This window comes from Vanellus vanellus (assembly GCF_965231255.1).
Source record: "Vanellus vanellus genome assembly, chromosome: 4".
Lineage (NCBI taxonomy): Eukaryota > Metazoa > Chordata > Aves > Charadriiformes > Charadriidae > Vanellus > Vanellus vanellus.
The window spans coordinates 27,294,122-27,437,864 of NC_138909.1; the positions used below are offsets into that span (position 1 = coordinate 27,294,122).

Consider the following 143,743-nt stretch of genomic DNA (forward strand, 5'->3'; position numbering starts at 1 on the left):
TCCAACTCCACAAAGGATATGAGCAAGCTGTGTATGCTTCTGCAGTCCATGTCAGTCAGTAAAATTAGATCCTTACAGCCCTCTGCCTTGAAGACCTGTAACTAGCTACGCATCAGGCTGTGCAGGGCTGTGCTAGAGGCGTGAGTGCAGCGGGAGCACGGTAAGAAGAATGCTGGCTTGGTTCTGCCATTGCTGGGGTCTTTCCGATAGTTGGTCATCTCAAAGACAGCACAGCAGTGAACAGGCTGCAAGGGCTACGTGGAGATATAATAGGCACTTCTCTAATTACTAGAGTATATATAGCGTTTTTTTTTCATTATGACTTTCTGATGAGCTTTTTTTAAGTAAAACAGGAATAAAATACCTGCACATTTGTAATTGTTTTAAATTATAGATTCATGGCTTTGTTTTTCTTCCTTGCTATTGTTTGAGTTTCGGGATGAAAGCAAACAGTCCAAGGTTATCCTGAAGAGAATCTAGGTACGCAAACCTCTTGTTAATCCTGCCTACAGGGGAAATTAGTCTGCTTCCTTCAAACCTTTAAAATAATGCTTCCTACCATAATCGGTGCAATAGAATGAACTAATTGATGATTTAAGAGCAAGAGGGTGTAATTTTCCAAAGAGGTGGCCAGTACTGTATACAGTGCAGTATGGTAACTTCTAAATGCTGAAGATTATACTCACAACCTTTTTACAGCACTGCTGCCATGCAAATTCCTTTGCTAACTGTATATTAGAAACACTCGCAGTGATCTTTTTAACCTCTGTCTATGTGTCCCCAATAAGAGGGAAGTTGACTGAAAAAGCAAAGAGACAAATGAACACTTCTTTGAAAAATTTAAACCCTGAGGATCCCCCAAAGATGTATTTTTCATTTTGGACATTTGCTGGTTTTCTTTTTCCTTTTATTTTAAAGTCAAAAGCTTAAAAAAAAAAAAAAAAAAAAAGAAAAGAAAAAAGAAATTAGGGAAAAGCCTCCCGAAAGGGTTAAATTTTTCCCCTACAGCTTCTCTAAGCGGAACTGATATTCTTAGTCTGACTTAAGGATATGGAATAGAAAGGCTGCCAACATCTGTTGTGGTCAGAGACAGATAAAAGAGACTAATTCAGAGCTGGAAGAACCCATGTACGGCATTCTGTGTTGCATTACCCTTTTCACAAAAGCACGCAATATAGTATTTGATGATAGTATGGAAGATAGATGCTCACCTAAACTTCTTCACTGTAGGGACCTAGGAGTTTCACATGTATATAGGTACCCTCATCATCACACTCAGAGCCAGAAAGAGACAGAAGTTAAATGTTTCATGTTGTGCTAACTGGGGTATTCCAGGCTGAGAATATTTCAGAAACACCAAGTATATAACTACACTGGGAAATGAATGAAAGAGAAGAGAACGGTGATTTGGGAGCTCACAGATATTGGGATCAATATTGATTTAGAGTGCTGATCATGAAAAAATTAGCACAGAACAAATTAGAATGCTAATTAACTTTGGATGTGGACTAGCCCAAACTCCATGAAGGCACTCAGAGCAAGAGTAGCCACACAGAGACTTGAAAAGGTAATGTGATGTTAATAACTGAATTAGGTGTGAATGTAAATACTTCATGTAGACAAGCCTTCAAATTAGTGTAATCAGCAATTATTTTCAAGGAAGCCAGTTGCATTATGACAGTATATAATCAGCATACGGTCAAAACCAGGTCAAGATCTACAGACCACAAGACAATTACGTCCGTCTACATTTACTTTTGCCAGCACTGATCTCAGTATGGGAAGGGAATTTCAATCTCCGAAGTGGATTTTGAATAACCGTTACTTTACTACAGGAAGGGAACATTTTACAGGCAGGCAGCTTAATTACATTACAAGTAAGACTGAAGTGACACCAAATGTTTAGTGTCTAAATGTTCTTCTGGTGCACCCTCTGCTCTCTTTATTTCAGGGAAGCACCTGATGCAGTCAGCAGAAACTCTGCCCAAGGAAGGGCAGCCAGCCTGCCTCTTCTTTTATAAAGCAAGAATTATACCTCACCTTTTGTTTGCCTCAGTAGGTAAGATGCAGGCATGGAACTAAACCCCCCCGGCAATGGGACCATGGCACACACTGCTGCCAGGGGTAGAGAATAGAAGTGGTCACAGGGACTGAGGCCAGCTGCCCAGCTCCTGGAGAGGGTAGAGCTAGAGAAGTCCCAACTTCATTTCTTCTCCTAGAAGGTGGCCCTGTCCTTATGCCAATGGATGACTGAGCTCAGCAGTATTTCTCTCTACTTCTTACACACAGACATGCCCCTAAAAGCACATCCCTTAGCTTTCTGCAGAGGTGCAAAGTGTTATTGGCATATATAGTAACCAGTCAAAACCTCAACAGTTTAGAGAAATCTCCTTTGGCTACCTCCATCCATTTAAAAAAAAAAAAAATCACTTTGCACTTCTTGGTCTTAATAGCCTGGAGAGCCTTGCCAAACATTTCTCACTTGATATAGAATAGTCCATCTCGTCCAACTGCCTGACCACTTCAGGGCTGACCAAGTTAAAGTATGTTATTAAGAGCATTGTCCAAATGCCTCTTAAGCACTGACAGGCTTGGGGCATTGACCACCTCTCTAGAAAGCCTGTTCCAGTGTCTGACCACTCTCTCTACATGTAAAGAAATGCTTCCCAACATCCAGTCTGAACCTTCCCTGGCACAGCTTTATCAGATTATGAAGCACTGGTTTGCACCTGCACTGGATCAATAATTAGTGATTCTTAATATAAACACCAGTTTCCTCTCGTATACTGATAATTGTGCATGCCTTTTACAAAATAGCTGTAAACTTAGAAGCTGGCTTTGTGAACTCATCCCCCCCATTGTCAAACTTTTATTTAAATCTGTTTTTTTTCGACTCAATAGCATGCTTATGTATTAAATATACAAAGAATTATTAAATCATATTTATTGAGGGTTTACCACTGTTAGAGACATATTTTGCAACATTAAAAGCCTCCAAATATGTTTTACATTATTTATAAGTATTTATTTTGTCATACTGTTGGTTTTTTTTTTTTTGCAAATATAAATATGTTTTGAATAACTGATCTTTACTTTAGATGCACGGAAATCAATTATTTAAAACATATTTTGAGGTTTAAAGAACTATACCGTGTCTACCTTTTCCGTAATCTCAGGCTGCATATATCAAGATCAAGATGCATGCTGCCACTTACTTAAAGACAACTTGCTACAGCTAAATGAAGTATCTGATACAGCCCTTAGATCCCACTGTACGTCTCCCAGTTGTTAAATAATATGCCCAGGAGGCTAATAGCAGTCTTTGTGCGAAGTGTGATCCGGTAGGATTTTGCCATCCAAAATCTGCCAGCCTCTCTATCTGAGTTTCTATGGCTGTGATGGCAGCTCCCTGCAAAGAGACAGGGTTTGGGCAAGAAATAGGAGGCTTTAGTGCACCACACAAGTTCTTCATGTTCCACAGTCCAAAATAGACTTATCTGGAGCCAATTTACTGAGCGTAATTTATACCAGACCCTTGCTGGAATGACTTGCGCTCTTGCGGCTCTTCAGATGTATATCCAATAGGGAGCTGTCACTCTGCATGGGTTTTAATACAGAGCTCCAAGTACAAAATCCAGTACCCAGAGACACCATGTGGCTTTGTAGCTCTCCTTGAGATAAGCTGATCCAACAGCTCAGCAGCTGGGCTACACACATCCATGGAGTCCTCCTACTTGTGACAGGTATAATACGGGTTATTTTCTTCTTTTTAAGATTTTACAGTGTTTTTCAATAAATAAATAGGTCAAACAGTTATGAGATTTTCAGGCTAAGAAGCTCGGTTTCTTAACTTTAGCTATTATTTCAGAAGGACAGACCCGGTCCTTAGACGCTAAGCGTTGGCTACATTTATTAGAAGAAATACATAAGGAATATACAGTTTCCTTATGTATCTGTAAGGTGCTGGTAGCCTTTCACAGTGGTTATGAGCATGAGGTGACCTCTCTACGAACACCAGAAGAGACCCACGATAAGCAGAATTTAGTTAATTTTGTTGCAATTATAGTGTCCGTAAGTCCTTAACTAAAAAAGTAATGTTCTTGTTACTTTTGCTTCAGAGTAGGAGCAGCTTTTGTGGTGCAACCCGCTGCCAAGCTGGGTTGGACATTGATATACAGATCTGGATACTGATATACAGAACCCAGCTTATATTCGCCTGCAAGTACACCTTAGACCATAACACCGCTGTACTATGAAAAGGCAGTTTCTGGCAGCCTCACATCATCACTGTGTTCTCACCATGTCTATTTTTCCACAGGGAGATGAGGTACAGGGAGGCTAAGCCTAATATCACACAGACAGTCAGTAAGGGAGCAGAGCAGTGAGCGTAAACCCGTCATGTCCTAGATCATCCCGCTAATTTCTAGAGCATCCTTTTAGCTTGAACAGAAGAAAGGAGCTCCCTTGCACTGCACAGCCAGCAGTTCCTGAGCTGCGAAGCAAGACACCGAGCTTGGAGGGCAGCAGAAACTTCACCGAAATTAAAACAAGTAGATTTTCATTAGCTAAATATGCAAATGGCTTATGCCAGCAACACGGCAGGTTCTTAGTCATTCATTTTAATAGGCCCACTCCCCTCTGGGAAAGGACTAGAGATCTTTCCTGGATATTTTTTGCTAAAGTAGCTGAAATTGTTACGGCATCAGGTATAGTATCAGCATTTAAAGCTCTCGTCTTGCAAACCCTCAGCCACACACAACAGTCTCGCCAGCTTTGATATTTGCCAGTGATATGAAAAGTTCTTTTACATCCTCACAGCAGGCAAAACAGGGCAATGACCCCGACGCTAGGGAAACGTAGCTACTGACCACAAAGGTGGTGTGGCCACCCAGCCCTGCCACCCGTGCCCCACAAGCAAAGAAGGGGACCCCAACCTCCTGCGCCACGCAACACCTTGCTGCACCTGGTGTGGTGGCCTGAGCACAACCCCCAGCTGAGACGGGGAAGGGTGAGGAACAGTGTTTATGTAGCTGCTCATCTAATTAGGTACTGAGGAAATGAAAGACACAAGCGAGCTCCCTGGCTCACGATGCACCTCTGCCTTGCATGCAGGCAGTCTGCTGCACGCAAGCCCAGGGTCACCAGCCACGACCTGCCAAAACTGCCTACTAGACTGCAGCAGCCATCCCATCTCTCCACCGTGATGCAAATCATTAGACTTGCGCTCAAACACTTATTTACAAGTAAGCAACACAAGAGCAGGGTTACCACCCCCTTACTTCAACATCTTACTAGCCAAGAGACAACACATGGTTGTCCATGCTGGGTCTTGCTGCTGGTGGAGGGGGACACAGGCCACAGACCACATGCCAAGCTTTAAACGCATGTTGAAATGCTATTCTGAGCCCAGAGGGATTTAAGTTTGTGTTTAAGATTAAAATTTGCCTAGTGTTTTACTGAATCAGACAAAAAAAAAAAGACACCAAAAAAACCACCAGAGAAAGCCTGGAGGATACCAAGGAGAAAGGACAAGGCTGGATTCATCATTATTTTAATAGCAGCCCACTCTTTCAAATTAGTTGATATTTCCGAAAGCTGTTCAAGTGGTGGAACTGTTTCTAGGCTATTAAGTTGGTGTAAGTATTTACTCTGAATAATATTTTGTGATTCAGCTGCCAGATCTCTTTTATCTGTAGCAATTTCCAGTTAGTTGGTGTCATTTGCACATTGCTTTACATATATTTAAGATTTTATGGATTAGCCGTGTGCTTCCCAGCTTTGTAACAGCTTTCCAAGGCTCTTGCAAGAGCTGATTCAGCAGTAGGACACCATAGGCTACAGTTTCATCAAATACATCTTGGGCAACAGATATATATTTTGGCTTCACCCCTCACACCATATTAGAGATACATAAGCTATTAGGAATATCATCTTTAGGAAAATCGCAGATATTGCTGCTCTCGTAAGACCACACATTAAAATGCAAGTGAGTAATAGAGACAACACCTACAGCTTTCTGTGGACTGTCAACATTTTAAAAAACTAAAATGAAGGAAAGCCTTTTCATTCTTTAACCCTAACTTCAAGTCATTTTAAAGCACTTTTTACAGTCTGCCTCTAACACCACCTCTGCTTGGCACCAAGCAGTCACAAAAGACAAGAACCCAGTCTCAAAAGGCTTACAGTTAAAAACAAAAGGAACATTTATCTCAAAAAACCCCACAACCTTATGAAATCAATAAATATGCTCCCACTTCATAGATGGATAGACATTTCTATGCTATTTTTAAGGCCCGCAAAGTAAAACAGCACCAGCTCTAGCAAGGCTGGGGATTAGCACAAGTCAGAGAACATGGAAAGCTTGCCTCAGTTCTTCAACCAAGCATTTCAGAAAAAAAAAAAAAATAACACTTCTAGTCATAACAGACTTAGACATCTCTTACCACCTCCTCCTTCAAAGCCTCAACTTTCTCCACGGTGCAATAAGGAGGGCAGCAATCACCCACAGCAGAGGAGATGGGAGCCCACATCCCCAACCCCTCAGTTTGTTTTGCCACCTGGTGTGAGACACAGCTGGGATGAATCTTCCAGAACTGCTCCACCCAAAACACTAGGCTGTGTAATTCACGCTGGCCTCTTAGCTGTCAGAGCGGGACCAGGAGCCGATCCATCTCCCAGTGCAGTGGCAATTCTGTCCACTAACCAGAGCAACAGTGGGTCCTGCAGAAGGCCCAGAATAAAAGTGTAGCGAGCTCCTTGCAAAGTTCCTGCAGAAATCTTTCCAATCTCCTGCAAAAAAAAAAAAAAAAAAAAGGCTACTCCCTCTCCTCCATTAAAAACACCTTCCCAAGGATGTGCTGCTGCCAGTCAAAATGATACTGGTACTTCGTTGACACAGACCTTTCATGAACAAACAAAGGCCACAAAAACAGTCAAGAGTTGTCAGATGATAAAGATGCGCCAACAATTCCCCATGGCAAGAGAAAAAGCTATCAACAGCAGCCTAAAAAGAAAAGGGTTGATTTTTGTTTACGATACTTGAATGTGAGAGCAAACTGGGCCACCCATTTAGAGCTGGATCCCGCTCCCTGACTGCACAGCTATTTTTAACTTCTGTGTTTTTATAACAAGTCTGGCTACGAACTTTGCTACAGCTCCTCGTACAAAGAGAATTCACAGACTTTCAGCAAGACTGCCGTATTTTAGATTAGATGGCAATTTTATTTGAAAAGTGACAAGGAAAAAAGTGGCTTCTCTTACTTGGCAGATCTGTGCCCTGTGTGTATTCGTTTATAATTTATTCATGCTGGTGATGAAATACATTCCCCTCATTTTCACTCGCACAGCCCCGCAGAGCTGGTGGAGCTCAGAGAGGGAAGAGCATCCACATCTCAGGGCTTTCCAGAGCACGTCGGTGTGAAACTTGCAGTGTTTGTGGTTTTCTTTTTTCCTTTTTTTTTTTAAATTTGGCTGGAATTTCCATAGGTAGCAAGCGCAAGTGGATCACCCCTACTGAGCTACTGTGTGTCCAGATGCTTGTGCCATCCAGGACCCAGAAGATCTATTCAGCTAGCAGTAGGTAAAACATCGTGAGATTCACCACGAAGTGAAATCTATGAGATTCTCACATAAATCCTTGCCTCCGATAGCTAGGGCTTCGAACAAAAGTTGTGAGATTGATGATAAAAATCACCAGGGCCAACAGCAAGGCATATAAAGATGCCACTAAGGTTAAGCAAAAGTTTTACCGGAGCTGAGTCTGCAAAGGTAAAGCAAGGCTGTATTTCGGCTGTAGTACAACCTCTCTCCTTCAGGCCCATTGCCACAAGCCCCAGCTTCACCTTCTCCTGCCAGTAAAGCCCAGTGCAAGCAAATGTATCACAGAAGTCGTCATGTTGCCATGCTACCCTGTTGTTTGTAAGGTAAGTCCAGTCTCAACTTTTAGAAGTGCTCCGGCAAAAAGGCACGTAGAGAGGAGAGAGGAGGAGCAGTCCTCCCTGCCCAGGGATGTGTGGGACAGCCTGGGTTTGAAGACAAGCAGCACTCACAGAATCACAGAATGGTCAGGGTTGGAAGGGACCTCTGGAGATCACCTACTCCAGCCCCCCCGCCAGAGCAGGGTCACCTACAGCAGGTTGCACAGGACGGCGTCCAGGCGGGTTTTGAATGTCTCTGGAGTGGGAGACTCCACCACCTCTCTGGGCAGCCTGTTCCAGTGCCCTGCCACCCTCAAAGTAAAGAAGTCCCTCCTCATGTTTAGATGGAACTTTCTATGTTCAGGTTTGTGTTTGTTGCTCCTACATTTGTTACACGCATTTGTTTGGTGGCGTGTACAAGTGGTGTTCCTCGAAGACGGCCACCAGGTAAACAACATGGATGACACAGATGCAGCTGAAAAATGTATTCCTTCCCGTTGGCTCCCTCCAGAGTCTAGCTTTTAGCTTCCTGAACTTTAGGGGAAAGTTTTATTTGGGGGAGGGTGATGGTGTTGGTGATTTGTTTTTTTTTTAATTTCTACATAATTTCAGTAGATTCCCTAAGATAGAACACTTTAGAAATCAAGCAGCCAAATATATAAATAAAAGGAGAGAAAAAAGAAAAAAAAAATGATGTCACCCTCAAGCAGTTCCATCAAGGGATGACATTTTAAATCACATCATGTCTCACACCCATTTCTTAGTGCAAAATAAATCACTTGAACAGAGTGCAAGCCAATTTTTACTTTAAAAAATGTTGTGTCCTAAGGCTCTCTTCTTGAACTTCAAAAGCATACTTCATAATTACTCTACCTATCAAAGGAAACTCAATATTTCACCTCCAACCTCCCTCCGCTTGTGTTATAATTTTTAATTGTTAATAAATTATATTAATTTTAAACTGGTTATTCTCTCTTGAAATTACATCTTTCAAATGAGTATGCAAACTTATTTTAAATTAACATATTTACCTTAAAATTATATTTCAGTAATTTGTTTATGACTTTTCTTCCCTGTTAATTCTTGTATTAGGATTTCAATCTTGGCTTACCCCATTTAATTTTATTTGAATACTATTGTTTCAATTTAAGAGTCAAAACCTATTTCATAGAGCCTGAGATTTCTGGAAAGCAAATGCTTTTCTTTTTTTAGCACATGTGTATATTTTTGTTTGGAGGCATCATTATGCACTGCACGGGCTTTTGTCACTGCAAGCTTAAGACACAGGAGGAAAATTTGGAGATCTTATTTTCAATCAAAAATCTGCTTTTACAGGTGCATGCAGGCACTCTTAAAGAATATACCACATCAGTATTTCAGGCAGTGCTACATTATTTTTCTTTAGCTAGCAGGTATTTTCCTTAATGCTCAGTCTTTGCAAATACATTCCAGGCCAGACATGGCAGGCTTCAGGTATGGCATTTTCCGTAAAGGCAAAGGTGCATCTGAGAAAGGAAGCGAGGTCCCTGTGCGTATGCAAGTCTGATAACGAAGGGATTCTTCATAGCGTCCAGCAGTCAGCATTTAAGAGTTCTCACTGATTTTTCAAGACTGGTCACATGCTTAGATGGATGAATAACTATTGCAAAATGGTAGAAAAATGTCAGTATGCCAATGCCAGTATGACATAAATCAGCGCTCTTAATAACTCCACCATGCAGAAATTACCCTTATGGCCAAACCAACCGAAATAAGTTGCAAAGTCTTGTGCCTGAGAGCAACCTGAGCTGGGAAACAGGCAGACAAGTTCACACCCAAGCAGCACCCAGTTGGCTTCTGAGGCTCTCAGAGTGGATCGAGGCATAGTGGAGCACACTGCAAAGGGAAAACCACATCCAGCTGGTGAACTCTACTACGTGGCTGAACAAACAATTCCCCCGTTGAAAGAAAAATCTTCCCAGAGATGCCTTTGGGATTCCTGGGCAGCACAAAGGAAAGAAAAACAAAGCGGAGATTGTCCCTGGAGAGTACGTTGCGAATGCTACGTTAAGACCAGTGTCTACAGGTCACTAGTGCCAGGTAGGTGCTCTTTAGTCTGCAGGGTGGTTTTTTTTTTATAAAAAAAGGAAGACAGACTGTGTCACCATCCCAGTACATTACATGACCACATATGAAATTATTTTTTTGTACAGTATCAGCGGACAACTGCAAATTGCCCATGTTAGAAGAAATCTGTCTATCAAAGGTGTGAGACAAATAGCCTGTGTCTCAGAGACTGCTGCTCCCCAAACCTGCCACATTTTCCCATCTTGCCCTCATTATGCACAACGGCTTTCCTGTAGAAAATAAACCTGGGGTTTGCTCTTCCTTCAGCCAAGCTCTCTGCTCACAATCAAATCCACTGAGTCAACAACTTTTTGTGAGTCCTGACGGCACCCATCACTGGTAGATCACAGGAGGACTAAATCACAGGAAGATGGAAGAAGTACAAGCACACCAAAGAAGAATAGTTCCAGACCAAATTCACGGTCTTGCATAAATCTCGAGACATGCTCCCAAGTCCCAGCTCACCCAGATGAAAATGTAGCTCCTAATTCTTCCCATATGTTTCAAACAAAATGTTATGAATGAAAGATGGGATCGTCTTCCCAGTCGTTCCCTTCCAGTGCAACCCACCCAACTCCGGATCAACGCACTTCGTTCTGGTTCAGTCTCCTCTGCGTGGCCAGAAGCAAAGCAGGGAGCTGTGCCAACACAGACACTGGACTTCTCCTCGCCAAAGGAGCAGGCGTGTGAGGTAGAAGGCAGCATGTGCTGGAAAACTCAGATGTTGAAACACGTGTTTTTCCCCAGCAAAACGAGAGAGGGAGGGGTCATGTGGAGCGAGGCAGCACAGTTCCTCTCTTTTATGTTGTGAGGGCTTCCAAAAGAGAAGTGTCTTTCAAACAAAAGTGAGGCACGGGTAGCTTTCCAAATGTTCTCATTTATTTCTGATGGTTGTCTTCATTTAAGGAGCAACGTGTTTTCTCTCGAGTCTGGCATAGCCACTGGCTGAAACAACAGATGTACCACACTGATGATCCTGAAGAAGGAAAACACATCTGTCTGCAGTAGCTTTTTTGGACTCTGAGGACCAAGTGTGTAAGCCTGTGGGAACTTCACAGGCACTTGAAGTCCTAATTTATTCATTGTTGATTTATTTATATACCTTTATGAAAAAGCTTTGGTGATACACAGTAATGTATATAGAAAAGTTTCAGCATATAAATTACATTTGTTCCCCATTTTAAGATACCAAGCAAAAAAAAAAAAAAAACAAGAAGAGGCTTTAGGTATTTGCAAAGTGGCATGTCATTAGATACTTGAGTATTGAGGCAGACATTGGACGTTTTATAGTATACACAATTGGCACACCTGGGAAAACGCATACACTGCCAGCTAAAATGCCTAATCTCTTCTTTAGCACATTTGTGGTTTAATTACAAAACCTAGCGAACAATTAAAATTCAGGTCAGCACACAGCAGCAATACCAGCCTTTGATGTGGGGTCAGTATTGGTCACAGTCCTGTACTCATTACATAGGTTAATCAACTTAGTGGAGTAAATATGACAGGACTGACCAAAAATCCATGTAATTACCATCGCTCTGAGAGCGCTGGCGAGCCGGGCTGTTTTATTTGTTTGATACACGGGCATTATTTCTTCTAAATAAAACACAGATCCGGAGCTGTTAGTGGAAAGCAGATTTGTTTCTTCCACGAGTAGCCCCTCTTGTTGCTGCTGTCCATCTGCACGCGCGTGTGGACGCGGCAGGGTGCGCACCCCCACGTACACGTGTGCAAGGACACACACACACACACACACACAATAGTCCCGTCATTAGATTTGGACAAGTGACTGCCTCTGCCCCTGCAGCATCCCACCGGCCGCAGCTGATCATGTTGTGTGCTGACTTGCAAAGCCACCGCGCAGACCTCGTTGCAGTAATTTCGTATGAAATAACGCACGCCGTTACTTTTCAGCCCAGAAAGAGAAAGGCGTCTTTGTGACAGTGGCACTGAAATGGGCTGGGAATATATGGCAATAGATGTTTGTGACTGCCCCAGCCACTTTCACCCCCTACTCCAGCTCACAAGACTTACTTTTTGTCAGTGCAAATTTTGGGTCACCTTTCAAACAGTAACTACTTAATAGAAATACATTGCTACAGCCAGGTCAAATATTGCTTTCTTTTGCCCAGACGTAGATTCTCCTCGATCCCTGAATAAAGGAAACCCATCACAAGCCTCAGACAGGTCATACTCCATCCAGCTTGAGGGCTGTAGCAAAAGCCAAAATGTCAAACCCCTCTGCACAGGAATGGAGAGATTCCTGCTGGCTTTCGGGTAAGATGCACAGTGCTTGCTTCCCGCCCCGAAAGCCAGGAGTTATCAGGCTGTTCAGCCTGGGATTTTCGCAATAGGCACCCAATTCCCCCTGAAAGGAGAGTGACAGCTAGGAGGTGTGAGCTGGGATTTTTGCAACAGTCACCAAACTCCCAGGGAAATTCAGTGAGAGCTGCAGAGTTTTGATCCCTCACATGAAAGTTGATAGGAAATTAATATGCATTTCAATGGGGGTAGGAGTAGGTCCGGGTGCCACACTTCCATAAGCTCTTTTGAAAATCACAGCCTTAAATGGTAATATTCTGATATTCCAAATATGTGGGGTTAGGTAATTTTTTCTAATTCTTAAAAATGCATTAGTCATAATTTTCTTCTGCCTTTCAGTCCCTATGAGATAAAAGGACCCTGGCTTTACAAGCAGCAAAATTTACCAAAATAGCCCCAGAGAAGTTTTAAACCGTTTTCTACAATATTTCCAAATTATTTCCGAGGGTCTTTTTCCTGTAAAGTGCGTGCCGTACAAGGTGTAGGACTGCGGGCACGGTCCCGGCTGAGCATCTGTCTGGGCTGACGCGTGTGCCTGTGCGGTGGGTGTCATCTGAAGCCTATCGATTACCTTGGTGGCATCCTCCCTAGGAGCAGCCAGCCAGCCATAGGTGACAATTAACCGGGGGAGGAGGCTGCAGAAGCACGCCAGAGGGTACACACAGCCATAAAATACATGACAACAGAGCGCAGCATGGCATTGTAGTGGCATGCTGTGTTTTCATTAGGGTGTGTCGAAATATTAAAATAGGACAATAAAGAAGAAAATGTTTTCGTAATAAACCATGGGTCGTCCCTTTGTAAAACAAAAGCTTAATTGCTGTAGAGACAAGGTCTGTGTCTTCTTGTGCTTGTTTTCTGGTGTCTCTCTCAACGGCCTCTTTATATACTGTTGGAACAACAATAAATAACAGGAGCCTTTAAGTGCTGCTCCAGTGTTAATGCTTACTACTAGTGATAGGTGTTGATGAACAGATCTTTACTGCTCATTTTCTGTTTGAGTCCTACTCCCTACAACGTACTGCTCTCTCGTTCTCCCCACCCATTGCATTTAAACGAACAAACCACGTTTTCTTTATGTCATCTCCATCCATCCCAAGAGCTTTGATCACCAAAGGGAACATGTCAGAGCTGGCAGTGTTCTCATTCTGGGGGAAATGTTGATATTTTGAACTTATTTTTCCTGTGCATCTGAATGACAGCAAGTGTTTTCAATTGTTTTCAGTTTTCCAAGGAAAAAAACTCTCTAGTCAGGATACCTTATTTAGCTTAACTTTAACATAGAATATGTATTTTATTTTTTAAATTACTTTTTAAACCACTTCCCAAAAAATTAAAAAACAAACGTTCAAGAAAAAAATGCTTGGAAACAAAACACTGAAGCTCCTTGTTGTGGCAGTAATCAAAAAGGACGTATTAATATCTTACTTTTATATTTTCAAATAAAATTCACTGAAATGGTCACAAACACATTTGACATTCACTTTTTAAAATAAAAATGGCATTTTTAATGGGAAAAAAAAAACATTCCAAATTATCTTTCATGGACTACTTGAAACTACCAGGGACAAGCACAATGTTGTCTTACTATTTCTCACCTCCCTATTACTGAGTTTTACTGCCAGCTATTCTGTGGACTTCAGCGGGTCACGGCGGAAATGTGGGAACAGAAAGTGTGTTGTGACCCTCTTGAACTGAGTTAGTGGAGTACCAATACTCCATTTGGGACTATATAAATATGTATCTGTTGCAGCTTGGGTGGTGTCACTCACCAGAGCCATCCCTATCACCGTTCACAGCAGCAGAGCTGGTCCCACGCTGATCATTTTCCTTTATCTCAAGAAACCTCGCTTGGCTTCCTTTTTCATTCCCAAGTCTGGAAAACACGGGCAGTCCAAGGGCAGTGCAGTGCAGAGCCAGCAGGAGGTGCTCCTATAGCAAGAAAATCTGTCCAACAGAATAAATAGATATGTGGCACCAAATTTCCCTTCTGCTATAATATAATAAACATTTGGCATACTCAAAAAGGGGGGTTCAGCATAGCAGGGAAACTGGTTTGAGCTCTCCTACTGCAGAAACCTAGACAGCTGCAGTATTTCTCTTGTTTTTAAGTTACTGTAATCAAGCATATTGCAAAAGAGGAAAAAATAAACGAAAATATGCTATTAGGTCCCAGTAGGCTTGCAATTTCTGAATTTCTTTTACAAATGCCCATAGAGTATTCCATCTTTATCCTCCCAAGTCACTGAGAATAACACATCAAAGAGCATGTTTGCATTTCTATAATAGATAACAGCATTGACATAAGCTTCAGGGTTCAGACAAACTATAAACTGAATTACCAATCTCCTATCTCACATATTTATAAACTGTAAGTCGAGCCTGGAGAAAAAAAATCCAACTCCAGGTGAAATAATTATTCTGGAGCTTTTAAAGAGTCACTTCTGAGCTGCAACCTGAATGCCAGTGAATGTGAATTATCAGCTTGGTTTGTACCAGCCTCCGCTTGCGTAGCAAGAGTCAAACGGTAGCCTGGACTCTGCTGGTCACTGCAGCAGCAAGGCTGGCATTGTCACCTGAACACGAGATTTTGTGAAAGCCACGGTCTCTCAGCCTCCCCTGGCTGAGGAAGGAAAGGATTTGGTGCTGCCATGCTCTTGCAGGCCTCCAAAGCCTGCAGGATCCGGCTCTCCCGCAATCCTTTGAGATGCCAGAGCCTAAACAGAGCTAGCCATGACGGCCCAGAGCTTCTGCTTATGAAGCTGAAAGCATTATAATTGATGAGACTTTTCTCCTCATACCTTAAGGAGGAAGAATATCATTCCCCTTATTTCTATAAAACAGAAAGCTCACACAGAAAGGGCCCGTTTTTGGACAAACCTGGCAACCCCCAAGCTTCTTTGACACGAAAGCATCAATAAAGCCGGGGGGCCTGCCTAAGGGTCAGCATAACGCATAGAGCGCTGCCATGAGAGCACAGGTAAACCAGCAGTAAGTGTGCCCTGACTTTGCGTCAAGGGCCAAACTGGGAAAAGTCAACGCAAGCTGCCTTCCCCCTATTGCCAGGTGCTGGGTGGCGTGTGACTCACCTAAACCACAGGGCTGAGACCATAGTTCTCGGGTTAGGACGCACGTCGGTGAAACACAATGTCTAGAGACAGCGTGAGTCACTCACGCAGCAGCTCTCTATTGAACCACATTGAGTTTTTGTGCACTATATTGTCAGAAAGAAAAACAAAGTGGAAAGAAAAACATTGCTAAAAAAGGCTATCATTCTGTCTCATGCGAATACTTTAAAAGAGAAACCAAAAACCTTTAGCCAGTACCACTTCTGGAACTCCAAGAGCGGTCTGAGCCACCAGCTCCTCACCGTAACTCCCCAAAGTGTCTCTTCTCCTGCTCTACTGTTTAGTACGCCCAAAAGGAGAAGGAACAATAGGTTTCAGAGGAAATAATGGTGTGGGATTGGAGGCAGGATGTTCTTTGCCTGTGTAGTTTGACAACGAATAACTGCAGAGGAAGGGGGACATGTTTGTTTCTAGACCTCACTCAAAAAAGGTAGAAACAATATTTTACATGAACTTCTCAGTAAGACACCAGAGTATTTGACTCTGGAATATATGACAGCCCATAGGCATTTAAGACATGCAAAATTAGGGGACTTGAATTATTATGGTTTTGTTTTGAAAATTCAGACCTCTCCTCTTGAGGTCTTGACAAACTATCTCATCAAAAATAGCTCCAATTTTTCATCTTAGAGAATTAATATTGCATCAGTCCTATGGTTCCTCACCGCAATACAGATAGGAACAATCCATTTCCTTGTAGTATCCCCTATTGCATTACACAAACCCCAAAAATCCATTAAATCCAATATTATTAACTATCTTGCAACTGAAACCATCAACTATTTCTATTTCAGCTGTAGGACAAAAATATTTTCTCCAATGTGTTGCGAATTTACCAAGCATTTACTAATTTAAAAACCTTTCCTGACAGACAGGACCTATTCCAAACCACACCAGATATAACACACCCAAAGTTTTGTCATGTAGTGGTGACAAAACCAGCCTATAAAATGACTTTTTGGAGATTCTCTTAGCCCTTAGCCTCGTCAGCGTGATCGATTCTTGTTCGCTTACTACCGCACCAGTAAGCGCAGAGTTGGCATTAGGATTTGGGGTCGGATCAGCGAAAGGATTCTGGTGACAATAGCAGCATTCACAAGCTCTGTCAACGCGGCATGGTTTATTTAATTCAGCAAACACTTAGCTTTGGCGGCAGTGAAAGGCAAAGCGATGTAGACAGAAATATTAAGGTAGAAGTGCAGAGACAAAAATTTCTCCTGGCTAGACCGTGTCTAGATTCAAAGGAAAATTGAGGGGAGAACAAGCGAGTGAGATATTTTTTTGTTGTTGTTCCTGGGTTGTTTTTTTCTGAAACAGAGTCCTGTTCTTGTGCTGCAAGTGGCAGAAACATGAGGTGAGGATCATTAAGTGATGAAGGCACTGCGGCTGACAGATTACAGGGCAGATTCAGCTCAGTCTCTTTAACTTTGCTTCCCCGCAAACTGAAACACTCTCTTATTTTTCTCATTGCAGACATTATCTAAAAGGATCGATACATGGGAGAGAAGTGAGTTCAGCTTTCTGGAGAACAGAGACGCAGCACTGAAAAGGCACTAAAAAGTACTTGACTTGAATAGGTTAGTATTTAAAAAATTGGACTGTGTAAGTGAAAGATGAAAAACTGTTCCAGTAGAATATGCAACAACATTTTAAAATGGAAGTTTACAAACAAGAGCCCCTTTGTTCAGTGGCGCCGTTTCGTTTGGGGTTTGGAGGTTTTTTTGTTCCTTTCTGGCTCCAAATTGCCTTAAAAGAAACTAAAAATAAATCTTGCTCCAAAATCTTGCTGAAAAAACATTTTTCGGTTAAAACACACAAGAAAGCACATGAACATGATAGGATGGTAGGTTTGACTGACTCCCAGGTCAAATAATTTCCAAATTTGCGAGCAACAGAGTGAAGCAGATCCTCCTGTACCTCAGGGAAATGGCCAACACCACCCCAAAACTGAGGTTGCTCAATGACACATAGGTGCAATTATTAAGTGCCCCTGACAACCCCACGTGAGATCTTACTGTCAAGCGTCATACTTTTTTCCTCCAAATGCCTTGCAGCTTTTCTGCTTGCGTTACTCCGTAACCATCACAGCTGGCAGAGGTGCTTGGGCCAGATGCTATAAAGTTTGAAGGAAGAAGGGCTCCAGGGTACAGCATTTGCTGTGGGGCTCCTTCCACTTTATGGAGAGCTCTACCCGCCTTTCCCAGGACAGCACCAGCAAAGGCTCTTCACCCACCGCAGAGAATATGTATCTATGCTGCAGTCAGCAGAGATGGGTTTCTGAGAGAGGAGCGGGGCTCGCAGAGTGGAGTGAGTGGGTTTGCGTTCTTTTAAAAGTTTCATTTGGTTCAAGCATTTACAGCCTTACAAACTTTCTGTCCTTATGGGGTTTTGCAAATGAAATAAATCGGTATTCCTGCAAAACTCCTGCCAATAAAGCCTTCCTGTTACACTGGTGTGGCTGAATGGGCAGACCTACTCACCATTACTAAACAGATGGGGGACTCTTTGCAGAAACCCTCCCAGGTTAAGTAGGCATGGTTAATGGTATAGCCCAGACACTCAGAGCAATAGGTTATTTTCACATACAGTAACTTGCGCAGAAGAAAACCTTTCGTTGGAAAGGAAAAATGTAGCCCAACAAATGAGCCCGGCTAGGCGTACGCGCATTGCCCCACAGCTACGTGAACTAAGCTCAGACAGGGCAAGGAGGTAACACTAAATAAAATGCCCTGGTTCGGCAGCCTCCCACCTGTCCAGGGAGAGGGCTAAAAACTTCCCCTTGGGAAAATCCCTCACAGCTTCCCAGTTTGGCCGTCTAGTTGAAATAAAGACATTTTCAATCCTGAAACCCAAAGTGGCACCACACGTTGTGTTGTGCTGTGCTGTATGGCCGAAATGAATGCAGTTGCCCTGAGAGGCCCCCACCGGGCTCCCACCACCCTCCACGTGAGCTAACTGAAGAGCGTAAGCAGCAGTTACAAATTAAAACAACGACTATATTTAGTATTTGTGACTATCACGGACCTGCAGTGTTACAATTTTCAAGAAGAAAGCCGTGCCAAGTACGCTTCCCCTGAGCAAAGAACGGGGGAGAGCAAGGTCTCACCTGCGGCAAGGCAGGGAGCTGCGCTGCTGGTCCAGCAAAAGCTAGCCCGGACCCTTCTGGGTCTGCTTGCCTGGGCCACTGCCTTGGCCACAGTGCTGTTCATTCCAAGCTGCTCAGCCTGGTTAAATACGCTATACGTATACAAACACGCACGCACGCATGCACATATAGGTGTATGTTCAGACTCTAAATGGGATCGGAGTCCCGTTGTGTTCCTCACAGTACAAACACGGAGGATACCATGGGCCTGCTCCAAGAGGCAAAGTCTCTGAAACCACAAGCAAGGATTAATTTTAAGCATCTGCTGCCAAGATCACTGAAAGTATGTGCCTGAAAACTCTTTCATTGTCCCTTGTGCTGGAGGCCGAGCGATTAGGAATGAGCAACCGGCCTCCTTCAAACGACTTCTTAGGCTGCCCAGCAGCACCACAGCGGCTCTGGCAGTCGGCTCCTCGACGTCCTCCATGAAGAGTTCGTGTTTTCTCCCCTTTGCCAAGGAACAATTGGCATTAAATACTTCTAGGTCTTGGTCAGTGCTGCTTTCTTTTTCTTTGTTGGCCTCATGTCTGAGTCTCATAAAACCAAGAGACATTGAGTGACCTTGGGGCAATTTTCAGGCCATCCATCTGTTGCACATCACTTCACAGGCAAAAGGGCCTGCGCCCCTGGTACATCCAGCATGGAGGGAAGGACTGAGGGCAACTGCAAAAGCTATGTCACGTCTTGCAGTCAGACCTAGGGCTGCTGTAAACCTCTAACAAGCCATGCTTGCAGAGCTGGACACCTAGCAAGCTCTTCCAGCCTTGGGATAGCCGTTTTCAAGGATTTTGCCCCCATTTTTCCTCCATCTTCTTCCACACCATTTGGTTTAGCCACCAGTTGCTCCTGAGCATTTCCCAGGCTCCTCTGCTGTTCCTTTGCCAAGCACACCGCCGTGCTGTGCAGTCTCTGCCCTCAACCAGCCTGGCCCATCTTCCCTCAAAACCGCTTCCAACAATCCTACTGGGGCATGGGCATTTTCTTCCTGGGCCTGATGGTAGCCCACCTCTCTCTCCGGGATCTTCCAGCCCCACAGTGATGTTGAAGGAAGCCAAGCACCTGGGTAATCTCAAGCCGTGCTTTCTCCACATCACCCAAGCGATGGCCGACATTTAGGCTCCTGGCAGAACAAAAAGGGCAGAGACATTAAATGTTAACTATTCCATGCTTACTAAATGATGTTATATTACATTAATATCTCCATTATCACGGGGATGTCTTTCAGAATCAGTATGAAAATTGTTGCTGCTGCCATTTCCTCCTCTACCATATAGTAAATGGGTATTTGCGCTTTTGACGGGCGTAAGGCGCAGGGGATCCCTTGCTGGCGTGACAAACAACAGCCACCACAGGCAGAGACCCTCTGCCTGGGACTGAAGGTGCCCAGTGGGGGCTCTTGCATTTACGCAGAGCCCCGCTGAACCGGCACGCAGACGTGTGCCCAAGCACAGCAGTTACAGGCATCGCTCCACACCGAGTGTCGTGGTTTATGCTTAATGCAGGGGCCTCAATGACACAGCAGATGAGGAGAACTCCCTTTGAAAAGGCTTATGAGGTGCCACCTGTTTCCCGGGTCAGAGTCAGGACTTTTGAAAGCACATATGTTTTACAAGATCCAGATCAACTGAACAAAGTAACATTAATAGGACCCCCTCCCCTGCTTGGGCGCTGGGCACGAGGCCTGGTGCCTGGCTTGCAATTAGCAGCAGCTCCCCGGGGGTGTTACAGCCTTCCCCAGCGGCGGGGAGACTTCACAGGGAGGATGTGCAGCAACAACAAGGAAGAGAAATGTGTGATTGAGGGGACAGAGAGCTTCTGAGACGAGAAGGAGCTGAAGGTTAATTCATTTCCCAGAGGAGGACTATTCAAATAAGTTCAAAGATACGAGCTTCTTCCAAAGCAGGAGCTCCCCTGCGGCAGAGACCTCCTAATTCGGAGAGCATCCCATCTGCAACAGAAGCTGCATGGGCACGCCCATAACCTGTTGGGGGGAGCAGCGGGGAGACCTTCCCGCCCGAATCAGACCTTCATTCAGACCCACAACATCAAATCCACCAGCACAGGTCAGGGTGCGGATGAAATAAACCCAGCTCACTGCAACCCTGCACAAGAGCTTGCATAAAGCAACCAACCTGAACACCCCCAAAAGCCGCACCCTTCCTCTGGATCCACCTCTGGAGCTGTTTTTCCAAACACCACAGTAGCTCCTAAAGCAGCACCATTTTAACATCTACATACAAAACCTCCTGATGTGTTGGGCTTAGCAAATCACAAGCTACCTTAAAAATGCAACACAAAATTAAAAAACTCGCTGTTCATAGCTCCAAGTAGGGAACTGAGTAATTAATATATAGCCTAATCTACAGTTTCTGCTATCCTTACACAGCTCTAGCGCTTTGGCCTGCAGCCCCTTTGCTTAATTGCTCTCGCTAAAGATAGCATTCTTCTAATGCAAAATAATCTGGTGAATCCTACACCCGTATCAGGGCTAAATGCAGGGTGAGTAAGAGGAAAAGAAGAGAGCTCAATATAACAAGGTGTTTGCTTGCATTCAAGGGAAAATAGAAAGGTTTACCAAAAGTCAAAATAATATATCACAAATGAAATTAAATCCCATTAAAAGCTAATTTTTCTAGCTACCTAATATTATTTTTTTTATGGTGAATGTTTCACAGATGATCTTTTTTTAACATATAATATCAAGCCACAGCCTGTCTGCATGCCAATGATACCTTCTTTAAAGAAATATAAATACCATGCAACACTTCTGATCTTTGTTGTATAAAGATTTTCTTTTATGAAACACTATTTAGATGCTTCATGGCCAGCAAACATAAATAAATGCTATAAAAAGTAGTCTTGGCTGCAAGAGAGGTCTGAAAGACTAAATTCCTCAAGGGACAGACAAATAAACTGAGGAAAGTTTTATTTCATTATCAACATAGTAGCCGCATACATACATCAGCTGGTATTAATCTTGGTTATAGCTTGAGGCCAGTGACTGATGGGATGCTGCAAATTCAAATTCTGAAGGAAAAAAAAAAAAAAAAGGTCATCCTCTTGATTGATACATTAAAACTCATTTCAAGTTAGATCGGGTTGCGGACATCTGACTTTTCCATCTCAGCACGCATTTGGGTCGGTTTCTGCAGTTTTCGGTTTCCCACTCCGCACTCCTCTGCTGCGTTACCTTCCCTGTGCCTGGAAGGACTGCCTGCAATTGCAGGTTCAGGGACTTTTTTCAGGAGGTTGTATGTGACTGGTCATGTTTCATAGCCAAAATGAATTTGCCTAATCCTTTTCTGAATCCATTCATCATTTCGGCCTCCATAACATCTTACAGCAAGGAGCTTCATAATTTAATTACACATTGTGTATAAAGGTTCTGAAATTAGTAAAAGTTATTAAAGTCTTCTAGCCAAGAAGAGTCTTACTAGCTAGAGTCTCTTGTTTTGTGGGAAAGCCTTGCTGAGTGGGCAAGCCTGCTGGAGGTCCACCTAGACATGCAAGCTTTGCAGCTACTCTTTCCTTCCGGCTGGCACAAATCAGGAGAGGAGGTAAGGTAAATACTGGAGAGAAAGCTTGGCTTTCTGTGGAGATGTGCAAGCCAGAACATGGCTGATCAACCATGGCGTAATGGTCTGACCTGGCAGATGAGCAACAACGGCCATGGTCTGGACCCTGGCTGGCTTCAACCCTCCGCAAGTCGCCTGGCCAGTCTCAACAGGTCCCTCTCTCTCATTACCCTTCTCTTCAGGGTAGAAACCATCCTCCTCCTTAGGCAGGGCTTATTCCCAGGGACGGTGAGAACCCACAGGTCGGGCTGAACTCAGCAGGAACCGCGAGTGGTCCCAGAGACGCAGGCTAGCACCGCACGGGGAATTTTGTGATGGTACGTGCAACCATTCACTTATGGTTTTCTCCTCTACCCCACACCGTCCTTAATGTCATCCCCCTCTTTTTCAGCTGAGGGTCTCATCTGTATGTCCCTGCTCCAGCACAGTTATGAGTTGAGGTCTGCAAAATTTGACCCAAACCACTTTGTGTGTGGGGTTGCCCTACTTTGACAATCCAGACACACCTGCAGGACTTTTGCTCGCATCCCTTTAGTTCCCTCAGCCTTAGAGAGCCTTTCTGAAATTCTGAATTGCAAGCCGAAATGGCCCGTTTTCCCAGGATGTGGACACGGTAACCCACGAGACCCACACAAAGGAGAACGGAGCTAAAGGTGAAGTGGCCAGCTGCAACTCAGAGTGATCTCACTCTCCATCAAAAGGTGAGGCCTAACTGCTATGCCCACGCGCCGTGCCTCTCTGCCTTCCACTCACCGCGAAGACATGTGGTTTTGGATCGTTACTAGACCTGAAACCGTGAAGCTGTGAGGCTGAGGTGACAAGGCTCTGAACGATACCCCAGGCTCCTGCAAACTTCTTCTGGTGCTTCCCTAGCAATCACCGCCATCTTTGAGTGGCATTCAGCTGTTACAGTTTAATATCTCCATCAGGCAAATTAATGGCCGTTACTTCCCTGGGAAGCGAGAGATGGTACTTTAAAATAAACCCCACCTCCAAATAACTTCCTTGGCAAGAAGGAAAATTCGCCACCTCGTTATTTGCTTCAAACATTTCCCCCCGGGGACTGACGCACGTTTCTCCGAGCGCAGCGAGATCCCTAGTACAGCCCGGCTGCTGTTCCCCCTCCCCGTCCAGCTGTGTATGTGCGACGGACTTGGTCAGACAGAGGTCAGAGGATTAAAAAAAAAAAAAAAGTAAATAGGAGTCGTGGACTGGGAGCACACATTCACTGCATTTCTGAACTGTCTTACTAAGCCGGGAGAAGCCTCCCACACTCCCATGCCATTAGTGCACAGCTGCTGCTGGAAAGTTGCCCACGGAGCCTCCCTCCCCTCCCACCTCTTTCAAAGGACCTTGTCTGGAGCTACCAGGCTTCTGCCGGCAATATTTGTCAGGGCACAGAGGACTACTGTCACTTAAAAACAAGTGAGGGATTACAAGACGCTTTGATTTCGTTGGGAGCGCGGAAAGTGAACGGTTGCCCTTTCAAAAGCTAGGAGGAAATGCTGGTGCAGAGTCAGCTCTGCATCTTCATCATATATTTGGCAGAATATTATCAACTGGTCCACGCAGAATTCCAAAACAGGCCTAGCTACAGCCATGCCAAGGGCTTTTGTAGAAAGATGAGTTCTGCACAAAGCACCTCACATACTTCTAGGGCTACAGATACTAATTTTGCACTGTACAAGCAAGCATCAACAGAAATAGACATTTTCAGGGTGAGGTTTCTGACGACGCCTGCACCAAACCACTCGCAAAAGCCCCTCGGTGCCATTCCCTACGGCATCCAAGAAGTCGCAGTGTGAGATGTCTGCTGGCAGTTTGGAGTGCAAAGCTAGAGGAGCAGAAGCAGGACTCAGCTAGAGGAGCAGAAGCAGGACTCAGTCAGAGGGGCCTTTGAAAGCCTGCCCGTGGACACTGCCCCCGGGGTGCGGCATCCTGGCTCTCAGGGATGGAGAAAATCTCATCCGTTCTGGGCCACGTATAACATTTATTTATTCAGGAGCAGAACTTCCCCCTCTAAGAGAGTAGGAAATGTTGACATAAACGGGCAAAACTGCTGCTCTGCAATTAAAACATGCTTCTTCAGCCAGAATCTCTCACAAATGCAGTGTCCAACAAAACTACTAAAGTTTGGATTTTCAAAGGCCCCCTCGGGGATGTAGTACTCTACTCCCTTTGAACATCTGTTCCGTCCTTTCAAAAATCCCAGCCTAAAAATCCCTGCTGGGGGCAGCGTGTTGCTGTGCTCCTCTCAGGTCTTACCTTTAATACAACATTAACCTCACATTTTGCATTCTGCCGTGCATGGCTTTCTGGGTTTGGTTCTGAGTCCTGCCTCCCCTTTTATTCACATGCTGCAGATTATCTGATCTGAGGAGTCATCAGAAATAATCCTGCAATGGCACTGCTCTACGTAAGGGTTAGTTCGCAAGCTACTCCGTGTCACCATTTATTTGGATAAACCATGCCACTTCCCCTGTGTTTTATCTTGTGCTTAAAGAACGAAGAAGAAAGAAGCCCCTCAACTGCTATTTTAATCTCAAAATAAGATAACTTAACATATTCGTGAGATCTGAGCCACCAATGCCTTCCTCTAAACAAAAGCTCTTACAGTAAAAATGCGCTGGTGAGATTTTCCCACTCAAATCTCATAAAGCCCATGTTGTCACAAGGGCTAAGAAAACCTAGCTCTTTAAACAGAGTCATTCTGGGCTAAGAACATTAATGGCATCCTAGAACTGGAAAGCGGGTTGTGTAAATTAAAAAGCAAAAAGCACATATACGCTCTTAATATCCTAATGCCTATTACGTGTGATCTCTTTCAAAGTAGCTTTAAATGAGAAGTGCAGTTGCTCTTTGATATAGCTGCTAGAAACATAGCCAAGATGTCCTTTGTTATAATTTTTAAAAATTAGTCTGCATTTCATAAAGACTCATAATAACTGGGTTTTTGAAACCAGCACACATTATTCCCTTGTTGTTTTTTCCTCCATTCAAAGCATGAATCCGCAGCAAATACAGAGCTATTCCCTTCACCCAGCAGCATCCTCTTGATTTCGCCCAACCACGGACCGTCGGAAAGAAGCTCCTTCAGCGTCCAAGAGGCAGACGATGATGCGTGTGGTGAGAAATCCTCCCCACACCACCTCTGCTGAGGCTGGGGGGAATCCCCCCGAGGCTGCTGGGGACTGGGATCACTGCTTCAACATCCGGGACCCCACAGCCGCCAGCAGCATCTGGAGACCACAGCAGGCGACCCACGCCAGTGAGCAGCGGGATGTGGGCCATGGCGCTATAGGACACAGCATCTGCAACCCAAAACTGGACCCAAATCCAAAGCCACACCACCTACCTGGACCCTGTGTCAGTAAAAGCACTGAAAAGGGACTGCCCTGCCAAAGCGTCCATTTGCCTACAACACAAGAGCAACAGTGCTTTCGGTTTTGCCCCACACCCGTATGGATGTTATTTACGGCTTTTCCCATGGCATTCGTCAGAGGAGCAGCGAGCTTCTTACATACAACATCGCATTTATTCTCACAGGGTGAACAAGAGGCTTAGAAGTATTATCCTTGTTTTAGAGGTGAGGAACAGGTCCGTATTTCTAAACACACTCATGCCTCCTGACGCAGCCCTGGGGCTGGCTCCCTAGCGGTGCCGCACAGCAGCCCAGCAGGCAGGAGACGGCAGCGATAACGCTGCAGAGCCCAGGGCTAAGCGTGGCATCCCTGCTCGGGCCCTGCTCACCCCTCGTCCTGACGCAGGAGGATTTATTTGCTTCAGAAGGAATTTGGGAATTCAGCCTATATATTCAACTTGCTCATAAATCACGCAATGTTATCTAAATAGGGTGGCAAACGCAAACCCAGGGAACAGGCATAATTTGGTCACATCGTCTCCAAAAGGCACTGTGGAAGCTTGATCAGAGAGATTTTGAAATGTGACGTCCTTTTTTTGTGCTTTGCAGTCCTGGGGGAGCCGCGGGAGCCCAGAGGTGGGGTGGCCGTCCCCGCAGGCCCGGGACAGGCAGGGTGCGCAGGGCAGTGGTGAGGCCCGTGGGGCTCCCCTCCTGCACCCCAGCTCTGCCACCCGTGCACCTCGCAGGTCATTAAAAAGCCGTGCTACACCGCAGCGGTGGGGTGCACGCCTGGCCCGCCGGGGACCCGCAGGGCACAGCGTGGGCTGCACCCACCCCTCGGGGGGAGGGGGATGGCACCCTCGACGTTTCCCCCCGGGGGAGAAAAACCCGCGGAGGGTTTGCCTAGAAAGACTCTCTCCAAACTGGCCCTGGCCTCTCGGGCGGGGGGGGGGGGCTTTCTGCCACTATTTGCTCATTTGGCGGTCAATATAAAGGAGTTTTTCCCCCGGGGGCTGCGTAGCCCCGGCCCGGCCAGGGCGCAGGGACGCGCCGTCGGGCGGCTCTTCCAGGCGGAGCCCGTTTGGCTCCACAGCCCGGTGGTTCTAAACAAAAGGCTTGGCTTGGGTTGGTTTTTTTTTTTTCGGTTTTGGATGGGTTTTGGTGTTTTTTTCTTCTTCTTCTTCTCAGAAAATAACTGCAAAGCCCTTTGCAAAAATATATGTCTATATTTTTATTTTTATTTATTTTTCCCCTCCAGGGGAAAACTCGCTCCTTCCCTCCACTCCCTCCCCACCATGTGCGCAGCGCTCCCCCCCCCCCCCCCCGTCCGCGTCCCCGTCCCCCCTCCCCCGGTGCCTCCGGGCTGGCATGCGTCCAGGCCGGAGGATTTTTTTTTTCTTCTCTCTCTCTTTTTGTATTATTAGTAATTCTTTTTTTAATATATTTTATTTCCACAGCACATTTCGGCTCCAGCTCCCCAAACTCTTTGATCTCCCCCGCTGTCTCCTTACCCGGAAGAAAACCCTCGCCCGCTCAGCTGGGAGCTCGGCGCACACGTGGGCGCCCTGGCGCGCCTCCATGCTCCTGCCAAATTTAGTCACACAAAGGGCCCGGGGGGGGCCGGGGGGGGAGGGATGAAAGGGGCCGCCGGCGGGACATCAAAGGCGCCGCCGCCCCGCCCCGCTCCCGCCTTCCCCTATATCGGGGGCGCCGGCGGCGGACGGCGCTTCGCACGCGAGGCTGCCCCCCTCTCCCCCCCCGCCGTCCCGCTTATTGCGCCCGGGGGGGCAGGGGGGGGTCGTCCTTGGGACCCCGGTTCCCCACTCTCCCCGATGACAACACACACACACCACACACACACCCCGCCAAGCTCTGCGGGGGTCGCCCCGCTGCCCCGACCGCTGGTGCTCGACCCGCCCCGGGCTTCCCATCGCGGTTGCGTCCCCGTCCCCCCGCGCCCCCGGGGAAGGGCGAACCGGGCTGGCCGTCGAGGAGCGCTCGAAGTGCGGACCCCCTCAACGCTGAAATGCAAAAAAAAAAACCCCAAAAATAACAAAAAAAAAAACCTGAAAGCGCCCCCAAAACAACCAAACAAAACCAAAACCCCAGAACTCTAAAGCGCCAAAACTCGCTCAAATGACCAAAAAAAGCTAAAAGGCAAAAACCTCTCCAAAATTTAAACAAACAAACAAACAAACAAAACGCGAAATTACAAACCAAGCTAAAATTAAAAGAAAAAAAAAACAAAAACAAAAACAAACACCCAAAACGCAAAGATACACCCTGTTGAAGCACTAAACCGCGCGGCCGGCGGTGCGGAGCGGGGTACCGGCAGGCAGCGGGCACGGCGGCGGGCGCGCTCCCGGCGCCGCGGTCCCGCCGGGCGCGGGCGGGGACACCGCGGAGTGCACCCCCCTCACCCGGGGCCGTGCCCCCCCCCCTCCACTGGCCGTTCCCCCCTCCCCAGCCCCACGAACTGCGAGTAAAGCGACAGCTTTGTGTTGTCTCCAGTCAAATCTGGCGTTGGAGTTGAGGTTTCCTGAGTTTATCCTCTTGTCATAAATCATTACGGTTTCAACCTCCCTTCCCCCCCCCCGCTCCCCGCCGCCCCCACCCCGGCCTTCTATCTGCCTTCAAAATCCTTCCACCAAAAACCGATCCGGGAAAAACTCCAGCCCACATGAAGGGGGAAGACCCCGGGACGGCGGAGGGGCGGGGGGAGGCTGCTTTTCCAGAGGGACCCGGTAATGAAACAGACGGGGGGGGCGGCCCCTCCGGCGGGGACCCCTGCCTGATCCTGGGCCGGGCCGGGCCGCCCCGTCGGGGGGGGAGGTGGGGGGGTGGGGGAGCGGGCTACAGCGCTCGGGCGCTCGCCGGAGGATTTTGGGTTTTTTTTGTTTTCCGAAAGGGACCGGCCCGGGGCACCTTCCCCCGGCGCGGGTGCCCGGTGTCCGCCGAGCGCCGGGAAAGTGAAGAGAGGCGGGAGGGATGCGGCGGCATCTCCGCGTACGAACCATCCCCGAGTTGCCGTTTGCCAAACAACCGCTTCCCGGTAGCCTCTTCAGCCGCCTTCGGGAGACCGGGGGGGGCTTCCCTCCGTCCGGGGAGCGTTGCACAATTAAGCCCCTTCCCAGGCTTTACAATTCTAATTTCTTTATTTCTCGATTATTTATTTTACGCACTTGTTCGACTTGACAAGTCCGTCCCCCGTTTCCCACTACCCCGCTCCCTTTCTCGGGGATTTGGCGGGTCTGGTTTCTCAGCTGGATTTTGATTACTGGTTCTCGGGCAGCCGATGCAGAGCCACGAGCGGCGGCGTGGGCAGCCGGGCTGAGCCCACCCGTGTCCCGGCCGGCCGTGCCCGCTGCACCGAGCCCAGCATCTGCTGCAAACGGATTGAGCATCCCCATGTTCCCGTTTCCCGGTCTCCCGGCGCCGGGAGGTTTAGGAACCTCGCGGGGCATGTGCACAGCACGGACCGCGCTTTTCCCATGCCAAAATCGTGGGAAGTTGTTTCCTGCAAAACGCGCGCCCGTCGCGTTGGCAAAAATAAAAAGAAGTTGCGGGTTTCCCGAACGCAGCGCCCGCTCTTGTTTGGATATTATTTTTTTTATTTTTTTTTTTTTTTAATGTACGTGTAACCCTGCACCGGGGCGATGCCGTGTCACCCCGGAGCTAACGGGGCAGCGCTACTGCTGAAGGGACGGAGCGAGGGGGGTGAATCTCTGTCACTGCTCTGGCTCCGCTCACCGGGGCGACACCGGGGCGAGCTCACCCCGGCGGGTTTTCTCCCGGTCGCTCGGGGGCTACTACATGTTCTTCCCGGGCTCTCGCTGCATTTAATGGCCATGTGTTAATTCTGCCCTTCGTCCGAAGCGGGGGCGGGCAGCCCCCGGGCACATCCTCGCACGCTCCCCCTACCCGAGCAGCTCCATGTGACTGTTCCCCCCCCCCCCCCCCCAAAAAAAAAAAAAAAAAAAAAAGAAAGGGAAATCTCAACAAAGCAGTCCTAAAAAAGCGGGTCTGTCTGTCCGCCTGGGGATGCGGCCAGCGCCTGAGCCCGCCTGGGCGGGCTGCTGCCTGGGGGGGTGAGAGGAGCGGCAGTGCCCCGGCGCAGCCCCCCGGTGTGGCACACGCACACACGCAGATGTAGACGCACGCACGGACAGACAGACAGACGTACAGCCTGAGCAAAGTTTGCTCGGGGGCAGACCCGCACTCGCTCCCCCCCCGCCGCCCCCCTGCCCCGGAGCCGTCGGCCCCGGCCCCCAACGCCCACCCGCCCGCCCCCCCCCCGCCCCGGGCGCGGTGTCAGTCACGGCGGCTCCTTTCATCTCCGCCGCCCCCGCCCCGCCCCGACGGCGGCGGGAGGAGGGCGGGGGCGATGCTGGAGTTGGGCCGCCGCCGCCCCGCGTCCCACCGCCGCCCCCCCCGTGGGGCGCCGTGCCCGCCGGAGCGGCAGGCGGCCCCGCGCCGGGCACGGAGCGCGGAGGCGGCCGGAGGCGCGGAGGCGCCGCGGCGGCAACTTTTTTTCCCTGACCGCGGGCGTGGAGGGAAGCGGGGGGGGGGGCGCATCCCCGCCCGCTCCATCCCTCCATCCCTCCCTCTCTCTCTCTCCCGGGGCTGTTTCTGCCTCGCCCCCCACCCCCCCCCCGCGGTGCCGCCGTGCCCGGAGCCGCGGGCGAAGCGGCGGACAAAGGCCCGGTGGGTGCGCGCCGCGGGCAGCGCCATCCCCGTCTCCCGGGGAGCCCCCTCCTCCTGCCCGGCCCCCCCCCCCCCAGCCATTTTAACTCGGGCCCGCCCGGGTGGTGGCAACTTCACTTGCAGGCGAAACTCGGGCGGGCTCCGCTCCGCTCCGCGTCCCCTCACCCCCCAGGGTGAGCCCGGGCCCCGGGGGGCGGAGTAGGGGGGACGGGGCTCCTGGGGGGCGGTCCCCGGCGCGGTCCCTGGGGGCGGGCGGGACACAAGCGAGTGTATTTCGACTTATCCCGGCCGTGCGGCGCGGCGGGGCGAGGCTCCCCGCCGGGCCGGTGCCGTGCGGGAGCGGGGGTACCTCAGCCCCGAGGGGGCGGGCGGGTGGGGGTCTCCAGCTGCCGAGAGCCACCCCGAGGACTTCACGGGATTTTTCCTTCTTCTCTCCTCCTTCTCCTCCTCTCTCCTCCTCCTCTTCCCTCCTCCTCCTCCTCCTCCTCCTCCCCCGGCTGCTCCTCCCGCTCCCGCTCCCCTTCCCGCGGCGGGCCGGCGGCCGCAGCAGACGCCGCGCTGCCGTGAGGATGCCGCAGCTGCCGGGGGCCGGGGGCGGTGGGGGGGACCCGGAGCTCTGCGCCACCGACGAGATGATCCCCTTCAAGGACGAGGGGGACCCCCAGAAGGAGAAGATCTTCGCCGAGATCAGCCACCCCGAGGAGGAGGGCGACCTGGCCGACATCAAGTCTTCTCTCGTCAACGAGTCCGAGATCGCCCCCGGCGCCAACGGGCACGAGGTGCGCGGCCGCGGGGGCTCCGCGGAGCAGCGCGGAGCGGAGGGGGCGCGGAGGCGCGGGATGCCGGCGGGCTCCGGGCGCCGCCGCCGCCGGGAGGCAGGGAACTTCGGCGGGGCACTGGGAAAATCCCTATTTTCCTAATTTCCCCCTAAAAAAAAAAGCTATACCGCCCCCACTCCCGTTCCCAGAGGGGCGGCGGGCAGAGCCGGGCGGGCTCCGCGCCCCTCCGCGCCCGGGGATGGGCTGGGGGGGGGAGGGGGGGAGCAGCCCCCTCCGCGCTTCGGGCTGGGACGAGAAAGTTCCCGCGAGTCCCCCGACGGTGCGGTGGTATTAGACCTCAAGCAGCCATGAAATTTCCTCGGTAAAATCAGCGGGATCGGAGCATTAGCCGTAAACTCTTAAAGGGATTTGCATAAAACTGTTTGGGAAGAAATTCCCAACGCTAAAACAACTTCGGGGCGAGCGGGGAACCTGCTTTTTTATTTTTCTTTCATTCTTTTTGATTTTTTTCTTCTCTCCCCCCCCCCCCCCCCCCCAAAGATCTGGTTATGAGGGCAACCAGATTTTCATTATTATTTTTGGTATCTTTGGTACCGAGAGTGTTTTGACCGCCGAAGCTCCAAATATTTTCCAGAAATAAGCCCCTTTCGTTAAATGTAGGGCGCTTCTGCTAGAAACGCATCGCAAAGCCCCATAGTTATTAACATTGTCATAAAACGATCGTTTACACAAAACGTTTCTGGTACAGTTGCCTTCCAAACGACTTAAAAGGGAAAAGAAAGATGCTTATCTCTTGCCGTAACTTTTTTCTTTCTACAAGAAGCTGTAGCGCTGTGATCGGTAAATGAGCATCCATACAATGACTTTTCTTCTTTTTCTTCTTTTCTGGTGGTGGATTCCCTGCTGTCAGGTTTCCAGGCAGACTCAAGCGCAGGATTCCTACCATGATAAAGGCAGAGAGCACCCCGAGGAAGGTGAGAAGCGCACGGTCCTGTCTTGTGATATTGTCCCTCTTAGTCCCCCTGTGAGCCTCCGCATGGTTCTCAAACTGGAGCTTGATTTCTTTTTGGGAAACATAAATTTAGTACCTTTTGGGGAGGGGGGATGCCAGGGCTCATTCAAAGAGCATTTAAAAAGGAGATGAATGTGCAGCACATTTATCTTGAGTGACCAAATGGTATTTCGGTTGTTTAGAAACTGATAAGTAGGCCAAATGGATCTTTGCTGAAGAAAAAACTATTTTTAGGATATCAGCTTAAACACATCTATCTCTTCAACTCATACAGTGCAGCCGAGTTGTGTGTGTTCAGAAACTGCGCTTTTTTCCCCATAGCCAAAGTCTGTCGGTTAAATCTCCTCTTCTAAATCTAAGCATGAACAGACCTCTTGATTTTTAACGTACCAGCTGGTTAATTTTGATTGAGGAGGACAGAGGAAAAAACAGAATTTGCTGAATATCGCTTAGGAAGCTGGACACGCGTACAAAGAATGTGTGCTGTGAAGGATGGGAGATTATGTTTAAAATGAAACGCTTATCATCACAAACTAAACCAGATCGTAAATTCCGTATAAAGACAGACACAGTTCAATCCTGGTGCTTTCTGAGGCTCTGTGGCGATCTTTCCAAATTGGTCATTAAACTGCCTAAAAGCAATAACGTCCACGCTCGTGGCGTTTTGGCAGTGAGGAGGGGAGGAAGGTCAGCTCTGTATAGTTTTCTTTTTCAGCCTTGCATCCTCTTAAAACCTCACCTTCGAGTAGTATCATTGTCAACAGTCATATAGGTGGGAGACCTGTTCACCCCCCCTTTGCTGGACCTGCACCCAAATTCTTTATTTTCCTACAAAATAGCCTCCCTCACTTGGGTTCCCTCTTGACTGTAGTGCCATGTGTGTTCAACAGCCCCCCCCCCCCCCGAATTGTTAGGGTCTCCTCCTAAGCCAGCCCCTGCCCTCTAATTGTTCCTGGTGAGCGTGGCCAGAATGAATTGTTCGCTGCACACAGTGGCTCAGCGAGAGAAGGAAATGATTATATCTAGTTATCGCTGCCCTGTTCCTCCCTTTCCTAACAATGATGTTGGAAACCCATACTGGCAACACTTCTGAATCCACAAATCCTAGAGGGATGTATAAAATGGGGGAAGACTGCTACTTGAGAACTGGGATGTCATTGCTGATGTTTCTGCCTTGATTTGAACAGGGACTAGCAAAATAAATTGGGTACTCTGAGGCTAGTCCATATTTTAAGCATAAACTCACTGAGAGTACTTGTTCCTTTAAGAATTAACTCCTCTTAAAAAATGTTATTACAAATTGCTGCAGACCACTTTCTGTCAGAGGTAATTTTCATGAGTAAGGAAACGTTTGCATGCAGAACATTTTTATGAATGCACAGTACCTGTTTAAGTACTCTAACTTACAAGAAATGCGTATGTGGGGAATAATGTAATCATTGTTTCCTCTTCCATAGGAAAGCATCCAGACAGTGGCTTATACAGCAAGGGACCATCATACTCTGGTTATTCTGGGTATATCATGATGCCAAATATGAATAACGACCCGTACATGCCTAATGGATCTCTGTCGCCACCCATCCCCAGAACAGTGAGTTATCTCTTCCAAAGACCGGTTTTGGCGAGCTGGGTTTCCTCCTGTTCGGTCTGCAGTGCGTGTTCACGCCGGGTTTTTTTGGGTAGCTTCAGTTACGGTGAAGGTTGCGCTTCTGCTATTCAGAGCCTCCGTCCACGGGAGTTTGAGAGATCTTGGAGGTGTTGGTCGCAATTGCGGTGGAAAAGCTGAGATTAATGTCTGCGGTGTCTGACATCCTTTGAACAGGGATGGGGGCTTTGGGAGGGGGGGAGCCCGGGTTTACGACTGTAGGATAATGTATGGCGGCATGATGTAAATGCCATCTTTGTAGTGACTGGGACAGATGTGAATTTTCTGGGTTTAACTCTTCATTTGTTGAGGAAAATTGAGGGCGGAAAGTAGAAATGTTGAAGTTGCTTATCAGTAAGATGAAAAGATTGGATTATTTTTTTTTTGCCTTCAGATACGGCATTGCTCTTTGCTGATTGATACTTATTTCTGCCATCGGTTGCTCTGCAGGAATGCTCTATGTGTCTGGGAGCATTGCTTTGAAACATACTCTGTATCTTCAGCCACAAATTGTGAAATGGTTGTTTAGGAATTAGTATAAACTGTGACGCAGTAGTTACAGATTTCCTTTAGGTTGTGGCAGGCACTGATTCTTCCAGGTTGGTCCCTCTGTTTCTATTGATGTAGATGCACATGTGATGGATTTTAATGTACTTTTAATTTTGGATTCCCATTTATTTTTGTAAACCTCTTGGTATACTTGGAGAGTGATGGGGAGGCAATGTAAAAAATCAGCTGTTGAAATGATATGAGTAGAACTGGAGTGGAGGGGGAAACAAATTTGCTTGTAGGCTTCCTGGTGAAAAAATGCCGCTGCAGTTGTGTGTGCTGTGGTACGAGAAGTTGGATGCTGTTTTTTTCCCTGTGATAAAGCAGTTTTTCATCTTACTGGCTCTTGGATTTTTACTTGGCAGTCTCTGTCAAACAACTGACATTATTTTGCTCTCCGACGTTCTTGATTTTTCTTCAGGGTTGTGGCTTTTGACTTCAAAAACAAAAAAGAGGGTCCTAATCTGTATTGGTAATTTGACAGTAGCAAAGCCTGTTAAATTAGTGGATGTTCGGATTTGGAATGACAGGGCGGTTTGGCGCTGGGAAGCACACAGATCTGCCCTCTTTATATGTCACCGTTTGCGTTTGAAAGACGCAAAAACTCCTGCAATATATTGCTTTCTATAGCTCTCTTTTTTAAAAAGAACCTTGTTTGTGTATAAATTACAGTTCAGAGGCCTACAGCCGGTTAGGGTGAAGCATGATGACCACGGTGTGTTGATATTTGTTGTTGTAAACGCTGCTCTACAGAAAACTTCAGTTTGGATGTATCGTGGGGAAAAGGATGCAGCTCCTCGAGAGGGCATCGAGACTCAAACCTGCCCCTTTGAGGACCGGGAAACTTCAGACCTTTTTTTACCCTCCCCTTTCCCATGTCACCCTCCTAAGAAAGTCTCTATTCCTGGTGCAAGGCTTTGAACAACAAAATCCAGTTTAATTATTCACTGAGGATTTTCTCCGTGTATGCGTGATGTGGGGCCGCCGCTCTTTACTGATCTGGCATCGATGCCCCCAAAGTATCGGCTTCTTGCGGAGCCTGTCTGCTCGGGTACCTGAGGGACCATCCTACCTGGGTACGTTGGAGGGGAGGAGGGGGGGAAAACGCATCTGCTTTCTAATTGTAAAGCTCCCTGCCGAACATCTGAGGGGCTAATTTAGTTCAGTGCTGCTCACACATGTTAGAGCAGCACCACTATTTCGGTAAAATAGTGCTGTTGCAGGGCTGCAATGTTGACATAAGCCTGGAGTTCTTTCAGTTTAACCACAAGGCTACACGCTTGAGTTATTAAATAATTTTTTTTTTTGTTTAATTGAACTGTAATCTTTGTTAGTCTCCTAGCTGACAGCTGGGTTTTAACGCGCGCGAGATCAAAACGCCGCATCCAGGAGATGACACGCTGGCTCGCTTCATGGCTAACCACCGCTCCAGCCCCGCGCGCCGCTGCCTCTTCACCTTCGCGGGGTCCCAACCGCCGCCCCGACGGTTTGCTTCTGCTCCCCTTTTTTTTTGCGGGGGGACGCTCCTGGGCTGGGGGAGGAGGAGCAGCTGAGATCAGCGAGGTGGAGGTCTCCCCTGGGGCGTCGGTCCCGGGCCATTTGTGCGTGGAGCAGCCCCTGCGGTGCGTACCTGTGCCCTGCCATTTGCATGACAAAGCCGCTTCGTGTTGCTGCATCTGTTGCCTGGAGGTGTTAGGCAGGATTAAAAAGCCGCCCTGGGGCGCTGAATCTTTTCTTTTTTTCCCAAACCCTTGGAAGGACCCGGCTGCCTGCAAAGCGCCCGGGGGGATGCACGCCCCGGGGAGAGGCGGTCAGAGCCACAGGACTGGACCATCTCTAACGGAGGCGGCCTCCGCTCGCTACGCCAGCGCAGAGAGAGCAAAGATTTCTTGGAATGGGAAGAAAAGTAACTTTCACCAACGTATGCCGGGGAAAAAAAATGCCATTTTTTTTTAGAAAAAGCAAACGCTTTACATTCTTGCTCTGGAAAAATTAAAAATACAAATTTGTGATCAGACACAACATGTCTAATAAGCCTTAAAAGAGGAAAACTGTAGTGTAATTTCAGCGCAGCTTGTGGAGGGGAGAGGGTGTATGAAGAGGATTTCAAATTTTCCTAAATCTGCGCTAGTGTTAGAGTGGTGTCATCCATCTCCTCCTCTTTTTTTTTTTTTTTTTTTTTAGTGTTTTTTTATTTATTTTACTGGCAACTGATTTGCCTTTTATGAGTTGGGTTTGTAAGAGCAGGAGAGTGTTAAATGCAAGTTCGGGTACAAGCCTCGTACCGCAGAACGAATTCTTATCAGATAGCTGGGTGAGTGAAAGAGCAAAGCAGTTGGTTTGGGTGGCTGCAGGAGAAGTGGCATGTGATGGTACTGAAACCGCAGTAACACCTGGTGACTGTGCATCCTGTGTGCTCGAGAGATGTTTTGGTGGTTTCTCAGCATCGCGGGGGTACTGAAGGTGGGAGATGGAGACAGCTGTTTGTTTTCTAACATGTGTGGGTTCTTTCTTACTTTTTCGTTAACAATACTGGTTTTGGGGTAGCAAACCTTTCTCATCTGTGTGATGGGAAAGTGGGGACCAAGGAGGTGACTGAAGAAGAATAATTTCTCTGTGGCTTAAAATTCATCCAGAAAATCATTTTGCCTTTGTTCCTCCCTCTTTCCCAGTGAATTAAACTTTCTGTGGGAAGACAAAGGATTTCTGCAACCTCTCTTTTGTCTGTTCTTATCTGTTCTTGGGGTCTGGGTTTATTTCTTGGTGGCTAAACTGTCTCTTTGTAACAGCTGGAGGTGTTAAATAGGTTGGAGGATACAATCTGTTAACACCTTACAGCGACTTGCAAAACAGCATATCCATTGGAAAATGGTGAGGAATTCTGCTGAGGGAGTTTGAATGCAAGGAACAACGTTTATATGCAGGACCCCCCTACCCTGCCCAAGTTTTGGATGTTCCTTGCGTGCTTCTGCATGGCAAGGGATATGGAGATAGCTCCTGTCTTGAAGAGCTCGTGTCCCAGGAGAAATTGTGCAGATAACATGGATAGGAGGAAGGAGGAAGGTAGAAATAGCAAGAATGAGTGGCTACAGAGCTTCAGTAAGAGGGTTTTGTTTCCTTAGCTGCATCTTGCTGTCCCTCTGAAAGCAGGCTGGTTCACTTGCTTGTGGGGAATTTTTGGGGCCCCAAGGGGAATGTATGGGAGCTGCAGAAGGACATGAACCAGATTTTTCATAATATTGTCTTTTCTTGAGAGTTCGCTTCTGCTGACTGTGCAATTGCAGGCACTTGCTGGGAGCCGTGGTCAGCTGAATGCTCAGCACGCCTGGCCCAGTATGAAATGGACTTTGTAGCACAGATGTAGGGGCTCAGCTCCTGTTCCCGTATCACCCATCAGAAAGCTTTGCACTGATTCCCAAGTTGACATTGGAGCGGGATGCTCCGAGGGCCGTAGGCAGCTGTGGTCCTGTCGTACGTCTCTTTCTTCCCCCTGCAACCCCAGCCCTGTGCCTGAGGAAATGGGTTGCACGGGCAGCGCGGGGGCTCGACGAGCCGGAGCTGCTCACCCACCACTGAGGCTCTGCCGCTTCGCCCTGCGTGGCACATGCCTTCTCGAGGAAGTTGAATGATGCCAATTAGCCCCTTAAAAAACTTCGGAATCAGGTGCAGAGGAGCACAAAGCTTCCCGCCTCTATGGAAGCAGGACTTGCCGGGATTTATTCGGGTTTGCACGGGGAGGAATTTTAGCACTATTTGCTGAGGGGCTTGGTGAGTCGCGCCAAATGCCAGCACTGGGGGAGAAGAGGAATCTGCTCGGCGCTAATAGAGGGACTTCACTGCTGCAAACGCCTCTGTCAGCTGCTGTGACCCAAGCGTCACAGCTGATCAGTCTGAGGTACGAGCCCAGTCTCTTGTGAAACATAAATCCCAGCCATGAATGGTTGTGGGCCGAGTTTGGGTGGTGCTGTCTTTCTCCCCCATAGTGAAATGAATTCTCCTTTTGGAAAAGGGGAGCAGAAGAAGTTACTGCGGTGCCTCTAGGTTGGCCTTCGTCTGAAGCTTGGTCTGGTTGCCCGTGAGAAGATGGCACAATCCAGGCAGAGTCTTATGTACGTATGTCCATCATTAGTGTGGCACATACCAGTGAAGAAAACAGCCTTTCTGCTTTTGCTGCCTTCTCCTTTGGGGGGGTGTGTGTGTGTGCAATTAGCAGATCTATCCAATTGTGAATGGGCAAGAGGGAAAGAAAATGTTCTCCTGACATCTCAGTCCAGAGGCAGCAATTGTTTATGTGTGTGACTTCAATGGAGGCGTAATCAAAAACCCCACCCATTGCAAATCATCAAAGTCGGAGCTTTTGTATATCGATACGTGTGTAAGCTTATGCCCTAAATCTCCTTTTTTATTTATATCTAGGAGCTAATTCAATATGAAATATAAAAGGTGGAGCTGCCGCTTTCGTTTTGGGGCGGTTTAAAAGCAAAATGTCATTCCTGTTGTTTTGGTGCTGTGCCACCTCTCCTCCAACTTAATCCCAACCCAGAAAAAATGTTAATAAGAATAGCTTGTTACGGGCTGCAAATGCCAGGGAGGATATGGCTCGAGAAGAAAGCCCAAAGCTCCACAGGTTCAGGCATCAAAAGAGGAAAAGACTTTTTCCAGGTACTTGCAGCATTGCGTGGCTGCAGGCATCGAAAAGCCTGGGTACCGCAGGCCTGGCTCCTCCCGAGTATTTAACTTCTGTTTATAGTTAGGGAAAACTCCTCCTGATACGTGAAGGAAATAACCCACACAAAAGCACTTTACTGCTGCTGTAATATTTCCGAAGTCTCATTAGAGGCATGTGCTGTTTTTGCTAGTAGTAAACCACCGTCTGTGTCTCTCGGAAGAAGACACACGTGCGAGAGCATCCTTTAATACAGACACTGAGCATTTTGCAGCCTGAGGTCCACGCATCGTGTGGGCTGCTGTGATCTCCTGTCTTGCTCTCACATGGATGGACACCAATCCGGCGTCTGGCCTGTCCCAGGGAAATGCTGACACGAGCCAGATGCTCTGTAGGTCCTCAACCTGGTGGAGGCAGATTGTCCTCAGCACGTGTCCTCCCCACAGCTGCAGGGGAGCCACATGCCGTGGTGCTCCGGTTGTGCGTAAATGACTCCTGTTTGCCCCAAATTGCCCCCGTCCTGGCAAGCAGGCAGTTATCGCTAAGCTGCTTTGGGCAGTGAGGCACGTTTGGCGAGAAGACCCTTCTCATCTGGCCATTTGGTTTGGTCCCTTCCCGCAGGACGCTGGGGACAAGGCGGCACAGCTGCTTGGTGTGCTGCTCCTGCCCAGGCAGTTGGGGATTAGTGTCTCTGTCGCTCCGGCCCTTCGTAAGCAGTAGATTCACTTAAGAAAATTGCATTCAGAATAACCTAATCTAGCAGCCCAATGGCTTCTATTTTGAGACTTGGATCTTGTGGATATGTTTATTTAGTTTGGGTTTCCCACTTCAAAGGAATCTGTCCTCTCAGCAAGAAAGTGATTGAGCACTTAAATAAAAATGTATTCATTGAATCTTTGGGATTGAGCTAAAAGTGCAGTAGGGAGTTAACGCGTGCGCCAACTGTGCTAATCAGCCAGGGATTGCCTGTTCTCCTAAAGGGGAAGAAAAGGGGTCTGAACTGCCTCAGGAGAAGTGGCATGACTTCCCCTGGCTTCTAGCAGTGGTGTTGCTTGCCGGTACTTCAGGTTGAGATGAAGGACCTGGAATATCTTCTTCTGTGATCTTCAAAGATACCAAATCCCTGGTGTAGAAGAGCATTTTCATGGAGCTGAAAGTCTCCTTGACGTTTGTTTATTTTCTTTAAGTGGCCGTGGGTATAGGTAAGGTTGAGGCAAAAAATCAATAGGATGAGCTTAGTCAGCAAAAATTACAAGTGTAAAGTTAGGAGGCTGTGATTGAATATTTATAAAATGGGCAGTTAAAAAGTAAGTATACTGTTGCCACCAGCTGTGACACGTAAACCAGAGAATCGCTTTGGTTAGGAGCTATTAGTCAATCCAGAGAGCAGTTAATTCCCAAAAGTGTCTGTCTGTCCAAGCGCTTTCAGTACTCGGGCTCTGTACTTCAAAGAGTGCTGCCCACGTCAGCGGGCAGGTCTGCTTCGCCCAGCCTGGTGCACGGGGGAGAAGTCCCTCTGGAGCCTGTCACTTCACGTGTGTGTTTGCCACAAAGTACCTTCTGAAAACGCCGGCGCTTCGAAGGAGCAGGGGTGCGCACGTGTGTGCTGGTGGTGCCAGGGAGCTGTAGTAATGCTGCTTCGGCAAACAACAGAAGAAATCTCTTTGTTGGACCTTCCCCCCCGGCCCCCCTCCTTGTTTTCTGAGTAGGGAAGCTCTAAAGTAGATGCTGCTGCTACACGTCCAGCGCTGTGCCAGGCACTGCACTGACTCGGTGGCCCTGCTCTAAGGAGCCCGTGGCTCGCGGGAGCTGCAGAGAGCCCCGCCGTGTCGGCACTGGGAGCGAGAGACGGCGCAGAACTGGAAGGCGTGATGCTGAAATCCCATTGATGCTGGTGGGAGCTCAGCTTCCCCCTTAGCTGACTGGAACAGAGGTCTGGATGGGGATGCAGGCGTTATCCAAAGAAAACCAGTCTGGAAATGGTCTGATTTCGTCATGTACGTCCAAAAAACAGAGAAGGGGAACGTGGGGCTTTTGTTGGGCAGTTTTGTTGTCTCAGAGATGGCGAGAGATGAGCTCTAAAAAGCTATTCCTGTAGGCCCTGTATTTCTGGGTTGGGGTCCTAGTGGCACTGGCTGCTTGGAGCCAACACTCTGTCTCCATAACTGGTCACTTGGCTATGCTATCAGGCTCTATTTCTTCGATTTTCTGCCTTTTTCTGTATTTCAGAACTGCCTCAGAGATTTATCTCTGTGACCGTCTGTTGTCTCTCCACAGTTTTGGCATATCTTCTTGCCTTGATCTTTCTTCATCCCTCCCGAATCTTGCATTGGCAAGCTTTGTCTAGCATAAAAAGAGTACAATATGGAGGTGACGATTAAAGGTGTCAACACTTGTCAAATGCAGACCGTGCTTGGGGAGAAAGGCCTTTTCCCTGCCGATGTGCTAAAATGCAGATAAACTGTGTCCAGCCATGCAAATGTGTTTTACTTTGTTAAAATGCCACTATCCAGCGGTTTGTTTGGGGTCTCTCATTTCTGAAGTTTGACTGGGGCTGTGTCAGGTTTAGGAAGCTGCAGTTGCAAGTAGTAATGGTGGTTCTGGTTGTGCTCTATCCCCCCACCCCCAGTCCGGTACTGCCTTCATTGCAGTTTCATATAACCCCCCGTGTACCCCCACGGTGAGTGAGGCTCCTGCTGCTGCCCCGTGTTCCATCCCACGCAGCAGTGCCGCGGTGCGTCTTCCCGAATTAATTTGTTACGAAGTGGCTTCCTCCTCACGTCTGTGCCCTCTCCTCAGTTTAGGCTTTGTGGCAGCTTGTTTCATCGTGTGGCGCTCCTGGCAGCCTTCTTGGCGGTGTTTCTGTGTGTGAAACCGAAGGAACACTTGTTACAGAAAAGTTGAGGTGAAGCGGGAGAAGAGCCGGGCTTGACACGGCGCAGGGACCCCTCCGAATTGGGGGATACTCTGATTTCCTCCCTCAACGTCTGCACGTGAATTAGCCCCTGCCAAGAGTAAGAATTGTCCCTCGGTTCACGGACAGGTCCTCCTCTTTCAAATATAAACGCTGGCGCAGGTTCAGCCTCTTGAGGAGGTTTTGGGAGCAGGGCGGGAGCGAGCAGGTGGGTGGCCGGGGCGGTGGGACAGGCCGCAGCCTGCCCGTGTCCCCTCCGGGCTGCTGGGGACCGGCACCGAAAGGAAAAGGGAGCTCGTCGAGCTGGCGTTGGGAGAGCTTTTGAGGATGTTGAGGAAGTGAGCCATGTATCGGACATACTAAAATACATTTTGAAAAACATAAGCAATTAAAATAATTTACCCTAAAGGATGCCCCTAGAGCTTATTGTTTCGCTGCCCTCCGACACTGTCATGCTGGGCTGTATTTGTGGCGGTTCTTTACTGCCTGATTTCTTCCTGCACGCAACTGAAATTCTGCTTAAAAAATAAGTTGGAACCGAACGTGTTGGATTTGAAACATTTGTTACTCAAAACTCCTCTCTCTCATACATTATTTCATGTCTTAAATACCCCTGGCACAGGGAGAAAGGAAAGCTGTGCTGGATTTAAAGGAAAAAAAGAAATAATTTTTGTAAAGCTTAGCTCTTAAGCGTGTGAATTTTTATGGTTTTATTGTGATTTTTTTCCCCTATCTATTATTTGGAGGCTATTTCTAAGATAATAGTGCAGAGATTCTGGTTCAGATGCAAATCTTTAGAAGGAAAACTCAGAATAGGAGAACTGCAAAAAAATGCTAATTTATTAGGCAACTCCCCAGACAGTTTGACAGCACTACGGCAAACACTTTTTTTTTTTTTTAAACTGGCAACTACTAAGCTTCTTATCGGAATGACCTGTAAAAGATGACTTCATACTTTGTAACAAGCAAATATTAAGAGACTCTGGGAGAGCGGGTCAAAATGGTGTTTTGCTCGGAACTTTTTTATTTCATGGGGTCTCCCAAAGTAACTTGTAATGAAAGCTTTCCCTCTGTCTTTCAAAGTTTAAATTCTTCCTTTTTTTTTTTTTTCCCCAGAGGTGTGTGTGTAAATGAGAGTATTACAGCCTAATGGGGTTGGACAGCAGATACTCAATCAGCAAATGTGGTTTAATCAAACCTGGTTCAGAACCCCCTGATTGGGGCATAGGCAGACTCTTTAAGAGAAGGAGACTTCAGAGGGGGTTTTGTGATCGTGTCTTCCATCTCTGGCTCCAGGACTGCAAGTAAATATGTTCAGTTAGTTAAACAGTTGTGCTCACTGCCCCAAAAATGCCCTCCTCCATTAAATGAACCTTCCGGCCAACGTCTACTGGACAATGCATTTTTTCAGGTTCAGTCAGCAGAAGAGTCTGCAAGTGGGTCTTGCATTTCTCTCCCGGAGGTGGCGTTTCACGGCCCAGGAGCCTGTAGCTCACAAGTCCGCTGTGGGCTGACATTGGCCTTTCATGCATTACCTGCATCTCCTCTCCTCTGCTGGGCTGGGTGGGTTCTGCCAGGAGGGGATGGCTGGGCAAGACAGTGGCTGAGATTTGAGCCTAGGGGGTTAAGCCAGGACTGGGAGAGCTGCTTGTAGTCACGCAAGCGCTGGTAGGTTATCCCTGTTTCGGGGGTGGAGCAAAAGTTTGTGCCTGTGCAATTAAGCGTGAAATAGGTAAATTCTGTGTATAATTACCCAACGTAGAGTCTAGCGTGAGGACGTGACCCGTGGAAATCGCAGCGCGTTGGTGGCTGCTGGCGAATTCCCGGGCAGTATCCCTGGTGCTCACGCGGGCACGGGGTGTGTGGGGGGGGTCACATCCCCTGCCTCCCCCCACCCTGTTCCCAAAAGCAGAGCCACAGTCTGGGATGAAGCTTCTGCAAACAAGGAGCTGAAAGAACAAAATTTGTTCAGAGACTTAAAGGAAGGTGATGGCAGAGGCGGGAACAAAATCCATGTTTCCCGAGTTTGCTTCAGGAACACCCCTGAAAGACAGCTTGCTTATAAAGATACATTTCTTGGGTTGTTTTGGTTTTTTTTTTCATGAAAACAAACTAGATGTCTGAGAGTAAAAACTGGGGTGTATGTGGAGAGGGGAACAAGAGGATTAAAACCAGTGCAGATAAGAAGAAAGTTGGTGGCAGCGCTGGCTGTGGCTGTATTTCATACCCAGCCATTCAGTTAATTACCAAACAATCCTACTGAAGTATCTAAGTAAAAGCAAGGAGGGGCTTAAAAAAACTAGCTTAAAACCTTTTTGTCCAAGAGCAGACTTTGTTTTTTCCCGCTTGCTGTCCTGCCGCAGGGGGGGAGGCAGGCTGCTTCCCCTCAGCATCATTGTTTGTACCCTCTGCTTTTGTCTCTTATCCCTCTCTCAGGAATTCAGCCCAGACACAGTTAGATAACCGGCACGGTGTGCTCCCTCTCCCGGGAAGCTGCCATCGATTCGTGGCTTTTGCACGTGATGGGCTGGGGACAGCTGACCAGGGTTTCTCCGGTCTTTCGTCTCCCCTGGGCACCGGCGTGGTGGGGCTTTCGTCGTTGAACATGGGGCTGTGAGGACCTTGCTCTGCTGCTTCTCAAAGCAGCTATTGGGGATGGTGTCTTGCCAGTGACGGCATCCATCTTCCTCTTCCAGCCATGGTGGGCACCTGCCGTGGCCTCAGCGATGTCCGTGCCTGGCGCCTCAGTGGCCTCCGGTTGGAAGAGTGATTTGCAGAGGAGGTGCTGGCTGGTTTGAAGCCGGCGCCTTTAAACTGGGTATCCTGAAATACCTGCTGCTTTAACGTGTGCCTGGGCTGTGCCCGCTGGAGCACAGCTCTCAGCTCCTATCTGTGTTCCTTGAGCGGCGTGCCCCGGTGGCATCACCTCCCCGGGGTCACCCCCACCATCGGTGTCGTTTGCTTTTTAATTCACGGCTCTGTAGCTGCAGCCCATACCCGGTGGCCACAGCTGGCGGCTGCACATCCCCCAGCACCACAGCCAAACCTAAAACTCAGCTTGTTGCAGTCACGCAGGTCGTCCCTTTGCAGGGATCAGGATTTAAGGACCTGGTGAGGTTTGTTGTCATTTCCCCCGGTCCTCCCCGACGTTGTCGCTGAAAAAGCCTGCGTGAGGAGAAGCTGTGGCTCTGCTTGGGCAGGGGGAGCTGCCCGCACGGGTTACGCAGTGGGGCTGGGCAGGATGAAAAGCTGGCCAACAGCCTTCGCCTGCCTCTTTTGGGCTAAATGGTGTCTCTTAAATTTCAGTGATCAGTGCAAAAAAAGTAGCAAGCTTTCAAGCAAAAGTATCAAGTAGCCAGTGAATCCTCTGCAAATGATCAAAAAACTTCCTGGAAGGGAAAATAAGCAGTAATTACGGTAAAACATACTTTTTCATCACAGTAATGGTTTGACGCTGCAAGGCAGGGTTGCAGCACCATGTAAAAGTGACTTCGCTGCCGCTGCTTCTTCATAGCGGCGAGTGTTTTGGAGACCTTTGCAATGCTGCGCACGTTGCTTGCTCGGTTTCTGGAGGCTGGCATTTGTTTCCAGATGCTTGGGACTCCTTGTGGGATGGGCAGAAGTCGAATTAGCCGCCCTGCCAACATGGCATCAGATACCTCTGTTTACAGTGACTGCTCCAGCTCTCTGTATCTTGCCACTCTTTCCTCATTGTTGCTTTATGAGCAGTTATCAGAGTGGACATCAGGGCCGCAAAGAATTAGTCCTGATTGAAGAAAGCAGGCTATGCAGGGGAAGCAGTAAGTTTGCTGGGGATGGCAGAAGAATAGAGGCAGGGGGCAAACCCCAAAACCTTGGACTAACACAGAAAAAACTTCTGTCTTAATACAATAAAAATTTTTGTATATGGTTTTACATCTTGGTAAAGAGCTTGCTACGTTTGGCTCTAGTTTCAGCCTCAGGATGATTAGTGTGTGTTAAGAAACAGTCAAAGTGAAAACGAGACGGTTTCCCAGCCTTGAAATGTCAGGGACATAAGCTCTGTGTCCACAGGGAGGGAGGGCAGATCCCTTTGCTGTTGTCTTTGAGTCGGGGTTTTAATGACTACGGGGAAAAAAGGAGTGTTAGAACAGCAGAGGAAAAACGATACAGCTAAGAGGAAATTATTTTTATTGCTAATACATGGGTGCTCATAATGTTTAATTCTTTACAGCTTATAATATTTAATTCTTTACAGCTTATGCTTTATTTGCACATTCTTCCTTCCTCACCACTCTGCATGCTGTACTGGCAGCTACCATATTTCAAAATTACTGCTCTTAAAAGCTCCTATTCAGTGGTTTTAGAATGAATAACAATATTTGTCAAAGTAGCAGCGGTGCTCAGGCTGGTCAGCGTACGGACGCAGAGTGGTTCAGCTGCTGCGCCCTCCCCGGCTCTCGATTTTTACATCCTCCTTGTCCCCCCTCCTTTCCATTGATGAGTTTTAAAAGTTCCCTGGAAATACTTTTTCAGGACAGTGTAGATGTGTGTTTAATCAAAGTTCAGGAGAGCCTTTCTCGGTAGAGATTTACTTTTGTTTTCACCAGCGAAGCCAGATGAGGAGAGAGGAGGAGCGTGGGAGCGTTTCATGCCGCTGAAAACAATTTTGTGGCAAGAGTAGTTTTAAGGCAGCTCAAGAGTTGTCTGTATGTCTGGAGGAGAGGGAATCTCAGAGGAAGCTTTGCAGTATTTTACACGTTTAGATCGCTTTTTATCATTTTAGATAACTAATGAGGGTTTAGCGTTCATTTGCCATGTGCCGTGTGCCTGGTTTCGGGTAAGCAGACTGCTGTCAGTTTACTACAAGGAGCTGCAGAGGGGAGGCGGCAGCCTGGGCATCTGCATTATTTTGCCTTGCATCAGGTGCTAAAAGTCACTAAACCTACCGTGAGTCACAATATTTTTTCCCAATTTGACTCGCTTGCCCAATCGTATTTTTACTTCAGCCTTTAGGCTTGAAAAAGCATGTGCATAATCAGTTCATTTTGTGTGGTCTAGGCTATAAAAATGCCCCCTCTGTTCTTTCCATATGAAAAATGTGGTTTTAATTTCAGGGAACTTATATAATTTTCTGTGCTTTCTTTTGTATCTCAGATTAAAAACAAATGCTCCCTTCCCCTAACTTTGCATGTTCCAATTACGGAGTTGTGAAAATAAGTCATCCTTCAGCTTTTGTTACTTTAAAACAGCTATCGGTGATGTCAGAGTCAATACTAAAAGCATTAAGAATGCTGGCAGAATGTAATGCAGCTGCAATCCAACATGATGTTGGAAATGGGGTTGAGAGCATAAAGGCTTTCCATATTCCCAGGGCGCACAACTGCTCGCGGCCTTGGCTTTGATCTCTTCAAAGGCTGCTGCCTCCTCCTAGATGGAGAGACTTGGCTGCCACTCGCTCGCATTGAAAAAAGGCAGAGGTCTCTATTCAGGCAGAAATCAATCACTGTGCAGAAACAATTATGTGTAATTCAACCATCATGAAAACAGGGCGAGATTATGGGTTTGTTACCTGAGTGACTGCGTGGAGATGGGGAGCAGCGGACGCGGGAGTCCTGCTGACATGCCACATCTTGATGACAATTATAGACACATGAATGATGTGGCGGGCGGGGGCGGCGAGATGACAAATGCTGGTCACGCTGTCCAGCAGAGCAGAAAATGAGGTTACAATTGGGAGATAATGTTTGCATATGTAACCATATTTCAGCAAGCTGGGCAACTTCAGGGAATAGCGGAGACGGGCGATCGTAAACAAAGTCGGTGTGTGCCATGGCTATCAGCTTTCTACCATGCAGAAACGCCTATGTGCAGGGAGAAACCTGGGTGCCACCTCCTGAAGGACTGCTTCTCTAAAACAACCTAGCGGCACTTTTTTTTTTTTTTTTTTTTTTTTTTGTGGGGAGGAGGGGAAGAATTGCCCGGGAAAAGGAGAAATCTCCCGAGTTCAGCCCTCAGAAGGCGGAGGAAGCAAACAAAAATCCTTCTCCCTCCCTCCGTGTCGCGGGACAGAGTGGTATTAACATGGCAATGAGGGATTGCTGTTTACGAGCGGCATTGACGAGCACGTTTCGCGTCTCCTGCCTTCCCCTCCCAGCGGGGATTTAGGCTAGCCTCGTGGCAGCGCATCTCTGAGCGAGAGCATTTTTAGATTTGCATGGTAACATTTTGGCTGCAGTAGGCTGTCGGTAGTGTGACGTGATGCTCAAAATATCTTCTGATGTATAATGGCCTCCTTTAATTAGGAACTTTTTTTTTTTTCCCCTTCCCTTGAGTGGTGAGCAATAGCTGACTGTCTTTAAAAAGAGAACTGGCATGTGTAGTATCTGCCATGAGAATATTTATTTAAAGTATTATTGCCTATAAAGTCTTAAAATAGTTTTCCTCCCAAAAAGGCAAAATAAAACACAGATGACTGATTATAAAATGGTATCCCCGCTCAGTTTGGTACACAGGACGAGCTTTACCTTTTATACAGCTCAGGCTTAGACATCAGAGGCGCAAGAAGCTGCTTTGAGTTACAGATCTTCAAACAATAAGTCAAAACAAAAAATCAATCCCTCCAGTCCCTGGGTGCAGTTAGCTAAAGATAAAAGAGAAAAATAAAGTTATGCTAAAGCAGATAGAGGAAAGGAACAGATATGCCAAGGAAACACAGAGGACAAGTGCAGAGATGGAGTGGGCCTAGTGTGAGCCAACATCAATGAATTTTTATCTTATCAAAAAGTTTTAGGGTTGCCAGTTCTTTTCAAACTGGATCCACTCTGCTCCGGGGCTGCCTGAAGCGTTGTCTTCAATAAAAGTTGCTTCTCCCCACCCTCCGCACACCTCCCTCTCGCTGCTAAATGCAATCACACACAGGGATTAGGCTGCACCTCGCTCAAGGTGCGGACTGCGCTCCAGACTTCAGCAGTAAATTAAGGACTCTGGTAATCCCTTGTTATTACAAATATGAACTAAGATTTCTTTTTAAGTATTTGGTGAAAGATGCATGATCTCAAAAAAGGTAAAACCATTTCCTTCTGGTGATATTTCCGCCTCCCTCTGCCTCCCAATAAATATAAATTGCAAAGGAATTTTTTAAACTTATTTTTTAAAAAATGTATTTTTTTAACCCTTTTTGATAGCTGATTGATGAAATTTTTAACACCAGTGAATAGTCTTGGTTGAATCAAGCACGTGGCTTAAGCCTTAACCTGTGAAGAAGAGCACCATGCCTCAAAGAGGCAATACACAAGCTAAACCCCTCTGTGTGCCTCTTCAGGACCAACATCTCGGGGCACAGTCAAAGCAAAGAAGCCTTCTTTGGAAAGAGGTCTGTTGGCTTTGAGGTTCTTCCATTTCTCTTGCGTCTTCGAAGGTGTTTATAGTAGGGGCCAGCACGCGTGTTCGAGTCCCGTCGAGAGGAGCCCAAGGCGGCTGTTGGCATCCCCGGCTCAGGGGGGCTGGTGCTGGTACCTGCCCGCAGGCACGTGAGAGGCAGACAGGAGCAGGTATTGCTTCACTCCAACAGCAGAAAACACATTTATCCAACCAAGAGTGATTAATAGACCTGGATCGTACATTGTGTGCAAAAATACCTGGAATGGAGTCACATTTGAAGGATTTGGGAAAGCCGAGTTGATGCACGACTTCAGCCCAGTAGCTGATGTCTCAGGGCCTGTTTCCCATCTGCGGTGGGGTGTAATATCCATTTCATAGATGGGACAACAGAGCAGAAGAGGAAGAATAAAGGATTCGGGGTATGCAGATGCAAGTAAGCTGAGGCAAGGGTATTGATGTTAGGTCTTGCTCTTCACCGGGAATTTGAGGAGGCGCTTTCAGACAGCTGCCAGGTAACCTGGGGCTGGCTCTCCTCACTTCAGGCTGCTGAACTGCTGCCTTCGCTGCTTCGAGAGAAACATAAATCGCGCTTTTCTATGTAAACAATCGCATGAGCTGCTACAGAGGTGTTTATGGGAATACAAACCAAACGGGAAAAGGGCTAGTGAGTATAGATGTTACTATGAGATACGGTATGGAAGATGTGGCCCACAATGTGAAAAAGTGCTATCTCCAAGTCTCTCATTTTGATAAGGTAGAAGTTACTGTAGGTAACTCTACTCAGAAGAAACATTCAGCCAGTTATTGCCTTAAAAAAACATACAAATCTGCAGCTTGATAATTATTCCCATTCATCTCTGGGTAGATTGCATCTTAAAGATAATTTTTTTTAATTGCTTTAATAGTTCTCCTTACGGTTGTCTTCTTTGAAGTGAAGAGCAGCATGGCATGATACCTCTCACCAGGAGCGGCTGCACAAGGGGCTGAGCTGAGCTGGAGGCTGCCCAGCTACGGCTGGGTGGTGTGGAGCCTCTTTCATCCTTTACCAGTTTTGGTTTCCTCCATTCCCAGCCGTAGGTGAAGTCTTCTCAGCAGTAATTGTCAGTCTCTCAAAAGAAATGTTTTACATTTTGCGGCGGCAAAACCAGGCCCAGGGCTTGGTACTCGGAATGCCGGGTATGGGACGTGCTGCTTACCAACCAGTGTGGTATTGTAAAAGTCAGTGGGAGGAAGACCTCCTGATGATGGGTATGGTATGGGACAGCTGATGCAGAGCAAAGATTACTGCAAAATAATAAATCCTGCCCAGCAAAGGGGGGTGTGTGGGGCATGTGGTCCGTTGTGATCTTCTCTGCATCCTGCCTGAATGACGCTAAGCACAAGCTCCAAAACGTGCTGTTTTGAATCAGGATGAACGAGGAGACTTACAGGGCTTAAGCAACCCAATCTGAAATGGAAAATGCCTTAACTGAACTTGCAGAGGATTTTGCTTTTTTCATGTTTGTTTGAAGTGTGTGCTGAATGGAAACAAAGGATGGAGCAGAGGTGAACGGGAGCTGCCCGTCCTCTGTGCCCCTCATGCCCAAGGAGAGCAAGCCCTCACCTCGTCACTTAGGGAAGCACCAGCCATCTCCCTTTCCTGCTTCAAATATGTTGATTGAAGTATTGGAGATAAATGTGTTGACTGGGCCTGGTTCCTCTCGGTGTGGGGCTTTTCTTTCTTTGTCTTTTTTGATCTGGCCTAGCTAAGCATCCCAGCAATAGCAGCTAATTGATTTAGCCTGTGTCAACTCGCTGCAGTACAGAGACTCGGTTGTTCCAGCTCTCCCCGTACAGCGTGCAGGGAATAAATAAAACCAGCAGCCAAGCACCGCGTTGGGCTGGGATGGAGCCGGGGCTGAGCATGGAGCGAGGGCATGGTGCAGAGGTGCCTGGCCAAGAGCTGTGCTCCGGGCCTGTGGCCTCCGGGGAGGCCCTGGGAAGCCCCCGGGAAGCTGGAGCTTGTGGGATGGCGGGGCGGGCGCCATTTCTCAAAGCTGGCCTACTTAGCCTCTAAAGTAAACACCAATTTGCGGTCTCTTAGTAGGGAGGGAACAGTCCAATAACGCGGGGATAACTTTCTTGCTGGCAACACTTGTCGTTCAGGGCAGCGTTTAACTGCATCTAATTGGGACGCTCAAGGTTTCGACAGTCGGCTTACAAAAGCGGCAGACAACCTGAAGGTGCCAAAAGATGGGTTAGAGGCCCGTGATACAGAGCCCATGTCTCTCTGGGGACAGAGACCCCTGGCTGGGTCCTCCTGCAGGTGGCACAGGCTCTGGGGGCTGCTCATTGGGGGAGAGGGGTGCAGAGCCCTCCCCTGAGGGCAGCGGGAGCATCCCCGGCGCGTGGGGGAAAGCGCAGAGACGTGAAGTCAGTTGTGGTCCTGGGGGTGAGGAGTGACCACCTCGAGCTCCTGGCGGGCACGTTGCTGCCTTGAGACCGCTGCGGCAGCAGGGACCCCTCTGCAGACGCGCCGGCTCAAAGCTCTGCCCTGTTCAACTTCTCTCCCGGTGGAGCCCAGCCTTAAATAACAGGCAGATGTTTGCAGAGCGTGTATTATGGAAATCAGACCAGTCATAACTTGACTGCTCTAAAATAACGTGTGCCTCTTTAGAAGAGTGGCGGCTTAGTTTTTTTTGGCTGGAGGCAGAGACAAATTTGTGTGCGCAAGGCAGTGGCCTGTGCGGGGCGGCCGGGGGCCAAGACGTGCCATTCCCACCCCTCAGGGCACCGGGGCCATCCCAGGGTGGCCCCAGCCCCGGCAGCGCATCCCGTGCTCTGGCGGGAGGGTTTTGCTCCTTCCTGCTCCTCTTGGCTTTCCCCCAGCCCCTGTCCCAAGAGAGCGGCAGGCGTCGTGGCAGGGAGGAGGTTGCCATCGCGGAAACGAGGAGGTTGCCAGTACGGCCACGCAGCTGCTGATTTGCACGTCTGCCCACGCCAGGCAACTTTCACGTCACCCTGCTTTCCTCCCTGGGGCTGTCCACGCGTGTGGCCATCTCCCGCGCGCACCACCGTCTCCCATGAGCTCCTTCCCACGCCATGGCGGGTGATAGCTGGCGTGTGGGCAATGCCACTCCGGCCTCCTGCACCCTGAATTGGTGGGCCCAGCTCGGCAGGGTGGCTCAGCAGCACTCGGTGGGCTGGAAACCTGCGGCGGCTGCCTTCCAGGGTTTTGCTTTTCCTTTGGCCTGGCGGGGAGTCACGGGGAGTGCTGCTTCATCGTTAGCGCTGGCGCAGGGTCGCCCCCCAGAGTAATTCAATTTCAAAAATAAGCCTTAGTCTCGTTATTGGAAACTTACTTTATTTTTTACATTTCCTGCCTTTCTAACCCTCCATCCGTTCACGTCGCCCTCTCTTCCAGAGGAGGTGTTGGCGCAGCAGGAGGAAGGCTGCCTCCTGCTCTCCCGTGGCAGCCTCATCAGCTGGACCTGGAGAAGTATTGAATTAGCTTTATTATGCCGCTGATTTGAAGTCATTACTGGTGTAAGCCGATGCAGTTCCATTATTGTTGATGGGATTGGGGCTCTTCATGTCACAGGTGAATTGGACTCAATTAACCGAAGCTGTGGTCTTAATTAGAAGCTCGGCTTTCAGTGGCTCCTCCCTGGCGCCGGAGGTGGGACACCCCCTGCTTTGCCTCACCACCCCACGAGGCTCTGCGAGTCAACAGGGGAAGGTGCCATTTCATCCTGCACAGCATCCATGGGGACCGTGCAGCATCCTCTCTCCTCCTCGTGCTGCGCATCCCCTCGGCTTTGCTGTAGGGGGAGAGGAAACCCAGCATGAGCCATGGAAAGTGCAAAACCACCCCTTTGGGCTCACCAGTGCGGAGCCCGGTGCCTGCGTTGTGTTGGCTCCGGACCTGCCCCCATAGTCTAAGCGGTCCGGCCAGTAGACAGGTGCTTTGCTGTTTCCTTGAGAGACGGTCAGTCAAGGGTTTTGACAGATGCTTGGCTTGACAAGCTAAGCAGGGGATTTTGTGTTTTCACTAGCTGACAAATTTCCAATGGCCCTTATTAAATATTCCTTCCTACAGCCGTGCCTGGCTCTCCCGAGTGACTGGATGAAGCAAAGTGTCCATAAGTGCTTTATGAAGAACACAATGCCCGTTATCCCACTTACACAGGTAGAAAACCCCGGGCACAGGGAAGGAAGCATCCCCTCATGAGCCAGGCTCCTGTCTCCTGCTCGGCTGCTCTGGAGCAGGGACCACTACCCAGCGGGATGGCTAATGCTCTCCTGCAGCCTGCTTTCACCTTTCCTTAAGAAAACGCGGCTCCCCGAGACATGCTCATGCTGGGTGCCAGTATGTGGGGCCATCCCGAGGGCATGCCCGTCTGCCTTGCCACTGCTGCTGGAGGGGACAACGGCCTTTTCCAAAGTGTGCACCCTCCGGCTAAATATAGCATCGGTGCGGACTCTTTTTTTGGCATGCATTTTAAGTGTGCTTTTCAGCAGGAGCCCTGCAGGATTTGGGCTGCAGACCCCACAGCTGGGCTTCCCGGGGGTTCGTGTCCTTTCCCAGCGAGGAAGGATGTGCCGGGGATGGAGAGCTCATGTGGCGCTTGCTGGCAGCCCCACACACCGCGTGCTTGCCCGGCCGGCCTCGGCAAAGCAGGCAGTGTAGCAGCTGATTGCTGCCTCCTACTAATTAGGAGCTTCTTCCTCTGCCTGGCCACTGGGGCTCTTTTTTGTCCTTTCTCTCCCCTCCGAAAGCTGGTATGAGCATGGCCGCTTGGAGGGCTCTCCCCACTGCTCAGGTGTGGCCACGGTTGGCCAGCGTGCTCCAGAGTTAAGAGGGATTAAGCCATGAGCGTGGGCAAAGGTTGGTTTAAGCTGCAACCTCAAGTAATTCCCTTTCAGACCACTTCCCCCGCTCATGTTAGGATTTGGTGCCCCATCGCATGTCTAGCTGCGGGCTGGCACTCCCTCTAGATGGCAAGATGGGTGAGAAGATGAAGACTTGGGCAGCAGGGGAAGGCTCAGCCATGTTTTAGGCTTGTTGTGTGGGACCAAACTGTTTTGAGCTGTTGCTGTAGATGCCCTCACCCGGTTGCACCGCGGGCGACCACTTTCCTTAGGCCAAACTGGAGCTTGCACCTTCCAGCAGCCTGGGAGTCCCTCCCTGCTCCATGGCTGTTTGGGAAGGGCTGCTCCTTCTGGTAGCCATCAGGAAGGACTCCTAAGGAGCGGCTGGGTGCAAGGTAATGATGGGAGACCCATGCTTAGCACCTCTGAGTGTGTGATCTGCAAAATATACTTGTAGCTGTACATGCTGGCAGTACCGTCCTGCCTGTGGCCCGTGCCTGGGGGAGGCAGGGGAGAGAAAGGTGCTGCTATTTTTGTTCCAGTGATGGTTTATGATGGTTGTTTCGTTGCCTAGATAGCTTATGGTGGGTGGCATTCACATCAGACGCTACCCCACACCCAAAAAACCAGAAAACAAACAAAAGCTGAGATAAGAGGTACTTTAAGGAAGATCAAAAACTTGCCTGTGTGTTTCTTCTTCTTGGGGGAACCTCAGTCCTACTGACAGATCAAATGCAGGTTTATGTATGTATACACAGGGCTCTCGGTGGGCCCTGTTGTTCCCCTCTAAAAGTAGCAAATGAGCAGTACTACTGAGAGGACGTGACGGGATAGGTATGAATCACCCCATCCCCACAGACAAAAAAAAGTATTCTCTGAAAAGGTTATTTTTGTTCCGATGTAGATGGTCAAGTGTTGCCTCACAGCATTGCTGGTGCAGAGCAGCGTATGGTGGGAGACAGTAAAATGGCTGCTTTTCAGGTGGTAATCGTACAAAACACACTTTTTATTACTTTATCTCCCTAAAAAAAACTTGCAGTGGCACGCATCATTACTTTCTGAGCTTGCTTTATTCTCATTTCAGCTCGGCTTTACTGGAGCAGCCCTTGCTTGTGCTCAGCATACCACGTACCTATCTGTGTATTTTCGGCCCTGTTACCTCAGATGGGTCGAAACCTGATGGCCGAATAAAAAGCGTAACGTTGTTGAGCTGCGTTTTCTTGCTGAAGGTTTACGTGCATCTTCATTTCACTTGCATAACTGGCATAACGTAGGGGCTACTCTCTGCTGCTATTGCTATGCAAGAAGTCAGCCTCTAAACTTAGCTCTCATCTGAGCCACCTTCCCCTGAAGATGCGTAGTGATTCTTCTCACCATCATTGCTGACAGGCGGGTTTTATTTAATTCACATCAACCTTCTTCCTTTTCAGTGCTCTTCCGCGTCTGTGTGTGTTTGGGTTTTACCCCCTCCCCATCCCTCTCGTGGTGGCCCTTCTGCCGCAGCGGTGGCAGGCAGCGGGGGCCGGTGGCTGCCTGGCACGCGTGGCTGTGGGAGCTGCCACTGGTGTTTCGGAGGGCACGGAGCTGACTCTCCTCCGATCTCAGCAAAATCCTGTGCCAGCTGGGTAATGGGGAGAGATTAATGACTGCCTTGGAAGCCAGTTTTCCAGCATACTGGCCGGAGGGCAAGCATCATGATAGTTGTAGCAGCTGGTTTGGAGAGGAGGGAAATGAGGGGAAGATAAAATTGCACGCCCAGAATGCCAGGGTAGCCTGTGTCCATGCTTTGATGTCTTCTCCCTCCACACCCTCCTGTGGGTTAAAAATGAAACTAGACTGCATTTATAATGGGTGTGTGAATATCTGCATTTAGCTCCAGCGAGCAACCTCCTGGACTGAATCCTCATATGTGGAGAGATACAGTTCGGCCAAATGCAGAAATGGGTATTTTCTGTGCCCTCATTGTGGAGACAGACAGACACATACAGACAGACAGACGGACACACATGTCATCTCATCAATTCAGACATCGCACCTTCACGCATTCTAACACACATGTGCGTGCTGGGTTACGAAAGGGGATGAAGGGAGATTAAACGTCCTTTTATTCTTCCTTAATGGTCCTGAAGGGTGTAAGTCAGGCTGTGGGTTCCCCCCGCCCCCCATCTCCACTGCTTCGGGGTTAGGGCTGTGGCGAGATGGCCCTGTTTGGGTCTGCAGCGAGGACACGGGCACCACGCAATAAGCAAATGTAGCTGCGGACCAGCCTTAAAATCTCTGCAATCCATTTGTGCAACTGTAGAAGCAGGGGTGAGCATCCTCCCCGCGATGCCCATCGGAGGGGGCAGGAGCCATCCTCCCACCCTCGGGAAGGCCAGGGCGAAAGACGGGGTTCCTCCAAAGTGGCAGGCGGGGTGCCCACATGAAGGCAGGTAGCTCGAAGGAATTCAGTCTCCCTCCTGTTACTGTGCAACACTTCTGCATCCACTTCTGCACGCCGTGCTTTAATCAGCAGCCCTCCCTCCTTGGCCCCCGGGCCTCGAAATTCCACAAAACCCAATTAACAGAGATGAGAGAGCTCTAGCATGTATACATATGAAATTTCAGAAGGCTGAAAAAGAGACTCTTAATACCATAAAGCCTGCCCTAAAGTAAAATTTGCATCTGAAATCTACATAGTTAACCCCCGTGAGGAAGACAGCATAGCTGAGCACAACTTTTTTTCCCCCCAGAGGGGTAACTTATCCAGGTCTGCTCGGTTTGGCATCAGCCTGCTCGCAGCTGAGGAGCGCTGCAGAGCGAGCCCCGCGCCGCGTGTACAACCTGCAGAGAGCACCGAGGAACTGTGGCTCCAACTTTAGAGACCGTACTGCAGTGGCCCAAACGAAAGAAAACAACACAACCCTAGCACTGAGGAGATCATGCGGACTTCTCTAGGTCGGCGACCGAAAGCCGGCTGGGTAGACGCGGTGCTCTTGTGTAGACTCATTAAAGGAAGTATTCAAGACTGATCTAATTATCACTTACAGATTCGGCACATTCAACCCAGGGCTCCAGGTGTTTCACGCTTTACTAACCTGGTACTACACTGGCTTGTTTAAATTGCCCATCAGGAACTGTCTTGAGAAAGACACCCCCCCCTTTAAAATAATTACACACAAACAAAAAGCCCTCAGCCAATCCAGTCCTTTCTGTATGGGTTCAGTGTTCAGAGGGGAACTGGGGATAAAGCTTTATTCCCTTTCTGTGCTTTTATCTATCTCTTTTGCTATCTTGTTTGTGTAAGATACAAAATTTCTCCTCCTATTATCCTACTTACAGCTTAATCGCATACTAATTGGAGACCATACTTCTGTTGCTCTGCTCTTTTTTGAGTCTCTGTGTGCGTGTCTTCCATAAGAGTGATACACAAGTACTCATTTCAATTAAGAGAAATTAAATGAGAGCTAAAAACTCTCACCTGAATGTTTTGTGCAATTCCCCCGAGGTGACCGTGATGGGTTTGGCTTTAAAGCAGCTGGTATCTGGGGAGGGTGGTAGTGGGGACTGGGCAGAGTGCTGGGAACACAGGTAAGCATTTCCCTGCAAAAACACGAGGCCTCAAAGCTGCTTTTTTTATTACCTCCGGATTCTGCAAAGGGCTGGTTATCTCACGCTGCGAGCCAGCATGATCAAAGCCCCGGGAAAGGTCAGGCATTCCTCCAGGAGTGACACTCGGCTGCCGGCAGCACTCCCCCAGCCCACGGCTCCCACAGCCCAGGCTGCCGCACCACACTCAAATCCTTTATCTCGTTAACGAGTGAACCTACAGATTAGCCAGCCTGGCCTTAACTTGATGTCGAGAGCATGTAACACCTGGCCTGGGTTTTCTGAAGAGGAAAGGTGTTTTTTTTTTAAAAAAAAAAAAAAAAAATTGTGGGGGAGGCAGCATTTCCTTCCTCTGACATAGTGCGAGAGCGCTCAGTGCTGAGAAAAGCTGTGCTCCTTCTCTGTGCTACACCGAAGGAGCTGCTTTCCTAATGTTCTCAGCTCCTAGTTTTGTGCAAGTCATACAAATGGTGAGTTCCAAAATACTGGGCATATGAGAAATTATCCACAGTATCTTCCCGTGAGAGGATCTTTTCTTGCTGTTTTGATATTTAATTACCCATTTTGAGCTGGTTATCCCCCATGAACAGCTTGTGCATGGACAGAGAGGTTTGGGGAGGGCGAGCGGAAGGAAGAGATGCTTAAGATAAGCAAATCCCATCTACCTTCCGAGCATTAGATACTGTATTTTTGCATCTGTGATAGTTCGGTGGTGTGAAGGGCTGCATCCGTGGAGTTGGGGTGATGGGGTTTCACCTTGTGGCTCACGGCCCCATCTGTGGCTGGGTGCCGACTGTCCTGAGCTCGGCTGGTTGGTGCGGTGTTTTTGCCAGCTTTGTATTCAGGCATAAGCGCTGAAAATACACGAAAGACAGGGGGGACTTCTTCTGCCTGCGTTTCACGGTGTGATAGTGTCTTGGCTGTGACCCAGCACCTGGTGAGATGGTCGAAGCATGTTAACAGCCTGAAATGTGGGGTAATTTTTATTTTTTAAATGAGGTTAAGGTATCCTTATCCTAGGTATAGGATAGGAGTAAGAGAGACCTAGACATGCTTTCTCTCCAGCAGCATGCAGTATTACACAGCAAGGGCACTTACTGCCATGAAAGGGGAAAATTAATATATATTTTTTTAGAACAGAGCACTTGATTCCTTGTTTAAAGGTATGAAATAGATGCCCCTGAATCTGTCTCCCAGCTTGTTTCTTAAATAAAGGGACAGTAAAAACTTACCACGTCTGCAAATACATGTGGCAAACTGGCTGTGGACGTGTGGCCTCTCCAGCAAACTGAAAATGTGCGTGTAGCATCCACCGGGTCTGCAGCCCATCTCTGCCTCCCAACCTCCAGCTGATCCTCGGATCCCAGAGCATCAAGCTAAAAAGCATGCTCCCTCTTGCAGGGGAGAGGGTACGGTCAGGTCCTGACCTCTGAAATAACCCTGCTGGGAATGGGGAGGGAGCCTGCCGGTTCTGCTAGGAGCAGGGGAAAGAGAGAAGGAGAGTGGAAAAAAATAAAATAAAAAAAAAATAATTAAAATTTTCTCCAGTATGTGGTTGCAGACCTCGACCACGTTCCTGCCTGGTGGGGGCAGCTGGAGAGGTTGCTGGGTGGGAATGTCGCTGGCTGAATTTTCCCATCCCACCTCAGGTGCTTGCAGGGGTTTGGGGGTTTACTGCCCCATGACAGCACGTGTGCGACGGGCAGAACTCGTGTAGGTACCTCGTGTGCTCACCCCAAAAAAGAAAGGGGTTAGCGTTGCGTTTGGGCATCTCTGGCACTCTCAACCATCCACCCTATTGGCAGTGGAGGGGAGAGGGGGGCTGAACGTTTCCCCAGGCTCTCCTGGTGTGAGCTAATTTTTTGCCTGATAAATTGTTTAGTGGTGTTTTGCAGAGTCTAACGCAGCTGTATTTCTCCCAAGCGCAGCCTTTATTGTAATGAAAAGTACTGAGGAGGGATGCAGTTATGATAAGAAATTGTCCACCTCTTCCTCCGCCACGCTTGGGGGGGGGGGAGTTAATTGCACAGGGGAGCGCTAATTGCATGAAAAATCAAACTGTTGGTAATGACGGGGCGATGGTAAACTTCAGAAGTGCCTCTTTAATGAAATCGAGCATAAGTCTCATATAATGTTTGTTGAGTTTAGTAGGATTGAAATATAATTGCGGGGCGACCCGTTGCTACTAGCTGGGCTCTGCGTGCAGCCCTAAGCCCATCTGGAAGGGTGATTTACTGGAGGCTTGGGCAATCTGGCAATTTAGGCTCTTTTTTTACGATGTTTAGACTTCTGCCCATGTTATAAAGTGCAGCCCAGGGTTTTTATGAGGATGTAGGTGCCTGCTGCACAAAACTTAGGTTGTGGGCTGGGTGTGTTTTTTTTCCTTTTAAGAGTGATTTTTAAATTTTAAAGGGCAGCTCTTGAATTAAAAAAAAAAAGTCTATCAGCAGGCAGAAATATCCTACGCAGGATTTAAAAGGCATCACGTGTGTTGTGCATACCAGCAACCTTTTTTTAAGCCCTGTGGCCAACTGAGGGGAAGGAGCTTAGTAGTAACAGGCCAAATCGAGTGCGGTGGGAAGGGGGGAGCAGGTGAGCCCCACGTTTCTCCCCGCTTTCCCCAATCTCACTCCAGGCAGAGGAGAGCTTCTGGGTCAGTGCCCAGGGTGGCCGTGCGCCTGCATGGGCAAGGCCTGAAAACCGAGTGAAATGCCTAGTTTTGGGAGCTTGAGGGTGCTGTGCAGTGCAGTAAAACAAGCGGAGCGGGGCCTGGGGGGGATCCAGATGGCTTCCCAGGGATGAGCGCAGGGTGGTGGGGCAGAGGAAAGGATGGGCGGTGAATGGGGCTGAAGCAAAGCCGGAGGAGATCCAATGCCACCAACACTGGGAAAAATGCATTTGGGGTCCTGAAGGATGCATTTCAGCAGGGATGGGCAGCTCTCAGAGGCTGATCTAGCCCCAAAGCTAATGTTGGAGCATCCCTCCAGGACTCCTTCGTTGGGTCCTCTCTGGAGCTGGAGGTGAGGCTTGCTGTGAGATTGCCGTGTCTGCTTTTCAGGGGGGGGGAAGAAAAATCTTTCCTAAGCTGCCCTGGGAGACTGCAGGCATGAAGGTGGGGTGCTCCATCTTTTCTGGATACCCCTTTTTCTTTCCTTTTTCCACTTTTCCTGCAAACAGGCTGGTAGTATGCATGGGCCCATTGTAATTACAGTACTCCCCTGAGCTGAGTAATGTCCTACTGGCAGCCCCTGGCTGGGAGGCGTCAGTCCCTTTTCTGTATCTTCTGAATGCCGTTTGGCAAACGGGACTAAAAATACTCAGCATTTAGATTATGCATTGATAGCTCAGCGTCCAGCAGTGTTTTGCAGTGGGTTTACTGGTCCTGTTTACGCCAAGAGTCCAAATGAAACAGCCGGTCAAAAGAAGTGTTTGCAGCCCTGCTCCTTTGAAGAAGGCATGGGCTCAAGTCGTTCTTTGCTTGTCCTTAGCTGTGCGCTGTGATTTTTATATTTTTAGCTACACATAAATGTAATTTTAGGGCATGTTTTTGTGTCTGACTGACGTGACAAACCCTCCTGGGACTGATCTATAAAATTAAGTTAGTAGCTTTTCAACACTTTTGTTTGTACTGAAATCATCTTGCACAATGTGGTAGAGAAGTAATTCCTGTTGTGACCTTCTACTGATGGTTCAAATAACCTGTCTAAGAGACATCCTGTTTCTGGAGGGCCCTATTGCTTTAATTCCTGTTAAAATTGGTTTTGCCTTCTGTGGAACAGTGCTGCAGAAATTAAGTACTTGCAAATGCGTTTTACCTCCAGATAAATGTTGCAGTTTGCATTTTCAATCCTAGTGAAGCTTTAGCAGACTGCTACTTTTGGCCTAATCATTTGTACATTTTTAGGGATTTTTTTTTTTTTTAGTTTAAAAATGAATATTTTATTTTAAGCCTTTGGACCATCTTGCCCACATCCAATGATGGATGTCTAATGAGATGACTTTTTACCTCCACTAAATGGTTATATTGTTTGCACTGATGTATGCTAAGACTTGATGCATTAAATCTTTGGTCATTAGCAGATGCCATTAGCAGAAAAGTCCAAATCACTTAGAGCTGGGACTTAAGACTTTTCATTAAAACCTGAATTTGCATGTTATTGGATAAATCTGTTAATACGGTTTAGCTGGACTCAGGGAAGTTTTGTGAAAACTTTTTCCAGTGCGTATGCAGGGTCACCGGTGCCTGGGAGCCTCGAATTTGGAGAAAGCGGCCACTCTGGTGCTTCCTTCATAGCCTGTCATGTGCCAAGTGACCCCTGCGTCGATCCCACCCGGCCCTGTCTGCTCCTGCTGTCTGTAAGACCACGCGTGCAGCCCCAGTTGTCGGCGTTGGGCTTCACGCTGGGCATGGTTCTGCTGGGAAATCCCCCTCAAGCAGCTAAAATCCCAGCCATGGGGACTCCTCACCTCCTGGCAAAGCATGGGCAGCCTTTCCCGACACTCCGGAGCTGGAGGGGGTCGGCCTGGGTGGCGATTTCCCTGCGGGAGCCTTTTGGCAACAATGGCATGGTGGGGAGCGGGGTTTGCCTGGGGCAAGGACCAGCTGAGGAGTCATTGATGCAGTCAAATTAATCACTCCTCCGTCTTCACATCTATTTCAATCTTTTTTTGTTGTTGTTTCCCCCCTCCCTGTTTTTCAGAAGGCAGATGAGGCAGGAGCACTTCCAAAAATGTGAGTCATGTTGGGTAGGTAGTGTGGCCGGCTCAGCTTCTTCTCTGTTTTGCTAGAAGTATGCAGTTGCTGCCTGATCAACCTCTAAGTTGCAAATTCAGGCACGGTGAACAGAGGTTTTGGACGCGTAAAGGTGTGTCAGGTGCTTGCACAGGGGTCTGAGGCCTTATCTTTACCTTCTATGAGGCAGAACTCAGATGTCTTCCTGATGCATGTCGTGATCTCGCATTTTTTCTTAAGAACATTTCTATTCAGTGCATCTTAAAAATCACTGCTCAAAGAGGAGTTGACCCATTTCTCATTCTTCTAGGCCTGTGATGGTCTTTGTTATGGCACGTGGTGTTGAATAGGCTGTAGCATAGACAATGTAAATGCACTGAGTGGAGGTCTTATTTCAAGCACTGTTGATCCATTGCCTGTGCGATGCCAAAAGACATCTTCCTGTCACCAGGGTGCAGGACGGGGTTTTTTCTTGGTTTCCCCCAGGAGCCTCGGTCCGTATCCTGTGGGACGTGAGGAGACCGATGAGGAAAAGTCGTCCCATCCTGTGACGCATGTTGTCTGCCAGAACAGGAACGCCAGGCTCCAGAGGCTGCCATCGCACCGCCTGCTTTCACACAAAACTTGTATGTTTATGTAGTAGATGGCATTTCACTTGCCTGAGCGCTTTCCGTGCTTGATTTAAGTTGGTGCTTGAGGGTGCAGAGGTATCCCCGTTTTGAATAGTGGACCGAAGCACATCCCTTTGCCTGGGAGAGGCACATTAGCTCGCAGGTCTGAGTACCCCAGAGAAGATGCCGAAGCTGTTGTGAATGGGGGTGCTGATAACCTTGAGGCAAGCAAAACAAGCTTGTGTCTTTGTCTTAGCTCAGCAAACAGCTCTGGTGACAGAAACCAGAGCAGCATTGTCCTCAGGGAAGAGCTGAAGATGGCACAAGAGGTGACACCAGGGTGGGCTCCAGCATCTTTTCCCCCTGCCCGAAACCCCCAGGGTTCCCTGGCATATAACGCCCCTGCTGAACCCCCCTTCCCCAGCAAGCAGCGGGGCTGCAGGCACCGGTTCCTCTGATATCCCGCAGGCTTCCTCTGCTGATTTGGGGCAGCGGTCCTTATTGACAAAGCAATTAATAAGCCAGACCCTTGCGATTCAGAGGCTTGAGCTTGGGCTTGTTAAAACATTGCGGTACCTGTGTTCCCCTTGGCCAACAGAACAGAAAGGACTGTGGACAGGGCAGGAAACGACGGGGGAAAATACCTTTTCAGCTGATGGGACTGGCTTGAGTGTGTCAAGGATGCACGAGGCTGGAGCAGGGATGCTGCGTGGGGTACAGGCTGGGGGGCCATGGCCCATGGGCCGTGTTGCTATCCAGAGTATTTCCAATGCCAGTGATCCCATTTACCAGGTTTTGGGACTGCTTAGTGACTGAAACTAAGGGTCAAGCATGTGATTTGATGCTGCGGGTTGTCGCTTGTTGGGTGCGGGCTTCTTGGTGCACATATTTACATGAGGGAAATGATGAACCGTTCAGGATGGGCAAAGTTAAAAGGACCGTCATGTGGAAACCAGAGCTTAAAACGAGCATCGGCTGGCAAATTATGGAGTATTTACTGGCAATTAATGGCTGTTGGAGAAGACCCGGTGCTGAGTTTGGAGGACAAAATAAAACACCGCAAAATATTTTAACAGGGAGAGCCTTCCCGGCAAGCATGTGGCTTTGCTGGTAAGTTAATGCCCTATCAGTCTTTGGTGCATATTTCTAAAACTAATGGACTGTGCACCACTAAGTATAATCTGTGTATATGTGAATTTCCAGTATGTAAATAGAAATGGGCTTGTCCTCCCCTGATCGGAGCCTTGCAAGACCTGCCTGGCTCCCCGCGTGGTGCGCCAGCGTTCCAGGTCTCCCGACAGCCTTCCTGAGCCGGTGAGAACAAACAAATTAAGAAGTCACGGGAGAGAAGAAAACAGAGATAGCAGGGGATTTCTAATCGAGCTATTTTAATACTGGGTGTGCTTTAATCACTCACTTAATGGCAGCGCTTAATGAACACTTGAAATAAAACATGTTTCTGTCAGAGATTCAACACCCGTGTTTTTAAAGCTGTCTTGAGGGAACTCAAATGTTTATTACAACTTTTCAGCAAAAACCCCGTCACAGTTGTGCTATATTAATTTCCAAGATTGAAGGGGGGGGGGAGGAAGTTGGAAAAAGACAAGAATGTAGACAAGCCATTAGCGCGGTGGTTTCTCACCAACGCCACAATTAACCTGAATCCGGTTACTGATTGTAATCCGTCTAGATAGATGCTTATCCCAGGCTTTATCAAATCGCATTTACTCTTTTCTTTGCGATGCTCCCCTGGCTGTTGTACTGAAGTTTTTATTGCGCGCCCACCCTTCAGGCTTCAGGCAGAGGGGTTTGCTCAGACTCCTCTTGCCTCTCCTGGTACGCAGACCGTGGCGCAGCACTGTCGGCCGGGAAGGTGCCTTTCCCGTGCATTGCAGCCACAGCCTGTTGCTGCTGGGCTTTCCAAAAAGGAAGGCGGTCTGGGCAGCTGGAAAAGGGGCACAAACTCTTCCTGCTCCTGAATAACCACAGGAAGCTCCGGCAAAGATCATGGGTGCCTCCTTTGCCTGCTGATGTGCTGGCAGCTTCTTCTCTCCATCTTCCCGGCGTCTCCTGGGCTGCTGCGGCTCTGTGGTCGCCTGATGCAACCTGTCCTGGGTATGGGGGGAAGCCTTCCATGACTGACTTAAAGTAACTTTCTCGTTCTCCCCTTTCCTGGCTCTCAGAAATAAACACAACTTAATTACCCATCGAAGCGCTTCAGTACAGGACATGTGGAAAAGGGGGGACCAGGAGGATTTTTTCCTGAGCTTGGCTAGCTGTCAGTTTACCCCCTGAAACACAGGATTTTGATTCTACTTTTATTCTGACTAAGTGTTAGCCATTGTAAAGCCGCGAAGCTTCACATCGAAGTGGATGCAGCGTTTCACTTTGCCTCCCTCCTTGCTGCAGCCAGTCCCTGGGATGTCACCCCTGCTGTTTGTAAGCACGAAAGGTCAGTGAGATAAATGGCATCCCATTGCCAAGTTGTGAAGCGGGGTAAAAAGGCTACGCCTTTTTTATTTGGCTTTCATAAATCTCAATATTCCTAAGCCCCTGTTTCCTGTGAGCGGGGCGTTCCTGTGGGCATGCCTTCCCTTCCTGCTCCTTTTAGCTTCAGGTGGGGCTAAAAGTAGGGTTACAAATCCACCACCCCTCTGTCTGCTATGTAATTTTCCCAATTGAGCTGTCTAAGGACTGGAGGGGGTTTTGAAAATTTAAGCATAAGATGATCTCTGCTGTCAAGAGCCTAGAAGGAGGTTGGCTTTGGACATTTGCTCTGAATAAGTGATTTGGGGATGGGGGGGAGTAACCTGAGCCCTCTGTGTATCGGGCTTGCTGCATCTCTGCAAAGTTGTCTGTGGAAAGGGATTGTTCGATAGCTCCCAGGGAGGTGGCATGTTGTAATTGCAATTATTGCTGGTGTTGATTAGCTTGTTTCATCTATTGGCAACAACTTCTGGCCAAAACACCTTACTGTTAACTCCTCTCTTTCCACCTCTGCTCCCCCTGTCCTGAAGTTTGTCCATGAGGACAGGTCCATGTTGAACCAGGACATGGGCCTGGTTTTGACATTGCTCCAAAAGTATGTTCTTCTTGGTCTTGCATTTTTATTGCAACAGCTGGTTGGCAAAGGCATAAATGTGGAGTTAGTGTAGCCGTTAAAATGCTACCGCTATTTTGAGAGGACAACTGAAACTGTCATCTTCTGGGTTCGCTAAAGCCTTCTGCCTAAGGATGATTTCAGGGCTCTAGAAACTACATGCTAAATAAGCTAAAAAACTGATGGATTTTTCTTGTCCCCTCATGTCAAGGTGTCCTTAAATCCTCCAACAAGTCATTGGTCCTTTTATTTTGCTGTACTGCTGTAGCAATAGTGGAAGGGTTTGGGGTTGGTTTTTTTGGGAAGAGCTGTCTGTTGTGTTTTCATCCCTGAGTTGAACATTTGCTGTCAAAAACTTGAAGCCATGTTTTGTTTGGGTTTTCTTTGTTGTTTTTTTTTTTTTTTTTCAAAATGACTCTCTCTTTCAGGAACAAAAGGGAATGAGTGGATTTCTCCTTAAGTTTTTGTTTCTTTTTTTTTTTTTTTTTATTGGCTTATTTTAGTCTGAATTGAGAAGACCATCTGCTACTGCCTGTACCCAACACGCAACTTGTTGACAGGAGAGAGGAAAAGTAGACAGGCTGGGGCCTTTTTTGGCTTTTTAGAAGCAGCTTCGTGTTTGAAGAAAAGAGGAAGAACAAAACAAAACAAAAAAAAACAACGCAGGACCTCTTTGGGTGCTGACCTAGGGACGCTTGAGCCTTGTGTGCACACGGGCTCGCTTGTTCCCGCTTCCCTGCGAACCTCCCTGCCTGTCTGCGACCTCCTTTGTAGATGTGCGTCCTTTGAAGGGTCGTTAATTTAATATCTTTCCCTGCACAGCAGCTGGAACAAATGGTCCCCCCAGCTCCAGCGGGAGCTCCCAGCCGCCCGCCTCGCCCAGCGCTGACCTACAGGCATTTTTGCCGTGGCTGTCTCGGGCTTTTTATAGTTTTTGCACACTTGTTGCATATAGGATACCTTGCAGGTGTGGGCCTTTGCTGAAGCATTAGCTAGCTGTTTGGGGAGGGCTTGGGTTTTGGTTGTTTTCTGGCAGTCTTGCTTTTCAAAAACGAGGAAAAAATCCCAAGTACAGTTCAAGCCTGGTGCTTGCAGACTGTGCTTGCTGTTTGCAAGAGAGGCATTTGCTTTTGTACTGATTTGGGCGGTTGTTCCTGCGTTACTTTCATGCAGCAGTAGTTTTAAGCTGGTGTCCGGTGCACAACGAAGCTCTGCCGGGGTAATGCCTACTGCTGGGTCCCTGCGAGATCTTACCCTTTGCCCACTAATGTTTCACTGGGGGTTTTGCTTTTTGTTTTTGAGGTCGGTCATAAAACTGAATAGCAGCTTCATGCATGCACTAACCAGTCGAATAATTCAGCTCTTGCTGTTTTCAATAGATGTATTTTCTCCCAGCCCTGCCTGTTTACCCTGTTGGTGTCCCTTCAGGGGACCGTCCCCTGCCAGTGCTGCCTCACCTCAGCCTGAGCACGTGCCTGGGAGAAATAAAAGATATCGGCTGTGAAGGCCAAGCTGCTGAGCAAATGTCCAAGCAGCAGAAGTGCCCCGGGGAGAGCTGGGCAGAGTTCCTTTGGGTGCAAGGCCAGTTCCCAAAGGATGCTGCCGGAGGCTCTGCTGTGAGACTGTGCTGTGGGACTAGAGCCCTGATGGGCCTAACCAAGGTTTAGTTGCTCAGGGGCAAGTGCCCCTTTGAGCTGGGTCCCGTGAGCCAACAGGTATGGGTGATCCCTTCGCCATTAGCCTAATTTAATGTTCATAACAGGTTATGACACCCACGTGACAAGGTGCCTTAAAGCCTTACACCTTTGTAAGCCACAGGTCCTGATTTTTAAATGTTTGTTTATTTTTTCCAAATTGCAGATCTTGAGGTAGACTGTAGGTTCTATTTCCTTTACTTTCCAGGGCATGTGAAGAAGCTTAGGCCCAGAGTTCAATGAAGGTGCGGAAAGTGGTGTGGAAGTACACCGCGTACGCTGCGTCGGAGCTGTGTTAGGAACTGCTTCAAATGAACGTCCAGCTTCTTCAGATTGTCTTAGAAATGAGAATTGCTTTCTCATCTGCTTTATTGCCTTTCTAGAAGCTGCTTTAGGTACCCACTTGCATCAAAAAACTACATTTTGATGAGTGGATGAAGTATAATTTCTGTACTGAAATACTGAAGAACCTCATGTAGGACAGTGGGTAGTTATGTAATTATCTCATTGAAAGCGTGTGGACTGATTGGGTTTTGCAGGAGAAGATTAAGGTTGTATTGAGGACAAAAGGTCCTCTGCGAACCGTGCCTGTATTAGATGTGAATGTCACCAGTGTGCCGGGGAGACCTGTGGTGGGTGCTAGCCAAGTGTGGGGGACTGCATTCCCCTTGCATGGAGATCATGTTGACCCAGATCGGCAGTCCCTGAGTTCAGGTCTCTGTCAATCGCTCAAGTGTTTCTGCAGCTGTATGGATTGGTTTTGGAGGATTTGGGGATGTGAAGGTAGTAGGGATGGTGCGTTTGTGGGAGGAGGAGAAGCCTATGGGCAAAGACGATGGGCTGCAGTAGGAGGTGCCTAATCAGCACTGCCTTGTACCTCAGCGTGAGGTAGGATTTTGGCCATGTCACTCAGCCCTGAAAAGCCTTTGGGACAGTAATGCCCACTGTGAGCAGTAGGCGGTGGAAGGGGCTTCAGCATGGTCCCCAAGCCAGGTGTCTCCAAGAGTGAAGTGTGCAGACCAGCAATCGTGGGACCAGCTGGGGTGTATGAGGCCAATCTGCTTCTCCCCTCGCCTTGGCCCAAGGACGGGAGAGTTGAGAGGGCAGTGAGAGAGGTATCCATGTCTGTGTACGAGATCCTGGTCTCTGGCCCTGGGCTTTCTCTGGGAGGAGGGCCCAGATAACCCATCTGGGTTGACTTGTGGGGCAGGTGCCACAGCAGAACCAATTTAGTCCATAGGGCTTTTGGAAAATATGTCATCAGGCCTTTCTCATCCTGGTTTCATTTCGCACGTGTCGGCCTGTGTTTTCTCCCCCTGTGAATCACTATGGTTGTCTTTGGTGGGACCACAGGGAATGGGGGGGCTCAGCCTGTGCCCACCAAGACCCCTTCCAGTGGCACGTCTGGGTGCCCAGCAGGATTTAGGTGGCTGGAGCTCCCTCGGCCCTTCCAAAGCAGTGTGGGGCAGGCAGGTTGGAGAGCTTTTTATTATTGTTATTATTTATTATTACTTTCTTTTTTTTCCCAGTTTCTGGCTCTGAAAGACTGCTAAATGCTCTTAATGGTGATACGGCCCGTTTATATGTTAATTTTAAGCCCACTGACAAGCGGTTTGCTTTTCTCCTGACTTCTCACGGTTCCTTTGCCCGTTGAAAGCTGGTGCTGTGGGCTTAGGGGATAAGGTGCCGAGAATTAGAAAATAAAATAAAATCTGCAGGATGCTGGAGAGCGAGGGGGTACAGGGATTGGCTTGCTCAAAGTACAAACGGGTGATTTCTGAAAGCAAGTAACCCTGATACCAGGGGCGTGCATGACAATTACATCCAGTATAATACAAAATGTTAATTACTAAATTTTGAGAAATTAATGCTGATTAGCAGCTGCGTGTGTGTGACCTAAATACATCTATTGCTTGATCTTTATTCATAATATACAGTTTATTGTTGGTAAAGTAATTGCTGAATGGTGGGCTGGCCCACAAGTCTCATAACTAAAGACTGAGGCCTGATTTGTAAAGCGTCTGATATTTGTTGGCATCTGTTTTCTGTTGAATTTACACAGGCAGGGAAGATGAATAGCAGCCTGAGCTATCCCCTTTACAACTCAACTCATCTATATTATTGAGAATTCATATTGCTTTTATTATTTGGTCGCAAAAATGGACCTAATGCTTGTTGGCTTTAAAACACCTACTGGCGCTGCTTTCTCTCTCCATCTTGCAAAATATAAGACAAGGCCGGAGCTTAAATTAAAATCCTCAGGTTCTTATCTCTTTCCCACAGGAAAGCAAATCTGTGTTGAAAACCGTAAAATTAAGAGGAGAGCAAGGATAGCATAATTTAGCAAAAATTCATGGCACCAGATTCTGAGCTATATGACTGGAGGGATAGGTCAGACATTAAGAAGATACTGCCTGCTAATGCAAGTTCCTTAAGGTGGTGCTCTGGAAACAAGGCAAGCAGAAAGCACTGCACTGGTTCCCATTTGCTCTCTTTCCCCTACTCCTACCGGCCTTAACAATAAATTGAGTTGTCCATCTAATAACCCTTCTGCTTCTAGAAGTCCAGAGAAATCCTGGGTTTGTACTTGGAGTATTGTCCTAACATCTGTTTGTGCCAGGATTTCAATAGCGCAAAGAAAATTAATTTCATTGGGCTTTTTAATTATTTTTTTTCCTTTTCTTAATTCCTGGTATTTGACAGGCTGTCATTGCTGAGTTTTACCAGTGTTTCTTTCTGAAGGATGATTGCTTTTTTTTTTTTTTTTAATTTTAATAAAAATCAGTTTGGGGCATAACTATTTTTGCTAAGGGGCAGGGTACAGAGTGGCGGGGTACAAATTAATAGCGCCTGTTACATGCTGGCATCATCACTCCGTCTCATCCCACCATGGGAAGAGCAACTTGTGTTTCAGGCAGTGTTAACGTGGCAGCATTTCGTTGGCACGGACGAATCCTGTTGCCTTGCTGCCTTGGTCCAAGAGTGTGATTTCAGGCAGCATCGTGCCGAGTGTCCCCTCCCCTGTGCCTCTGCAAGAAGGGACGATGGGAAGCGTGCGTCTCGGCCTGCGTGGACATGGCTGTACGGCACACATTTCGGGGACCCTCTCAGGCATTTTTAGCACTTGTGATTTCTCCTTGGTGTGACAGAGCGAGAGGCCGCCCGGCTGTCCGTGGGCCATCGGCGGGTCTCCTCCCTAACAGATCCCTCTGAGAGGCCACTGCCAACTGCTTATGTATGAAATTAGGCTTTTATGGGTGGCTTTTCAGTTACCTGTTACCCCGAGCGGGAGGTTTCAAGTGGAGTTTGTAAACTTGCCAGGGGCAAAGCCCGCTGTACCCTCTGGCAAGGCCGGGGGCTTGTCCCCGCTGCGCCGTGCTGCGGTTGCGCAGGAGAGTGATGGAGAGGAGGAGGAGTGACGTCGGTGATGCTTGTGCTGCTTTTAAGGCTGGAAATGTGGCAAACCTGCACTTGAACCTTTTTTTTTTTTTTTATGCCGATCCTGTAACTGAACGGCATCTTCAGTATTGCTGCTGGCTCTTCTGCCGTCCTGTGGTGGCAGCCCTTGGTGTGTGGTGCCTACCCGCCAGGCTGCTCCTCCTGCTCTGCGGCTCTCCAGCCACCACTTCCCCGGCCCCATCTCCCTGTCTCCCGTATGCCTTTCCTCCTGCTCCCAGCTCCACCCATTTCCCCATTTCCCTGCATTTTCTAAGCACCTGCATCCCTCCTCAGGCACCGGTGGCTCGAGGATGCCAATTCTGGCAGCAAACCTGGTTGCCGTCCACCAGCCTCGGTGTTGTCCACCCTCCCTTCAGTAATACAAATTGCATTTTGGAAGTGCTTCTTGTTTTTTGTTTGTTTGTTTGTTTGTTTGTTTTTTATTTTAAATGCAGAAGCCCCACCTCACTAACAGAATTTAATTTAATTTTTTTTCTTCTCTTGCAGTCAAACAAGGTGCCAGTGGTACAGCCTTCTCATGCGGTTCACCCTCTCACCCCTCTTATCACCTACAGCGATGAGCACTTTTCCCCGGGGTCGCACCCATCTCACATCCCCTCCGACGTCAGCTCCAAACAAGGTGAGACCATCCTGTCCTGGCAGGGCTGCAGAGCAGTCCTTCTGCCCTCCGTGCTGGTGATAAGGCTTTATTCTTAATATTTTAGAAGGAAAGTTCCAGGGGTGCTTGCCTGCTTTCAGGTGATTCTGCCGTGATGCTGATATTTAACTTGGTCGTTTAAATATTTGTGCTCTTTCTAATTTGATAATTCGGGCCTGCTTTACTCATCAAAATCTTTTAAAATCTCAATAAGCAGCAGCCAGTCCTCACCACCCCCTGTTGTGCTGAGGCTCGCAGCACAGTGTGCAGATGCGGAAACGGCAACCATCCCTCACCTTCCTGAAAACCGGGGAAGAGTACTTCGGTTGTGGTGTTATTGAAACCTTTTCTTTCTCCCTTTTACTCAAAATTGTATTTTATATCCTTGTATTCTGGCTGTCCGAATTCTTCCATACATCAGTTGGCAGAGCTGAAGCATAGCCCATCAAATACAGTTTTGAGCGTGTGCAGGTTAAGGCTTTGCAAACAGAACGTGTTTTAACCTTCTGATGCCCACTGCCCTCTGCAGAAAGCATCGTTTTAGGCTCCAGAGTGGCGGGTGTCAGTTTTCTCTGAGCCCTGTAGGACTCCTTAAAACAAACAAAAAGGCCCCCCCAGATTCTCCTCTGGGAGCATCAGACCAGCCCCGCTCCAGGTCAGGCTGTGGGTCCCTGGGGAGGCACCAACAAGCTCTGGGGTGCAGAGCCCAGCCTGCACCGAGCGCTCCCACCCGGCAAATCCTCCCCAGGAACCCCCTGGGTGCGTTTGCTTGCATTGGGATGCAGGAGCTGGGGTGTGTGTGATGGTTTTTGGGGGGCTGCCAGTGGAGGACTGACCCCAGACGGCATGGGTCCGAGCCAGGATTTGGGTAAGCAGCCTGAGGAGGAGAAGCCTACGCAGGAGAACTGGCAGAGAGGAGGGAAGGAGAGGGAGCAGAGGGTTTCCAAAGGTTGGGGTGTTGGATTGCTGTGGTTGGGGTGTCAGTGCGTGGGTGTGAAGTCTGTCAGTGCCAGGGCTGGGGCTGGAGGGTGCCTCTCCCCACCTCTTTCTGCACACACGTGTCCCACCATGTGGCGTGACACCTGGTCGAGAACTTCATGAGGCTCTGCCTGGGCACACGTCCCCATGCACAGTTGTCCTGTTTGTCTGGAGAGGTGTCTAGCCACCATTGTTCAGGAGGAGAGAGTTTTTTTAGTTTTGACTTTCCCTGAATGCCTATTTTTTATTTTGGCCTTGCTGTGCAGATGATAACATGGGCTACATCCAGAAAATACCACGGCCTTGTGGCTCTGTGTGGTTTTTTATGTTTCTTGGTTGGCTTTTTTTTTTTTTTTTTTTTTTTTTTTTTTTTTTTTTTAGGGAGCAGGAATACAAAAAGCACTCTGCCTGGAAACCTGGCCTGTAAATACATGTGTAATATCTTTTTCAGAGTTGGAAGAAGCAAATGGAGACCTCCTGTCTTCATTTGCCTTCCTCCTTTGCGTCAGTGCCCAGGAGAAGGATATTCATGCTCGTTCCTTGAAATCCCACAGGTGCCACACGTACAGGATATCCACCTCTTGCCCGCAGTGGCTGTGACGGCTGGGCACACCCCGCTGCTGCCCCAGTTCATGAGCTCAAGAAGTTTTCACTTACTCGCAATGGGTTTGCCCTCCTGCACCGCAATTCTTGGCCTTTACCCCTGGTTTATTTTAGTGCTCCTCTCCTGCAGACTCAAACTGAACAGCTGTTCTTTTGTTTCTGCTGCCCGTCCTTCCTCCTGCCTCATCTTACCCTCTCCTCTGCCCAGCCCTGGTGCATCCCACCGCTCACGTCCCTGTCCACAAGCACAACCCCAGCGAGGAGGTTCTGCTGGGGGGCAGCCAGGGGTGTCCCTGGAGCAGAGCTTGTGCCCCTCCAGCGTTCTTGAATGGGCTCTCAATCCCTTTGCACAGCATCTGGTGGAGATTGGGATGGATAACGCGGGCTGGAGACTTCTGGTTTTGGCTGTGATGGTCGCCTTGATGTGTGTGGTCTTTCCACACGCCCCATTTCAGTGCCGCTGGCGTGTGGGAGCAGCCCCAGTGAAGTGGCCCATGCAGTTGCTCTGAAGAGAGGATTTTTTTCCCTCAGGTCCTCTGCCAAACGCCTCCGACCATTGTTTCTGTCCTTGCCTCCCACCATGGGTCTGGAGCGAGGCGCTGCCCCAGCCCAGACGCCGGGGTGCCCTCCTCCCACCGAAATCCCCCAGTGAGGAGGCGACGGGGGGGACCCACAGCAGTTTGCCCGCAGTGCTGCCTCTTGCACTCCAGGCACATCGGGATGGACACACAGCCACTGCCTTGCTAAAGGCGGTTGCTTCTTTCTTCCCTTTTATTTTATTTTACTTAACCCTCCCGTGAGCAAAAGCTTGCTTTGGAGACACTGGCCGTGTGGTACCTGCATACGTTCCTGCTGGGCATTGGGTAGCTGACAGCCCCCCATAAGGGGCCACAAGTTTTGGACTAAGGATCACCACTGTGCATTTCTGTGGGTCAGAAATACGGATTTTGGGGAAGGAGTAGCACAGTTCCTTGTGCAGAACTTGGTCTGGCAGGGGCAAGGTCGTGTCACCACTCCCAGGAGCATCAACCGTCATCAGAGATGAGAGAGATGAGAAGCTGGGCTTGGTTTTCACCTTTTTTTTTTTTTTTTTTTTTTTTTTTTTTAACGGCTCTAAAAGAGCATTCCCTCTCACATAAAAACCGTGGGATATATAAAGTGTTCCCTCTCCTGTCAGCCACCAGCTGTTTTACACCTTTGAAAAGACGACTGACGAAAAATATGATCCTCAGGTTGTGGTCCCAAGTCTGAGAATTTAGCTTTTTCCAGACAGTAACACCACCAGTCTTGTTTTCCATCCTTTTCTGTGCACAATCCCAAAAGATATTCTTCAAATCTTATAATTAAATTCAGAAGATTTAAGTACAAACTAGATGGGGGAAATAAATCAGTAGCATCAGTCTATAAACCAAGTCTCAAGGTAGCACACACTCAGTCTTGGACCTTTGGAGTGTCACCACATAAATATTTAATGCCCTTTTAAAGCAGCTGATTTAACATGTGAAGTAGACTTAACAATTCCTTCTGCTTCAGCCCCCTCTTCCCCAAACACATTTAAATAAACCGATGTCTTTGTGGCCTCTGCAACTGTAATTCCATGTCTCCTGGGGGCACGAGGTTTAGGTGAAGAATGGAGACCGCAGACCCTTTTGGGATGAGGATTAGCTTTAATCTTGAGGTGATTCTTGCAGTTGTAGGACTCTGTGTTCTGGGGAATGTGAGCTGATGGATCATTTCTGATGGGACTCTTATTTTTCCATGAAATACTACCAATGCAAAACAGATTGACCTTGGAGCCCACAGGAGTCAACTTGATGAAGAGCTTAGTTGGAGCTGGAGTGACAATTGGAAGCCAAATGAATCATATCAAGTGTGACCATTACAGGCCTGAAAATGATTCTTAATTAACCACTGATCCTCTGTGGTAGCAAGTTTCCAAAATCTGCGAATCCATAAGGGAACCCGCGAAAACGTACAAGTAGCAATTTACCTAATCTAATAGCTCTGCTGCACTGCCTCTTTGACAACGCTTTATTTTCCTCTTGTTCCATGCTGCGTTGGAAGAGGTCCTCAGGATCCAATCGGGTTTGGTGAAACCATTGAGAGGACAGCATTGCCTCGTGCACTTTACGGGAGATCTAAACTTGCACAGGCCCTTACCCATACATTTATTCCCTCCTTCCACTTTGTTTTTTCTGTTATTTCCCTTTGAATTACAATATTGTGTGCGAGTTATTTATTATTTTAAAGGTGGCATGGGTAGCCTATTGCTTTTAACCCCAGCCAAGGACGTGGTTATTTCTTATCTAGAGCACCAATTCCATCATAGCGTTGGCTGTGTTAGCTGTGAACTGTAGCTCACGTGTGTAGTATTTTGAGGGAAAAGTCATTCATTCTTCTGTGCTCTTTAACAGGCATGTCCAGGCATCCTCCAGCTCCTGATCTCCCTACCTTCTACCCCTTGTCTCCAGGCGGGGTTGGACAGATAACACCACCTCTTGGCTGGTAAGATCTTTTAGCTTCTTTTCAGACAAAGGTGCATGTTCACGCCATTCGCTGTTGTTGAATCAATGGCAGCATTTACAAAATAAGAGTGTCGCTGCAGTAAGAAACTACTACGTTATTTTAGTTGCAAAGATCAAAAAATGTCGATCTTTGAAATGAATTGAATCTGGTTTTTGAACGCATACAGAAATTGAAGTGTGTAGTTTTCACTTTGAAGTCTATATATTTCTTATGGCTCAGATTTGTGGCTCTTGGCGTTTGGAAAGATAGCAGAAAACAGTTCTCAAGGAACTAAATGTAAATTTTTAATAAACAAAATTGCAATTAGTGAGGGGAGGGGACGTAAGAAGGAACTTTGAAGTATGCGTGTGGGGGGAAGTCTTGAAACTGCACCAAAATGGCAAACAAACTTTTGTAGTCTGCTGCTTTTTACAGTTTCTGTATGGAGAGAAGCCTCTGTCATTGGGAGATTTTGCTACTCTTGCTGATACTCCCCCCCTCAGCATCTTTCCCTGCCGTTCAGGGTGTCATTTTCTTTTTGGAGGAAACACATGGTATTTTCAGAGTAATCGATTTGGCAGGATGCTTCATGTCTGCTTGGGTTAGATAGGTACTTGCCCTCAGATCTGTCGGAGCAAGGAATAAGGAAACTCGGCAACAATTTTAGTGCCTCAGAATCTGTATCTTGACTAATCTGTGCCCATGCAACGAGGGATGCAGATTGTGGTTTGGGTTTTTTTAGTGTGTTTATGGGAGGGGAACATGATCCAGATGACAATAGGCATAGAAAGTAGAGAGCAGAAGATGGTGAAATGCTCTACTGCTGGCAAATCTTTCAGGAAGTGCCACGTGCCTTTTTGGAACAATTATCAGATACCAAACTAAAATATGGAAGTGTCTGACTCTCTGTTTTTTTTTCCCTTATTTTTCCCCCCCTCTTCCCTGTTCGTTGCTGCTCGGCTGACTCCCCACCTCCAGCACCACCAGGCAGTTCCTGGCATTCATTTTCCAGATGTGGTCAATTGTTTCTTTCGAATGGTTTCTCAATGCAGAGGCTGGGGGGAGGGAAGAGGGAAAAGAGAAAGAAGAGGAGAGACAAGATCCGATCTTGTAAGGTTCGGGGATGTGTTCAGCAGCGCTTACTGACAGCAGGACGTGCCCAGCTGTCCCTTGTGCTATACGGCTTCCAGCTGCCTTCGGTGCAGAAGCGCTGCTGAAACTTCCTCCACTTGCCCCCCACTCCCCTTTTCTCTGAGCACTGCTCATTTCCAGTACTGTACTGCAAGTGTGAAACCTGTATCCTGAACTTTACAAAGGCCAAAATCCCCCTTTTTCCCCTCTGAAAGCTGATCTGCCAGTCAGTAAGTAACTGTTTGAATAGGATTGATGTGTGTGGTGGTCTTTCTGGGCGGATTCAGGTATTTGAGCTGAACTGATATTTGTTTGCATGACCATAGCATGCTACTTCAGGGTGTTAATTGTAGTCATGACCTGAATTGTTGCTAACGGAAAATAACCAAAAGGTAGTGATGATGATAAAAACTAGATTCCAAATGACAGGCTGGTGACAAAACGTTCCTTACCTCCTTTATACTCCCACATGAGCGGCTTTTACTGAATTGCAAAATTTGAACTTTAAGTAGTTAAGATGGACTTGTGTTGCTGTGGGCTTTTAGGCAGTTGTGGGTTTTGTTTTTTTTTATCAAATAAACTTCTACTTTCTTAGAAAAGCTGGCCACTTCCACCTCACTATAGAAGGTGCAAATGGAGAGAGTCCTAAGTTTTGACAGACTTAATATAACTTCAAAAGATTTTCTAGCTTGTCAATTCAGTCTGGTGTTCTTGCACTGATCTACAGTAGAACTATTTGGAATGAAATGCCTCTTTCTAAGAGCTGGTTAACCAAATCTGATTCCAGTGCTTTTAAAACTAGGTGAGAGAGGGATAGAGAGTGTGCATGCATGCGCGTGGGACTCTTTCAGTAGCGAGGAAGAAAGTCCAAAGTGTTCAAATATTCATTAGCTTTGAATACAGCAGAACTCTTGAAAGTGTTGCCTATTACTAATTTTTGTGACTAGTACTGAGTTCCCATCAAGTGCTTGTAACTCTAGAGTAACTACTGAATACCGTATCGTATGATTGATGGGTTCCTTTCTTCTGTGACCTCAGGCAAGGTCAGCCTGTATATCCCATCTCGAGTGGATTCAGGCAGCCCTATCCATCCTCACTCTCAGTCGACCCTTCCATGTCCAGGTAGGTGTAGGAGGTGAATGACTGACTGGGGAGTAACTGCTGGCGTTAGAGGGCAAGTTGCTCTTCTGCTTGCATCTTGGTCTGCCTTTGCTTGCTTTTCAGTCAGCTAAAACTTTACGCGTACATTTTTATTTAACCTATTTGTGTATATACAGTTTGCCTGGATCCCACACTGGTCTCATTCAGCATTTTCTTGGCAGTCTCTGAAGTGTTGCAATTAGGAGCACTGGTGAATTGTCAACAACTAATTGAGCCGTTTCATCTGAAATGAGTCTAGTTCATTTCTAGATGCAACATATAGTGTGCATCCTTGGGTTTTGCGCATGCAAGTGTGCAACCAGGTGGATCGTCACTCTAGTCTGTGTTCTCTAGTTCTAATTTCAAAGTTGTTGGTAATTAGTCTTGAATCATTTAGGTATCGCTCCGTGTGGAAACTTGCTCGCAAGTAGGTATTTCATAGCCCAAAGCCACTAATGGCAAGGGGTGCCAGCACAGTGTGTTTGTACTGGTGTGTGAATCAGGCACTGTGTCCTTATGTCTAAGTAAAAGCAAGCAATGCTAACTGAAACTTGGCCGTGACACACTCCAGACCTCCTCTCCTCTGCTTTTGCACTCTAAAGACAGCTTCTGCATCCTGTGCGTGGTGTACACAAGGTTGCAATATACCATTCTTGGTTTGTTTGTTTTTTTTTGTATGACCTGTAGAAGACACATCTCCTTGCACGGGTACTTAAGACAGGCCACATGATAAGTGGTGGGTCCTCTTGCCTCTATTTGTGTGGGCTGCTTTGGATTATCACTGTCCCTTTACTTCTTTACTGGGGAATGATAAGCATGTGCCTGTCAGGGTGATTGGGAAGAAAACCCATTCTTTCTCCATGATAAAATGACCTGATTTGGTTACAGGGCTTTGTGTTTGCTTTATTTTGATGGCATGAAGGAAAAGGGCAAGGTGACTAGGGAATGGAGAAAGGAGAGGCTGGATGTGCTTTCTTAACCAGCAGTCATTCAGCAAACCTTTGGAGCATGAGCTTGCTTTTGATGTTAATGGTACTTTCCACCAGTTCAAAATAAAGCACGCAGGTTTTCTGCTGCACCTGAGCTTGCAGTGCTCAGCACGTTCAAGATCCACCTCAGCTATTCTTGAGGATGACCTGGGTTAGTAGGGTGGGATGGTTAAGTTAGTGGTACTTTGGCTTTCTTTTCCTTCTTCCTTCTTGTACAAATGAAAGGAAGGTTTATTTAGGACAAAAGTCTCTCTCTCTCCTCCCTCCTTTCCCCCTTCCTTTTTCCAGGATGCAGGATTTTTTTAGTTTATTTTTATTTTAAGCATTTGAGGGAAGGACAGTGGGTTTAGGTGAAGTGATGTTAAAATCGTTTAGGTTAAGTACTTTGAGAAGTAAGAGGTGCCTTAGAGAGCCATCAGGGACTTCTTGAAAAGACTCTTCTTTTTTATTTTATTTGTTTCTGCATGGCAGTTCCCTCCTTTGCATTGGCTGGTGGTGGATATTTTAAGAATGTTTGTATCTTGGTGTGGAAATACAGTTTTTGGTTAAGAAATGTGTATTTTTATTGCTAGTCAGTGCAACTGTACAACCATTAAAAGTTTTTTTTGTGTACATTGCTAAAACTGTTTGCCTGAAAGGTAATAAAGTAACTTCTTTATGACCAAAATGTTGACCGATTTGTTCGTTTGTTTGTTTTTCTTGAATAAGTGGGCTGCAATGCACAAATCTTAGCCAAATATTTTTTCCTGCACTCTTAAAGAATTGTCTACCATTGCAAGCTCTGTAGTGTTTGCATTCTTGGGGCATCCCACTGCTGTCATATGTGTTTGATGTCTGTCTTCAGTAGGGTTACAGACCTGCCTTTGTTTTCTCTTTTAGGTTTTCACATCATATGATTCCTGGTCCTCCAGGCCCTCACACAACTGGAATCCCTCACCCAGCTATTGTAACACCTCAAGTAAAACAAGAACATCCGCACAACGACAGTGAGCTAATGCATGTGTGAGTCTGCCTTTCTGTACTAGCCTGTAATCTATAAATGTTTGAGAGCTAACTCTATCTGAAGAAGAGTCAAAAAAAAAAAAAGAGTTAAAAAAACCCGTGCCTTTCAAGTTGTCTTTGAATTTTAACTCTTCTCCTATAACTAAAATGGGACATGTGGACTACTGTTTGGGAAGAGTAATGAGACATGAAGCCATTTCTCATTTCAGTCCAGCACTTTTTAGTTATCAGTAACAGTCATCTTGATTCAGACATAATCATGAAACTGTCTACCCAGGGATATTGCTTGAGTGTGAACTCACAAACTTCTGCTGGAAAAGGTTTTAAGTGCAAAGTCCTGCTAGTAAAAAGCAGCCCTTTTGCTTAGTAGTTGAAGGCAAAAGGCCTAAGAAAGAAGTGGATGAGGAGCTATCTTCCTGCTTGTAGCAGTGGTCTTCTAGGGTACGATGAATCGCCTCTCAAAAAGAGAATTGAGACGAGTGATGAATTTGGAGTGGATTGACAGATCAAATGTTATTTGCTAGAGAATGTCAACCTGACATCCTCCTTGAGTATTAGATTAAGTCAGTTATCTGAAAAGATACGAAAGTGGGTGGGACATGACCACTGAAATTCTGATTCTTACTACTTAAATGCTACTGTAACCACAGGTTGGTAATTTTCCACTGGGGTTTTTTTAGGCTGAAGGTAAATGGATGCTTTTTTCCCCCCTCCTTTCCCTTTCCCCCACCACGTTTTAGGAAGCCTCAGCACGAACAGAGAAAAGAACAAGAGCCAAAAAGACCTCATATTAAGAAACCTCTGAATGCTTTCATGTTGTACATGAAAGAAATGAGAGCGAACGTTGTAGCAGAGTGTACTCTGAAAGAAAGCGCAGCTATCAACCAGATTCTTGGCAGAAGGGTATGTACAGGAGGGGGTATGTGTACTCACGTGTGCTGCTAATTTGTGTGTGTTTCCCTTTAGTTGGGTGTGATGGCTCACTTTCTGCTTGAGGTGCTAACTAATGTGCAACTATCAAATTCACTATAGAAGATAAAACATGCAACTAAAAATAAAAGCAGTATCTTGATTTTCTTTTTTCAGCATCAGCAACATCATTAAATTGGTGTCTGTTCCACTCATGTCACGGTGTCAGCACCTCAGGCATGAAATATCCTCATTCACACATGGCAGGAGCATTCAGATCACCTCCTGGGTCCTCCCTTAGGCTGGCATCCATCAGAGCAGGAGGGGGTCACTCAGAGATGGACACTGGATGCCAGTGGAGATGGAACTCAAAAGCGAATATAACATGGTCCAAGTGTAAAGTCATGTAGGTTGGGAGGGACCCGTGGAGGTTGTTTAGTCCAACACCTGCCCAGAGCAGGTCCAGTTACATCAGGTTGCCCAGGGACTTGTGCAGTCAAGTTTTGAATGTCTGTAAAGTCAACAGCTGAGTACTGGTGATCCCGGTATACGTCCCAGAGCCTTGCTGAGAGCCATTTGCTTCTGTGGCATTGTAGGCATGTTTTGTTCTTTCCATGCTCCAAAAAAAAAAATGCAGGCCAACCCACAATTACAAACTTCATGCTCACTCGTGTCAGCGGTGTTCTTCCAAGGGAAAGCAGCAGAGGTGAATGCCCATTTTGCCCTTCACTGTCCCAGAAATGAGAAAAGGGACAACTTTTTGTATCAATCTGAGTTTGAGTAGGTATTATTCAAATCCCCTTGCTTAGTGAACACCTCTTCTTGCCTGCAGACTAAAGTAGCATTGAGAGGCACTGCAACTCTCTGAAAACCCTGTGCTTTATAAGTGGGAAGTCAGTACATGACCTTAACTGCTACTTCTCTGTTACAATCTGAAGACTTCCTCTCCCCCCAACAGAGCAGAAATCTATTGGTACTTGTCCTCATTCCTGCTGCCTTCTGCCTTCTCTCTGATGTCCTTGTTACCTCTTCTTCAAGGACATCTCGGTGCTTGCCTTTTCCATTCTTTCACGCAAGTCTCCAGGCTCATGTTTTCATTCTCACTCCCTCAGTAGTTGATCTTAGTTGCTCTAGTATGTCAGCCTTGTGTTCTTGGCCTGAATGAGGGCAGTGGCTTGTTTATCTCCATTTTGGTAAAGAATCAAGCCTCAGGGCTCCATTGCCTGCTTTTTCCACAGCTTGGACAACTCCTTGCAAGTTACTGTTCTCCATGAAAGTATCTCAAATTCCACTTTTACTGTGGTACAAACAATGCATGAATTATCCAATATAATTGCTTGGAGATTAATTATTATCAAACGTTTTGTGTTCAGTCATCCTGGCCGCTATTTACTATACCCTGTGCCACTCCAGAACAGGAACCACCTCTGTTCTCAAGAGCTGATGCTTTGCATGCTGCTGGGCTCTCTGATACCACAGCATAATGTTCACTGCCTTCCAGCTCTGGAGTGCACTGTGGCATTTGTGGAGTTTGAGAGTTGCAAATAGACTGAACCGCTGTGCCCTCAGTAACACATCGAACTTGCCAAGTCAAGACAGACAAGCGCTTTAGTTCGCATCTTCTGATGTGTAACAAAATGACATATTAAATCACACAAATGTGATCTGATCTGAAATCCTAGTTCTGTAAATTTTTCTTGCATGAGTGTCTTGATGATTTCATGTCTGTCATTTATTTATTTTTTTAATATCTTCTCTCCGTGGCACCCTATGCATGTTGTCAAAGTCAAACAAGACTACAAGTAGAGGAAGACTACAGTTCTGTGGTTTCACTATCTTAGAAACTTTTTGCAGTTGCCATTTTCTTTGCTTCTATTACAACAAGAAGGAATCAGAAAGCAGGTACCTTGAAGCTCAGTACTTAGAGGTTGATCTTGGAACCCAGAGGGCTGCTGATGCCCAGAAAGCCCTCTGTGTTGGCATTGAAAACCTGTGTGTAGCTGTTGCTTAAAAACAAGACAGCAAACCCTTCTGTGGTGGGGAGCTCACTGCCCTTTTAAAGCAACACAAAACCTTTCCCAGTTGGGGTTTGTTTTTTTTTTTTTTAGTTTTTTTAAAGTAGTGTTAGGAGACCGTAGTTCTGTGAGCAGATTACTTGGTGAACCCTGTTTCCACAAATGATTTTTGTCTTGCTCAAGGTACTTGGCAGTTGCAGAGCTGACAAGTGCCTGAAAGTTGGTTAATAAACACGGGTGCTTGTAATTGCTAATGGATTTCATTTTTTGCAGTGGGGAAGGACTGAATCAAAGTCACAAAAACACTTGCTCGTGTCGTCTGTTGCCTAGGTATGAGTTATTTCCTAGTCTAACGCTCTGTTTATTTTGTTTGCAGTGGCATGCTCTCTCCCGTGAAGAACAAGCGAAATATTATGAACTAGCTCGTAAAGAAAGGCAGCTACACATGCAGCTTTATCCAGGCTGGTCTGCAAGAGACAACTATGTAAGACGCTCACTTGAAGGCTTTTTTTTAAATTAACTTCCTTTACCTAACTTTTTTTTCTTTCTTCTTTTTCTCTTTAGCGTGTGGAAAGTTCTGGATTGGGGGGGGGGGGGAAGGCGGGGGGGAAACATATAACATAAGCCTTGTATTTGTCTGCACTTCAAGCATCCAGAAAACTTGAGATTTTGTTGTTGTTGTTGTTGATAAGGTGCTTCTTATGAAGATCACAGTTTTTGAGGGGAAAAAAATAACACGGAAAGGTTTTTTTCCTAAGACAGTGGCCAATACTGTCTGAAAGTTTATATTCTACTGTACAGGTGTGAATTTTCCATAATTTTCTATTCGATCACTTGCTATTCGGTAATCTTCTTTAGACCCGAGCAAAAAGGGGTGTCTGTCTTTCAAGAGAATCAAAAATCCAAGGGTCTTAATGCAGACTGAACTTCAGCTGAAAGTAATTCAGAATGGACCATCTCTAAATTAAAGCCTGCAAAATTTGTATAAGAAAACTTCATGATAGATCCTACTTTTAATACTGTTTCATGAAGCTAAGTAGTTTTCTTACAATTAGTCTTATTTTATAATTAAATATCAAACAAGTGTTAATAGCACGTTGCATCGCTTGCACTGCACAATTATACCTATTGTGCTTACAATGAGCTGTCAGTGTAGTCATACGTTATGTTACGAAACTCACAAGCTGCAGTCCTGGGAGACTGATCCTAGCCTGAGATCTGGGCTCCTTTCCATCCCCTCATCAGCTGTGGCATTATTTACTGTGATAGGAAGTGCACACGCGGTATCTGGCTCGGTTTTCCATCTGTATTAGGTGGACAGTAGTATTTCTCTACTTCAGTGATATTTTGTGGACATTAAAGACTGTGGTACATAAATACAGCGTTAACAGAAACTGTAGAAGTACCTGACATTTCCAACCCAGCACAGCTACTGTTCAGCTTAAAACAAAATTTTCATTGTAAGCTAGAGTCTCTTAGGGGGGAGATCTTTGGCATGGAAGGCATTGACGCAAAAACTGTGTGATCATCTCGGAAGCAAATGCCTTGGACTTGCTGACATCCATGCCCAGTTTCTTAAGCACAGACACTACTGAAAGCTTGTTTCTGCCTGTTTTATACAGTCATCTTTTCTAGCAGATGAGCTGTCACGGCCTTACGCAGGTAGGATATATTTCCAGTAACCAGACCATGTCAACAGCGCTGTCTTGAAATACACCTGGGAACAAATAGGGCCTTAGTGATATACTCCCTGAAAACAAGGGGATTTCAATTGTCTTGAACTTACTGGCTGGAAAATCAAAACGCTTTGGAGCCTTGTCAGCTCCTGCTTACTGGACATCAGCCTTCAAGATTGTCCTGTGATGCTCGTCATGTTGACTTTGAGAACCTGATGTGTTTTGCCACAGCCTACTGCCATACAGTACAAGCAGTGGACCTGCAGTTTCTTAAATGCCTTGATAGACATTGAGAGTATTTAAGGTGGCACGTATGAATTCTCTCTTTGATGTGCTCCCAGCCTACATCCTGTGTTGAAGCATAGCTCTGACATACTCCAGCCCTATATGTTACAATGGAGAAGTCCGCTAGCTTCCTCTTGCAGTCTTTCTCTCTGTCTCTCCAGGAATGCACGTTTGTTGCGGTGGTGGTGAGAAGGTGATCATAGTAGATCACAGTTTATCACTGAAACCTTTTCAGGTATATGTCGTCTTTCCTCTTTTTTTTTTTTCTTTTTTCTCTTCATTTTTTCTAACTTGAGCAGTCAAAAGTGAAATTGTATTAATTTAGCACACATTACTGCAGTATTTTGAGAGTTGGAAGTGACTTAGGGGTGACTTATGTTTCACTTGGCTGAATTTCACAAAAGAGTATGATTAAAAAATATGTACTACTTGGTTTTAATTCTTCTATTTTGTTTTGCCTGCTTAGTCAGGATTTCAGAAATGTCAAGAAAATGTTAAGCGTTGCTGTTCAACTGTTGACAATATCTGTGTGCTTTTTATTATATTTTATTACTGACACCCAGAGTAGTCCTGCGAAGTTGTGTGAAAGTCACGAGAAGCGCAGTGTCTTCATAATGTGATGGTGTCTGTGTGTGCTGGAGTTGTCAAAAACTACCTCATTTGGGAATGCTGACAACTAGTTTTCAGCCCAACCTTTTCCTTCTGTTCCTCCGCTTCTGGTATCTCATAGTTGGATCTCAGATCAGCTTTCAGTATGTTTTAGCACTTGAAGTCAGCCTGCTATAGAGACTAAAACATCATTTTCCTCCCATGATTTTTCCATGTTAACATCTGCACTAACGCACTTTCCTCTGCAATGAAGTATTGCCTTGGTGCCGAAGTGACAAAGAGTATCGCTTGGAGTTTCCCAAAGCCCTTGAAATCTGCTTTCCAATGTCTAGTCTTGGTCCCATCTTCGGAACCTCGCTCACAAGGCATTGCCCAGCCCTGTTGCCAGCCTCAAGATAAACAAGGACAGAAGCTTAAGAGAGGAGCTTAAGAGTCGGGCAGGCCCACACTGTCAGAGCAGACTGGAGACTACTTGAATTCATCTGCCATCACTTCACCGTAGCCTGTATTTGGAGCCCTCGCGTGCTGTCCATCAGTGAGCACTGCAGTGGTTTGAGGTGGTTTCTCACATCACCTGCTGTCCATCCCGTCACCTTGCAGAGCTAGCTAATGGGAAGATGTGTCCCTCCACCTCAGCCCTTCCAGTTTGTGGCCACCGTGCGTGATGTGGTCTATGATGGGACATAACGCTGGTGGCTGCCAGCCATGTGGAGTGGGGTAGCCTCTAGCTGGGGGGCAGAAGGACGGACAGCAGGCTGCAGTCCTGCTTACAGCAACTGCACCAAGGTTTGCTAGAGCTCAACTGTTACAGCCTGTCCTGGCAGCCTGAATGCTTCTTTAAAATATAAATGGATATGACTTTTTTTTTTGTAAAACAAACAAACAAACAAAAAAAGCTTTGACTGACAATATAGGACAATAAAGAGAAGTCATATGGAGGAATATCAAAGTGGTAATTAGGGCGATGCAAGATGATTGAGGTTTGAAGTTGTGGGTCTAAACTGACCTTTTGTCTCCTGAAAGACTGTGCGGACGGGGAGCTCTGGCCTTTTCCGTAGCTGGGGGTGTGGGAGAAGGCTGAGTGTGTGGGTTGGCACGATGAGCCTGTGCCGGCACACTGGTGCCAGTGCGGTGTCCAAGAAAGACAGCTGCCAGGCATCCATTTCTGTCCTGCACCTCAGTCACGTCAAGGGTGCTCGGCCGTACAGCAGTCTGCTATTTGCTTGTTGCACAGCGCGTTCTCCGGGCGCAGCCGTACGAGACTTGGCTTTTGTTAAGGTAGGAGCGTTATCAGAACAGTTTTAGTCGGCTGGTTTGCACCCTGGGGACAAGTCGTGGTCGTCTTAGGTACTTTCAACACCCTGTCTGCTGTTGCCATGTATGACAGCGTAAGTATCTGAATGTGTGAAGAGTTCTTGTAAGAGCCATAAATTAGGATATCAACATATGTGTCATCAGATTATTAAGCGTGAGAAGTCTTTTTAGATGCTGGCGGCTGCCAGCGTTAGTTGAGAAACTGCCAGAAGTTGTAATTCCATGTGGATACAAAAATGTGTATTGCTCATGTGCGTATTGCTCCATGGATGCTGAGAGAAAACCTTGTTACCATTGAAGCAGTTGGAAGTGGGTTAGAAAAGGTTTTAGCTACCCCGAAAACAATTGTTTTTTTTTCCTTTCTCAGTGTCCAGGTGGCTTTTGTTTCTATGCCATGAGATGAGAGAGCGACAAAAAAGAGTTCTGTGCGTGTCATGCTATGGTAAAATTTCCTGTTTTTCAGGGGAAGAAAAAGAAGAGGAAGAGAGAAAAGTTGCAGGAATCAGCATCAGGTAGGCCACGAACAATTCTTACCATTCACCTCAGGTATATTTTAGAAACCAGGGCTTGCGCTATTTAATTCTTACATGCTTTTCTCTAACCCTTGCTTCTGATGGATGTTTTAAGATACTTCACTTTGAAAGCAAGCTTGTGAAAATGCACACGACCCGTGTCTCCTTTCCCTTACACCTTTCCATGCAGCAGTCCTGACGGCATCAACACCTTTGGCTGAACTTACGCATTGCTGCAGTCGCTGTCTTGCTTTACCTTTGCTTTTCTCCTCAGTCAATGTTAGACTTAGCTGTGCCTCAAACACTGTGTGGGATTATTGGACACTGGAAACTTTACACTGACCTTTTTGCAGCCACTGTATTTGTTATCGCTGTATTTTACGTTTCTGTGTACACTAACAGCTGCCTAGTAGGTTGGCTAAAAGCATCAGTGAGGTCTCCTCTTTGCCTGTAAAATATATACAAAGAAACACCCTGTTTTCCCCAACAAAAATGGCTGGTATAAGAACCATAAGAAAAACTAAGCAACAAAACGAAAAACACACCAAAAAATCCTTGTAATACTGTAGCAAACAAACTTATTTGGAATGTGCAAAAACTCTGTAACAGAAATTTGTTAAAGGAAAACAATCTTCTACAGGTACAGGCCCCAGAATGACAGCTGCCTACATCTGAAGCATGGTAAGAACATCTCTAAAGCTTTCCTGCTGATAAAACTGAATTGTAAAATAAGCTTTCTTATAAATTTTATGCAATAATATGAATTTAGCAAAAATTGCAGAAGTATCATATCCCAAAGCTAATGTTACTTTGACTACTGATGGTTTTTATACCGGCTATCCATTAGGTGTTCACCATTTCACTTCTTAACCTTAATATTTTCAAATTGACCATACCTCACTGACTCGCTGCAAGTCTGCCTGTGAAGCACAGGGATGGGTTTATTAAGCAGTGCAAACCCTCCCAGCCAGCAGACTGTCACAGTTCGTACGAGCAGGTTAGACGCCGGCCTCAGAGAACATTTTATGTGCTGACATCTACAAGATGCTGGCTGGGCTGGGTACACTTTTTTCAGATTTATTCATCTGTATACTAACAAAACATCTGCTAAGAAAATGGGACCGTGTTTCAGTTATATCAAGAATTTCTCCCTCAACTGTACAGTGGTATTTCATGTGTTTTCCAGCGTGCGTTTTCTCTTTTCATATCATATCATATCATCTGCACAGAAGGTGGAATGACTACTGATTACACATATCCAGTAACACCATCAGGTCTGCTTGTGAGTGCACGCAGTACCGCAGCGAGATCCTCCTTTCTCAGTGTTTGTGTTGGAAGGCTGGTACCTTCTCTTCCTCTCAGTGTGATACGTTTTCTTGTAGGAGTGGCATTCATTTGACATAATAGTTGCTTGTACGCTGTCTAATTAACTCAGACTGCTCTAGGGAGATCCCTGAGAATTCCAGGAACCGTGCAAAAAAATAACACTTTCTAAACTCACCTATGCATTATAAGAGAAACAGGCTCTTTCTCCCCTCTCCCCCTGCCTCGTTTGGCCGCATGATCCCCTGGGCACTCGGAGCGGTCAGCAAAGCGGCCTCCTGTTGGCCCTCTGCTCTGCTTGGACTTTCAGCCAGAGAAAGCCAAGTTAAGTTTGCTCTGTGCAGTGTGTCAGTCGTCAGTCAGTCAGCACGATTCAAGCCTCTTCTGTAGTTACGCCGTTACGCTGGTTAGCCTAAACTAGGTTGGGTTTAAGACTTTGGCATTTTTGGGGGTTTGGGTTTGGGGTTTTTTTTGTTTTTTTTTTTTTTTTTAAGCTGAAGTAAAGTGAAAAGGCAATGTGCGTGCTCTTTTTTTTTTTTTCCTTCCTGCTAAGCAAAAGTTTTTCGGGCAAGCAGACAGTCTTACCCTTTGCAATATGCCTGAGTCATGCTGATTTTAGATGCGGATTGCAGCATTTGGGTTCTGTAGCCTACACAAAAAATGTAGCTGTAAAGTGTTGTTAGTTACAGTGTAACTGCCATAAGTATTGTACTTATTAATAAACAAAAAAAAGCAACTGCTTTAACCTTGAGTTTTATAATTGATATTTCAGCTTAGTTGCCCAGATCCATGATTGTTCTGTTTTTTGTTAACAGAGTACCAGTAAGCAAAACACACATAATCTGAATTGATGCCGAGCACTCGATTAGGATCAGAATACAACTACAGTTCAAGTGACAGTTAAAAACCAGGGGATACTTGGTTTCTGGGATGCCTTACGATCTAAGGATGACTGCTTTGCCTACCCTGAAGTACTTTCACTGGAGTTTCTCTGTGTTTTCCATAGTAGAGGATGAGTTGAAATAGAAAAGGATGAATGTTCTAAGTATGTGGGTTTTCTCTCTTTCCCTTTTACCTCTACACCCCTTCCTTTCTTCCTTCCCCTTAAGCTCCATAACGGTGTGGAAACTGTTGCTAATACCTGTCTCTCCGTCCTCGTGCAATTTAACACGGAGTATGAGAACAGTAGGTATCTTCCACTAAAGGGGGAGCGTGAGGTTGACTCCATATATGTAGGCAGCCTCACTAAATGTTGCGTGTCGAGTGAATGCTCTCCACTGGAGACATACAGATGTGCTCTAGCTGGAAGTCAATGCGCAGAATGATTTAGGGAACCTGAATCAGCCAGACTTCAAAGTAAACTTCTGAAGGTTAAGACTCTTGCCCTTTGCAAGCCTAATCCAAAGAATGTTTTGCCCACAAGCATAATATCATACCAGGCCCACAGCAGAGCTGTTGTAGTCTTACTGGATGGAGATAATAAGTTTGGGAATGCCTTTCAGTAAGTGTCGCAAAGAGCTCTTGAAGACAGGAAAACACTAGCTTTCTTGCTCTTATGGATGGTGCAAGGAAGAGGGGGAAGGAGGGTGGGAGGTCTGGGAAGGAGACAAGCGTTCTGTTATCTGAGAAGAATCAGAAATGAGTAGGTGGCAAGACCAAAGAAAGAATCTGGAGATCAGCACAAAGGAGATCAGCCAGGGCTGTAATTACGGTGATGTAAGTGAGAAGGATGAAATGGTGGGAGGGTTGTGTGGTGGGATGTTCAGAGGAAAGTAACGGAAGAGACATGCAAACAGAAATGATTTAAGATACTGTGAAAGTTTTGGGTGGCTTTTTTTTTTTTTTTTCCGTCCACGAACACTTCAGCACATACATGACTTTTAAGGTGGACCTCTAACCCACTTTTTCACTTGAGACATCATTTGAGCGATGAAGGCCAAGGTGGTAGCATTCAGTTGCTCCTCTTCGCAGGGTTGTACACAGCAGCAGGCTTCTTATGGCTTCAGTGTTCAGGATTTAGCTGAGTTCCGCAATCTCCTGCAGCCTGCTGAATGGCCAGTTTGTGAGACACGTAATATTAGAGTGCTTTAGGAATACTGTGACCTGGTGCTCCAGTCTATGCTGGGGTACTCCAAAGCATGTTGCCATTCTTGAAGAGTTGTGGAACTGTCCCCAAGCAGGATTTTGGGTTTTAGTTGACATGGCCCAACACAACGTTTGAAATAACTTTTATTTGTTGAAGAAATAACTCGCATTTATTCTCTCCTTTTGAAATCAGCGAGAGTGGCATAAGACCTGATAATGCTAAAAACGAGTTTGGGAGAGGCCAGGAGAGAAGGGAAAATGAGGAATGCTAAGATTAAGGACAATGTAGAGATCATCTGTTGAGCACCTTTCAGAAAGGTGGGTGTTTTCTTGTTACTTTAAGCACAGCCTTCTAGAAGACTTGTAAACGGGAGCAATTTTGCATCAGAGGTGGAGAGTCCCGATTTCCTATGTGATTTGACTTTTGGAGGGGAAAAAAGCTGATTTTTAGCATCTCATGACTATTTTTAAATCAGCAAGGAAAGAGAAAGGTACCAATGAAAATTCCTCCTGATTGTTCTGCAATGTGGAAATAGTTACCTTCTTATGACTTGCTATATACGGTAATTGTAAAAAGCACATCATTTGACATATGGCAGAATGCAATTGGGAAGTCCTCACAACCTACATAATGTAACATTGTGTTTTGGCATATCTTCAAGGGCTAAAAAGAGTGACAGAGAAGCTTAACAGACATTTGAAAACCTGTGAGAAGTGTATTTGTGGCTTGCAGAGTTCCATGACAATTAGCATTTAGATTAGCAAAGCTTTCAAAAATGAGAAAACTTGACTAATACTGGTTTACAATCAGAAGCACTTAAAAGGATTAGATGAAGACTGTTTCTTTAAACAATGAATGATCTATAACCTTTCAAACTTCCTACTTGGAAATTAGAGCCAAATTTCGGTGCAGAAGTGATTTTTTGATAGTGTTGTAACAATTTATGACGGGATTATCTTTTCCTTATTACTTAGAAATAAAATGGAGTGAGGTTGTGAAAGGAGACTATAAAGTGGACCCAATCTGCAGCCAGAATACTGTGGAAAAGAACTGTCTGATGACTGTGGTCGTGGTTGACTGTGGATTTCTGGCCAGCATCCTAGAAAGGCGATGCAAAGAGGATGTGGTACCTTGCTATCTGAGGCACGTGTTTTCTAACCTGGCTTGTCCAGTTTTCTGGAAATTGCTGCTGGAATAGCTGAAAATGAAACAAATGCTCCACCCCTTTCCATACCCCTTGACTGCTCAGAAGCTGTAAGCAGAGCCTGGAGGATTTGCACAGAAGTTAGCATGTGTGAGAATTTGTGTGGTGATGGTGGGGCAGAGACATGTCTTGATTTGCTTTAAAGTCACATTTCTTGTGTGACCTATGTTTCCCTATTCCCTGTTTTGCCTGTGAATGATGGCCTTCAGCATAGGCAAGAGAATTTGCTGCACTGAAACATTTAGATTATTGAATTCTTTGGTTAACTTCAGCCTTTTTCAGATAGAAATAGCAATTTCCAGAGACAAAGGGTGTAGCCCCCAGACAGATGCACTTCTGCAACTTAATTCTGACCTGACATTGATCTTGTGGGGATGAAAGACAGAAAACCTCCTCTCTTTCAGGCTCTCTGACACTAAGAGAAGCATCAAAAGAGCAAACCTGAAGAAAAGCTGCCTGCTGTTTAGGTGGCAGGTACAGAGGGGCACTGACACCTGCTGGGAGAGATGCAGCAGAGCAGACCAAGTCCCCCAGTTTCCTTTACCCGCCTGGCGGAAGAGCCTTCTGAGGTGCAGGAGGGAAGAAAGGAAGGGTATAAAAGCAATTTCGGATGCAATCAGAGACTGTGTGAGGGATAAGAGTAAGTCAGGGTAGGGGCCAAGCATAGGTTTTCTAAATAAAAAACCAGCAGAACACTTTCAGCTAGACAATCAGCATTGATAGGAGATTAGGGAAACAAGAAAATTTTGTAAGCGTTACAAAACGTTAGTTTTTGCAACCAAAGGGTGTAGCACAGTCAGCTATGAAGTTGACCATCAGCATTTCATGTTTTAAATGGACACTGAGGAAGGGCAAAAGTAGATAATTCAGCAGGTGAACATCTAGAACATGTTTATTTTGTCAGAGGTGCTCAAGTTGCAGATGCTGCTGTGAAGTTAGAGATGCCTAATGAAGTTTGATCTCACAACCTTTAAAAAAAAAAACTATATCGTTTCACTGCTGAGGTGTTAGCAACAGGCGGCTTGGGCTAGAATGAAGGAACAGTGGGACGACTATTGTTCTAACTCTTCCTGTGGGATAGGGTGGGGACAGGGAGTTGACGGCTGCCATTCTTCTCTGGATGAAAACGGTGTATTTTAGCGGATTTAGTAAACTCACCACCAGACTGAGAATTCTAAGGTCATGAGAAAAACTCTGTAGAAACAAACTGTTTCATAAAGATATCGTAAGATTTTGAAATGTGGTTTCATTCTCAATTGGAAGAAAACCTCAGCATTTTAGTGTTCATCTCAGGTCTCTATTGCATTTTCATTTTTTAGTGTATTTACATGAAAAATTTCAAAATGAAAAATTGATACTGTATTCCTGAACAGCTAGAAAACAAGTTGTTATGACATTGTCAGTCTTTCGCATTTGTTTTTGGAGACTAAGCTTGGGTGAAATCTGTCCTCTAATTTCAACAGAATTCTGTTCAAATGCAATTCTGTCAAAGCTTAGCAAACTCTAGCACTGAGTTTTGTTTCTGTCTGCCTTTGACTTTTAGAGATTATGATTGGATGGAAGAGGTCTTCTGATAAACATGAATGCAAAACCAGCCATCCTGAAGACAAAAAAAAAAAAAACAAAAAAAACCAAAAAACAAACAATAAAACCAAACCAAAAAGCCTAAATTTGATTTTGCAGAAGTCACTAATAGAGCCAACCTTCTCATACCAGTCAGTTCCTTAACCCTCTACTTAAAGACTTTTTATGCAAGTCATCTTTTAAATCTCCGATTCTTTACTTGCTTGTTAAGACTGTACTGTGTAAACTGGTTTGAAAGTGTGCAGACTGGAAAGCTGTACAAGGAAGGAAGCTCACAGCAGGGCCAGCAGAAGCACCACTGTCTTGCCAGTTAAACGTGAGACCAGCAACTAGTTAGACACTGTGGGTTTTAGTCTGGTCATTCAGGACACCAGCTTTCTGCCACTGGCTCCAGCGGTGGGACCAAACGATGGAAGCATTTGTGCAGTGAAGGTGTCGTTGGGCTCTGGTGTGTGAGCAGGGTTAGATGCAATGAGGGAAACGGTACCAGTGACCATCTCTCTGAATCAGTCGTCTTGCCACGGGCATCAGTAGAGCTGGAATCAGGGGGTCAGAGGACTAAGGAGGCTTAACTGAGCAGAGATACATAATTTCTGAAGTTGCTTCCTCCTTGCAAAAGCAAGATACTTGTTTCTTCATGAATATTAAGTTGCATCAGAATTAAACTGTGGAGTTTTGAGGGCCTTCTATCCTTCATCTCTGGCATACCTGAAGTTGCACGAGGCAAAATGTTATTGCCAAAATAACTACATATAATTAGTTTTATGGTGTGTGCATTTGCCTTGACGCTAGCTGAGCCTACGTTTTGATGAATAGTTGGGTTTTTTCCCATATGCATGTCTTTTTGAGATACACAAGCCTCCTGTTGTATATTTCAGACCAGTAGAGATTTTCTGCTGAGATGACTTAATTGTATCAAAGTGAAGTTGATGTGTCTGATTTCTGTAGTGGTTTCTGTGTACTGCTGTCTCACACTGGTAGTGTGGCGTTGCACGGCTGATTTGCATGTAAAAGAGTTGATGAAGCTCACGAAGATATTCAAGTTAGATCTGACTTACCTTTGGTTGCATGAAAGCAACTGTTTAAATTATTCCATGTGCTAGGAGATTGAAATATTGAGATTGTCTTTCAAAGTGCAGTGTAAATTCTAACCTTTGTTTAATTGTGGCAGAAAAGATAATACACAGAGGAAACTTCACCTATGTCATTTCTTTCTTTTGAAAGAATTTTAACTTACTTTACTTTACCAGTACCTCATGTACCTCATGTCTTTTCTATTACAACAGGTGAAAGCTAGGGGCACTGAAATTGCTATTTCAGAACAGATGCATCTTTCTTCACAGCTCTCAGTCTATAAAATAAGTAATTTTAAAAAGTCTTCTGAATATTTATTGTATGCTATGAAGATACAAAAGGGGACAAGCCTATATCTTCCTCCCTTCCAGATCACTTTTAATATATTATTCTTCTTTAAGAAGCTGCTAGACACAGCTGTTTAGGGCTAATCTATTTTTTATTATAAACATGGAACCTCTCTCCCCTCCCACCCCAACAGGAAAAACACATTGTGGGTCTTCCAGTAGGATCATTTTAAAGATTGTAGCACAGTGATAAAGCTTCCAGTTTCATGCTGCCTACACTGGGGGCCTTTGATAAGAGCCACACCTGCTTTGGCATCACTGACTTCAGCTGCACAAAGTGGGAGCCCTAAAATACCTGGGCGTTTCCTGCGCAGACACTAACCTGCTCTGGAAGAGGTCTCTGACTCATAGGGGGGGTGGGAGTGGTGGTGTAGGTATTCCTGCATCTAGCTTAGGCCAAACTAAGAGGACAGAAGTTAGGACACCAGACTCCACCTGTAGTCCATGGAGAGGTATTTCCAGGGGTAGCTACTTCTGAGCATATAAAACACCAGTAGGTAATTTGTTACTGGAGACTCCATTCACAGTTCCCAGCAATGGGCTGAGGCTAACAGTAGCAAGGCGGGGGGGTGAGGGGAGAACACAAGAAAAAATTATCACTGACATAGCTTCAACATGGCAGTATCTATTACAGTTTTAGGGTACAATTTTATGTAATTTCTTTGGCAACAAAGCTTAAAAAGTTTTCCTCTGCTGCCTGCTGGTATCCAGCTCTTGCAGAGAGGGCTTTTTCCTGTCTCCCGTAGGTCCCCCCATCCCTGTGCTGTAACAGCTTGTGGGACCCTGCAGCAAATTGGATTACTAAAATGACTGCGGGTTCTGTTGGGAGGTGTTTTTTTTTGTTTGGAAACAACAAAGGTTGTGGAGTGTTTGTTTTTGTTTGCCCAGAACATTTCAAGGATCTGGTTCAGGCTAACCCCACAAACCATGGCACAGCTGGGCAGGAAGAGGAGCAGACTGCAGGGCCAGCATCTATCTGCTTGCGCCTGGAACTCTCTCTAGGTCTGCTGCTAAAGAAAATACAAAGGGGCTTCACAAACAGTGTGAACCTTTCTGATAAATAATGACTTGGTTCTGCATACCCAAGTTTCTGGAGTATTGGATAAACTCTGGCAGTAAGTCGAACATGTTCATTTTGGACTTGAAAAGAAAAATGACGGTTTCAGCTGCCAGGTCCCCGAGTTTGCCATGTTGTTTAAAGTACTGGATTAAAAGCCAGGTTTGGAGACTGACTTTTTTTTTTTTTTTTAATACATATAACTGCTGTTGTATGTTGTCTTGTCTCTTCTTACAGCTGTATAAAAACAACCTAGGGTGAGAAAAGGTGTAGAAAAAAAGCACCTGGTTTAAAATTTTTTTACTTTCTCTTGCTTTCTGTGAAGGGTTAGCTATCTCTCTTACTTACTCCTGTACTGACCCAGACACTCTTGACTTTATTCCATAACCTCTTCCAATTAGCATGACCTGGATGAAGCTGCATAATCCTCTCCCTTGTTCTAGAAAAATGGAGCTGAGTTAAAGACTAGAGGAGGAGCACAAGGCCCTTGCAGCCTTCAGTCCGTCTCATTCCCACACACGGGGAGGACTTCTGATCCCCCTCTGATGCTCTTCCCCTCAGTCATTGAGCCCAGACTTGTTAGGCGGCTTTAGTTTCACTGTAGTGATTCCTGAAATACAGTTTTAGTACTTCAGTAGTAAGGCTTTTCTTTTTACACTGAATCATTGTTGAATTTTATTTCTGTTTCTTTCTCGAGGTGGTTTTTTGGTTGGGTGTCTTTCCCTCCCCCCTTTCCTCCTGCAGTCAGATGTACACTGCAAATGGCACAGACAGTGCCTCCGATTGTGGCTCGGGCTCAAGACTTCACATATGTAAAATGTGACTTGCAGCACTTTCTTTGAAGCCTAACCACAGCCAGGGAGCTGTAATTGCAGTCTTTGATTGCGCCGACTTCACTTGTGGATTGGGCTTTGCTAGGGCATGCCTCGCTTGGCGAGACTTCAGCTACAGCCCCCCATGAAGCCTTAGATGTGGGAAGTCTTCAGTCTCCTTAGCACATGCCTGTGGTTTCTTGAAAAGAATCCTGATTTGACCTGTTTTAGATCTGTAAGGCAACACCACCGTCGTTCGTATTTTTTAGGTATTATTTGGTTTATCAGCAGTAGAAGCAATTTCCAGGGCATAGTCTTAATGTGCAGCTGGGGAACGGCTGGGTTCTAGATGCTGTTTTCGGGATAGCTACTGTGTAATTTGCTGTACTGCAGTGTTTGCTCAAAAATCAAAATATTTGGGGCTTCCCTATGCCTGACCCCTTGCAGAATTACAGTAGTATCTGCAGCCTCCCTATTGGAGCAGTGGGATAATTAGGCGCCATGGAGGCAGGCGCTGCGAAAGCTGTGTTGGGATCGAGACAGAAGCGATGGCCGCTGTTTGAAAAAGCTGAGGGCCAGAGCAAGGCCGCGGTCGTTATTTTAACCTCCTGACTTCAAAGACAGCTTGCTGGTATGGGAAGGGGGGAGGAGGCAAGGAACCATCTCAACAGAAGAGCATTTCATTTCCTTCGGTGAAGTAGACATTCCTGGCTGCTAATGGGGAGTAGCTCTGAATCACAGCGCTTGTATCAGACTGCTGTGAACTACTGGCCTGGCGCCTCAAGGCCATTCCTCAACAGGAAGCTGAATGTTTTCATGTAAGACTGAGAGGAAAACCTTCCCAGGAAGAGCAACCTGGACCAAACCTTTGAAAATCCGGGATGAAAAGGCACAAAATAAATATAAAGCTGCAGGGTGCTCTCCCCAGTGTTCCTCTGCTGTTTGCTTGGCCTCTCTTTCGTGCTCCTTGGAAAGGTAGAGCCCTTCGCAGCGCTTTGATCCGCATGTGTTACGGAGCACTGTGCTACTTTATAAAAGAAAAAAAAAAAAGGCAGGAAGCTCAGAAGGCTTTTTTTAGATGGGACTTGGGCTGGTTTTATGAGGAAATAGGAACTGAATTAGTCAATACAGACCACCTCTGTTGAAACCACTGGTTTGCCAGTGGACTTTCAGCTGTGCTGTTTAAGAGGCCAGCCACAGTGGCTTTAAATGTCCTTTTGTGGCTACCAGCAGCAGGTGAAAATTATTCATTATGTATCAGGGATGGTGGTATTTGGGGAAGGGGAGAGTGTCCCTTAAATTAAAGCTATACAGGACAGTTCGATATAAACTTGTGCTTTTTCTTTCTACCTTACTTAGTCTGCACCTAAACTTCTTCAGCGTCCTCAACTTTCCTTTCCACTAAAACAATGGGCATGTGGGTGGCCTCTGATGAGGAGACAACTTGTTAAGTAAGGTTTTGGGGCTTCAGCTTGCACTTACTAAAATCAAAGAGGCCAAAATCAGTTTTGGAGGATTTCGACCCTGGAGTAAATTAGCCTGTGTAGCTCCTTATTCGGGAGCAGTACTCAACCAGTATGAGCAAAATGTTGAGCGTTGTAATGGCTTACACAGAAGCTGCAGCAGATGGGAGGTGGGTGCCCAGTTATAAATGGCCCTGGTTTAAATACCGCTGCTGTGATATTTGCTGATTAATTCTGCTTGTGGCTCTTACAGGCTCAAGCAGCCTATCTATTATGATTAGTCTAACAGAAGTTTGACTTGTGGTTTAAACCACTTCTTCATAAACTTGTTCTGTCTTGCCTTGCGTGATTCAAGATGCTGGCAGTGTATCTTCTTTGTGTGACTAAGCATTTTGTGTTTCTTCTCTTGAAAATTCACTCACCTCCTCCATTGAACTGCATTCCTGTGCTAATTTTGGTTGTTCTCAAAAGCTCCACTCATTGAACCCTCTACTTGTTGGCAGCTGAGTAGTACCTGGAGGCCTAAAGGTTAATGTACATTTTTTGAGATACCAATAATCCTGAGAACATTACTGGAGAGCATGTGTCCGTCTTTGGAAAAATGCCTGACTCATTAGACTGTCTTTGGGTGGAGTCCGCATTATAACCCAGTTGTCTGGGTCAGAAGGGCAAGGGTGATGGTTGAGTTAGCAATTGCATAAGTCAGCTCATGTAACCCACAGACCTAATGATGAAGAACTGTTCCTCTCTGGATGAGCAATACCTGTAAGGCTTGCACTGTTGGCCTTTTCACATGCTATAAGAACCTAAATCCTTCCAAGATCCTAGTGAACTTTACTGCTAGGTAAGAGGTCCATGACTCTTACACAACTGGAACATGTTCCCTACCCTGCTGAAGAGCAAAACGAATCTTCCCCAGTTTCGAGGATGCATGGTAGGGTCAGTGTTCACACATGCCTCACCCACCACATTCCTCTACCCAGCTGCTTACAGAAGACAGCATTTCTTCATTTCTGCAGGGATTAGAGCTTGAAGCTCTGAAGTAGAGGTTTAATCGACCTCAACCACTGTAGTACCAAAGCCTGAGGATGTCTAGTTTTGTAACAGGTATCTGGGCCAAATGTAGATAAAGAAAATCCATTACAAAAGGGTATTACTTCTTTAATATGTTGAATGTCTAAATAGCTTAAAACCCCACCTTTCTAGTTGGTGTGGGCATCTGTTTACAGTCCAAAGTACTCTCCATATATATTATTGCAAACTTCAAGCAAGAGCAAGTACCAATACTCTGCACTTAACTTTGACATTGCAAATGCACATTCCACTAATACAGTCGTGTCACAGAGTTACAGTGACACACCACCAGCTTCTTTGAAGGATTTTAAAAAAAGGCTTCATATAGTCTTCTCTCTCTCTCTCCCCTCCCTGTAGGTGGGAAAAGAAATGCTTTCTCAACTTGCAAAGCAAAGGCGGCGACACCAGGACCCCTTCTGGAGATGGAAGCTTGTTAAACCCTAGGTGTGTCCTTCATCCACACAGACCACCCCCAAGGAGTCTGTCTAGGATGTCATTCACCCTGATGTCACTGCTAGAGACACTGAATCATAAAGACAATCACTGCCAAAATCCTTCACTGTCACGAGGTCCAGCCCTGATATAAATAGAGCAAATGATCTCCTGGGTCAGCAGAGGAGCTCTTGTCTTCACTCCACCTCTGCCTTGCACTCTTAAGCCCCCGTCTCATCTGTGTCCATATCGAGTCAGCAAACAAAGTAGCGTGGCTGTCTCTGCCTGCTTCAGCCAACAGAATAACGTAGACCACAGCTGCCCCATACAGCACATCAAGGAATGGAATTTGCCTGGACCAGGATGACACACTCAACCTTCTTTTTATTTAATGGTGCGACAGGATCAATTTTGGTTTTAGCTTTTTTAAGAAACTTGAATGCTTTTATATTTTAACTTTTAGTTTGTAATTTCTTTGGTGTATATTTTACTAGGTATGAGCTTTTAAACAAGTGTCAGAAATCTGAAATACTTTTTAAATAAAAGGGGTTTTTCTTTTTTTTTTTTTTTTTCTGCCAGAGGAAAAACCTGTATGGAAAAAAGGTGGCTTTTTTGTTAAACTATTTGTAACAAATAGTGGCCTCTCAGTCTATATAATACAGTGTCCTATAGAACTAAATAAATGTAACAACAGTCAGCTGGTCAATAGACATGTCAGTCTTGCATCATCTACTCTGTAAACATAAGCAATACATCCAGCAAATCTGACTGCAGTGAGTTCTCCTTCTCACCCATTCCCCTTCTCCTTGTAAAAAGCCCAGCACTTGAATTATTACTTCAATTGTTCTGTATTTGTATCTGTTTTTGTTAGCCTGTTAGTGGGATTTTATGCCAGTTGTTGAAATGAGCATTGATGTACCCATTTTTTAAAATAGTAAGGCACAGCCTTTGCCAAAAATACTGTCAACCGATTTTTTTTTTTGTCATTCCAGTTTGAGTTAATGTGCTGAGCATTTGTTTTTTAATAAAAGCTTTGTAATAAAACTAAAGTCAATTGTCTGGCTTAAAAAAGAAAAAAGAGAATGGCTTGTGCCAGAATCCCTCGAAGGTAGAAACAAGCCCAGGAAGGCACAGTCACTTCTAAGGCTGAAGATTTTTGGCGCATTCTTCCCTCATAGGAAATGCAATGTGTCTGTTCAGCTGTTTGCTCATCTGAAGTAAAGTCATTTTGGAAGAGACGATTTCTTAAAGACAGCAAAAGTCTCTTGTTTTCATACCAGGAGTAAGGAATGGGCAGACTCAGTACTCCCTTATGCTTCTCAGTTAGATTTGGCCCAAATGGAAGTACCAGGGTCTGCGATATCTCCCTCCATCTTCAGCTTCCTAGTAAAATCTTAGTGAACACAGCAGTGGTTTTAAGCTGATGATTAGGATTATAGATTCCTTTCTTTCTGGATGCCGTCCATGCCCACACAAGGGGTAGGAGCCTACAGTTAAATTTCTTACAGCTCTATAAATTACCCTGCAGTCAGGGACTGCAGCTGGCTGCAGAATCAGCTGTGGAGGGCCTGGTTTCATGGTGTTAGATCCAGAGAGTCGGCGTGGCCTGCCTACTGCAAATGGTGCCCGTGAGACAAGCAAGCAGCTCCTCCTGCACGCTTCAAAACTGAAAACGCAGGTGCGTGAATCTTTCAAGCCCCAAACACTACCAGCAACTTCTCTGACACCTTTCCCCTTTTGTTCAGGAACTGGTATTCCACAGCTTTGAAAAACAGACACAGCTGCCTGACTTCCACTAAAGGACTTCAAAAGGAAAAAAACACTGTAGCCATAGCTAAACTATTTCAATGGTTTGTGAGAACCACTGCCAAAGAAATATTATGAACTGTACACTGAATCAGCATACCTTGTATTCTAGCTCCTGAATCTTGTTTGGTGTGAGACTGGACTGAGCGAAGCTTGAGCTACAAGAAATTACAGAGGTGAGTTACTGCCTAAGGAAGCTTTGTGATTTGATTGTTTATAACTGACCTTTAAACTCTTTTGCATAAGAAATTTCATAATTAAAAATGTTATAAAACAGCTTCCTCTTAAACCAGCATGCCCTGCACACAAACCCAGTTGTAAGAATGTAACCAGCATATTAGTTCCTGCAATATTTATTTCTAGCAACTAGTGATTATGTTAAAAAAAGGCAAAGCAAGTGACCAGACAAGGGAATGCTTTCAGATGGCAGGAGAAAAGACCTCTGAGAGAACAGCAGCTGTGTACTGGAGTTTTGCAAGACAGCTCCGTTTCCATTCCAGTCAATTATCCCAGCCTTTGCTGGAAACCTGTCTGGGTTTTGGTTTGGGGTTTGGTTTTGGATTTTGTTTTTGTTTTTAAAGGGAAAAAAGCAAGTACTTTAATGCAGTAATTGTTCTAAATCAAGGATGACTGCAGCGAGTTATGTAAATTACACGTTCCAAAGATAACAAATCTTTTTAAAACACGACTACCTTATTTAGATTTTTAATGGCTATTTAAAAAGCCACTTACCCATTTTGCAAAAAAAATTGTTCCCATTAGAGGTGTTAGCCTTACGTAGCATGTTCATAGAATCATAGAATGGTTTAAGTTGGAAGGGCCCTTAAAGATCATCATGTTGTCCCAAATACACTATGTAGTGAACAGTTGTCTGTCTTAAGGACGAAAGGTCTTTCAGCTCCAATAGTGAAGGAGAAAAAGAATTCAGGAGCTAAAAATAACATCTCTGCTTTTAACATACAGTGAGCGAGCACCATGTGTTGGGCTCATTCATAGATCAAAGCCCTTTCACTTATAGCAACTATGGGAAAGGTTAACTAATATGCAAGGCTTGGGATGCTCCCATGAGAGTACCTGAAACAGAGTAACTGTGCTATCCTGAAATACCCTCAGTGACTTGGGTCGGTGTCCGCTCCTGCCCCCCCCACTGCTGATTGGCATTTGTTCCTGTGGGACTGAAAGAGCAAAATGACCTGGGCCCTCACCGTACCGCACCAGCTTGTCAGTGGAGACAGATGAGCTAGTAAAAATGGCCTAGTGACGATGGTGTTACCCTGGCAGTAAGACTAGGTTTAAATTCTTGTGATACTGAATAAATTATTCCAGGTGAGACTCAAAAATTATACCTAAATTCCTGATGTGCAATTAAGGCAGAAGTCAGCATCTAACCACGTCTCTCTGGGGTGTCTGAGGAGACGATTACCCTGTATTTCCCACAGAAAATGTCTTTAAGGATTTAAATGCTCCTACCTAATGACTGAGTTAATTACCCAGATGCTTCTGTACGAGCATTCATAAACCCACTCTCTCCCTCCATACTTCATTCCATGCACATGCCAAAAAACAGTTCTGCACAGATCACCGTACAGGTAGTCCCATTCATAAACACAGGAGATACTCTAGCAGCTAGGAAACACACGTCCTTCCCCCTCCTCTCACCGAAAAAACAGCAAAGGGCAAAGACACAGAAAAGGGCAGTCGTGCCAGGATTATTTACAGCTAATCAGGCCAACATCACAGGATAGTCTGGCTCCTCAGGCTTCTGGATCACCTGGACCAGAGCCACTTCCCCTCCATTACATAAAAGAACAATGCTCCAGGCTAACTTCGGCTTCTTACACAGCAAGCGATGACACATTCACTGGTTTATATTATTATTATAATATTATTATATTATTTTGGTTATAGGGACTCACCAGCTTTAGAGAATTATCTTCTGTTGTAGTTTCCGCTTTGGATTAGCTAACAGAAAAGGCAGTAAGTTAATTGTAAAAGTGATAGCTCGATGGTTTGGTCAATCTGCAGCAAATGTCAATCTGCAGCAGAATCCAGAGCGTCAGTCATCCGCACTCCTTTGAAACCACAACAATGCAGAAGGCTTTGAAGCAACCATTCCCTGTTTCCTGATGGCCTCCTGCTCTCATCTACATGGTGGCTAATTAGGCTAAAGCAAGACAGGCAGAAAATGAAGGACACTGCAACTGCCATTTGTTCCCTTGCATTCACTAGGGGACTTAACGTGCCAGGCAGCCTCCCATCCTGCATAAGGACCTAACACCAAGTAGAACGTTACAGGGGAAAGCATCGTCTCCACAAATGGCCAGAAGCCTGTCAGCTATGAACACATTTCTCCTAAGTCAGGTCAGTGACAAAACTACTGGGCTAATAAGGAAGTTAGCCAAATGAAGAGCAGCTGTTACAGCAGGCCATTTTCCTGTTAACACAGATGTTCTGAGATGAAGCCAAAAACCTAGAAAGTGTGCCCGAACACATTCATTTTTCCACATGACAGGCCAGGAAGAGAACCTCTGGATTAATGTATAAATTTACCCTGTGAGTCTCCTCATGGATACAAAGATCAACTTTAGAAAATAAACACGCAAACAAGGATCTGCAGCCCCAGGAAAAGGAACACACCTGCCAGAAATGTGGGAAATGAACCTCATAACCACCAGCTTTCAGCCAGGTCAAAGCAAGGGGTAAAATTCTGCTCCCCATCCTCCCAGGTAAATACTCATACCTTTAGGCCATGGGCTTTAGATGACATCTTCTCTCTGGCTGGCACACTCCTCCTGCAAGAACCATAATTCACCGAGCCACAGAAGCAGTGTCTGCTTGGCTGAGACAACAGTCACTGCTTACCTCGTTTGGGATCCTAAGGGTTTCTTCCCGTGAATGATGTTCTACAAAAAACACATTTTGATAAACGCACCCATCCTACCTCCCAGAAACCTAACACACACAAGTAAGTGACAGGTCTGTTCATCCCTCTCAGCTACAGAAAACCAACGTGAACCAGCAGAGCTAGGAGAAAAATCTCCATCTGCCTCATACCAGTAAAGCAACTCGCCCAAGAAGTGGTCTGTCCTGTTCACTGTGCTGAGAAAAGGTAATTACGACAAAATAGAAACTTCAGCAGAATAAGAAAAAAACAACATACTCCACAACTTAATGATGGTCAAGACACTTATTTGGAGAGGCAACTCTTTGAATTTGGACTAATTTCCTACAGCTAAGAAAACTGGCTAAAAATTCCTGCAGAATATTGATTAGACTGAGGTAGGACCATCTCTGTGTCTTCTTTTAAGAGAGAAGAACCCACAGAAACAAGGACTCAGATCTTGACGTAGCAAAATGCTACATAAGGGTTAGGTTTTCTCAGCACCTGCCTGTGAAAATGAAATGCTGGGTAAGAAAAGAGGAGACAGTACGCACCAGAACATGGCAGTGGCTACACCCCTTGACTGAGACAAGGTTTCAAAGCCCAAGATGGACAAGATTCTTAAAATCTAGTTGCTGCTTTTGCTACCCTGAAATATGTTTCCTTCTTGGTCTTCACCTGTGGAATCTGTTTTATTTTGTAATGACTAACATCAGCAGCAACAACTTATTCATCTCTATTCAATCCTAAATTAGATAGGCAGTAATCGTATTTGCAAACAAACCATGCCTGAGGAATCACAGAACAGCCACTGCTTTTTTCCTGTAAAAACCTGCTGGCTCAAACTGCCCCCAACTTTTTAGTACTATGTCCTGAAAGAAGTCACAATCAAAACACCTTAATCTAAGGTCCCTCAACAAATTTAACAGTGAGTGGTTTTAGTTGCTCTTTGAAAATTCAGATTTTATAAGGAAGATTTTAATATATGGTCTAAAAATTTCCCTTTGTATGGGACTGGTGTGACTCAGAAATAAGACCACTCACAGCACTCAGTTAACCACTGAGAAGTCTAGTTCTGCCTATACTGGTATTCTAAAGTAGTTACTCCCCACATTACTATTTTTTTATTATTATTATTTTAAAGTATGAATTTACCGAAATTATTTAGTGAAACAGAATACCAACCAATTTTTCATAATTAATAAGTGAGCAATCTATTCACTTCTTCCTCTGGTCCATTCAATTTCACTCCTGCTGTAGGGTTTCTCCATCCTCCCGCTTCTCTCGTGTTAGACTGACCCCTCTGCTCCTGCCCTGTCCTCTCACAGGCAGCTGGGGCTTCCCTGCTGATGGAACAGCACTGCTAAGTGCTCTCGTCTGCTGGGAAGCAGTCTCCCCTTTCCAATGACCTGATGCCAGATTTCCTATGAACATAAAAAAGATGGACTTAAATCTAGCACAGGTCTATCACCTATACTGTATATTCATTCAGTCCAGTTTGGAAATAAACACCATTTGATGAAAGAATGGGGGAAAAAGACTATTTGCAATTCAATTTAAGGAAGAATTTCCTGGTATGTTTGTTCCCCAAACACATTCCACAGATGGAACTTCCTTAGCTCACAGATATGTTTTGAGGATCAGATATGATTAAATGTAACTAGTGTAAACCACAGAAGAATTAGAGGATATCTTAAATGAGACGCATACATCTACACTACAGGTATAGTTATTACAACTGCTACCACACAATTATATAAACATGGAATATACTGTATTTATCAACCAACATTCAAAGAATTCTTCAGATCACCTTACTCCAACAGCTGTCTCACTAGCTTAACCCCCTGGCGCTTTTGTTTAGGAATTACCTCACTAGCAGAGGCAGTGGTAACAACTCAGGGAACAGTAAGAGAACAGAGTAAGTTGATGGGCGTGGATTTAAGTGTTCCACATGAACTATTTTCTATTGTGCACTATTGTAGCATTAACCTTCCATGATCCCAGGGAAGCGCAGAGAGACTTACACTCAGGCCGAGGGTTGTAACTCAGCAGAAGTAACAGCTCACAGAAAAGACAAAATGGAAAAGCATAACATGAGTCCCAACTACCCACCACTGCTATGACTGCTGAACACTGAAGACTAGGCAGCACGTTCTCACCTGTCCCCTTACCAGACTTCATCCATTTTTTTTTCCAGACATCACAGCCAATACTTATTTAAATTAGGCAATTTATAGACATGACAACTCCTAAACAGGACAGGAAAGCCTGCAAAGATCTTCAGACCACATACTAGTTGGGGTTAAAGGATGTCCTTGATAATTCACATCTATACTAGATGTGAATCAGTTCTATTCAAAGATATCTAAAATCCTTTAACACACGCTAGATTTCCAGCTGCCATGTCAAGTACCAAATTTTGTTACTTCTCTCTCTATTCATCAGCAGATCCAGCAGGTTCTCCAAAAGAACTTCCTTCCATGCAGAAGGGAGAGAAAGTGGCTCTCCTTCCCTGCCAGTAGCCAAAAATTTAAATGGTATATTATTTAAAAGAAAGGAAGCTTTGTGGGCAAGCAAGCCTTAGCGAACCACAATACTTAAATCAGGATAATCTGCTGTCCAGGCACTGCTTTTGTTTAGACAGATTTAATTTAATTATTTAAATTGACTTTTAGATTTTAGTTCCCAATATACATCAGTTGTAAGTTGAGCTAAGTGCCTGCAGGTTTGCACTATTCTCATAACATGACTTAAAATGAAATTCTAAGTCAAACTGATACCAGGCATAGCTAAGCCCAGTCTTATCTGTCACTGAAACAGTTCATTCCCTAAAACCAGAATAAAAGCGATTTTTCAAAATCATAGTCTTCACTGGAAACTTTCCTCCTTGTAATGTTAGCTGTCGCTGTAGAAAAGCTCAGCTCTTTGCCAAAAAGCAGTGAGCCTGCGGGTGAAGATTGTGTCTATTGTATGACCATTTGACACATTCATCATAATTTGCCATTACTTCTCCCTTCCACCAACATACTAGTTTAAACGTCACGTGTCAATAAACTAAGCAACATTTTCAGCTATAAACCTGTGCAAATAATCTTTACACTATAACTCTGCCCTTGAGGTACACTATATGCTCAAATTTTATTCTAAGACAACCAAATGTCCTTACAAATTTAGATCCAAGTAACAATAGTGGCTTCAGTTCATAGATTTGCCAGTTTAGCGTCAACTTAGGCAACAATAGCTTTCAGTCTTAGCCAAAAATAAAATGCCAAGCCTCTAAGAAAGAGAAAGACTTCTTCCTCAGTTCCAATTAATGCTTTTGTTTAAAGAAATAAGAAAGATGGTATCAGGAAAACCACTTATGAAATTAACAGCATCCCCCCCTTTTTAAAAGAAAAATTTACCACTTTAAAAACCTCATCTCTCTAGTACTGAATAAATTAAATCCTCCAAGTATCTTCTGTCTCCTAAAGTAAGCCATTTAAACATTTATCATAGATCTCACTCTTCACAGACACTGCCAGTTTCCTAAAAGCACCCTGACTGGGTTTTAGAATCCACAGCCTCATTCAAATCATCTCTCTCTCTCAATGAAGTACTTCTCTGTAGCGTATTTCACCCACGCTCCTTCCTCAAAGGACTCACACAAGTTTTTTTAGGCACTTAAAACATTATTTCGGTGCTTAACTTTTGCTGCTCGCTCTCTGACACTAATGTCATGATAGCACCCAGAACTCCATCCATAAGCAGTTGTGATAACCCTTTGGCTCAAAAGAAAGTGAAGTGGGAGAGTGAAAAAATCAGGAGGCGGTGTTTTTTCTGACTGTTAGAAGTATAGTCTGATTGCTACTGCCTGAAATTAATAACTAGCAGCACAAGCAGTTTTGTTCCTGCAACTGATTCTGTGTTCATGAAAGTAGATATAAACAGCAAACAGAAGGAAAAGGCTGAAAATTGCTGTCTTCTTTCACATTCTCCCAAGAACTGGAGCATAGTCGGGGAACTTGTCATTAAAATCCATGCCAGTTCTCTTCTAATATTTCCCATTCTTTTGAAAATTAAGTTCAAGATTTAAATAAAACTAGGACCCCAAAAATCAGGCTCTCCCATAAATACTTCTTGTTTAAGATCTGAGAAGCATTTCAGCGTTGCAAAGAAATCATTGGAAGCTAGATACTTCACCTGCTTAGACATTCTGGAAAACATCATTAGGCTTCCAACCGAAACAGAAGAAATCTCACCCTAAATTGCAAAGAAGAAAGAATTGCAACATCAGCTGTAAGGAACCCATTAGCCCTCTTGTTGTCTTCAGAGAAATAAGGACTTCAAGTAGTGGTCAGAAACCTTCTACAATCTCTTTAGAGAAAACCAACAACTAAAAAGCCTGTGAAACATAAATGCAGCGTATTTTACACCTGCTTATGCATGCAGCTTTGCAGGACTCAAAACAGCAGGTCTCAAACAAAGTTAATGTAAAGCAGTTGAAGATTCAGAGTTGAAACAAGGGCTTCCAATGGCTGGAGTGCTTCAATCCAACTCAGGGCATCAATGCACGTCGAGGAGAAACGAGCAGAGTGGTCCCTTCATCAGATCATAGACCACTACGTTACCTACACAGGCCCTGCCACCAGCAGAGCAGACAAATCTCAGTCTGTGAACAATCAAAACCCACTTACTGTAAATGTGTGGTTTTTACCAATTTCTATCGCACAACCTTTTAATAGATCCATTTGAGTATGCAAAGATAATTAAGCAAAAAAAGGGGGATTTTATTTGGTGCTAATTCACCACATGCAAATTCCAGCTGTTTACTGTAGACCTACCGCCAAGCATACACTTCTTCCCACAGCTCATCAGAAAGCCTCTTGCTGGTGAAAGTGGTTAATCCACAAGATTTTTGTTGCTGAAGCCAAGACTCCAAATGGGGGGTTTAGGTTACTAATGACAAAAATTTTGCATTCTTTAACTAGCGAATACTGTAAGGGTTTGTCCATTTACAGAAAACCACCCTAGAAGTGGTTGCTGGCAGAAAAATGGGACCAGAATAGAAGAAGCTGTTACCAGGCAGGACAGAGATGCACCAAGCAAAGCAGCAGTGAACAACAGGCTAGGAAAAAAATCCTGTTATCTGGCAGCACGAGAGCGCCAAAGTAAGCGACAAGTTCCTCAGTGCCCGCCAAGCAAAAGCCTTGTGCTAAAATACCCTCCTGTGCCCTGGCCAACTTACAGCATCTGACCCAAGGCTGGAAACAAAACTTGGCCTTACGTCTCATAGTGATGCCTCATGCCACCACATGACAAAAGACACGGCTCCTTTAATAACTAGGTTTGGTGTTTTGTATTATTCCTACTCCAGAAGCAACGAAAATATCGAGTCAGCATTAGAGCTTCACGGTGCTAGTCTCTCTGCAAAGAATGCATTGCTACGAGTTATTTGCAATTTATAGAAAACCAAATAGAAAACCTCTAAGGGAATAAAAGAGAAGAGTGAATCGAACAAGTGCAAAGCTGCTCCATGGGCACACAAACCTAAATCTGATTAATGTATTACCAGTAACAACCCCAGACCTCATTACATACTTTTCTGTGATCATATACATTTAATTCAAGACTCTGCATAGCACTGCATTTTTAAATGGAAAAGTACACTAGATAGCAAATGGTACATAAAAAGGGATTTCAGTTATATCATGAACTTTTGAGAAGATCATAAAATTCAAGACAGATCATTCTACAAATCATCTTTACAGTTACCAGATTGTGGCTCTACTTAACCCTTCTCTAACAGAATTCAGCAGAAGCACTTCTCTCTGGCTGTGAACAACAGGCAAAGATTCTGAAGGTATATATAACAAGAAAAGATCTAGCTCTCAAAAGAATCATAGCATCTGCTTTTACTCTTGGTCTCAGCTCTTCCAAAAAGCACAGGGAAACAGGCATCATTCAGGTCAGTTTTATAATTGCTCATGTGGTTGCAAACTGTAATGAATAAAAATACTGAGATGCGGGTCACTGCTGTGGTACTAGTTAGCAAAGTAAGAATGTAGTACTGCAGCTACAGGTGCAAGAATACTACTGCCTCTCTTGAAAAAATTAACTCCAAAACAGTCAGGAATAAATTTTTAAGGAAAGTTGGTCACTATGAACTCCAAAAACTGCTGCTGGTTTGTCCACATCTTTAAAGCCACTTGGCACTGTAAAGTGACTTTCTCCAGATGTAAGAACAACATGCATCCATTAAACTTTGGCAATTATGTGTTGATATCTTAATAAAAATTATTAGTATGAACATTTGCAATAACCATCAGCTATATAGCTATCAAAATGGACACAGGCTTGAAAAGCAATACTCTGAGATGCAGAAAACATTTTGTATCTCATGATGCTACACAGTGGGCGCTTACACAAAAAATTCACCACCGAACAGCAAGCATCTGTAGTTTCACACTAGTTCTCCAATCTCTCTGCATGGAGAAGAATTTTTCATGAAATAAAGGGTCAGAAGTGCTTTCCCAAAGCAGCAGCAGAAACAGCACATGCTTTCTCATGGCTGATCATACTCTTCCCCCACCACCATCCCAAGCAACAATGCAATGCCACCACCTTTATGCTACTACACCACACACACCCAAATGACACTGTCCTCAGGGATCTTAGGATACTGCATTGCAATTAAAGTACATAGTAACACAACAGAGAACGTTTGCTAGTACCAACATCCTCTAGCACCTACCTTTCTGATCACAGGAATACGTTACATTGAGTGACCTTACACCTAACTCATTTGCAGACGTCACTGACCAAAGCCTGGCACAAAGTCAGGAACACACAAGACCTTTTCACACCAAGACAACCTTTTGGGCAGGCAAACTGGAAATACCTCTTTTTTAGATGCCCTTCTCTTTCTAATAACAAGTAAGGATTTAACCGGACAATCACATCTCGCTACATTTAGCTTTATACAGCAAGTTTCTTATTTTTTTCCTCTCCAGCCCGATAAACATTCACTAATTTATAGTAAGTGGATCTACAGAAGAGATCGATTGACAAACCTCAAAAGTTTCACAGATATCTGAATGTGTGGTAAGAGCCTTATCCACAGAATATACATCAGAAGAACCACCAAATATGGCATTAAGAAAACAAAACCAAAACAAAAATCTGAATTTCGTTTTGAAGCCACTACCATGCTTTTCAGAGGCCTGATTCACTGCTGCAGCACTGGATCTCATGGCTCTGAAGAGCCCATGCTAGATGCTGGAATTAACTCCTGTCTTGTCAATAGCCTGCCATTTATAACAACTGGTTTTTGAAGGACGTTTTCATTGTCACTTCAAAATCCTTGGGTCAGATGGTTTGGGGGAAAAATATAACTAGTCTAAGAGAGAATAAAGATGCTTTTTCAAGTTGTTTTATGCTCAGTCAACCCTTCTTCCTACTGTGTAAAATAAAGCATAGGTTCATAAAACTCCTATCTGGACAGAGCTGGGCTATTCACTTCAAGGCAGCTATTCATTTCTTGGGGCTAAACTTCATCAACAGACAATTAACATACATTAAATTCTTTGGCAATGCTGTTTTCCCAACTAAATTTCTACCAAGGCAATGTTCTGCAAGTCTCCACAATGAAGGAAGAAGGAAGCAACAAACTCCACTTTCCATTTCAGATTCAAATCCATGCTGCAAGTTGATATCCGTATCTTCTAAGAAAATTAATCTCCTACCATAATGTACCGGAAAAGATCAACTTTTGCAAACACAGATGCAGATTTAGAACTTCAGGACATCTGCCCTCAACAAACAAGCAGCTGTTACTATTGACCCACAAACAAGTATTATTGTGCTCAGTGCCATTAATGAAGAATATTTCATTTTTTAGAGCAAAGCTAAATTTTAACTTCAACACATTTAATTCCTCTTCACATCAAACTTTATTGCAGTGTCTTGAACTTTATACTTCATAAGCCACTCGTGCAGAGCATCCTCCTCCAGTCCAATTAAGATTCTGCTTTCAACTCCCTCTGTAAAGTTTACCGTGCTCCCATCTTCTCCCCAGCCACGTCAGCAGCTAGGATGACCATAGATGGAGCACGTTTGGCAGCTGAAATGACCCAGATGCTGAATCTAGAGCCATCTTCCCAGCTGCAGTAGCTGGGCTCACGTCCGACTCCTCAACTGTTAGCTGTCAAGCTGCCCTCAAGCTGTGCCAAATGTACATCTCAAAGCTTTGACCAAACTGGGGCAAATGCTCTAAATCTATGAGGCCTGCTGACAGAAAGGATAATGAAGACTAAAGGTTTTAAAAGTAGACAGTGAGGGAAACCAAACCCCTCCTCCTTTTTCTTTTATCCCCCATTTTTTCCCACAACCTCTTTTCCCATATTAATAAAAATTCAGGAAGAGCTGACTGGTGAGAGCAGGTCTAATGCACCACATCCTAACCTGGGGTACTGACTAGCAGGAGATTCCTGTTCACTCGTCAACACTACATGCAGTGGAACGTGGCTCATGTACCTCCGCATCAAGTCACAGGCATAGCAAGGGCTGGGAAATAATCTTTATTGAGGGAAAGATGGAGACAGACAATTCCTTTATTTCATTACTCATTCTTTAAGCCTCCTAGACATCTTTAAACTGTCAAAGCTGCAGAAATTCTTGTACAAACCAGGAGCGACTATTTAATATCCTACTTCTGGCCAGTTTCACCATAATCTTGAACCCAAGAAGGGACTTCTATATCCTCCATGGCTCCTCACTGAGGAACAAAAGAAATTGATTAAATGGCCTCAGTTGTTCAATTACCACTGTGAGTTCTGATCTAGATTTAAGGGAAGAGTATTTGAAGTTTTGGCCCTTTACCTCATCTCTGCTCCTCTTGGCACAGCACTCCACATACTGATAAAATAAACCATCCCCATCCACCAGTGAAGTACCTCCACATGGCCTATTTGCTACTGAGAAAAAGAAGTCTCTTCTGAATAACAAGCCAAACTTACAAATGCCTCTTTCAGGTTTCTTGTATGTATTACATATATACATACAGTACCAGTTAGAGCTCCTGAAAGGAAAACACTGTTTCAGAGAAAGTTTGTTTTTCTAAAATATCACATTTAATAGTGAAAAATAGTTTGCACATTTAGTATAAAATAGCCTATGCCTTGCTATAAACCCAAGCAATTCCAAATTAAAAATAAAGACGATCTTCCAAGTAAAGGAAGCAGCATCAAGTTCATTCTGACTAAATGTTTTTGTAAAAAACAAATAGCATTTTTTAAGACACAAGAGTATTACATGTTCCCATTTTTAATTACTACTGAAAACAGGACTTCTGAAGCTAACTTTGCCCTGCAGCACTTAAAAGTCACTAAACTGAATTACAGGCACTAAGAACCTTCAAGTGAAACAGAGTACAGATGCAGCAAGTGAACTGTATTTTAGGAAAAAAAAAATTCAATTTAACAATATATTAGTAAAGGAAAGACTGCCTACAGTACCATTTCTTTCCTTTAACCCTCATCTTTCAAGACAAGCGACTCAAGATCAGAAAATCTGTAATTAGGAACGAGGATCCAATAAACCAACAATTTTTATTCTCTACTCAGATATTTCTTATCTGATTGTGTGCAAGGAAATTAACATCTGTCAGCCTCAGTTTCTTTATATGCAATCTGAATTAGATGCTGGGGGAGGGAAGAAGAGGCAACTTAAGAGTTAAGTAATTATTCATCATTTCTTTAACTAAAAAAAATATATATAAGTACTCAGTTTGCAGATCGAAAATATACAAAGTAAAAGAAAGCTACTACTCAGTTGAACTGGAACTCCAACCCGCACGCCCACTTGGTCCGCCGTATTTAGAGAAAAGGCAGGATTTGGAGCCCTCCTGCCAGGAACAAATCCAGGCTCTGCTAAGCCCCAAGGAAATAAAGTTGCAAAACAGAAGGTGCTTCACACAGCCAGACACACCTATTTGCTTACACAGCACAGACTCCAACTTCAACCCCCCAAAGTACTCAACTACAGCAGTAGTGTAGTGTGTAAAAATGACACTTTAAATGAATAACCAGGAAATAAAGCCAATTTACAGGGCTCTAGAAAGCACACAGAAGCTTTTACCAGCTTCCTAGCTTAGTTAATAAAAACAAATCTATGTATTAGGTCCTTCAGAATAGAAACCACCTCTTCATTATGTTTCTACAGCACCTAGCAAAAGGAGGCCCTCCACCGGTAATTGAAAATGCCAGAAAATCCCAACACAAAAGCTCTGCTTTCAAATGCTGTATTAGGGACCTTCTGTCCAGGTGACAGCCTGCCACTGCAGGATTTTTATATTTATTTTTTTTAACGATATGATATTAAAAAAATATTGTTCAAGTCACTATAATTTACACCTACAGTTACGAAAACCACTGCAGTTAAGAAAAATCCTGACAAAATAACTGTTTTTCTGTCACTACATTTGCCAGAGTGAAAAGAGACTGCCACCCAGTGGACTACAACCAAGTACATCAACTGCAAGCCATGACATTCAATACGGAATTGTTGAAAATTTTATTTTTAAGAAAGTGTGGTTATTTTTAGGATTTTTCCCATTAATATAATAATGTTTCAAACACATAGATTCACTTGTCATTCTATCCTGCACCTGAAAAAATCAACATTTGCATGAAGGCACTGTACATATAAAGCTTTTCAGAATTACCAGAAAAAAATAATCTACCAAATCAAGCTTTCACCAGAGAAATAGTTAACTAGTGCAATCACTCAGTTCAGAGGTGGGTTATGTTCTAAACGCAGCTTGTGCCATCCTTGGGAAGGTTTAAACAGAATTCACCTGTAATATGGCAATGCTGAATAGCATACACAGATAGTTTAACACCTCTAAAGGTTTGGAGTTCATTTGTATTTGTAAAATCCTTCTCCAGTCTTCTTACCCAGCTTCTTTTCTTCTACCAGTTGATTCAGGAGTGGGCTGGGTGCAAAAAGAGGATTGTTGGGCTCTAATGAATGCCATCCTGGTGAAAGAAGTGGATGAATTAGTAGCAGTTCTGTTTATACGCAGAGATAATAGAGATCTGCATCTCCTTAGAAAAATATTAAGAGGTCAGAAAACTGAAGGAGGTTTGGAACTTATTCGAGACTCTCTGAGACCCTTCAATACAGATTCATAAAACAAAGATCAGTATCAATGATTATGAGTAAATCTAGCAATTAATCTTTAGCTGTAGTCTGGTCTGAACACCTTATAATCTCTATGACTGAGAATTTTTAATACTTTTTTAAAGAATTAAGGAGAACTTTTAAAATAGAGTGAAGTACGATGAAATGAAACAAAGGCTACGCTGAAAAGAAATTCAAGTGGAAAGAAATTCCAATTTTAATTTCTACCTGTGAAAGATATGGTCGGTTAGAACAATATAAAACTACTCCACAGTACTGGCTAAAAGCAAAAGAGGTTTCATTGAAGATGCCATTTTGAAAGTGACATTCTACCCTGGAGAATATTTAAGCTGCTCATTCAAAATAACACAACATCCACCAACAAGCCATCACCAATTATGTCTTTTTTTGTTATTGTACTGACATTCATCTGCTTATCAACTGAAGTGAAAGGAAGATGGTATTCTTGCGTCTTTTAAGGTATTTTCTGGGTTTCCTATTAATTGAGAATGAAAAAACGGATGGCAGAAAAAGGACAGGGATTCTCAACATTTGTTGCTTTTCATCAGAATTTCTTACCTTCAGTATATGTCTCTCTTCCCACTGATTCTTTTTAATTATATAAAGTTCCACCAGTATTATTTTTATTTTCCACTGGAACTTGATGAAGTCAACAAAACCACCACTGTTCCGTCCCCATGTACATAGGGTGCAGGCATACAGTAAAAATGCTGTACTCATACAGCATTCTGAGCTGAATTCTCATTCCTTTCTCCTCAACAGTTAAAAGTCTATGCCATAAACATCCAGTTTAAACTAATTAAGAATCAGATTTTCATTAGAACATTCATCTACAATTTCACTAAAAAGGGGAAAAACATAAGAAAATAAGCATGCAGTACCATCTATAATATATTTGCTGGTATCCAACCCAACGTAGTCCAGCAGTTCAAACGGACCCATGGGATAGCCAGCCCCAAGCTTCATAGCAACATCAATATCTTCCTTTGATGCATCTCCTAGAGAAAAGATTGACAGTTTGATGAACAGAGAAGATTCCGCATCTACTTGGCACCACTTATAAATAATTAAGAGTATTATTTCACCCTGGTGCAGCTCTTCACAGAAATCTCTGCACGTTTCAGAACCACAAAAAGTGGAGTCAGCATACACATGCTGGAGTATAAAGCTGAAACTCTCACTAAAAAAAAAAAAAGCCCTGCAGGCCTTTTTTCCATTTTTCTAGCTTCCTCTTGCATTTCAATACAGATCACTACACTGTTGATGGAGACACAGCTACTGTGCTCAACCTATCAGAAAGACTAGAGGAAGAATTGGTCACTACGAAGAATCAAGAGCTTCTTTTAGTGTAAGTAAAGATCTCAATTTCACCTTCGTGAGATCAGCAGCAGCTTTTGAATGATGCACAGGACAGAACTACCCTTATTCCACAACAGCCAGAAGGCAACTGATACCCAGCTGATGGACAAGGCAGGCATGGGGAGGGGAGCAGTAGCAGCTGAGTAACATGCTTAGTTACAGCAGCTTTCACTGGAGGATATCTATCAGTATCAGATATAGCAGATAGGACTGACCTGAAGAGACTGTGCAGGTGCCGTTAAAATTGTGAATCCAAAATTATTTAAAAAAAAAATAATCAAAATTATCAGAAATTTGTTACTTCTACTTCAGTCTGTGCCTATAAAAATACAAACCCTGCATTCCCACATTGTCACATTTAACATTCACCTCATTCTTCTGCTGGGAATGCATATTTTATACTGCCATGAAAGCAGATGCACTTCTACTGCTTATTTCTAATACATATTTTGATAAAGGCAGTGCAGTTCTTTGCAGATCTTATAAAAAGGACAAAGTTAATCAAACCCCAGAGGTACTTGCTACGTAACCTCCATGCTCGATGTGTACAAGCATTAAGGGTGTCCAAAAGTGTGGCCGACATAGCCTATGCAATTTATACACCTAAAATTGGAGAATATTAGAAATAAAATTCCAAAAGCTCTGTAAAGAAAACAATTTCAGTGAAATTTCTGTATGAAGTAATAATTTTTATGTCTCCTTTTACTCTTTAAAGCTCACAATTCTTTTTTTTTAAATGACATTTTATTTTTGAGAAACTGGGAAAATTAGCTTTACGTAATAATTTCAGTTCCCCAAACACACATAAATCCTCAACCTCTTTGAAGTGGATGCAGATGTATATACTTCTTTTATCAACAGATTTGTCCCACTTTGTCAACCTTGGGACTCGTCCACCTGACAATATACACTTGCATTACAATACAATTAAAAATAGTAAAAGGGCAAACAAGGGTTGTACCCCCAGTTCACACTAGTCTCCAAGTTTAAAGCAGACTTTCACAGAAACTTGCTCGACTGCCTTTTTGGTTTTCCACTAAGAATAGGGCAGTACAGAACACCATACATTAATATTTACAATATACCCCCCGTTTAAGTCATTGTTAATATATATAAAAGGTATTTTGTCTATGCAAAAGCGCACATTTAACCCAAGGAGATTTTATGTAAATAAAGACTCAAGGACTGACCCGATAAAATGGTATTTCAGTGCTCTGGGTTGCCAGGAAAGAGACCCAATTTCATACTAATGTGGATGACAATCTGGCTCAAATGTCTTTGAGAATTAATGCAAAGGATATGATAAAAATTTAACCTGATTCAATGGAAAATATGAATTAGAAGACAGCCATCGGGCTTTTCAAAACATTAACCAGCTTTTAAATAGATTTCATTAGAGTTAAAAATTTATAAATTAACTTTAACAAGTTTGGAAGTATCACACTGTTAAACAAAATACAAACAGAATAAAGATTAAATCAAAATATTGTTTTGCTTCAGCAGAAAACAGTCAATTTTAAGATACAATCTGAGTGACTGTTTTCTTCTACAATTAATTAAAAGTTCTATTGCCTCCTGAAATATACATAATGATACATGTGACTTAAGAAAGGCACCTGTTTTACACACACTGGAACAGCCATACACTTTATTTAAAATTGTCACTTTTTCTAAGAGAATAATGCCCCCTCACATCCATGCCTTTGCCTTTCAAGTCACCAAAATTACTCTTTTCTCCCTTTGAGATGTAATTAGGTACATCTGTTGATGGATAAACAAGTAGTGTTGGATTTTTTTTTCTGGAGATCAAACCACCCCTTCCATGTGCTATAAAAGAGATTTTTAATATTTAAAGCATATTTGGTGGAATCCTGATAATGGAGTGCTTTCATCTGTAAAAAAGCAGCGATTTCAAAAACAAAATGTTTCAAATGACATTCTCAGTCGCACGGAGCTATGAGCAGAGCACTTGAAATAAAAGCAATTATACCCCATAGTTTCCTCTTTATCCCCTACATTATTGGCTTGTTTCCTTTTCAAAACAATTATCAATGCTTTGAAAAATTTAGTGGTTCTTTGGGGATTCATGATTATTTCTACCTACCCTCAGTATTAATGTAAAAGAGACCAGCAGCAAGACGGGAGTTCCTAATGAACGAATGTAAAGGACACAGAAGTGGAACAGGAGGTTTTATGGGGCAATAGTTGAGCCCAAATCACTTGTATGCCAGCACCATAGTGTATTATACTACTTACCTCACCTGAAAATCAGTGTTTTATTTCATAAATCCAACATAAATGAACTCAAGAGAACTTCGCTAATGGTCCCATTATGGGATTTTCAACCAGTTTCATTAAAGTGGCTTGGGACGGAGAGAGGGAAGTTCCTGATTAGTTGGCAGAGGATATTTTCACAATGGCTCTACACTCACCTTGTCATATCCAAACCAGAAACATTTTCTACCACCATAGATTTCCCACACATGTAACTAGGACCTTCCAACTCTGCATACACTGATGTTTTAAAGTGAAGACAAGGTCTTTCCAACTACACATATCGACTCACATTTGCTGTTCACTATTCACTTCCAGCCTTTAAGGTCTGAAAGTTTTGAGGGAATCCCAAGGCTTTTCTGAAGGGATATAACATTTAGCAGTGTTCTATGTCAGCATTCCCTGAAGTCAATATCCCAACAAGTACCTCTCTCAAAAAGTCGAACAGCTTCCATCATATATGGCACCAAGAGACGGTTTACGATAAACCCTGGAGTATCCTATGAAACGGAAAAAAAGGATTCTAAACAAACATTCTTCACCAGTAATACACTTAAACATTACATGACAAATTAAACAAGTGGATGAAGACACTTATTGAATCATCAGCTTCGGGTACTCTCCAAACTGTATTTTTCATATGATTTATCAGCTTAGTAATAAAACACAAAAGATGAATTTCACAAACATAAACATTCATCATGACTGAGAACAATAAGAATACCTCAAGCCCAACTAAATTAATCTTAAAACAATTTAATGTGGCCACTTGGCAAATGCCTTTTCTTTAGCAAAATTCTGCTGATACAATTTCCTGAAGGATATGAGAAGGATATGTTATGCTCCATAACAGGTTTTTTTGTGTTCACTACTAGAAACACTCCTGGCTAAATAGTCTACTTCTCCTCCACTGCTCAATGGTAAACCATGCTTTTGAAAGTTAGAATCACTTCAACAGCAAACACCAATACTATCAATGAAAAGATATGTACTGTCAGAAGAAGGTAACAAATTGATAAAGAACTTCTCTTACACAAGCTTTAATCAAAATCAAAAATACTAAGAAAAGAGAAAAAGCTTTGCAAATATAGGATTATTTCATATACTACTACTGTTTCAGATGTTTATTGTTCATTCCATTTTATCTCAGAGAATTCCAAGCAGCTTTTTATTCTACAAACAGGTATTTAAAAAAAAAAGAAAAAAAAAGAAATAAAAAAGGTTCAGACACGAAGACTGCATTACCCTCTACTCAATGTATAACAATAATTCATATATATTCATCATATATTCTGCACATTACATACTGCAAAACTGTGACAGTAACAGGAAAAAAGTCAACTAAGGCCACAGAACAATTTAGCAGTATGGCCAGAATTAGAGTCCAGCATCCAGACGCTGAACTACTGGTAACTACCAGATTGCAGGCCCTTCTTTTTATGACCAAATGTCTCCTGGGGGCTGTGAAACTCAAGGCAATAGCTTGCATAAAACTACCCAGACCACAACTTAATGGATTCGGAAAAAGTGTGCTTATGAAGTAGGGTGTTCCTCTAGAGAAACAAAAACAAAGCTGCAAAGCAATGAAGATTAATATGGGTTTAGTTATTGCAGTCTTAAGAAAAACTTGCAATGAGTGCACACCACGAAGGATTCATCCAACTGCCTCACAGTACAAGAGGTAGCAGTCTAAAGATGAGCTCCTGCTTAAGCTCTTCAGTCCAGTCTTCTGCAGGACTGGGAAAGAAAATTGAAAAACTGTAAACCCTGATAACTTGTGAGTTTTGCTGCTCTAGACAAGACATCTAGAGCACTCTGAGGAAATTTGTGGTAAACATGGCTGTTTTCTTTGTCAAACTGCTTTTAATAGGGAAGAAAAACTGGACAACAAGCAGCCTGGAAATTCTTGAAGTGTTCGTACATCTGCTAAAACCTACCACCTTAAAATTAGCAGTTTTCAAGAACAGACCTTCTGAATACTGTTCAATCAAAATGTACTCACCTTACAACTGACAGGACTCTTTCCTACTGCTTTACTGAAATCCACAAGCGATTCAAAAGTCTTTTGGCTGGTCATTGGAGTTTTGATGACCTGGGCAGAGGGAAGGTAGGGAGAACATAAGCACATTTATGAGCGGAATCTCTCTCATGATGATTAAACTATAATCCAGAACACTATTCCAGAAATTCAGAAAACATTTGTTTTGCAAAAAACAATTTCAGTGGATATATGTAACAGACATAGAAATCTATTTTAAAGACAGATACAGCATTTTGCACATTTTGAAATTATGTGTTTCTTTAAGACATCTTCCCACTCTGCTAGTATGGATGGTAGAAGGGACCATTCTTTAGAATCACATTTAGAGATTATAGTATAACAGAACAATTTTGAAAGCTACATCATCTCTGTTGCCTTGGGAAACATGATGGCATCATTCTAGACAACCATATTAACAGACACAGTTCCTGATATAAAGGGTTGTAACAGCTACCCTGTGCACAATGTAAACACAACACAGACATTTAATTCTAAAGAAAATTTAATATTTATCTTTCAAATTTGTGACAGCCTCTTAGCTTTTGAGTAGTACATTTCCATGCTGATTTTCTTCACAACTGAGTCTTTTGTCACATGTAGTATTTTCTACACTTCACTGGAATTGCGACGCATTAAGTCATTCATTAGAGACCTACACACCACCACCACCCCCCAAAAAAAAAAAAAAAAAAAAGACTTGCAGAAGCTGAACTGGTTGTGATATTTGCGTTGAAACTGACCTCCATGTGCAGTAACTGAAAACTGCTATACATAAGCAGTTATGGCTGACCCCCTTGTTCATACAATTAAGTCACACATAGACTTCCCCCATCCTAATGACTGACGTAAGGCCAACATAAAAAAAACACTGTTAAGACTGAGGAAACGGCTTGTTTCTCAAGAGAAGAAATAGTGTAATTTTACTTTTATATTAGGTAAAAATATCTGAGATACTTAAATAAGACACAACAGTTTCAACAATGAGGTTTCAATATACACTTTAGAATTTTGAAACATTAGCACTAGACTTTTGGATTAGAGAAAGAAAACCCCTCAAAGCTATGTGCTTCTGAGCACGAGATCAACAATCTATGAAAAGAGCAGATAAGACTCAAAGGCACTGCAGTTTTGTGACCCATGAAGGACAGCCTCCATGACAGAAGACCGGCAATTTCAGTAATCTCTTTCATAGTTTTGGCCATTCTCTTGATTTTCCCCTAATTTTTTAAAACTGAAACATCGGTTTTACATAGAAAATGTTGTTATACATTGTTTGTCAATGCCAATCCTGATTTACAGCAGTAGATCTGAAACAAAAGCAAAGCTTTAAAAAGTATATTTATTTACTAATATTGGCACCTTTCAAGATCAATTCACTAAAAGCACAGCTTCTGTGTTTTAAAGTTATTCAAATACAACTCATCAACTGGAGTGACTCTGGGCTAGGACATTCATAAGTCAGGGAAAAATCCCACAAATTATAAAGACTGAACACAGAAGTCAGACAGGGATTGCTGTTTTGTTTTTTACAAATGATAGACATCTGTATTTTTCAAATCTCACACAGGCTTAGTTTAGATTTCTAAAGACTGATTTGGTTTAGGCCTGAGACAAGGCATAGAAATAAATTCCTGCCAACAAGTAGTTCTTAGCACAGAAATAAATAAAGCCTATGTTAGCCTAATGAATTATGCTCAAGATTTCTGTTACCTCTGACAACACCTACAAAATTCCTCCCTTTCCTTCTGACAACATTTCCCCAGAGCGTTTAGTCACAATATACAGGATGCGATATTAAAAAAAAAAATCCACACAGGTACAGAAGTTAGTGAGAGAGAATTTGCAAGTGTCTGAGCCCTCATCAGACAACCATATTCTGAATCAAATTTGTTCATTTCAGCCAAAAGGTTCAAACATTTGAAAAGGGGGAGGAAGAGAATGATACATGCGAAGACACAGAGCAAGCAGTTGCATAATATGCATTTTAATGGGAAACAAGCAAAAAGTATAATAAAGTGAATCTCAGGAGTTCAAAAGGCAGGCACAACATATTTGAACTGCTTGTCACCAAAACAATACTAGAACTAATCACTCATGGGACAGAGGAAAAAGATTTACAGCATTTAAGGGCACGAAGTACACGAAACTTTGGGGCAGAGTGGTCAAAATGTGAAGTTTATTTTCACTTACTCAAGAGTTTTTAAGTTCTAGCTAATCAAGGTCAGCCATAACAGGCAAAGGTGAGAAAAAGGCGAAAAAGAGATACCTGTTGTTTTTTCCTGCAATGTGACCTTTACTTTGGAGGCTCAGATGCACACTTATATCAGATTATTTCTTGTTCTGCTCTGCATTGCAGTATTGTTAGAAATTGCATGATGTAGCCAAAGGGAGTATATTTAGAAAAGATGTCTGAAGAGTTATGTAAAAACGTCTTTTTACACCTCCTTAAAGGCTGGGAAATATTTTAATACTTCCAGAGGAATCATCTGGAACACTGAAACAAAACATGACTAACTTTGTTTCAAAAGTCACAAGGCAGTAACATTTCATCTCACATGATTTTCTATCGATTTCTACACTGGTAACAATCAAATTCTTCTGTCAGTCATCAGAAAGCTTTATTTAAGCTGTCAGTATTTCTTATTAATCAGTTTGCTTGCGTGTCTGAAACGACCACTATAAACTATCTGTTGGCAGTTCAGTGGAGAACTTCAGAGCCTCAAGACTGGAGGAATTACCTGTTCTCTGCTCAACCTGCCCCTCAACAGAGACTGCACCACCCTCTTATCACTACAGGTAGCTTATTCCATATCAGAAGAGCTGCAAGCTGAGATCTACTCTTTCATCTAACTGATTATTTAGCGATGACAATTGCATTGCCATGCTACAGTTGTTATTATGATGACGTTACAAGACACTTACCTCCACAAGCTTCATCATAGGCACAGGATTGAAGAAATGGAGACCACCAAATCGGTCCTGCCTGGTGGTCGAGTTAGCCAACTGCGTGATTTGCAAGGATGACGTGTTGCTTGCAAATATCGTATGCCTGGAAAAAGGAAACATATGGATTGCATAAATGACACGTATTTTTCTGACAGCGGGAGATTGATGTACTGAACATAAATAGACATGCATTGGCTAACCATCCACAGAATTATCAGAAATATCCCTAGTGATTATCATGGCCCTTTTGCTGAGGTGTAAGTACAGCAATGATGAAATAACCACTAGAAGGGCTGTGTGAGATTCTCACTCTGAATAAGTATGTTGAATACTTGTATTAGGTGACGGGAAAAAAGACCCTGTAAGTAAAAAATGTTTGTTAACTCCCCAGATATATTCCAGGTAATTCCTTCAGCAATCCTGCAAACCTAACAGTATTTTTTTCATTGTTAATCATTTACACATCTACAGAAACTGAATCATTCGCTTTGTCAAAAATGCACTTTGGAGCCTTAAGAAAAATTTTGAATTTATTTTTTTTTCTTTATGATGATCAATGGTAGCCATGAAGAATGAACCTACCACCAGAGCAAAGAATTGACAGAAAAAAACAAAGAAAATACAAAAACTGCCATGCATAGGAAACCACAAAGGATACACAAAACCACATGAATTTTAAGACATACGTGAAGTCCTTTTCCAGACATAAACCAAATTTACTAATTGTAATTTATAATATTTTCTTCTCAGAAATACCTCAGAACCTCAACAGCTATACTGACATTACACCAAAAACTTACAGAAATGGCTTTTTCTTCAAACCACAAAAATCAGACACTGTATTAGAGATGAAACTCTACCCTTCCGTTCTGGGTTGTATCCTACCGACCCTTCAAAAATTTATCCTACTAGACTCATCAAATGTTAATCTATATTGGTATTTTGTTTACATTTCACTAAGATATAATTAAGCTTTGCAACAGAGCTTTCAGAAGTTATGTCCAAGTCGTGGGGACATCTTATAGTGTTATTAAAAAAAAAACATTTGGGGACAAAAAAAAAAACACGGCAATTTCCATTTTTTATTATGTTTTCTCAGATTTTGAGAATCTGTTAAGGAAAAGGAAATAAAAAATCTTGAGAACTCCCGTTTACATTTCTTACAAATATTCTTTTGCTATTTCCCACCATAAAGTGGGCCTTACATTGTTCTGCGGTGGGGTACTAAAGAGTGTGCTACATTTCATAGTTTTGACCTTGCACGGTCAATGCATCCAAAAGACACTTAGCTTCCCTGTAAATCTGCCATTGTACAAAAAGAATTCAAATATTCATATAAAAATTAAGCACATTGATTTGTGAGATGTAATCATTGCTATTGTTTATATCTGGGTTCACTTCAAGCAAGAGATTTTACCTCAGCATCACTTCTGTGGGTGAATACTGTAGCCTCACACAACATAAAGCATTGGGGAAAAAAAGCATTGCATTTATATTGTGTACAAGGGCATTCTATTTACACTTACCACTCTGACCAACGAATTGATTTAAATTGAGTTTAAAATAGAATTTACATGCCTCTCTGACTTAGAATTACATAATCCATGCTTCAGGTGACAGCACAGTTGGAAGGCTTTTGAAAGTAACAGTACCAGTGAAGCCCTAGTGATGCTCTTCCAGGCACCAGCGTGCTTTCCCTTGGTGCCATCTAGTGGGTCAGAGGAAGACATTAAAAATAGAGTCCAACACAAGAGAAACATGCCATTTCAATAAAACTGACTCTTACAGCCCAGCTGCATTACACAGTGAACACTGAACAACACTTCTTTTGTAGCAGTTTTATAACACACTGACTCTTAACACAGTGAACAGCTGAAAACCACTGGCCAGCTCCTAGCCAAGTTTCCACATTTAAAGATAAATCCTAGGCCAAGAGATGTCCACGGACATTCCCACCACCCAGAAATAAACAGAAAGCAAGTATGCAAGAACTCTTAAAGTGGATACCCAAAACTTCTTTCGTCATGTTCATTATGATCCTGTTTGGAAAAGTGCTGCGGTGTTTAAACTCCTAAAAGCCACAAAGAACGTGGGGATATTTTGTAAAAAACCCAGCCTGACCTTTTTAAAATGGAAACGGGAGACTGACTCGCTTGAAGAAAAGGAAAACAGAACTGAAGAGTGGGTAGCAATGCTTTATCGCCTGCTCTGAAAATGACGACAGTGCAACACAGTAACAATTACCATATTAGGAGGATGAACACTGAGAGGAATGTAACATACACAAGCAATTTTGCAAAGTTCAGTGAACTTAAACTAGTATGCTCTCAGACTGATGGCATCCAAGAAACAGCACTCACTGTTTCACCTGGGCGGGTACCCAGATGAGGAATACCCTGAGTTCCCCATGCTCTACTCTCCCAGCTCATTATGTTTTCTCTGAAAACTTCAGAGAAATTCACTCCTCACCCCCACATAAAACTCCTCTCAATAAAGAATAGCTTTCCCACCCCCCTCCATTTATAGATCCACTTTCAGAGGAATTACAGTTCTTTTATAGAGAAAAAGGAAGATAAATTAGTTAATTGTGTTTTGTTTTTCAATGCAACGCTTTGGTTTTGTGCTGTCCCCAGACTTATCTTCATTGGAGAGGTTATCACAGAGCATAAATGGGAGACAAACATATAGCTCTGGCAGCTGAGGAAGCACATGAGACATGGGATACAGTACAAAAGAAGAAAAATGCAAGGTTTCACACAACCTTAGGTTTCCATCAGCCACCCCTGCGCTAAGTCCTGAAATCTGAATTAAGAGAAGCCCTCCCTCCTCAGAAGCCTGGTCTTTCGTGATCTCTACCTATAACCCACACTAACAGTGCCATCAACGCCCAGGGCCCGACAGAAGCAAAGCTTCTCCCGAGACTCAAAGCTATCTTTAAACAAATCTTGTCTTTGTTACCAATCACCCACAAGTCCACCACTCCCATTAAGCTGATGCAACAGCTAGTTCATGAAATAGTTTTAGGAATTCCGAAACACTGAATCTTAGGGAAGGCTGTAGGATGCCTGCACTGACAGGGAGAGCTTGCCGTTCCACTGCAGTGCCGTACAGCATGAAGAAAGCCTGCTGCTTCCTTCTAATGCACAGAAAAACACTCACTGGACATTTCTGCCTTTCCCCATGCTACTCACACAATCTGCAACTCTATACTCCTCACATAACTACCAATTATCCTTTGTATCTAATAGCTAATATCTTAAACACTTGGCTACTAAGTTTCACTACTTTACTAGCTTTTCTTTCTTGTCATCTAGACTTTCTACACTGCAACCCATATTCTTCACCATTCACTTTCCATTTCTTTATCCTACATATATGATTTTTCATCATTTATCATAATTTCCAATTATCCTCTTAAAAAGGAAGGCTTCTCATCTAATGTAATTTTTCCCAACCCATATTTTTCCCAATCATACTTTTTGCAACAGGAAGGAGCATATCTGAACAACTCCCAGTATCTTTAAACAGTCTGTAATGTAAAATTTGATGTTTCAAGGCAGCTATACTTGTAAACTGCTCAATCTTATGAAAAATAGCCTCAGGTGTTCCAAATATACATATTATTTAATGAGACTCCAAGTCCCTGTGCCCACATTTCCTTGCTGACTGGTTCTAGACAGTTTGCCATTTAGTACACTCTAATTTGCTCATTAGCTTTGTCTGCTGAATGTGGACAAAGACTCAGGCAACCAATGGTCTGGTTTCACAAAACAAGCACAACCGAATCATGACCAGGAACCCTGATAATTGCCAAAGGCAGCTACTTACTTTTGTCTGTCTAAGGGTAACGGCAAGTTACCCTGTGCTCAATGCACAGCTGTTTATGATCATTTATTGTTTTCAGAAGTACCAGGTAATTTTGATTAATGACCATATGAGAGAGCCTGAAAATCTCCCCAGGCTGAAGTCAACTAATAATCACACATCTTCTCCCTTGACATTATATTCAAGCTGCAGCTTGCCTAGTTCTTTAGGTAATACCTCTTAGCCAATACCCCCAGATGTAGCTGTACTAGTTAAAACCTCAACCTGCAAGCAGTAAATGTCTTGTGATCCTGAGTCATCCACGACAAGGATCAAGCTTCTGAGACTGCATGCTCAGCTTAACAGCATTTTTGGGTTTGGAAACAATTCAACAGTAACTTCCAACGGTTATCAAATACATTTCAAAGAAAGTTCCAGGGACTCTAACATGCATGCTAAGGAATTATTTACCCTTTTACCTCACACAAAATAACCAGCAATGAGCTATTTCCAAACTCTTATAATACAAAGTAAAAGTTTGCTTAAGCCACTGTTGAGCTGACTGTGACTTACGGCTAAAAGGCTGAGATTTCTTAAAACTGATTCATGCCAGGTGCACTGAAAACAAATATTGTATCATCTCAATTCCCTATTTAAATATGGGAACATATATGCTAACCCTACCCCATGTGTACCAGAACAAAATTACTCTACTGTTGTGCATTTGCATGTGGATTTAGATTTAAACTTGCTGAGTAGATGGACGAACTTTTTGACTAAACAAACTCAGAAGCAAGTCAAATGAAGCATTGCAACAACTAAATAAATCTGATGAATACACCTGAAAGTGTTGTAACATGCACCTGACACAACAACTATTTCATACCACATGACAGTCTGGCATTCGTCTAAAGCAGAAAAATTCATTTAAAAAAAAAAAGGAGCTAAGAAAATGCAGAACTAATGGTGTAAGAATAAAAACAGAAGATACAAAGGTCTAAGCTTCAAAATGTAACAGGAAAAATACACATACTCTGGAGCAAACTTATCCAGCCTCTTGAAGAGTTCATTTTTAATTTCCTGGTTCTCCACAATGGCTTCTATCACCAGATCTGTGCTGTGGACCACTGCTACTGCATCTGTGCTTGTTGTGAGGTTCTTCAGGGTCTTCTCAATGAACTCAGCACCAGCCTGAAACATTTCCAAGAAGTTACAATGTCTATTTACAACGATTTAATTTATTTTTACATTAAAATCCCCTTACACGCTCTGAAGTAGTTTTGAGCCCTCAAAAATTCAGGCAGTCTGCCACATTTACAAAACAGTGAGAAAGTTCTATGTTTGTATAGATACAATGCTTTCACTGACAAAATTTTCCAAGCCAATCAAATCTGCTTTGGAGCAAATAGGAGACCTCTTTAGGAAGACTATTTGCTGCAGTTCAACCTTCAGCATAAGAGTCTGAGTGAACAACTGGTTGGTCAATCAGTAGTTTCTGAGACAACCTGGACTTGCCCTCCATAAAGAGGAACTTTTCCACTTTCAAACCTTTGCATTGTTTTCATTCAGTGATTATCTGTTTCACTTCTATGAACAGATATGTGCTAGTTCATGAGTACTTCAGGAAATGAAATGGCCTAGATTCACTATGGTTTCAGTGCAAATGCAGGGATAAAAAATTCTGGTTTCTGCCAATCACTGACATAGTTTGTGAGGACAGAAATCAAACAGAACTGCAAGACTTTGAACCAAGGGTAAATGGAGACATAGTACAAGTAAATGCTTACCGACATGCTAGAATATAATGTCACGTATAAAGTACAAGCATTTTTCAAGACAACTTTCTTTTGGATTAAAAGACCCCCATAATTATTTATGTATGCTCTGATTATCCTGGTATTACTATAGTTTTTCTTCTGTACTCCCTCATGCAAACAAGCCCTTTTTTATTTCCTTTATCTGCTGCATCATTCATGCTGGTAATCATCAATAACAGTATATATTATACATGTTAATATGTATCAAAAGAAGAATTGAATCTGCTGTGGAATTTAGAGAAACAAGCATAGCAACAAATAACCCTTAGGACATAAATTTAGATCCATCGACTGCTCCACAGTGACTTGCTGTATGTAAGTCTTACTCAGTAATGTAAATGCAAAGTATCTTATACATCTAATTCATGTTACTCCAGGGTAGTTAAACTTGCATTCTCATTTCACTTGCAGTAATCCTGTGCCCAAGCTTTGGGGGCAGGGAGAAAAAACTCCTTACTAATGTATTAAGACACTTTTGTTACTATTTGCTTATGGATAAAACTGGCACATTCCCAGGTAAGCGCTCAAAGATAGATTGCTATTAAGTTAGGATGGAAAATTTGGCACCATTTCACATTTAGCATCTGTTGTAAAAGGTCACCAAGTTGTTTTAAATCTTTATCTCAAGGCTGAAGTCTACAAAGGAAAGAAAAAAAGGTAAGACATCTTTCAACAACCCTGAATCAAAGAAAAGAAAATTTAAGTTCTTCGGCACACTGGAAGAAGTTTTCTTTTTAAGCCAGTATATTAACATGCTCTGGAATGCATAACTGTAAACAATATCAGAACTTCACTATGGTAGTTTTATTCTCCTAAGTTCTCCTAGTGGTATAGAGAAGATGATGTCAACCTCAGGCTTATCCGCAAATTTCTTCTTTGTCACTCTCTTCAAACTCTCTTCAATTCCTTTTGTGGACTTTTTAAGGATTTCATCTGACTGGTCTACTAACACCACAGTATGACCACTGGCTGCTGCAACCTGAAAGTTAAAAAAAAGATTCAACATCAGTATCACAAAACAGCCAACCACACTGATTTGTATTGGGGCAGGCAATACACTAGGTAATGAATTAGGCAAAAGAGAGCTAAAGAATACTGAATGAAGACTTACGCACTTTACTAGAAAAATCATAAAAAACTGGACACAGTTGGGGTGGAGAGGAAGGGACAAAAGTCTCAAACAACTTGAGGGAAAAGTAAAAAGAAATCTATTTTTGCCCCAAGCTGTCTGCAGAATGCTACCTGCACCTGGAGACAGCTGAATTCTGTGGCTATGGCTACAGAATGAACAGCTGACGTGAAAAGAGCAAGTGGCTTAGCTATGATCCTTGGATCTTGTAGGGAAAAAGGGCTGTGGAGACCAAAATTGGAATGCTGGCTGGGCAAGCGGGTGGCGTAAGGGATAGCTAACCCTGTGTTCCCAGGACGTAGCATAATACAACTCTGCTGTTAGGCCATGAGCACGTTCCCGCAACAACAGTAAGGTGACAGTGGAGCTGGGAGTAGCACTCCAGGACTCTGCACACCCCTCAGTAACCCACAAACTCTCCTTACTATATACCTGGTACAAACACTGGCTCAGCTACAGACAGCGCTACCAGGTTGTCTTTTCGGTTGATACTCAATTAATTTCAAACATATAATGTCACTTCCTCACATTGCAACAGCCTATTAAAAATCATCTCTTCATTATCTGTTATTCACTACTCATTATGTTTCTCTCTTTAGTTAGCAAGAGCCCATCTTTATTTTCAGAATTCTTGAACTAACAGAGTTGTAATGTAATAATTGTGGAAAACAGATGTTAAAACATAGTTCTACTGACTGTTTTTAAAGTCACACAATTTAGGAGCTTCCCTTCTGCAAACTTTTCCTTTACATCTAACCTTGCACCTGGAGACTAAAGATTCTCCTGTGCCCACAAGACCTACTCCAACAAAGCTAGCTGAAATGAAAAATACAGATATCTCCTGAAGAAAAGCATGGTGCTATTCTCATCCAAGTGGCCTCACTAATCTGGCAAATAAAGAAATGCCAGACTGCCTATGGCAGGAGCAGTATAGCTTTAACAAGGTGTCAGTCTGCATCTGGACATTTCTTTATCCATCTTTTTGTAATTACTTTTATATTTTCACTACAGCCAGTTCATAAAAACAACTGAAACATAAAAAATGTTTAAACCAAGCTTGGATTTGCACTCCTAACACTGCATCTGCTGCTGATCATTTGCAATGGCAAAGCAAGACCCTCTACTCTTCAGAAGAAAAATCAATACCAAGCACATTTATAAGAGATGCTTCACTAATTATCCATTTCCAATCATACCATCACTGACCAGTTGACAAAAAATCCTAGAAAAATTAACATCGCCCTTTTCCCATCTCATTCTTACATATTTACTTGGACAGGAAAGAAGAAAAATGGCAAAAGGTCATACCAACTCCTTGCAATTCAAACACACGCTCGCTCAGACTCTACCATCTAATTATCTTACTAAACAAGAAGCACAAGAGTGCTGGGGAGTCAATTAATGCTGTTTTCATATAGAAGTGCTTTTCACATGGCAGAATCAGAAATTATAAACTCCTGGCTTTCAGCCATACATTTCAGCAGAGTTTAGCTTCTCCTGATAGTATGAGAAAGCAAGGAAAGGAGAGACAATTTCTTAAGTGTTCTAAAAGGGAAGAGAAGCTTTATTAACAGGGTGCAGGGGAGACCCCACTCAGTGTTCCAATCATCTCTGCTTTGAGATAGTTTTGGATTGATAAATCAGAGGCAGACGGTCAGTGAAACAATCCTTGGTCCTTCAACAGTGGTAGAAGACTACAACCCCTGTTACTGCCAAATACCAGACATGTTTCTTTTGACATGCTGCTCTCTGAAATCATGCAGTCTAATAGAATACGCAGATCAGTTCACTCCCCCTACAGAATTATAACCTTTGCATAGCACGCATCTTCCTCAAACATAAGAACAACTTTCTTCAAAGTTGTTTTGTGATGGTTCCTTCAGTGGAAACTTCAAGCTCTGGTATCAAGGTACAGAGGAGTGCTTTTACCAGGTAAGTTAATAAACAACTATCTGATTCCTTAGGAGGAAAAAACAAAACAAAACAAAACAAAACTGCTGTATTCCCCCTGCTAGAGATTTGTCAGGAATGTGAGTAATCTTCAGTTCTGAGAAGGAAACCCATTGATTCATTAAAACTGAGAATTGCTATTTATGAACTCCAACCTCACTGTCAGTTTCCACTTGGGAATGCCTGCACACTCCAGTTACTCTTTGTGAACTACCCTGGTATCTTGGACAACAGGCTCTTTCTGTGAATTAAGTAAGTATCTAAATCTTAAATCACTGACAGGGCTGGTCAGTGTTCTGTTGCAAAGCTATCAAGTTAAAGATGAACTTGAAAGCCAAAGGCCTGAAATTAAACACTGGGAAAATGAGCCCTACTTAAATATTAACCACTTCATAATTCTACAGCTGATTGACAGCTAAATGTTAAGTTTAGCTGCTGTATTCTACTTTAATAACTTGTGAAGTGTCACTTGATCCGCACCCTTGGCAAACCAGAAGCAGCTTCTTTCTTGGACCGACATTTTCCAAATATTATTACACAGTCCGGTTTATAAATAGTCCAGACATTGTCTTCAGAATCACCTTAAACAATTTAAAACGTTGACCATGGTGGTTCTTGCCTGACCTGCAGATACGTGGATTAGCAAGAGAACACCAAGTTTTAAAACGTCGCAGCCGGGCTTTCTGCTCCTCCGCAGCAGTACAACCCAACTCGGCGCAACTCTGCCAAGACGGCTGCTGGCTGTGTCCCTCCACGCTGAAAGCAGCATAGCATGAAGTAATCCGAACACAAACTATAATATAGTCAGAGAAGTTCTGTTGCGGTTTGGTTGTTAGGTTTTTTTTTCCCCCCCCAAATATTACTCCTGCCTCGCAACTCAGAGCGAAGCCCTGAGGGCCCACTCGGCCCGTTTCAGGCCAGGCCGGGCCGTGCCGGGCCCACGACGCTCCTTCCCCGGGGGGAACCGGCTGCTTCCCCCGCTCTCCCCTTCTCGCTCGGGGGCGGGTCAGCGCCCTATACGGGAGCTGGGCTCGGCTATAAGCCAAAAACCGCAGCGGGCAGCAAAGAAGCGAAGGGGAGAGCCGAGAAGCCGCGGGCGCTGGGGTTGGGTTCGCCCCACCGCCTCAGCCCGGCAAGACGCCCCGAACGGGAACCGCGGCCTCTGCCCGAGCGGCCCCTGGGGGAGCGGCGGGGCCAAGCACAATCCCCACCTCAGCCGACCGGCCCCGGACCGGCCGCGAAGAGGGGGGAGGGGGCCCTCCCGCTGCACGCGCCGAGTTAACGTCCACCCAACGGCCGCCATGGCGCCGCCGCCTCCCCTCACCCCCGCCGGGCCGGGACGCGCCGCGCTCACCTGGGCGATGCCGGCGCCCATGAGGCCGCCGCCGATGACCGTCACATGTTTGACGATCAGCTTCTTGGCGGCCGCCGTGGCGGCGGCGGAGGAGGCGGCGGCGCGCACGAAGTGGCGGGTGGCGAAGGCCATGGCGAAGGCGGGCGGCGCGGAGCGGGGAGCGCGGACCGGGAGGCGGCGGCTGTAGCGGGGCCGGAGGCAGGCGGGGCGAGCGCCGCAGCTCCGCCCTCGGGGAGCGGCGGCCCCCGGGCCCGGCTGCCCGCCACGGGGAGTCGGCCGCTTTGAGTCCCTTCAGCTCCTCGAGAGGAGCCAAGTGGCGACCCCGCGGTCGGCGGAATTCCCTGCCAGCCCCCGGGCGGCGCTCGGCCAAGGGTGGGACGCAGGTAGAGGGCTGCCATGTCCCCCCAGCGGGGCCTTCAAAACGTTCACGTTCTTGTCATAGAATGGTTTAGGTTGGAAGGGAGCTTGAAGATCATCGAGTTCCAACCCCCCTGACATGGGCAAGGACACCTCCCACCAGACCAGGTTGCTCAAAGCCCCATCCAGCCTGGCCTCGAACACCTCCAGGGATGGGGCATCCACAGCTTCTCTGGGGAACCTGTTCCAGTGCCTCACCACCCTCAAAGTGAAAAATTTCTTAATGTCTCATCTAAATCTCCCCTCTTCCAGTTTGAGGCCATTCCCCCTCATCCTATCACTACATGCCCTTGTAAAAAAGTCCCTCTACAGCTCTCCTGTAGGTCCCCTTTAGGTACCAGAAGGCCACTATAAGGTTTCTGTGGAGCCTTCTCTTCTCCAGGCTGAACAGCCCCAACTCTCTCAGCTGCCTGCTGTCGTGGCAGCTTGTTTTCTAAGCGTTAGAAGCACCCCATAAACAAGAGTACTTCCAAACCAGAAGGGGATTTCATTTTCAGGCGAGCACAAGCTACATAGTAAACAAACAAACCAACAAACAAAAATCAAATCCTTGCTTTATAAATAATAACGTCTGAATCGCAGCAGATATGTCCACCATCACTTTCCATCCAATTCCTTTATCGCCAGAACAACCAGCACTTCAAGTCAGCCACAGCCAACACAGCAATTACAGGATATTCTACTTGAGTCAGCATCGGGGTAAACATTAAGCAACTTGTTTTCTTCAAACAAAAGCAGCAGAGTATTCTCATACCTCTGCACTTTGTACCAGAAGTGCAATGCAGAAAAATCCCCCTTTCCTCACTCTGCTTCATCCAGCAGCAGCAGATTAGTCAGGAGCGGTAAAGGGCTGCTGGAAACAGCTTTACCTAAACAGAGACTCAGAGTTACTGTTCCGCATGTATACAAATGACAGCTGAGCAGATAATTAATTAAATTCCCTAAAAAAAAAAAAAAAAAAATCACCGTGCCAAGTTACCTGTAACCTAACTCCAGGCTGTAAGACGCAGGATTTCCACACACAGATGTTGCTGCAGAGCGCCCAGCTCCCTGTGCACACAGGTGCTCACACCGGCTCCTTCCCCACAAGCGCTTAGGTTGTCTCCTGCTCAGCCCTCCCCTTCTCCCCAAAAGGTTCTCTGCCTCTCCCTGGCCTCCCTCCAGGCCAGAGGCCTCAGCTCTCTGCCCCCTACCCCAGGCTCTCCCTGGGAACCACTTCCCTCTCTGCCCTCCACTCCCCGACCCCTCTATGCCAGGAGTCAAACAAAACTACACCTCCACTCTGCCCGTGGTTTTCCTTCCCACCTCGTTCATCATACTGAGCATCTCCTCCTGATGGCAACTCATTAGTCCTTTTATCTTCCTCATCTCTGCTCTTCCCTCTCCTCCTTTTATTCCAGGTAAGTGTTTTTAAAACTGCACCGAGAGAATGAACAGACTCTATCATTTGCTCGTAACATGCCTGGCATTGTGTTTTCCCAATATCACATTATTTCCCCACCTCCTTCACTCCTCATCCAAAACATTTTGTAACATCTTCTCACTCAAAAGCTTTCTTTGTAATATGTAAAACACCGAACACCACAAGCTTAGTCAACAAGTGGAACTCATTAAAACGACTATGCAAAGCTGTCAAACACTTATTTGGGAATTACTTTATTAAAAATAAAGTTACATTGAAGCAAAGTCTGAAGTAATTTTCAGAAATAAAATTTTCAGCATTCAGAAATACCCACCCACTTATATAAACACACAGTTTTTAATAAGGCATTTGAGATGCTTCCTCTGCTAAAAAAAGGGAGGGGAAGGATACATTTACAAACACAAACCAAATCTGTTACCACTTTACTTACAGTTTACCAAAGATGGCAACTCATTTTTAAAACCACAAACATTTCATTGCTTATATGCTATTGTTTACCTACTTTCATGGCATCCTGTGAAAATTTCAGTGCATCTGGAAGGCATGAAAGGCAGGTCTTTACTGGCATTTCCACTGCATCTTGCATTCCGGCAGACATTGACATGGTTGCCCCTTCACATCAGTATTTTTAGCTTCTCGCACTATGCAGCATTTGATTATAGGTATCAAAAACTGCATCTCAAAGTACTATTTGTAGAAAGATAATTTTTGAAGGATAGTTTTCAAAGGTGACATTTTAAACTAAACCCAGCCAGCAAAACGAGTACAAATATATACAATTACACATACTACGGAATTATGAGAATTGTGTCTTCTTTGGAATCCATAAAAAAAAAAAACCAACCCAACAACTAAAGTGCTTTTCAAATGTGTCCTCATTGATTAAAAGGACAGGTATTTTATAAAAGTGATTAGTTGCACACCAACATCGTTATGGTGCTTAAAGAGGCATTTCAACAGAAAGATAATTATTATCAGCACTTAATTTTAGCTTTGCAATTAAGCATATATCATTTTAAGAATTTGCAGACAAAAATCCCAAGTGTACAGAATCTATTTATTCATTGGAAAATATAAAGTTAAAGAAATAAATGCTTATTACTCCAATACTGTCACCTTTCAGTGCAAGTTTTCCAGCACTGGTACCAAACTCAACTTTTTATTGCACTATTGTGTTTTCAAAAATTTCATACAAAGAAAAAAATGTAACATGAGCATGGGCTGCCCTATAAAGTCAAAAGTTAGCCTATGTAAGAACTGTAAGTTCTCACACAAACAGTGGGGTAACCTGACCAACCAAATATATCATTTAGAAAATAAGCCACTCTGTTATTCAAAACAGCTGACTGAAAACCTTAATTTAAATCCAAAATAAGTGTCTTGCAGTATTTGCTAGGCACTACCCGGCTTTTAAAACTTCAAGTTAAAAAGTGACAAAAACAGAGGTTAAGTTAAAGCTGAAGAGTTGAGTCTTCTTTTACAATTTAGGTTTAGTTTCTGCTATGGAATATCCAATTCCACTTTACAGTCAATTTCACATTCTTGTCTCGTAAGCTCAGCATTAGGAGGACTGTTAGTGTTTTCTAGACCTCCAATGAGAGGGGGGGGAAATTCCTTAGAAGAGCAGATATTATTTTATCTGATATGAAAGTCTGCTAGATCAAAAGGTATATAAAGAGATTTAAGGATGACGAAGAACAATTATCTAGAAGTTAATTGTTACATGTCCTCCAAAAGATCACTTTAGATCACTTTTGATGTTTGAGAGATCTTTCAAATAAAAGGCAAGATTGAGTGCCCCCTTCCAAAACACCTAAGAACCGGTTTCCTTGGCAATAGGTTTAACAGTGGTAAACACCACTAAAATTTTGCATGTGAAAAGAGGCAGGTACTGATACACTAATGCTGTATGAACTACAGACCTTTTTACTCCATATGGAAGATATCAAAGAGAAAACCTTTACACTCAAACCTGAAGTTTGTTGGATTCCTCATGTTCCATGCCTAAATGTGTAAGACCTATATCTCTAGTGTCATATTTGAAGTAAGACTCCAGTTCCCAAAGCCAAACAGGTTGTGGCAGTATTGTCCACAGTGCCTGTAAATGAAAAAACCTGAGTGCAAGCCCCAAATGCAGGATTACACACATAGAGCTTTCCCCTATGAGCAGGCTGTTGGTCTCATCCCAGCTGCAACCAGAGAACAAGATGTCACTGCTGATGTGAGGAAAACAGTGAATGTGAAGTGGCAGCACAGATGTCGTCTTGAATATCTGCTTGGCACCACAGAGAACAGGTTTCTGGTTCTTGTTAGAGAAATCTGTTCTCATTTATATTCCGAGATAAAACATCTGCACCCAGACGCCGCACACTCCTTTCATGTTAAGAACATGGTATATCCAAGGATTCACTTGGCCTCCAAGCCTGGGGTTTTAGAGTTGGTACCTGCTTGTTGATAGTGAGCCCTGATAGTCAAGAATGTTTGGATTCAAGAATCCAAATTGATTCTATCCAATCTACACCTACAAGTTACTTGCAAGCAAGAATCCTCCAAGGTTACAAGAAATGTCATTCAGTCATTTCCAAAAAGTATTTGTCATTATTTAAGCTCAGTTATAATGTTTCTTTACCCAGAAAATGCTAATAGCCTCTCATTCATTAATCCTTTTGGTATTAGATGATGTCCTTCACTCGTTTGGTAAATTAAATGTACTGCTTTTACCAAAATAATAATATTTGCTCAAGAATTAACAGATGTTTTGGACCATTCTCCCACAATTAATATTTGACAAACTGACAGTAATAGCTTATAGACAGAGAAGCCCAGCAAGTTTTAATACTGAATTGCAAACTATGCTGTCAATTCATTTATGGAATGCAACAGTCGACAAAAACATCTTCTCTTCACAGAAGTGTAAATGGATCCTTCTCACTGACTATGAAAGCCTATGTGGCTGGTGTTTTTCTGAAAAGAAAGTAACAAAAGAAGCTGGAAACAAAAGAAAGATGGATTTTAAAAGTGCAGTATTTCTTTGTTTGATCTTTTTGCACGTTGTATCATTTCTTCAAAGCTATTATATTGAATGGACATGGAGCTAAGGTGAGACCAAACCTTCCCTCCATAGATGGTTTTGCAGCATTTTCAGGATACAGAAAGGTAAAACTTTGCATTAGACTTGTAAAAATTAAGAACAGCTCCATTTTTGCCAACTGCTCTCCCATGCACACACGTTTACCTAAAGAACAGTTAGAAGAGACATATTACTGGCTTTATACTGCTGATCCATTTGTTAACACACATGCAATTCCTGTGCTATCATAGTCCAAACACAGAAAGGCTCAAGCTACTATTAAGCTATGGACTCTAGAGCCTTGGTCTCCCATAGTTCAGTCTAAGCCTTGCTCAGCTGTACTGCTTCATATTAACAGCATATACATCCACAGGAAAAGTATTATCAAAGGACAATTCATCATTTCTCATTTCTGCCTGGGCACTGGAGACTTTAGGGACCCAATCCATTTTGCAAGCCACCAACTGTAATAATAAAACAAGTTCTGTAGTTGGTCCTACACACAACTTTCACATGTCACGTCTCCAAGGCCCTACATTTGAGACACCACCCCCACCCCCACCCAGCTTCTGACTGCATGAGGATATCTTACCCATTCCAAAAGGAATGAATGTCTCTTTCTTAATTAGCTGGCCATTTTCATCCAAAAATCTTGATGGTTGAAATTCATCTGGTTTATCCCAAATGTTAGGATCTCTGTGTACTGACCACAAGTTGGGCACAATCACGCTGCCCTTCGGAATTGTATATCCCTGCAGCACTTAAACAAAAGCACAGAGATGGAAGATCTGACAAGTTGCTAGAAGTAAACATGGGAGACATTAAAAAGACAACTAGAAGATGTCACAAAAATGATACGGATCCCTAGCTGTGGGCTGTAAATGTAGCAGGAGCTTAAGGCAAAGGTGGTCTCTGCTAGCCTGCCTGGGTCAGAATCACACAGGCCAGAGCAGGTGGAAAGACATCAAGTTACACCAACAGCTCCCTGCAAGGAAAAGGCAGCAGCAATCATTAGAAATGCACTCTGCTGTATGGAAGTGCTGTGACGCAGTTTCCTCCTGTTCCTGTGCTGTCACAGAGCCCCAGCTTAGCAGAGGTGGAGGTAAGGAAGAGGGATGGGTTTTGAACTGTTATCACAAAAGGGTTTTGAAGAGACTAGTCTCATTTCAGCTTGTTGCACCTCTCTGTCCTGCAAGCCAAAACTTTTAAAAAAGCAGATCAATTCACTACTGGGTTTGCAGGCCAAGTATTGCTGCCTCCCACTCACTTTAGCCAGTTCTCAGCTATGTTTATGAAAACATACAGTCAACAAGAGAACTTGGAAAAGGATATTTATTACTGTTTTCTGTAGGTGCAGCAATGATAGAAGCCTTTCAAGCTTTAGCAGACCAACTGCTCCAAATTGATGTTTTCAGACCTTTGTGTCAGATGGACAAAACCAACTCTGCTTGTTTCAGGTGCAAAGGTGGAATCTCAGCTGCCAACTGCCACTAAGCACATCAGTCAACACAAGCTGACCCCCAGAAAAGAAATCACTCTTCTGGATGTTAGGTCAGAAATACTGCTTAAATAGAGGAGTAATAGAGTAAGCCCATCTACTCTCTATAAATGAGATTTTACATACTTAGATTACATGTCTAACATGAGGTCTTTGTAAATTCTCAGTAGATGTCCCATCAGATCTTCATCCACAAAGAAATGCTGTATTAACAAGTCTCTACAAACGCTTACCAGCAGTTTCTGAGGCCATTCGGGGAATAGAAAGGGGAACAACCGCAGTCATCCTCTGCACTTCCATAATGGTTGCCTCTGTGAAGGGCATTTGAGCCTTGTGGGTAAGAGAGGGAACTTTGTCACGTCCTAGAACTGCTTCAATTTCTGCATGAACCTTCTCTATTCAAAGGGAGTGAAAAAAAAAAATTTAAAAAAGATGCACAATATGTGAGAAGACATCATCTCAATTCATCTGCCTATGATTCATCGTTTACATAGATTTGTCAAAAATGACTGCAAGACATTTGATCCCTAGCTGAAATAACTATGCCAACATAAGCCTTAAGAACTCAGTTAAGAACAAAACAACTAAGCACAGTCTTGACAACTGTCAAGAGTAAAGCTACTGAGATGACAGACGTCGCTAGCACTTCTGTATTGGAAAAGTACAGGAAAGTTCTGTTCCAGTTTCAAATGTATTCATAATCTTAGTTAAGAGTTTAACTATACAGTAATTTGAATGGTGAAAACATCAAGCTTCTGGCCTGCATTAAAAAAAAAAAAAATGAACAGAAAGAGATCCAGTTCTCAGAACTGGGAAATGAGGTGAAGAGATGGGAAAGCTTTTCATGCAGCTGATTTAGATACTTCATTCTGGAGCAGGAATTATGGTGCTGTTACTGCAAGCACTGAAGCCATTTAACTTGTTCTTTTTGTTGCCTACTTTCTATTTACGGAACCTAAAGTCAGCTATTTCCCAGTTCCCCCAAAAGGCAGCAGCTGATGCTCCTTCCCCCACACAGCCCTTCTGCAAAGGAAAAACAGAAGTTAACGAGCTTATCTCCCCTCTCATACACGTGAGGCACAAAGTGTCAAAATACTTGTTTGCCCCTTTCATCTCACTAAAGGCTCAGCATACAAATAATTCTCTTCATAGAGGTTTCCAAGACACAAGATTTACTTCACCCACGTACAGGATGATGCACCTTTTCTTCCAGGTAACTTGGAATCTGGGCACACAGCAAAAGACACTCTTGAAAGAGGAGACATCAAAATTAACCTTTACTCAAAAATAATAAAAGTCAGTTTTCTTTTTTTACCCCTGATATCCTGAATATTCTGTTGTTGTCCTGCTTGCCTTTTCCAAGATTCAGAATCCAGGCTGCTAATACTTTGAGTTTTTGCCTTTTTCCTCTCTTTAGCACTGATAAGCACTAAATAAAAGCTCAGTGCAAAAAAAGTTTCTCTGTTTTCAGAGCATTCAGAAATAATTTACAAACTGTATTCAACGAACAGTTGCTGCCACCTACTGGGTTTGCCAGGAAAACAAGTTCTCAAATGAGGAACACAGTAAAAAAATACCTGGACAGCGAGAGATTTGCTAATGCTGGGGCTCTCAAGTACCTGCTTTGTGCAGTTTTCCTACTTTATTTAATGACGTATTATAGCTCTGTATTCAGGTATGCACATCCACAGTAAATTAAACAAGTAAAGTTTTCAATATTAAAAAAATTAAAAAATAAGTAGACTGTCTCATGCCAAATGTCACACCAGCATTTTATCCTGAACAACACTTCTTTGGAGCTTGCAAAGCTGTGGAACGATACAGAAAGTGGTCAAACTGCTGCTCACATAACCAACTGCAAAAACATAGACTTCAAGAGTTCTCTGCTAATAGCATGTTATTTGAACTGCTCCATTACATTTCATATATTTAAAAATGTCACAGATCTTCAGAAGTCAAAGGCCAAAACCAAGTCAAGGAACAGACCAAACCAAATACTCCCCACAGCCTCCCTATAGTGCACGCACACACACCCTTCTCTTTTTCCATGTAAAAAGCAAAACTGCCTTCCATAGACAAATACATTCTTTCTTATTTTTTAACCCTGATAGTCTTCTACATCTACAACATTTGCTAGTGCTGAAAGTTATGCAATGCAGATATTTCCTTTAGGGGAGAAAAGAAACATGTCATCAGGGAAAAAAAAAAAAAAAAAAAAAAAAAAAGGAGGCCCATACATGACTCCCAGGCAATCAGGATACATAAGAAATGGGATACTAGAAGTAAGAGAATCACATTACATAGCTAAGTGATACACTCTGGACTCCTGATCTTATTTATATTGTTTGACAACAGCCACAGTGTAAGGAAAGAAGAAATCAGAGAGAGGCAATAAAACTGTTAGAGAGATCAGCAGAAGAGAGAAAACTGACTAGCACATACACGTACAGTACCAGGTAGTAGGAAAAGGGGTTAAAAAAAAAAAACAAACACAAAACTCTTTTAGATCTCATTTGTGTAATTTAGAACATATCTCATTCATCTGTGTATCAAGGCAAGCAGTGATCATACACAACCAATAAAATCAGAATAAGCCTATGCAATAGAATTTTATCTTGCATTTGTCCCCAGTGGGCTCTCTCTCCCTTATACTGAACTGATTCCCTATTTTGCAATCTTTGTTCAACAATTTCATTGACTTTGTGCAATAAACTATGATCTTGACCTATTTAAAGAGATTATTCCAGACAGATAGGTGCCGTAAACAAGCATCTATTTGCTTATTTGCAAAGCAGCTGCAGCACATG

At 44.7% G+C, this 143,743-nt stretch overlaps 3 protein-coding genes across 7 annotated transcripts in view; 1 reads left to right on the forward strand and 2 right to left on the reverse strand.

The window, feature by feature from the left end:
• Positions 1–30,829: 30,829 nt before the first annotated feature.
• Positions 30,830–101,032, forward strand: LEF1 (lymphoid enhancer binding factor 1; the record flags this gene model as incomplete). Of its 5 annotated transcripts, none has more annotated exons than XM_082482563.1 (11): positions 30,830–31,039; positions 31,950–32,013; positions 33,509–33,642; positions 71,709–71,841; positions 75,855–75,945; positions 78,115–78,198; positions 80,085–80,207; positions 80,948–81,110; positions 83,508–83,615; positions 87,479–87,527; positions 99,909–101,032. In XM_082482563.1, the coding sequence occupies 11 exons, from the start codon at positions 30,830–30,832 to the stop codon at positions 99,986–99,988; spliced, it is 1,239 nt and encodes a 412-aa protein (XP_082338689.1). The 5 variants fall into 5 exon arrangements, with proteins under 5 accessions (XP_082338689.1, XP_082338690.1, XP_082338691.1 ...); XM_082482564.1 differs by lacking the exon at positions 99,909–101,032 and adding an exon at positions 88,168–88,202; XM_082482565.1 differs by lacking the exon at positions 78,115–78,198.
• A 14,173-nt stretch (positions 101,033–115,205) lies between these two features.
• On the reverse strand, positions 115,206–134,709 carry HADH (hydroxyacyl-CoA dehydrogenase). Its single transcript, XM_082482529.1, has 8 exons — positions 134,529–134,709; positions 130,946–131,074; positions 129,312–129,469; positions 124,451–124,577; positions 121,490–121,579; positions 119,915–119,987; positions 116,736–116,852; positions 115,206–115,688 (listed from the first exon to the last, which is right to left on the reverse strand). The coding sequence occupies exons 1-8, from the start codon at positions 134,658–134,660 to the stop codon at positions 115,570–115,572; spliced, it is 945 nt and encodes a 314-aa protein (XP_082338655.1). The 5' UTR covers positions 134,661–134,709; the 3' UTR covers positions 115,206–115,569.
• Positions 134,710–139,424: 4,715 nt separating this feature from the next.
• CYP2U1 (cytochrome P450 family 2 subfamily U member 1) overlaps positions 139,425–143,743 on the reverse strand; it is a gene marked incomplete at its 3' end in the record, with an annotated part of 12,169 nt that continues 7,850 nt past the window's right edge. Inside the window, exons 3-5 of the mRNA XM_082482528.1 lie at positions 141,170–141,331; positions 140,031–140,198; positions 139,425–139,603 (exon numbers count right to left, since the gene is read on the reverse strand). Coding sequence (XP_082338654.1) covers positions 139,425–139,603; positions 140,031–140,198; positions 141,170–141,331 — 509 coding nt within the window. The remainder of the gene's footprint in view (positions 139,604–140,030; positions 140,199–141,169; positions 141,332–143,743) is intronic.

Excerpts from the sequence above, each read along its gene's own strand:
- HADH (XM_082482529.1), bottom strand. The coding sequence starts at position 134,660 with ATGGCCTTCGCCACCCGCCACTTCGTGCGCGCCGCCGCCTCCTCCGCC. Across the intron at positions 124,578-129,311 it reads CTGGATAAGTTTGCTCCAGA|GCATACGATATTTGCAAGCA; the intron begins GTATGTGTATTT and ends TCCTTTTTCCAG. Across the intron at positions 116,853-119,914 it reads TGTTCGACTTTTTGAGAGAG|GAGATGCATCAAAGGAAGAT; the intron begins GTACTTGTTGGG and ends TCTTTTCTCTAG.